Below are 144,179 nucleotides of genomic sequence, written 5' to 3'. Positions count from 1 at the left end.
GAGCAGGAGTCTGCCATCTGGCACGTCAAGCCTGCCCTGCCATTCAATAAGATCATGGCTGATCTGCCCATGGACTCATCTCCATCTACCTGCGTTTTCCCCCTAACCCTTAATTCCCCTATTATGCAACAATCTATCCAACCTTGTCTTAAGTATATTTACTGAGGTAGCCTCCACTGCTTCATTGGGGAGAGAATTCCACAGATTCACCACCCTTTGGGAAAAGCAGTTCCTCCTGAATCTCCATCCTGAATCTACTCCTCCAAATCTTGAGGCTAGGTCCCCTAGTTCTAGTCTCAGCTACCAGTGGAAACAACTTTCCTGCCTCTATCTCATCTATCCCTTTTATAATTTTATGTTTCTATAAGATCTCTGAGGGAAGCATCTCAACCAGCAGCCCCACCAAGTGAAGCAATACCAAACAGCAGCCACTCCGAGGGAAGCGACACAAACCAGCCAGCCCTCCAAGGGAAGTGACGTGAACCAGTGGCCCCTCCAGGAGCATTGGGACCCACTGGACCCTCCAGGGGAAGTGATATGAATCAGTGGCCCCTTCAGGAGCACTGGGACCCACTGGAACCTCCAAGGAAAGTGACATGAACCAGTGGCCCCTCTGAGGAAGTGACACAAACCACCGGCCCCTTCAAGGGAAGCAACACAAACCTGCAGCCCCTTTGAGAGAACCAACACAAACCTGCAACCCCTTTGAGAAAACCAACACAAACCAGCTCCCCTTCGAGGGAACCAACATGAACCAGCGGCCACTCAGAGAACTACTCACTCTTTTCCGCATTTGCCTCGAAGTTTCAATCTTTCTCAAATGTAGGAGAGCCTCTTGTCCAGACAAGAAAGGGCTGCTCTGCCCCTTCCAGCCAGGATCGCTATTCTTCCAGGGCTTTCCTGACAGCTAGAAGTTCTCAGTAGTAACATTCAGCAGGGATCAAGCAATGGGAAAGAAAAGCACAGGGGTGTAGCCGATTATCCACAGAATAGCACTGGAAGAGTACAGCTCCAATGCCAACACCTGAGGCATCAAATCCAATGATGAATGGATGGGATGGGTCCGGATTTTGCAGCATCGGGGCACTGGTGAAGTGCCACTTTAGTTCTGAGAATGTTTTGACTGCTTCACTTGTCCATAGGAATCCTGCAGAGGTCTTCTTGGTGGCCGCGATGGAACTGAAGTTTCTGATGAAGCAGCAATAGAAGTTTGCAAAGTCTATTGCCCGCCTTGCCTGGTTGACCATACATAGTTTAGGCTATACTGTGACTGCCCGGAATTTACATTGGTCCATTTGCACATTGGAAGAGGTAAGAATATAGCCCAAAAATGACACCACTTCTTTATGGAACTCACACTTCTCTGGCTCAGCATAAAGGTCGATCTCGAGGAACCATCTGAGAAGCCTCCAGACATGCCGGATGTGTTCCTGGCAAGAGCGGGAATAGTTAAGAATGTTGTACAAATACTTGAAATTAAACTGATTCAACATGTACCAAAGCTCATCATTGACTAGGCCCTGAAAAAGAGCAGGAGCATTGGCCAGACCAAAAAGCATCACATAGTGGCCAATGGAGATGTTGAAAGCTGTCTTCCACTCATCCCCCTCTCGGATTTCACAGATCTAGTTTGGAAAATATCTTTGCTCCTTGGAGACATTCAAATGCAGAGACAAGCAGGGGAAGAAAGTAGTGGTTCTTCACAGTGATGTTGTAAGGTGGCCAATAATCAATGCATGCCATCCTACTTGCTCACAAAAAAGAAGCCCACCCCTGCTAGCAAAGTTGACAGATGGATAAATCCTAAGGCCAATGACTCCTTGATGACTCCATGGACACTGTTTCAGGACGAGAGAGGGTAAAGAGCTGACAAGTAACCGGTAAGAAGTCAATGGCGTAGTCGTATGGCTGGAGTGGAGGAAGGTAGATGGCTTTCTTCTTACTGAACACCTCAATAAGAGCATATTCAGCCTGAACACCAGATAGATCCATACTAATAGTCGGTACAGGAGGGGATATGATGACAGGGGCTTGAGCTGGGCCCAGACAGGTAGATAGACATGCTAGGCCCCATTCTTAGAATGCCTTTAGAGACTAGTCGATCCATGGGCTGTGCTGAGATAGCCAGGAAAAGCCAAGCACCAGCGGCAGATCAGGTGAATGAACGAGATAGAAGGAAAGCTGCCTTCTTGCACAAGTTGGAGGGGTTCTGTGGAAAGCTGGATCTTGCCGGTGCTGAGAGGCTGACCATCCAGAGCCTTGAGATATTCTCTCTTGATCGCTGAGTCGGAACTCTCCACCTTTGAGCCATAGTGATGTCAATGAGGTTCCTGGCTGCCCCAGAGTCAGTAAATGCCTGAAGCTCATGGGTCTGGGACCCTGGTGACGGAGAGCGGGAGCATTACCTGATTAGAGGAAGATGCTTGCAGGGAAAATCAACCCATCAGAATTCCCCTTCCTGCTGATGGCTATCCTATTTTACTGGGCACTTGGATATGATGCCCAGAGGTGTCCTGGATCCCCACAGTTGAGGCAGGAACCTACTCTTCTGCTCTGATCTCATTCTTCCTGAGATATGTGCCTGACCTGAATAGTCTCCTCCATGGACTGGGTACTGGGTGATAGCAGAGAGGGTGAAGATGGATGGTGATCTAAAGAGTAGGAAGCTCAAGGCATTCATTATCTGCGCCACTCAATTGCCCAGTTGTCAATTGGAATGGCCAGATTTATCGGGTCATCCAGGCTGTCCTGCTTGTCATGCACTGCAATCTCATGCTGAACCCCTGTGCTCAACCCATACTGGAAAGCAGTGGTAAGGGATCGCTCGTTCCATCTCGTCTCAGCCACGTCTGCAGAAATTTACTGCATAGTCCCTCACTGACTTTGAACTGGAAGATCAAACACTCTCTTGAACTCAACCACAAATTGTTGGCAGGACTGGGCTGCAGGGGAACCTTGTTCTCGTAAAGCATTGTCAGGCTGAGTGGGGGTTAGTCTCAGAGGTTCACCGTGTAAAGTAGTTTATGCGCATCTTCACCGAACCAATCTGGCAGGACTTGGAAAGTCAGCTCACATTGGGCAATAAAGTTCCTGCAGCAGTCAGGATCACCAGAGTATCTGCCTGGTGAAGGAATACTCGGTTCTGATCAGGAAGCCGCTAAGGAAATCAGCAGATTAATGGCTGAGACTGATGAGAGGAAGATGGACTGTCCTGGCTAAAGGCTGTTGATGCTGAATTGCAGCAGCAAGAGTGGCAATGGGTGCCACCTGATTGTGGCTATCAGTAGTGAGTTGCTGAACTGCAGCGGTGAGAGCAGTGATGGCCAACACTTGATTCTGGCTGTCTCTGATGAGTTGCTGAACCGTCGCTGCGAGGACTAACACCTGACCTGTTCAGACTCGGCTTGTCATTCTGAAAGCAATTGTCGCATTGCATGATCCAATTCTGCCAAACCAGCCTCTACTGACTTTAGCTTCTATCCTATCTGCCCAACGAAATTCAGGCCCAAAGTGAGCTGCTCTCTCTCTGCTGAGCTCATTTTAGTTGTTCGAGTCTTGCTGAACCGAGTGTTCGGTTATGGCCCAAATGCAGAGGCAGAGACACAGAAGCAGGTGAACGGTTCACTGAAGAGCTGTGCAGTACAAAAGGAAAAAGTGATTAACACTGTGCTAACAGGACTATTTACTAAAACTCTCAAACTGAAAGCTAATGCCAACATTGCAGCTCGGAAGCAGTAACTTAATGCTAAAAGAAATACCCTTCCTTTACAACGTCAATCAAAACGGTAGTCTTCTTTCCCGGAACAAGCACAAAGGTCAACAGGGAGCATTGACGTTGCTTTGCTTTGATCAAGACTCCACAAGACTGAAACAAGTGGAAGGGAGTTAAATACAACCATAATGAAACACTGATATGCTGGAACATGCATACACATGAGCATGATTGCCGACCATTTTCAGCAGCCCTCTGCTATTCCATCGTTATGACCCCTACGACAACTTTCTACACTATCCACAACAAAACCAACCTTCATATCTTCTGCTAAGGGAGGTTGAGCAGGGTTGAGCTTTTTTTCACTGGAACATGCGGGGGTGATGTTCTAGGTATAAAATCATCAGGGGCATAGATAGGCTGAATGTGCAGTCTTTTCCCAAGATTGGGGAGTCAAGAACTAGAGAACATAGGTTTAAGGTGAGGGGGGAAGATTTAAAAGGAAACTGATGAGCAAATTTTCCTCTCAGAGGGTCATCAGTATATGAAATGAGATGCCAGAGGGAGTGGTTGAGGCCGATACATTAGCAACATTCTGAAGGTACATGGATAGGAAAGGTTTAGAGTGGTATGGACCAAGCTTAGATGGGGATCTTTGGGGTGAGGGGGTGGGCAGGGATGAGAGCAAGGATGAAATGTTGTACTGAACAACTTACTCGGATAATTCAGTGGATCGAGCAACATTTGCGGGGGAAGGAATTATTGACATTTTTGGTCAAAACCCTGCATCAGAACTTCCTTTCATTTGTACGATGAAAAGGATCAACAATAAGTGGTGAATCAGTGGAATTTATTGCCACAGAGGGCTTTGCAGGGCACGTCATTGGGTATACTTAAAGCGAAGGTTGATGGATTCTTGATTAGTAAGGGCATCAAAGGTTACAGGAGGAAAGCAGGAAAATGGGATTGAGAAGGTGAATAATTCAGCCATGGTGGAATGGCACAGCAGCAGACTTGATGGGCCAAATGACCTAATTCTGCTCCTATCGTATGTCTTATGGTCTAATGTTCTTATGAACAAACATATTCAGAGTGTACAAACTTAGTCTGAATATCCTTGATGTATTTGAACACCAATGTCCGAGGGGACTCAGGGTACAGTGTTAAGCAACAGCAGTTGTTGAGGAGTGGCTGTGATTTGATCAAAGCCCCACCCCCATAGTTATATCCCCAGCAAGTGACATCCACACTGTCTGCTAATAGTGATCTACTGAGCTCTACAATGCAGATAATGAAGGTTTCTACCAGCCATTCCCAAGGAATAATGCAGCCTATTCAGACTGAAGTTCGAGTTGAAGATCAAGTTTATTGCCATCAGACTGTACATAGATACAATCAAACAAAAAACAAAACAACATACCTCCGGACAAAACATACATCACACAGAGCACATAACATAAAATATCGCTGCAGAAGAGTTAATAAAATACAATTCATCGTGCACAGCTTCAAAGCATCAAAATATACGCACAGAAAAATGCCTCATTTCTGCATCAACGACCAACCACAAGCATCACCGTGCTTCCGGCTTCACCACCTTCTAACTCTAATTGGTATGTCTTTGCAATGTGGGAGGAAACCAGAACACCTAGGGGAAACCCACATGGTCACGGGTAGAATGTACAGACTCCTTACAGAGAGCAGTGGGAATTGAATCCCAATCTTACACTGTTACTGTAAAGCATTATGTTAACCACCATGCAACCATGCTGCCCACCCCTTAGGTTAATTAGTAGATTAACTGGCCACATAGGTGTAATTGAGTGGCACGAGATCGAATGGCCAGTTACCATGGCATAATAAAAAAATAATAAGGATCTTGCAAGCTTTTATAACAATGTGACTGTCTGGAAGCATCGAATGCAGCATCTCCACAGCTTTGCGTATGACCCCTCATTGTGAAGTGTTGCAAGGCTCCCCACCTCCACAGGAGCAGTGTCCTCGCTGGCTGCAGCATTGCGTTGGTACGGAAGTTGCAAGGCATCAGACCGCAAGACCCTACAGAGGATAAGAAAAAGCAGAGAGGAGTGGGGAAGGCAGGAGAATATCACAAATAGTGGGGTCCTCCCCCAATGTTTGTGACATTCTGCTGCCTTCCCCTCATACTTGATGCCTTTACTGATCAAGAACCTATCAACCTCTGCCTTAAACATAGCCGACTCCTTGGCTTACACAACTGACTGTGGCAATGAATTTCACAGATTCACCACCTTCCACTTAAAGAAACTCCTCTTCACCTCTGTTCAAAAAGGACATCCTTCTATTCTGAGGCCGTGCCCTCTGATCCTAGACTCCTTCACTATAGGAAACATCCTCTCCACATCCACATCCACTCTTTCTAGGCCTTTCAATATTCAATAGGTTTCAATGATATCCTTCTTCATTCTTCTAAGCTCCAAGGAGTACAAGCACAGAGTATTAAAAGCTCTTTCATTCCTAGGATCATTCTTGTGAACCATCCCTGGATCCTCTCCAATGCCAGCTCATCTTTTCTTAGATAAGAGGCAAAAAACTGCTCACCATATTCCAAGTAGAGTCTGATGAATGCCATATATCATTTGTGGTTCTGAATGAATACATGATGGTTGTCACAGACTTTATAAAACAGTTGAAGATGAGTGTGTCCCCACAGATCATTCAGTCTTCCTTATCAAGAAGCCCTGGATGAACCATGAGATCCACTATCTGCTGAGGGCCAGATCTGTGGCATTCAGTTCTGGCAACCTAGTAAGATACAAGAGGTCAGGTGCGATCTCCAGAAAGCCATCTCACGTGTGAGATGGCAATTCTGAACCAAACTTGAATCACTGAAGGATGCTGGACAGCTGGAGCAGGTCTTGAATGCTATTACCTCTTGCAAAGTAAAACCACGAAACGTAGGTGACAGCAAGGCTTCACTCCCAGAGAAGTGGTGTATTGGGTGTCAGGGAGGGGTAGCACCTCTGGTGGGGGAATATGTTGCGTCCTTTTTAAGGTGGTTAGTCCACCTTTGCTCCCCACCTGGCACTCAGCTCTCACCTGTGGCTCCCTGTAGCTGTTTGCATGCGACAGCGGCCACACCCCAGGCAACAGCTTCGACAAGCCGGCTAAACAAGGTGAGGGTAGCCGAGGGGTCTGAAACCCTCGGTGAGACAGGGAGTTGTCTATCCCAGCATGTGAAGACATACTCCGGCAGATTGAGCGGACGAGACCAATGGAAGGTCGAACAGTCAAGAAGGCGGTCTCTGCAAGCATCGTGGAAGGTGTAGAGCAGGACAAGACACAGAAGACGTCCGGGTCATCCACTGCACCTAGTCCCATCTCCAGCCGTCTAGACTCTGTCTTGCCACTGGATCCAGATGGGAATTGGGAAGAGAGAGTGAGGCTGACGCTGCGCAACTCTCCCTCACTTAAATCCAAATCACGCGCTAGTCTCGACGCCATCATAATGGTGTCGAGGTCCTCATCAATATCAACGATGGACGAACACAACACTTCCAGGGAAACTCAATGCCTTCTATGCTCACTTTGACCATCTAAACATGGAAGAAACTTCATGAACTCCCACAGCCCCCAAAGACCCTGTGAGTTCCATCTCTGAGGCTGACATAAGAACATCCTTCAAGAGGATGAACCTATGGAAAGCATCCAACACAGGTGTGGTACCAGGCCGAGTACTAAAGACCTGTACTTAGCAACTGGCTGAAGTATTCACCAATATTTTTAACTGCTGGCTTTGGCAGTCTGAGATACCCACTTGCTTCAAGCAGGCTTCAATTATACCAGTGCCTAAGAACGTGGTAACCTGCCTCAATGACTATTGTCCAGTAGCACTTACATCCACTATGATAAAATGCCTTGAGAAGTTGGTGATGAAACATATCAACTCCTAACTGAGAAGCAACTTGGATCCACTCCAATTTGCCCACTGGGACATAGGTCCAGAGCAGATGCTGTTTCACTGGCTCTTCATTCAACCCTGGAACATCTAGACAGCAAAAATGCATACATCAGGAAGCTCTTTATCGACTACAAAACCATCATCCCCTCAAAACCAATCAATAAGCTTCACGATCTTGGCCTCAATACCTCCTTGTACAATTGGATCCTCAATTTCATCACCTGCAGACCCCAGTCTGTTCGGATTGGCAACAACATCTCCTCCACAATCTCCTTCTCCATCAGCACAGGTGCACCATGACACTGTGTGCTTAGCCCCTGCTCTACTCGCTTTATACTTATGGCTGTAAGGCTAAACACAGCTCCAATGCAATATTTAAATTTGCTGATGAAACCTCTGTTGTTGGCCAAATCAAAGGTGCTAACAAATCAGCATATAGGAGAGAGTTTGAAAATCTGGCTGAGTTGTACCTCAACAATAGCCTCTCAGTCAATGTCAGCAAGACCAAGCAGCTGATTATTGACTTCAGGAGGAGGAAACCAGAGGTCCATGAGCCAGACGTCATCAGGGGATCAGAGGTGGAGAGGGTCAGCAGTTGTAATTTCCTCAGTGTTATCTTTTCAGAGGATCTGTCCTGGGACCAGCATGAAAGTGGAGTTATGAAGAAAACACAGCAGCACCTCTACTTCCTTAGAAGTTTGCGAAGACTTGGCATTAAATCTGAAACTTTGACAACTTTCATAAATATGTGGTGGAGAGTATATTGACTGGTTGCATCATGGCCTGGTATGAAAACATCAATGTCCTTCAAAGAAAATCCTACAAAAAGTAGTGAATACGGCCCAGTCCATCACAGGTAAAACTCTCCCCACCATTGAACATATTTACATGGAGTGCGGTCACAGGAGAGCAGCGTCCATCATCAGGGACCTCTACCCCCAGGACATGATCTCATGGTCTCATCTCACTGCTGCCATCAGGAACAATGTACAGAAGCCTCAGGATCCAAACCACTGGGTTCATGAAGTTATTACCCCTCAACTATCAGGCTATTGAACAGAGGGGATAACTTCGCTCAACTTCATTCGTCCCATCACTGAAGGACTATTCATCTAATGTTCTTAATATTTATTGCACATTTATTTATTATTATCTTATTTTTTTCTCTATGCATTTGCACTTGGTTGTTTTTTGCACGTTGATTGTTTGCCTGTCCTATTGGGGTGTGTTTTTTTATTGATTCTATTGTGTTTCTTGGATTTACTATATGGAAGAAAACAAGTCTTGGGGTTGTAGATATATATATATGTGTGTGTGTGTGTGTGTGTGTACTTCCAGAATAAATTTACTTTGAACTTCGTACTTTATCAAGCCCCAGTACATCATTCCAGCCACTATTCACATCTCTGTTTCAGACCCTCTGTTAACTCACTCTTTCCTCTCAAATCTTTCCATTTCTCTATGCTTCCAGCAAAAGGGGAAATCTCCTTCTATTCTGCAAAGCATTTAGAGTCAAGCAGCCTGCGGAGAGAGACCGAGAGTCAGAATCAAAATCAGAATCAGAATCTGATTTATTGTCACTAACAAATGTGCAATTTGTTGAATTAGTTGTTTTGTGGCAACAGTACTGTCCAATACATAAACTAATAAAGTATAAATTACAATAATATATATAGGTAATTAGCACAAAAAGGGAGCAAAAATAGTGAGGTAATATTCATGGATTCATAACCCATTCATAAATCTGGTGGTGGAGGGTAAGAAGCTGTTCCTAAAATATTGAGTACAAGTTTTCAGACATCCTCTGAGATGGTAGCAATGAAAAGAGGGCATGTCCTGGGTGGTGTGGGTGCCACCTTTCTGAGGCATCGCCTTCAGAATTTGTCCTCGATGGAGGGGAGACTAGTACCCATGATGGACAGATAAAGACAAAATTGATGTGTTGACACTTCATTACAGGAATAATATTCCATACCTTTCCTGTCTTTCACCGCATAGCTACAAATTAAGTTTTAAGGATCGGGTACGAATGGCCAGCCCCAGGGGTCAGGGAGTGAAGGGCAGACAAGCCTCGCTCGGCGCCGACCGCCCATCACCTAGCAACGAACCCACCGCGGAGACCAGCCCCAGCAAGATGCAGAAGAGCTGGAGCTTCAATGACCGGACTCGACTGCGACCTTCACTTCGATGTAAGACCAGTCAGGCACGGGGCACCTCATCCGGTGAGAGAGTGACGGCGGCATTCCGTGGGGACACTCTGGGGGGATGGGAGAGTTGCCACGGGGAGGGGAAATGAGGAGATTGGAGCCAGATCAGGTTGTGGGGCACTCCAGTAGAGTAGAAACAATCCCTAGCCATCAGGAAAGATATTCCGGGGTACTGGGAGACAGATCTTGAGAGTGGTGGGAGAAATGTCACAGGTCATAGGTAACGGCCATCTGAGGCAATGGAAGAGATGATCGGGAACTTTGGGGGTCACTAGAGAATCAGAATTAGAATCAGCTTTATTATCGCTGATATATGTCCTGAAATTTGTTGTTTTGCAGCAGCAGTACAGTGCAATAGATTTAAAAAATTACTATAAATTATGAAAAAGAGTAGATTTTAAAAATTAAATAAGTAGTGCAAAGAGGGAGAGATCTTCTGGACACAAGTGATTCTGCAGATGTTGGAAATCCATAGCAAAACACACACAAAATGCTGGAGGAATTCAGCAGTTAAGGAAGCATCTATGGAGGGGAATAAACAGTCAATATTTCAGGTAAAGGACTGTTTATTCCTTTCCATAGATGCTGCCTGACCTGCTGAGTTCCTCCAACATTTCGTGTGTGTTGTTCAAGATCTTCTGGGCCATGGGGATGGACATTCTGCAACAGTAGTGAAGACCCTTGGGGGAAACCTTCAGGGACACTGGGAGAGACACCTTGACCAGAAGGGAGAGACTGGACAGTGAGAGTGGAAAAAGCTGAGCTTGTCTCTTGCAAATCTTCCTAAATTGGGTCTCAAACACCACTAGTCACTAACAGGACATCGTAGACATTGGACTACTGTGTTACGGGGACAATGGAGTGGATTGTGGAAAAACTGGGGGTAGGAGTGGAGGACAGATGTTTGGGGGTAGAGCAGAACATTACATTAAAACATTGCAAGAAAGAATTGTCTGTGTGAAAGTAAGGGGTTTGAAAGGGATTGTATTCCTTTCAGATTTACTACTCTTCCCCTTCGAAAGTTCAACATGCAAACTAAATTTATTATCAAAGGACTTATATGTCACCTTGCGTTACCTTGAAATTCATTTTCTTGCAGGCATTGATAGTGAAGCAAAGAAATACAATAGAATTAATGAAAAACTACACATAAATACTGACAAAAACAATATGCAAACTGCAAATTAAAAAAATAGATAGATGACTAAATAAATAATGCTGAAAAGATGAGTTGTAGGATCCTTGAAAGAGAGTCCATAGGTTGTGGAATCTGTCAATGTTGAGGTGAGTGAAGTTACCCACCATGGTTCAGGAGGCTGATGGGTGAAAGGTAATAGATGTTCCTGAACCTAAAGGCTCCTGATAGCAGTATTGAGAAGAGTCCATGACCTGGATAGCGGAGGTCCTTGATGATGGATACCGCTTTCTTGTGGCAGTGCTGCTTATGGATGTGCTCAGTGCTGGGGTGGGCTTTTACTGTGATGGACTGGGCTATATCCACCACTTTTTGTAGGCTTTCCCATTCTACATATTTCCACACCAGGCCCGAGTACTTGACGTTTCTGCTGGGAGGATGTCGCAGTGACATAGTGCTCTATAGAAACCATCATGCTTGATGGTTTCTGAATATCCTCTGAGGACCTTGTGTTGTGTTGTGTTGTGTTGAACTCTGAACTTCTCAGAGAATGGATTATCCCTTGAGTGTTGAGTTTAGCATGTAGGAGAAATCAAGTATTTCTAACAAGCAAAGTTCATTCTTCTGGTTAATGCAGAATTGTGCAGTGGGAAATAACCATTTTGTTCATTTCTTCCACAGATGCTATCATGTCTCCAGATGAAGGCTTTGATGAGAGGGCAGTTCACCCGGAGCTCTTTGTTGAGGAGCTTACACCCGTGTTCAAAACTGTGATTAGAGCCATTAGGTACAGTCTCATGGGAGATTGATTTGGTCATTGTTCCCCTCTTGCTTCCATCTGCCTACCCCACCTCTCTTTTTTAGGTTCCAGTGCTTCACCTTCCTTTCCAATCAGATTCCATCATTGTTGCCTCCACCCAATCAGATTCCAAAACCCCCAGACATTTGTTGCCTCCACCTATCACCTCCAATCTTTTCTACCCTTCCTTCCTAAATCTGCATATCAACCCTTCTCATCTAATTCCACCCATCTCCTACCAGTTCTTACCCAACCTCACCCCCAACATCTTCATACTAGTCACCTCCCCTCTATCTTTTAATCCAGCAAAGGGTCTCGACCCAAAACACCAACTTGTCTGTTTCCCTCCACAGATGCTGCCTGACCCACTGAGTTCCCCTAGCAGTTAGTTCATGGCTGGGGATAGGGTGACCTTCTGTAGGTTGGTGAACTAAAATGAACGGTAATCAGAGGTAGAGCATCAGCCATTTCTATTCTGTTTTAATGAATTGGTTGAATGTGCTGAGTGTAATGCACTTGGGTTCACTAGTGATACATGGATAGTTAAGAAAGGGAAATGTCAGAAAGATGCTGAGAATCAAAGAGTCCAAATCAGAGCCAGGTTTATTATCACTGACAATTGTCATCAAATTTGTCATTTTGTGATAGCAGTACAATGCAAGACATTAAAGTTACTATGTTATAGGTAGATAGATAAACAAACAAAACAATTAGGTACGTAAATTAACAGATAAACAAACAAATAAATAGAAAGAAAGGAAAAAGGAAGAAAGGAAGAAAAGAAGGAAGGAAGGAAGAAATTACCTATTGTTGGCTGATGGATGGGGATGGACGCATGTGATTGGTAAACTCTCAATTGGATCACATGCTAGCAGATGAATTCAACAGACTGTGAGCTTGATCAACTGGTACCTTTCTGTTCTTTTATCCTTTTCCAGACTTTTTCCAATTGCATTTCCATCCATTGAGATTCATTGAGTTTTTCTCTGCTTAATTCAGTCATTGGTTAAAATGAAGAATTCGATGAACCTAGTCAATTAGACCCTAAATCCAGATAACTGCTTATGATGTGATCCAAGGGTAGATTAAAGATTAAAGATTAGCTTTATTTGTCGCATGTACATCAAAACACACAGTGAAATGCGTTGTTTGTGCCAATGGCCAGCACAGTCCGAACATGTACTGGGAACAACCTACAAGTGTCGCCATGTTTCTGGCATCAAAATAGCATGCCCATGACTAACTAATCTGTACCTCTTTGGAATGTGGGAGAAAACCAGAGCACCTGGAGGAAACCTATGCGGTAATGGGGAGAATGTACAAACTCCTTCCAGACCAGTGAGAATTGAAACCCAATCACAGACTCTGTAACGAATTACGATGACTATTCACTATATGCCGAAGGATGCTAGGGGAACTGATGAACAGTTACACTCAAATGACAAACCTAGTCAGAATACTGATAACTGACTCATTTCAGAGGAGCAACACCTCATATTCTGCCTTCAACCTGATGGCATGAGCATCAATTTCTCTAACTACCAGCAATTTCTCCCCTCACCCCTCTCTTTGTTTCATTCCTCATTCTGGCTCCCCGTTCACCCATTCCCTTCTCCTCACCTGCTGATCTTCTCCCTCTAGTTCCTCTTATCCTTCCCTTTCTCTCATGGTCCACTCTACTCTCCTATCAGATTCCTTCTTCAGCACTTTACCTTTTCCACCTATCACCTCCTAGCTTCTTACTTCAACTCTCTCCCCCACCCACCTGGCTTCACCTATCACCTTCTAGCTTGTACTCCTTCTCCTGCCTCCCCCCCACACCTTCTTATTCTGGCATCTTCCCCCCTTCCTTTCCAGTCCTGATAAAGGTTTAGCCCAAAACATCGACTTTTTATTCATCTCCATAGTTGTTGCCTGACCTACGGAGTTGCTCCAGCATTCTGTGTTTGTTGACTGACTCAATTATCTGGGCGTTTTGCAGGTTTATGAAGTTCCATGTTGCAAAGAGAAAGTTCAAAGAGACTCTGCGACCGTACGACGTGAAAGATGTGATTGAGCAATATTCGTCTGGACATTTGGACATGCTCGGTAGGATCAAAAGTCTGCAGTCACGGTGAGCGTGCCTTCCAAAAACTCCACCTAATCCAGATTTAGTTGACAGCTACTGGTTCATTTTTAGGACTCTTGGAAGAGTGTGAATACTCGTTAAATTTTGGGTTGACACTCCCACTGCACTACTAATGCACCATCAGAGATCTTGTTTGCCATTTGCATTATTAAACTGGAGTCTGTCCTGCCCCTCCCACCCCTCCCTCAGGTGTCCATTAAAGGTTAACACACTCACAAACTGCTGCAGGAACTCGGCAGTTCAGCCAGCATCAGTGAACGGAAAGGAACATCCATTAAAGGTCCCATGGATCCATCTGGACAAGGCATTAGGCTAGAGTCCAGGCCAACACCTATCCCCCGTCTGCAAACAGAATCAAAACATTAAAACCTCTTATCCTTCCCTTTCTCCCACTGTCTGTTCTTCTTTCCTATCAGATTCCTTCTTCTCCAGCCCTTTACCTTTTCCGCCTATCACCTCCCAGCTTCTTAAGACATAGCAGAATTGGGCCATTTGGTCCATCAAGTCTGCTCCATTATTCTATCATGGCTGATTTATGATCATCCTCAAGCACTTTCTTCTGTCTTCTCCCCATAACCTTTAACAAATTTACTAATCAAGAAGCTATCAACCTCTGCTTTAAGTGTATCTGATGAAACATAGAACAGCACAGCAGAGTACAGGGCCTTTGGCCTACAATGTTGTGCTAACCCTTTAACCTGTTCTAAGATCAATCTAACGCTTTCCTCCCCCATTGTCCTCCATTTTCTGTCATCCATGTCCCTACCTAAGAGTCTCAAAATATCTCAAATGTATCTAACTGTACCGTTACCCCTAACAGTGAGTTCCATGCATGACTACTCGGTGTAAAAAAAACTTAGCTCTGACATCCCTCCCCCAGACATTCCTCCAATCACCTTGTATTAGCCATTTCTGTCCTAGGAAAAAGTCTCTGGCTGTCCACTCAGTCTACATCTCTTATCACCTTGTACAACTCTCTCAAGTCACCTCTCATCCTCCTTCGCTCCATCTTCTTCAACTGTCATTTCTACCTTTGACCTCCAGCTTCTGACATCATTCTCTTCCCCCCAACACATAACCTGCCAATCACCACCCACCCCCCCCCCACAGCTGGATCCACCTATCAGTTGCTCCACCGCTTTCTTTCCAGTCTGCTGAAGGGTCTCTACCTGAAATATCGAAAGTCCATTTACCTCCATAGATGCTGCCTGGCCTGCTGAGTTCCTCCAACTCAAAGTCAAAGTCATAGTAAATTTTTTTACAGTGCCCATGGTTTGCTCTTTATCAAATTACAGTATTGCTTTGCACTGTTGTAACTATATGTTATAATTATGTGGTTTTGTCAGTTTTAGTCTTGGTTTGTCCTGTGTTTCTTGTGATATCATTCTGGAGGAACATTGTATCATTTTTTAATGCATGCATTTCTAAATGACAATAAATGAGGACTGAGTGTCCTCATAATCTAATCTAATCTAATGTATTTATCAAAGTACGTATGCATTACCATATAGTATCCTGAGATTCATTTTTCTTGCTGGCATTTACAGAAAAATTAAGAAATAATATAGAATTTATGCATAAGTAAAGACTGACAACCGAAGTGCAAAAGAAGACAATTTGTGCAATTAAAAATAAATAATACTGAGAACATAAATTGAAGAATCCTTGAAAGTGAGAGTAGGACTAGGCTGCACCTGTCTGTTGCAAATCTTCCTAAGGTGGGTCTCAAACACCACTGGGTCTCTAACAGGACATTGTAGACATTGCACTACTGTGTTACGGGGACAATAGGGTGGGTTGTGGAAAACCTGGGGTTTAGGAGAGGAGAACATATGTTTGGGGGTAGGGCAGAATGTTACATTAAAGCATTACAAGAACGGTTTGTCTGTGTGAAAGTCAGGAGAATATAAGGGGTCATCATCGTGCCACAGAATTCCTACTCTTCCCCTTCCAAAGTTCAAAGTAAACAAATTATCAAAGTACATATATGTTGCCATGAGATTCATTCATAGTGGAACAAAGAAATACAATAGATTCTCTGAAAAACTGCACACAAAGAATGGTAAACAACCAATATGTAAAAGATGACAAACTGCAAATACAAAAACCAAATAATTAATAGACAGATAAATAAATAAATAATGCTGAAAAGATGAGTCGAAGGGTCCTTGAAAGTGAACCCATAGGGTGTGCAATCCGTTCAGAGTTGAGGTGAGTGAAGTTATCCATGCTGTTTGAGGACCCTGATGGTTGTAGGGTAATAACTGTTCCTGAATCTGGTGATGTGGGACCTAAGGCTCCTGTACCTCCTTCTCAATGGTAGCACAAGAAGACAACAAGGCCTGGACGATGGGGGTCCTTCATGATGGATGCTGTTTTCTTGTGACAGGGCTCCTTGTAAATGTGTTCAGTGCTGGGGAGGGAGGGCTTTGCCTGTGGTGGACTGGGCTGCATCCACCAATTTCTGTATGTTTCCACGTAACCTGTCCATTTGGAATGTTACATCCTCTGTGCATTTAGGTAGAGTCTCTCAGAAACACCATTGCACCCCCTCTCCCCACCATTCCCGAAGCTGTGACTTGGGCAAATAAGAGCTTACAGTGGGTGGACCCTGGGAGTTTAATTAACAACTGCCATTTCTTTATGAATTTAATCTTATCAGAGTATATACATCAGATATGATTTCATACGACGCTTTCTTGGTGTGCAGTTATAAACACAAGAGATTCTGCAGATATTCAAAATCCAGGGTAACATGCACAGAACGGTGGAGGAACTCAGCAGGTCAAGCAGCATCTATGGAGAGGAACTACCTGAGTTCCTATAGCGTTTTGTGTGTTAAATAGGTGTAATTCTCGACTGCTTTGAACTAAAGTGACAAAATTTTTTCCAAGTTTATATGCAAGTATCCTGATCGTGACATTTCGGGCCAAGACCCTTCATCAGGGCTCAGCCCAGCTTCTCACTTTCTACCCCACCTCCCCCACCCCACATTCCCCCTCACCTGGTCTCACCTGCCACCTGCCAGCTTGTGCTCCTCTCCCTCCCCATCTTCTTATTCTGGCTTCTTCCTCCTCCCTCCCAGTCCTGATGAAGGATCTCAGCCCAAAACACTGACTCCCAAAATTCTGCTCCATAGACACTGCCAGACCTGCTGAGTTCCTCCTGAGTTTTGTGTGTGTTGTTCAAGATTTCTAGTACCCGCAGAAACTCTTAGAGCCATAAAGTGCCACAGGACAGAAACAGGCCCTTCAGCCCATCTAGTCCATGCAAAAATGTTATTCTGCCCAGTCCATCTTTTATTTATAGTTTCCAGAATTTGTTCACACCTCCTACCTAGCGTTGGCACACTGTCCTACTGTGTTTTCATATACCCTGTTACTATATAGAAGAGTTACTCTTGCCAAGCACCAGTTTGTCACTGTAAGATTTCCTGTCATAGTCATTTACAGCTGCTTGTACACCTAACATCACAACGTACAGGTTTCCCCTGCCAGCCGAAGGCAGAGCGTTCCTATGAAACAGTTCATAAGCCGAAATGTCGTAAAGCGAAGAAGCAATTACCATTTATTTATATGAGAAAATTTTGTGAGCGTTCGCAGACCCAAAATTAACCTACCAAATCATGACAAATAACACATAAAACCTAAAATAACAGTAACATATAGTAAAAGCAGGAATGATATGATAAATACACACCCTATATAAAGTAGAAATACTTCTCTACAACGATTGCCTGCACAGACCTCCGTAGCGAAAATCTCACGCAAGCGCTGTCAGCTGAAAATCGCACGCAACCGTTGTTGGCATAAACACGCTCTCCAGTAATCTTTAAGCTATGAGGCTGCCAAATCTACCAAATAACACTCAAAAATACACAGCCTATATAAAGTAGAAATAATGTACGTACAGTGTAGTATCACTTACCGGAATCAGGAAGACAGCTTGCGGAGCACACTGATGATGGTGCGTTAGACTGAGTCGTCGCAGGTTGGGTGGTGCAGTGGCCCCCACCCTCCGGGCCGCCGACCTGATACATTGGCGCGAAGAACACAGCAGTAGCCGGGAGGCACACAGCACATCTTTAAGAAACAAGCCGAAATAAACATGCTAATTAATTAGGTGCCGCCGACACGTAATTGTCGGCCCAGATCAGAGGCAATGCAATCGGAAATCGGCACTGATCTGGGCCAACAATTACGTGTCGGCGGCACCTAATTAATTAGCTTGTTTATTTCGGCTTTTTTCTTAAAGATGTGCTGTGTGCCTCCCGGCTACCATTGCATTCTCCGCAAATCGGTACAGTATCTGTCCGGGGCCCGGGGGTTGGGGTGGTGGGACACGGGGGTGTCATCTCATCATCGATCAGGGTAGGCAGCTCATCTTCTCCTATGACTGCCCGCCTCGATGTCGAAGATCGAGGTTCGTCGTCTGCTGTGGCTGATGTGGAAGGCTTGCTTGACCGCTGAGCCTCGCGCATTTTTCTATCATACAGTTGTTTGTAAGGACTCAAACCATCCTGCAAATATCCCCTAAACCTACGTACCTTTTCAAAATTAAAGTCGTACTTTATCATTGGAGCGAAAATCTCGTGCAGTTGCTTCATGTTCAGTTCGCTACTGCATTCGGTTTCGATTATTATCCTTTCCTCTTCCAATTGCATCAGCTCTTCATCTATCAGTTCTTGGTCACGGGATGCCAAAACCTCTTCAACATCATCTGCGTCAGCTTCCACAAGCCAAACTCACTTTGTCCTTGCTTCGTTCACCACAATCGAAACGCTTAATTATGTCTAGTTTTACACTAAGTGTAACACCCTTACGAGCTCTTTTAGGCTTTTCTGATACCTTAGAACTCATCTTGCTAATGGCTGCTCACAGGCATGTGTTTAAGCAATGCCGTTCCGAATCCGGGGGAGAGTGGCTGCTCGGGGCACACGCTGCCTTTCATCGCGCACTGATTTTTTCGCACGCTGATTTTTTATCACACACTGCCTTTCTTCGTAACAGTGAAAGCACCTTCTGAAAGCAAAAACAGGGTACTAATGTAGGTCTTTCGTAACAGTGAGGTTTCGTAAAGTGAACGTTCGAAAAGCGGGGGACACCTGTACATACAAAAAGTCTGTGTGTACAGTATAAGCTAATCTTATGTACCGTATGTACAGCCACATTCAGACAGTTAATTGGACATTGTGTTTTGTAGGATTAATTTTACATTCATATTTGTTGTGTCTTTTGGGTTTTAATTGTGTTTTTTTCCCTGCTAATTGTGTTTTCCATCGCTACATCAGATCCGGAGAAACAATCAGTTTGTTCTTCTTTACACTCGCCTACCGGAGAATGACAATAAACTGTCTTGAATTTTGAATCTTGTTTGTTTCATTTAATTCAGCGTGGATCATATTCTTGGGAAAGGACAGTTCACAACAGAAAAGCGTTCTCGCGAGAAAGGACCATCGGACAATGACATTGCTGCTGATCTTAGTATGATGGGACGTGTGGTAAAAGTGGAGAAACAGGTAACAATATTGATTCCTCGGAAATAACTCCACTGGCTCTCCCAAAATGAAAACAGTTTTTGTGTGAAGGTGAAAGACCCTTAGGATGATAGATATGCATGAAGACTCCATATGGGCTGTCAAGATTGGACTAGGTAAAATGCTGGAAGAACTCAGCAAGTCAGGCAGAATAAACAGTCAATGCTTCAGGCCAAGACCCTTCATCAGGAGTGGGAAAGGAGGAAGAAGCTGGGGGGAGGGGAAGGAATACAAGTTGGCAGGTGACAGGTAAGACCAGGTGAAGGGGAAGATGGGGTGGGGGAGGGGAAGATGATGTGAGAAGCTGGGAGGTTATTGGTAGAAGAGGTAAAGAGCTGAAGAAGAAGCAATTTGATAGGAGAAGGCAGTGAATCATGGGAGAAAGAGAAGGAGGAGGGGAACCAGGTGAGAGGCAGGTGAGGCACCAGTAAGGGGTGAGAGGGGAACCAGAATGGAGAATGGAAAAAGAGAGAAAGAGGAAGGGAGGAGAAATTATTGGAAGTTAGAGAAATCAATGTTCATTCCATCAGGTTGGGGGCTAGCCAATTGGAAAATGAGGTGCTGCTCCTCCAACCTGAGTGTGGCCTCGTTGTGACAGCAGAGAAGGCCATGGGCTGATATGTCAGAATGGAAATTGGAAGTTAAATTGAAATAGGTGGCCACAAAAAAATCCCATCTTCTGTGGCCAGCACAGAGCCTCTTATAACCACCAGTAACATTTGTCTTTGCAGGTACAGTCCATTGAGTCAAAGCTTGATGCGCTCTTGGACGTCTACAGACAGTGTCTGCGGAAAGGGTCAGTCTCGGCGCTGACTCTTGCATCCCTGCAGATGCCTTCGCTGGAGCTCGATCAAACATCTGATTATCAAAGTCCAGTGGAAGGGCTCAGCTCAGCCCGACTCAGCAACTGTACATCAAGATCTACCAGTGCCCGGGGACTGCAGCTCATCCTCACACCAGATGATCCAAGTGGCCCCTCTTATGGATACGTCAGCCTGACCACCCAGCCGCAGGCTGTTCCCAGTACCAAGGGTGACAGGCCCACAATGGCAGTGCCTAATCCAGTGGTCCCACCTTCTAAGGAGACAGTGACATCTCAACAGTTGCCATCCTTCCAGACTACCAGCGGGCCGCTTCCTCTCCAGATTGTTCCCGTCACTTCACAGGGGTTTGATTCCAATATCACCACATGCCTTGTCTCTGGCCAAAGGGCAGACCTTAGTTTCACTCAGGACACCCCATGGCGGCGGAGTCAGAGTGCAGAGAACGAATCCCTGGTCAATGTTTGCCCAGCGACGGACAAACCTTTAGAACACTCCCTGTCTGTGCAAAATCTGATCCAGCCCACTCACGAACTGAGGGTGCCATTCACGGACAGGAACCACAGGAGCACCAGAGCATGTCAAGAGCACTACCCCAAATGGACAGCATCGCGATTCTTGGTTGGAGGTGAGGAGGTCAGCCCAGAAATGTTTGAAAGCGCAAATCCAATGAGGCCTGGCGTGCCCAGAACGTCACGAGTCATTGAACAAGCAGAGGACCCAGTAAGGTCCTTGAGCATGTCTCCAATTCATCTAAAGTGAGAACAAAAGAAACCTCCCTTCCACAAGTCTCCAATATGCATTGTCTCTTGGACTGTCTTTGCCTTTGAGACAAATCATGAAACTTTCTAGTGTAACATAGCGAACAAATGAAAGAGGCACTTATGGGTCTAGTTGCATGAATAAATGCATGCCAAATTGAAAATGAGATTGTTTTAAAGTATTGTGGGAGCAGCTTGTTTCTTTGATAAATCAGGAATTATTTTTGTAACAAATGTGCATAGAGGTAATTTGATGATGTTCCAGTGAATAGTTCAGGGATCTGGACTGATTAAGACTACTTTTATTTACAGTACAGTTGTGTCTTCAAACTTCTGTGGTGTTTATGATACCCTGTCATCCCATCCAGGTAAAAACCCCTGTTTATATCAGAAGGGTTTCTCTGCTTCATTTGAGGTACAAAAGATAGACACATTCTTTATGAAAAATGTTTATAAAATATTCAACATTACTTTGAAAGATAATTGCTGAATATTTTGTTGAACTTCTTATTTTAAGGTTCAGGTTGTTTGAAGGACCTTTCTGTGCAGAGAGAAGTGTCAGAACAGCCAAGGAGGCAGATGGTGATGGAGCACCACTGATAGTGTGATGTTCAACTCTGAATGCACTGTAATCTGTATGATGATCTAAATAATGTGGCTTCCTTTGAAGCAGACCCTGCCTTGGACAACCTCTTTTCCAATAGAATAAGATATTAATGCCTCACTAAAAAAAAAAGACTTATTGTAGAATGCTTTGTATATCATTTTCTTAATGTATGTATAAGAGATGCTGATATTTGTACTGGTTAGATATATAATATCAAGTTTGAACAGCAGCCTGGCTGGTAGATCCAGATGCTGCTCTGAAGCACAATTTGCTGAGCAATTGATCATATTGTAGAAAACTAGAATCGTACAGTGCAGAAAGAGGCCATTTGGCCCATTGTGCCTTTTCTGTCTGTTTGAAAGAGCCATCCATACAATCCTACACCTCCTTCCCTGACTGAAAATTTTTTTTTCAGTTATTTATCTTAATTCCTCACACAAAATATAATTGAATTTACTTCTTCCCTCTTTACAGTCAGTGAATCTCTAACAACTTAGTGTGCTCATTGTTTACTTTATAGAATAAAACCATAAGACAGAATCAAAACCAAAATTAATATCACTGAAGTATGCCATGAGATTGTTTTGCAGCAGCAGTGTAGTGCAATACATTTAAATACAACAAGTTACAGGAAGAAATTATAAATAACCCAATTCTCCTGCCTTCTCCATAATCTGTTGCACTTACTAATCAGCCTATTAACCTCTACTTTAAATGTACCAAATGACTTGGCATCCACAGGTATCTGCAGCAATGAATTCCACAGATTCACTACCCTCTGGCTGATGAAATTCCTCCTCACCTCTGTTCCAAGGAGAGGTCCTCGTATTCTGAGGCTGTGCCTTCATGTCCTAGACTGTCCCACTAAAGAAAGCATCCTCTCCACATCCACTCTATCTAGGCTTTTCCCCCTTCAGTCCTCTAAACTCCAGTTAGTACAGGGCCAGAGCCATCAAAAGCACCTCGTACTTTAACCCTTTAATTCCCAGATCATTCTCGTGAATCTCCTCTGGACCCTCTCCAATACCAGCACACCCTTTCTTAGATAAGGGGCCCAAAACTGCTCACAATACTCCAAGTGCAGTCTGATCAATGCCTTATAAAAGCTCCACATTACATCCTTGCTTTTATATTCTAGTCCTCTCGAAATGAATGCTAACATTGCATTTGCCTTCCTCACCACTGATGCAACCTGAACGTTTTGCCAACTATCTTTAAGTTATACCTTTGGCCAGTATAACCTTCAGGATTTTGAACAGTTTTGTTCAGTCCATCCTCAGGCTTATCCATGGTGAGATGAAACTGACCAGAAATCTGTTAAACAGACTTTAGATAATCAACCCTATTCTCTTACACTTCCCTCCATAAGCTTTGATCAGGAAACTATCCCTATTACTTACCCAGGTCCCATATAGCACATCCAACAGTACAATACAGAGGCAGTCCTTTCAGCCCACAAACTAATTAAATTAGCGATTAAATGCCTAACTAAACTAATCACTTGTAACTTTACAGCATATTCCACCAATCTCTACGCATTTACATGCCTGTCTGAGAGCCCCCTAAACACCTCTATATGCCTCCACCAGAACCCAAGCCAGCACATTCTAGGCACCCACCATTCTCCACGTAATAAAACTTTCCCCTCAAATCTCCTTTGAACTTATACCCTCTCACCTTAAACATGTGCCCTCTATTAGACATTTGGACACTGGGAAAAAGGTACCAGCTCTCTCTTCTCTATCTATACCTTTAATAATCGTATAAATTTCTATCATATCTGGTGCCGTTCTAATATATCTGCTGGGATCTTTTTCCAGGGTTTGACATCCTCTCTGTAGTGTAGTATCCAGAAATAATCACAGAGAGCTAACAGGGACCTAAACATTGATTTACATAGACCAATGGACTGATCTGTACACTGCTGAGGCCAGACAACAGCAATCGGACACCTCCTCTTACTTAGCCCTGAATCAGGACCCCAATGCGAAACATTAGACCACTGTCTCCTGCACTATCGCGACCCATTTATAGAGACCCCCATCACCTCAGAATTCTCCCTTCTACAGCCTCTAACTTCATTGTTCCCCAACACTCCCTCCCCCCACTGCCCGTTTCTACCTCCGACCCTAATCCTGATGAAGAGTCTTCATCCAAACTATTGACTGTCCATTTCCCTCCATAGATGCTGCCTGACCCACTGAATTCTTGTGTGTTGGTGATTTATGAAGGTTTTGCTTAGTGCTCCTCCTGTACTTGTATCCACTTGTATGAAAGCACAGAATTTCATACTTATTTTAAACTGTTTTTCTAACTTAGTCCTGCCGCTTTCAAACTCGTGTTGTAAACTTCCAGGCTTGCACAGGAACAGCCCTTCGGCCCAACTAGTCCATGTCAAACAGTTATTCTGCCTGGTTCCATCAACTCAAACTGGTCCATAGCCGTTCACTCCCTCCCATCCAAACTTCTCTTTAACGTTGAAATTAATCCCGCATTTACCACTTCTGCTGACAGCTCATTCCACACACACACCACCCTCTGAGTGAAGTTCCCCCTCAATATCTCACCTTCCACCCTTTAACTACAACCTGCTGTTCTCGTCTTACCTAACCTCAGCATGTCTATATACCTCATAAATTTGTATACCTCTTTCAAATCTCCCCTCATTCTCCTACACTCCAGGGAATAAAGTCCCAAGCTATTCAGTCTTTCCCTATAACTCATGCTCTCAAGTCCTGTCAATATCCCTGAAAATTTTCTTTGTATTCTTTCAGTCTTGTTGATATCTTTACTGTAGGTAAGCGACTGGAACTGCACACAATACTCCAAATTTGGCTACACTAATATCTTATACAACTTTAACATAACATCCCAACTTCTGTGCTCAGTACTCTGATCTATGGAGGCCTATGTGTCAAAAACTCTCTTTAACACCTTATCCACCTATGACACCTTTTTTGAATGAATTATGGATCTGTATTTCAAAGGTTTCAAAGGTACATTTAATGTCAGAGGAATGTACACAATATACATCCTGAAATGCATTTTCTTCCCAACCATGCACGAAAAACAGAGGAATGCCCCAAAGAATGAACGACAGTTAAATGTTAGAACCCCAAAGTCCCCCCCCCAGCTCCCCTCCTTCCTGTGCATTAGCGGCAGCAAGCAACGATCCTCCCCTCCCCCCACCAGCAAAAAAAGGAAAAAAAGCATCAGCACCCACCACTGAGCACTCAAGCGTGAGCAAAGTAACTGCCAGGACATGGACTACTTGTTCACCCTGCATCCAACATACCATGGGCTCTCTCTCTCCCTAATAAAGGAGAGAGAGATGTCTCCGTTTCACAGCGAGAGGGGAGACATAACAAACAACTCATTGGTTTACGATGTTAAAAGTCCATTGCGTCACTTTTTCCAAGCTCTGTGCCCAAAGATCTCAGGTCTCTGGGCACACAGCCTTAGATCTTCCATCTCCCACAACACTCTAGTCTTCTGCTCGGACACCGACCTCCGATCCCCCCATCTCCAGAGCCATGAAAACTCGGTCCTCCGAAGGCGAGCTAAGCTCTTAGGACGAACCCTTGGCATGCCAAACAATGGCCAGTTGTGAAACCCCAAGAGCGGGTCCCATTCCCACAAAGAACCATAGTCAGCGTATAACTCCAGATCAGGGTCTTCAAAAGAACCCTGGAAGGGAAAAATAGAGATTTTCAGACACTTTGCAGACACTGCCACTTCTATCCTAACAGGCTTAATATGTTCAGTTCACCTCTTAGATTTACAAGGGGTGATTAATAAGTTCGTGGCCTAAGGTAGAAGGAGTCAATTTTAGAAAACCTAGCACATTTATTTTTCAACATAGTCCCCTCCTACATTTACGCACAGTTAGTCTAGCGGTCGTGGAGCATACAGATCCCTTCTTTGTAGAAGTCAGTGTCTTAGATCTCCAGAAATGGTCCACAGCAGGGGTGATTGATAAGTTTGTGGCCTAAGGTAGAAGGAGATGAGTTATTCAGCTCTCGTTACATACACGTGCAGTTCAATTCGTTGAGTGAATATGCAGAAAGTTTGAAGTTAATAACTCATCTCCTTCTACCTTAGGCCACAAACTTATCTATCACCCCCACTGTGGACCACTTTCTGGAGGTCCAAGACGCCGACTTCTACAAAGAAGGGATCTGTATGCTCCACGACCGCTGGACTAAGTGTGTACATGTAGGAGGGGACTATGTTGAAAAATAAATGTGCTAGGTTTTCTAAATTTGACTCCTTCTACCTTAGGCCACGAAGAACTTATCAATCACCCCTCGTACACTCAGTGGCCATTTTATTAGGTACCTCCTGTGCCTAATGAAGCGGCCATGAGTATATGTTCATGGTCTTCTTCTGATGTAGTCCATCCACTTCAAGGTTCAATATGTTGTGTCTCAGAGATGCTCTAACGCACACCACTGTTGTAATGCATTGTTATTTGAGTTAATGTCACCTTCCTGTCAGTTTGAACCAGTCTGACCATTCTCCTCTGACCTCTCATTGACAAGGTCTTTTCACCCACAGAACTACTGCCTACTGAATGCTTTTTGTTTCTTGTACCATTCTCTGTAAATACTAAAGATGGTTATGTATGAAATTCCCATGAAATCAACAATTTCTGAGATACTCAAACCACTGCAACAGTCATTCCACAGTCAAAGTCACCTAGATCACATTTCCTCCTCATTCTGATGCTGGATCTGAATAATAACAGCATCTCTTGACCATGTCTGCATGCTTTTATGTTGCCATATGATTGGCTGATTAGATATTTGCATTAATGAGCAGTTATACAGGAATACCTAATAAAGTGGTCACTGAGTGCACGGACGTATAAAAATCAATCATCAATTAAAGGCCTTGCAGCCTTCTCAACCACTTTGTTACATAATTCTATCAATTTTGTTAAACATGATATACTTTCAACTCAGGGGTTCCCAACATTTTTTTATCCCATGTATCCTTATCATTAACTGAGGGATCCATGGACCCCACTGTTTCAACTAATCCATGATGGTTTTCATTTAATAGCTCATGAATTTCTCGGGAGCATTTAATTTGTTATCTCTGGAAACTTCAGCAATCCTGAGGTAAGGATGACTGATCTTTCAGGACTAGCTTTCATCCTCAGCAAAAATGACCTGCTCGAGGAACTCAAGATGCAGACCAGATCAAGGGATTTAATCCAAGATGTTGACTATCCATTATTCTTCCACAGATCTAACAGCCTCTGTGGAAGGACAATGGATAGTCAATATTTCAGGGTTGAGACCCTTCATCTGGAATGCATCTCGACACCAGTACAGATGAAGGATCTCAGCCCGAAAGGCTGACTGTCCATTTCCCTCCATGGAAGCTGCCTGACTTGCTAAGTTCCTTCAGCAATTCATTTCCTTTTCGAGCATCTGCAGTTTCTTGTGTCTTTGGATTTCATCCCCTCCCTTTTATGAACAAGGATGTTCCAATTCTCTACTACCAATCTTCCCAAGAAGAAATTCAAATCTATAGCCACCCATCCAGACCTTTCTGAGTTCTACCAAATTTGGAAGTGCTCCCAGCTCATTACTTCATATCCTCTACCCAACCCATCCACCCACCTTCCTGGTCTCACCTATCACCTTTCCTTCCCTCTCCCCACAAACCTTCTCATTCTGGCTTCTTCCTGCTTCCTTTCTAGTCCTGATGAAGGGTCTCGGCCTAAAATGCCAACTGTTTATACGCTTCCATAGATCTTGCCTAACTTGCTGAGTTCCTCCAGCATTTTGTGTGTGTTTGGAAGCACTTCCTGTTTTTCTACTTTAATTGCAGCCAATTTGTCTACCTTCTCATTCCCTGAGACATTACCAATATACTTTTTTACAGTAGCAAATCTATGGTCTGTTTCTTCCTGAATATCTTCCTATGTCCCTAATTAATCCCTTACATTATTTGACTAACCTATTACCATTTATGAAAAACTTTTGTGTCCCTTCACACATTGTTTATGATTTCAAATGCTTCCTTGTTTATTGAACTGGTAAATCTACCCTGATTCTGGTCCTCTAGAACCTGAAGGTCAAAGTTGTGTTTCTTCGAAAATCGTTCAGAATATTCGTACTCAGAACACAAAATGCCATTGAAGCTTGTGGTATATATGGATTGGAGAACTGAGGCTTGATTTAATTTAGTTGTTATTCTCATCATAGAGTTAATTTGATGATACTCTTTGCAATAACATTCACAACACTCCAGCATTTAAGATCTTGGGTCACTAAGCAGCTCCTCTGTCAAAGTGTTTTCTGCTTAATTGTTCCTTATTGTTTTCCATGTCTAAACTGAATGATACTGTGACAATATTCCTCCTGTAGAAATATCCTCCACAAGCCCAACTTAAAAACTACATTCAGCATTGCATCCATCTCTCTTAGACATTAGCACATTCCAAGAACTCCTTTCCTACCTTGCCCTTGTTTCTTGCTGTTCATATAAAAGAAACCTTTCATTATCTCTATTTCTATTCTTCTTCTTTATCACCCCTTCTGGGGCATAGGCACCAACAACAGCTCGCCAGAGTCCTCTGTCCAGGGCTAGTCTTTTAAGTTGTCCCCAGCTGTAGCTATTTTCTGAAGATCCTTCATCTCCCAGGGATGAGATATTTGGCGCTTCGGTTGGCAATTCTCCAACTCTGGGTTTTTACCGATGGAGTTGCTAGCCCCATGCCCAACCCTCCTCCTTCTGCAGCTGAGCTTGGGACCATCCATGCCAGAGTTACTAATTTATTACTTTAACATATTTATGCACAAGTAACTACATAAGATCAAAGCATCCCAATGCCCCTTCTGTTTTACTCTATCAATATATGTGACAGCTCTGTGAGAAATGAATTTATTTAACATCTCAGAATAACATCCTACTTGACGCATACAGGAAATCTAAAGTAATTGCCCAGATTCTTAAAAATTGTAACAATGGAGTCTCCATTTTCATTCAGTAAAAATTTGGTCTGTAAATTTTGTGAGATGTACAATACATAAAGAACAAACAGATTTTCCAGCCGATGACGTTTTATTTCACATTTCTTCCTTGTTTGCTCTTCTTATTTGATCTGATATTGATCCTAAGTACTGAGGGTAACTCCCTAGTGTAAGGAAGAGTACTGGCAGATAATGAATCTCTTTTATCCTCACCTTTAATTGTACATAATGTCAATTCAAATCCTGTTTAATAGTGTTTAATAAATTGTTTTAATGAGTAATTTATTATGTAGAGCTGGGTCATTTTGCCTTAAATGACCTGCTTGAGAGACGTCTTTAGATTACTTTAATTTATTTTGTTCCATGGCAGGTTGCTTCTATCTCCAGTAGTAAGGTAATGATTTCTTTTCCAAAAATATAATAAACCATGAAAAATTGAACACTGTTCCTATTTATTCTTTGACACTTCCTTTTGTGTTTGTAAAGAGCATGTTTAATTAGTCCCAGTATTTTGGAGCTGATCTCACTTAAAGAACCCATTTTATTTTCTAAATGGTGTGCTTCCATCAGCCAGGATACCTGCAGAAATTTGGAACCAGTCATTGAATGATGTTGAAACTGGGGGTTTAGATGTGTAAAAAAAAATCAGGAAAAGAAGGGACAGAGGAGAAAGGAAGAGCAGCTAAATTCTGAATTCTTTGAAGTGGGTCTTCAAAACAGCAGCAAATAATATGAGGCGGCAAATGGTACAGTAGGTACAGATGTTTCCTCCCAGTGCCAGAGACCTAAGTTTATTCCCAAACTCCAGTGTTATCTGTATGTTCAAAGTTCAAAGTAAATTTAATATCAAAGCATGTATAAGTTACCATAAACTGCCTTGATACTCACCTTCTTGCAGACATTTACAGGAAAGATAAAGAAATACAATAGAATCTACCAATGACTATATATAAACAAAGAGTCAGAAACTCAGAAACAAAGACACTGTTCCTAAAATGTTGAATGCGTGTCTTCAGGTTCCTGTACATCCTCCCTGATGGTAGTAATGAGAAGACGACATGTTCTGGGTGGTGAGGGTCCCTGATGATGGATGCTGTCTTTTCAGGTTTCACCTTTCGAAGATGTCCTCAATGCTGGGGAGGCTAGGCCCATGATGGAGCTGGCTGAGGTTACAGCCCTCAGCAGCTTTTTTCCCATCCTGTGCAGTGGCCCCTCCATACCAGACGAGGATGCAAACAGTTAGAATGCTCTCCACGGTACATCTGTAGCCGCAGCAACCAATAACCAGTGTGCAGAAGAAGACAAACTGTGCAAATAAAGAATATTTAAAATAAAAATAAATAAATAAATGGTTGCACATCGTTATGCTTTGTAACTGCAGAAACTAATCAAAAGAAAAACAGGACAACCGGGATGATGGTCTATTTAGCTTTCTTTAGTGAGGCGCGCACATATGACGTGATGGCATAATGACAAATGCCAATCATGTACTTTTACATATAAATTGTAGTGAATTATGTAAACAAACAAAGAATGCTTAAGCTAGCAATATACTTATAATATTACTCAAATATTACTGAAATACTGAATACACTACACTCCAACTTAGCTATAAATTCCAAATCAGTATAGATTGCATCTCAACACAAACGTGTGACATATTGCTCTCTACCATGTATCAACCAACACACATATATACACTGTTTACTATATAATACAACCACTATATAGACATCCACAGCAAGGGAAATTTTAAATTGTCCCATTTCAGCCTAAAGATTTAATTGCTGTAGAAGCTTTCTTACTCTTGTGGGATATGTCATTCCTGACAAAGGGTGTCACTCTGCTTGGCAGGAGAGGCTTGTGGCTGTGAAACAATCTGGGATTCTGGGGCCTCCTCTGTGGTGGTTGTAGTAGTTGACTCTGGGACTGCAGCAAATGGCTCTGACACCTTTCTTCTCCAACAGTTGACTCTGCTTTCCTCATTTGATCAATGTGTCATCTGTAAATGATATCAGATTTAACCAATTTCCCCCAGGATCAATAAAGTATGACTATGAGATGTGATCTCCACTGTGTAGGAGAGTGGTCCAGCTCTGTCTTTAATCTTTCCAAGTACCCACTTTTGATCACTTCTGTAGTCCTTCAGCAGTTCTGCTTGTCCAGGAGTGAAACATCAAACCTCCTTATTTCAGGAGCCTTCAATTTGTCTGAGCAGTTTGTCCTGCAGACTCCTGCTGAGATTGGGTTTGAGGAGATCCAAGCGTGAGGGTGAGGGAGAACCTAGGAATAGCATAGTTAGAAAGTTGTTGGTTGTGGAGTGTGCTGCACTGCAATATGCAAAGAGGAAATTAGCGACTATGGACTGTTCACTGTTAGTGTAGAGTGTTCTGCTGATATTGCTCACAGTGAGTTCTTTAGACTCTAAACAACCCTTTCTGCCAAGACATTTGTAGCTGGGTGATATGTTTTACTCCACTCATTTTCAAGAATGACTGAAACTGTTTCACCATGAACTGTGATCCATTGTCACTGACTAAAGTGTTCTGGAACACCGGTACTTGAGAAGAGGCTTTTCAACATATCAACAGTGTGCAAGGCTGTAGTGGAGGCTATTGGGAACACATCTGACCATTTTATAGTTGCATCTACTACTACCAAGAATTTATGCCCATAAATGGTCTAGCAAAATCAACATGAGTCCTCTGCCGGGGCAAGGCAGACCATTCCCAGGGATGGTGGGGCACTGCTCTTGGCAACGTAAGGACGTGTGGGCATCCCTGCATGGTAAACTGCTTAATGAGCTGATCTATCCCAGGTCACCAGACAAAGCTTCAAGCCAATGCTTTAATTTTGGCCATGCCTAGATGACTGGCATGTAACTCCTCCAACACTTTAGCTCTCAGCAGGAATGGTACAAAATCTCTCAATCCCCACATAAGGCAACCCTCTTTCATCCTGGGTGCTGGTAAAAATGGGGGAACTGGGATTTCTGCTGCACATTCTAGCCATTTTGTGTTGCCATGTGGACCTGAGACAGTATGGGGTCTTTTCTGGTTTCCCCTTTGATCATCTCTGCCATAATAGGGAGACTTTCAATTTGCGTGAGGGAAAATATATCAAGAGGAGTGTTCTCTTTTGTAAATTTTTCAAGAATTTCCTTTTCTAAGAATAAATGGGACAGTCCATCTGCATTTCCATGATTAGTTGTCCCCTTGAACTCAGTCTTGTACTTACGTTCTCCAAGAAACAGAGCCCATCTCTGCATTTGTGCTGCGGTTAATGGAATGCCCTTCTGTGGATTGAAAATAGACACTTCTGCTTGATGATCAGTAATGAGGGTAAACTCTCTCCCATAAAAGTGCTGGTTGAAATGCTTTACACTCTAAACCAGTTTCAAGGCCTCTCTGTTAATCTGCGCGTATTTTTTCTCTGCAGCAGTAAAGGAACACGATGCAAAGGAACATCATGGGATGTTCCCTGCCATCATTTACAACATGATATGATTTCACATATGCCACAAGGTGAGGCATCACAAGCAAGCTTCACTGAACAATGTCCATCACAATTTGTGAGTACAGTGTCTGACGTCACCATTTCCTTTGCCTTTTGGAAAGCCACCTCACACTGCTTTGTCCATTGCCCGATCTGCAGTAATGAGTTCTAGGGATGAAACACAGTAGTCAGGTTTAGCAGGAACTTGATATAGCAATTGACAAATCCTAAAAGAAACTGCAACTGTGCCATGTCCTTTGACCTTGGGGCATCCACCACTGCTTGAATTTTCTCAGAATACTTGTATAATCTTTGCGCATCAATAGTGTGACCACAGTAAGTGATGCTTAGTATAAAGGATTCACACTTGTTACATCATGCTCTGAGCCCATAATCTTCTCATCTTTGTAACACTGTCTTCAGATTTTGGAGATGTTCCTTGTTGTCATTGTCCTTGTCATGATGTCATTCAGGTAACTCTGAGTGTCTAGAGAGCCTTGTAACACCTAGTCCATAGCTTTCTGCTAGACTGCAGGTGCAGATGCTACTCCAAAAATAAACATATACAGCAATAAAGCCCTTTATGAAATGTTTATGGTGAGAAAAACTTTGGACTCTTCCTCCATTTCCATCTGTACGTGAGTTTCAGCTAAATCCACTTTGCTGAAGTGTTTCCCTCCAGAAAGGTTTGCAAAGATATCCTCTATCCTGGGCCAAGGATATTGATCTACTCTCAGTACTGGGGTTGATGGTGATCTTAAAATCAGCACAAATTCTGACAGACCCATCAATGTTCCCTTTAATTTGTAATGACCAGTGTTCACAAAAATCTTTTGCTGTGCAATTTTTTTGCCTAGTGACAATAACATGTACGCACTGAATTTTATATATAGAGGTATTCATTTTAACAGCTCACAAAACAGTGTCAACAAGAACTTTGATCTCCTCTGGGTTTGATCGTTTTTGCTCTTGTTCATCTGCACTCTCACAAAACATACATAGCCAGCCTGTCAAGGGGAATGAGGGATTTTCTTGCCAGAGCTTTTTCACACTATCCGTATGTAATTTGCTTGCTAAATGATGCTTTAAGAAGTCAAGTTCCAATATCACTCCATTTCTTCCCACTTGCAAATTCTCCAGCAGCTTTTGTATTGCGACAATACATGCAGGTAACTCCAGTTTCTGTTTTGCACATAAATATTTTTTGTAGCTTCACACTCCTGACCTCATGAGCTTTCGGTGCAGCAGCTTCTACTGTTTTATTAAGCCATTCCGCTTTAAATGAACTTGCAGTTCTTTTGCACTTCACACCCTTTGCTTCGTTGGAATTCAACAAAGTGAGTCAATAATTTCTTCAATAAAAACAGTATAAATGAGCCAGTTCTAAATTCTGCAGACTCCACATTGTCAACACCATCCGCATCAGAAACCAAAAAAGGGAACATGATTGTATACAATTGTGAAATATACATAACATGTCAATGAGTTAGAGAGTGACAAACTTCTGCGCACAGTTTAAATTCCTTTGTGTGTTAGCAACAAAAGATGTGTGCATGCACACATGCGCACACCTTAGAGCAGCGGCCCCCAACCACCGGGCTGCGGAACAGTACCGGGCCGCAGAGTATGCGCTACCGGCCCGCGAGGCAGCGATATGATTTGGTCAGCTGCACCTTTCCTCATTCCCTGTCACGGCCACTGATCAACCATTACGCATGCGAGGTCATGACCTGCGCGTCATCCGTGTCAGGGCGGGAAGGCGATCAACTCCTCGAGCTTGCAAATGATGACGGGCTGAAAAGTATGTTTGATATAACATCTCTCAGCATTTTGGATCAAAGTCAAGGCTAAATATCCTGAGATAGCCACGAAAGCACTGAAAAAGTTGCTTTCATTTCCAACATTTTTCTACAAAGCGGAGTTTTCTGCAATGAATGCAACAAAAACTAAACTGCGGAATAGACTGGACATCAGGAACCCCCTTCGAGTATCGCTGTCTCCCATCACCCCTCGATAGGACGGTGTTGTTAAAGGGAAACAAGCCCAGGGCTCCCACTGATTCAACGATATTGGTGTGTTGCAATGATTTTATATGTTCATACAGGGAAAATATGTGCTGTGTGTTTAATATCCAAATACTACTTAAAATGTTATGATGCTATTGACTTATAAGTGACCTGTATAACCGTATAACAATTACAGCATGGAAACAGGCCATCTTGGCCCTTCTAGTCCGTGATGAATGCTACTCTCACCTAGTCCCGTCAACCTGCACTCAGCCCATAACCCTCCATTCCTTTCCTGTCCATATACCTATCCAATTTTTCTTTAAATGATCATATCGAACATGCTTCTGCCACTTCTACTGGAAGTTCGTTCAACACCTCAAGCTCCCCTGATAATTGACTTATTATATCTATGCGAGGAAAATATGTGCTGTGTGTTTAATATTAAATTCGTTAGATAAACCCTTTTAGAAACAAAATTGAGTGTATTACCCACTTATCACCTATTTTCCAGTAGTGATTAACACCCACCCCCATGAACAGAATCACCAAAAAGGATTTGCTTGGGAGGTGGGGGGGGGGAGGAATTGGCAGGTCACAACGCGCATGCGCATCGGTGCTCACGCAAGGCCATGGTCATTGTAGTCTTTTGAGTAAACAACGCAGTTGACTGCTACTCTTTTTCGTTGGCAACCCTACCCGCTCCCCCCCACCTCCCAGGTCGGCTGGTCCGCAAGAATATTGTCAATATTAAACCGGTCCGCAGTGCAAAAAAGGTTGGGGATCCCTGCCTTAGAGAACATTGAGACTCATACTTTTTGGTTACTGGGACCACTGGCATTGCCCATGGGTTCCACTCAAACTTGGAAAGAGTCCCTTCAGACTCCATGTCATCTAGCTAACTGGCTACTTTATCATGTATGGTATATGGAACAAGACGGGCTTGAAAAACTTGGGTGTAGCATTTTCATTTAATTCCATTTTACCCTTAATATGTTTGAGTTCTCCAATACCATCCTTGAACTCTGCTGTGACATCATCCAGTACCTTTTTACTTTGCTTTTTGTTGACTCTATTGCAGGGGATGTGGCATGCAAATAGTGGTTAGATCTCCAATCAAATTGTAGTTGTCTTAGTCAATCATGCATCCACAATGCTGGCCCTCCTGTTTTTACCAGATACAAACCCAATGTGACTTGTTGTTTGTTGTATTTCACTATTACAAATGTCATCCACACAGGTGTTATATTTTCTTCAGTTCTAAGTTGGATGTCTGCAGGCTTCAGTTCAGTATCTTATTCCTTCTTCTCCAGCTCTTTACCTTTCCTGCCCACCTGGCTTCACCTATCACCTTCCAACAAGCCTCCTTCCCCTCTCCCTACCTTTGTATAGCGCATCTTTTCCCTTCCATCTCAGTCCTGAAGAAGAGACTTGGTTTGAAATGTTGACCTTCTATTCATTTTCATAGATACTGTCTGACTTGCTGTGTTCCTCCAGCATTTTGTGTACGTTGCTTTGGATTTCCATCATCTACAGACTTTCTTGTGTCCTTGAAGTGCCATTTAAAATCATTTTGTGAAATGACTGAAGCAACCGAGCCAGAATCCAATTCTATTTCAATTAATTTACATTTCTGGTGTAAGTCATATTGCTTATCTATTGTTTTCATATTGTAAATCTCAAAGGCTATTCAGTCCTGTGTCACTCTCACCATTAACAGTTTTTGAAACTGCAACTTGACTTTTTATCTTTTTCTCTTCCCTGTGGAGTCAATTTATTTTTGTCTGGCTGACATACTCTTTTGTATGTGTCCTACATTGTCGCATTTTCTGCAAGTTTCAGTTTTAAACCTGTATTGGTCTGGTGTATGTGAATCCCTGCCACAACAGTAACACAATTTCATCAGCCAGGCAGACTTCTGCTTAGACGTGGCAATTTTGTTCATGCTCTTTCATTTCTGACTGCAACTCAATTGTGTCTCTAGCTACTGTTTCCATTGATACAGCAATTTCAACTGTTTTTTTAAATGTGAGTTGTGTTTCATTTTGGAGCTGTTTTTGAATGACTTTGTCAGATTCCACAAGCTAAATGATCTATCTGGGCATCATTAAGCTCATCATTGTACTGACAATTTTTGGACAATTTCTTCAATTCAGCCGTGTAAGCTGAAATCGACTCCCTTCACTTTTGATTCCACTTATGAAGCAAGCATTCTGCAATCAACAATGATTTTGTTCTTAAATGTTCCTGCATTACATTCATGGTATCAAAAACAAGCTCATTTCGGCTGGTTTGGTTGCAGCAATTAAACTTCTAAGCAAACTGTATGCATTTCCTGCCACTGCCTGTAAGGAGTTTGTACATTCTCCCGGTAACCATGTTGGCTTCCTTCGGGTGTTCTCGTTTCCTCCCACAGTCCAAAGATGTACAGTTGGTAGGTTAATTGGTCATTGTAAATTGTCCCATAATTAGGCTATGATTAAATCGGGGGATGGCTGAGTGCGCGGCTCAGAGGGCCAGAAGGCTCTATTCCGTGCTATATCTCAATAAATAAATAAATTTTCCACTTATTGCACTCAGTAACACTGGTACTCACTTTTCATTGGCGATTTCATTTCCTTCGAAATATGCACAATTCATTCAGTATACATCATCCAGTTATCTTTTGTGCAATCAAACATGTCTATCTTTCTGATGTAGCCAGCCATTTCTTATTCATTTATTTATTATTACTATCACCCTGTACCAATTGTTTATGATCCCATGAATTTTGTCCATTTTCTGCCTTTATTTTTAACTTAACTATCTCTCTCCCCATCGGAAGAAACATGTGCTACACTTTTTAAACTCAAATGTCTCACAGCGCTTCAACAGGTAGGTAGTCATCTCATGTTCATTTTAAAACTTCCTCCTTGCCACTGTTATACTTTGCAACTCCAGAAACTAATTGAAAGAAAAACACAGGAGCAGGAATGATGGTCTATTTACAAACAAGAGAAAATCTGCAGATACTGGAAATCCAAGCAACACACACAAAATGCTGAAGGAACTCAGCAGGCCAGGCAGCATCTATGTAAAAAAAGTACAGTCATAGTTTCTGGCCGAATGTCCTGCCGAAGGGCCTCAGCCCGAAACGTCAATGATATGATTTTCCATAGATGCTGCCTGGCCTGCTGAGCTCCTCCAGCATTTTGTGATGGTCTATTTAGTTTTCTTTTTTTGGTGAGGTGCTCTCACATGATATGGTGATGTAATGACGTATGCCATTCATGTCCTTCGTATATACCGGTATATCACATAAGGAATTACGTAAACAAAGAAAGACTGTTTAGTCAAACACAATATTTACAATATTACTCAAATATTACTGAGATATTAAATACACTATATACATGACTGTGTGGGCTAACCCCGTGTGTTCTGGTTTCCTCACATCCCAAAGACAAGAAGACTGGCAGGTTAACTGGCCGCCATGAATTGCCATTAATGTGCAAGTACATGGCACAATTGGTCTCATTCCTCCCATAATTTCTGCTCAAAAATGGTCAGCTCTGTATTTCAACTGTACCTCATTTAAGACCTATCCCCACACACTCTGAAAGTAACCAACAGAGACACCAACCTCTGAGGGATGAAATAATAGAAGGATTACTTTAACATAGATATTCATTTGAAAAAAAAATCTTTGTTCCTTTACATGCCTTATGGCATATTGGGTGGCAATCTTGCTGTTTCTTTAACACTTGTGTCTGTTTTTTCATGAGCCAAGTTGCTAGCTCGATACTCAACCCAACACGGATGGAAAGTGTGCAAGGAGCTGGCCGGATTTGAACCCGGAACCACTCACTTCGAAGGCCAGCGCAGATGCCCATGACACCACCAGCTACCATTTGAAATAAGTTGCGTTCAATAAATCTTAAAGAAATTCTGGAAAAATCTGGGGTTAGAAGAGATCAAGCTGTAAAGGTCCTGATTAGACCACACTTGGAATATTGTGTTCAGATCTGGTTGCCTCCTTGTAGGATGGATGTGGAAGCTTTAGAAAGAATGCAGAGAAGATTCCTTCTGTGTTCCTTCGGACCATGTGGGAGGCAAGTGCAGAAGCTGCAGGTGCCCTCGCAGAGATATTCAAAACCTTCTTAGCCACAGGTCAGGATTGTAGGATAGCAAATATTGTTCCATTTTTTAAGAAAGGCTCTAAAAATAAGCCAGGAAATTATAGGCCAATGAGCCTGACACCTGTAGTGGCCAAGTTATTGGAAGTTATTCTAAGGGATCAGATATATAAGCATTTGGATAAACAGGGATGAATTAGGGATAGTCAACATAGATTTGTGTGGGAGGTTATGTCTAACAAATCTTATAGAGTTTTTTGAGGAAGTTATCAGGAAAGTTGATGAAGGCAAGACAGCAGATATTGTCTACATGGACTTTAGCAAGGCTGTTGACAAGGACCCATATCGGAGGTCGGTCAAAAAGGTTCAGTTGCTTGACATTCAAGGTGAGGTAGTAAATTGGTAGTAAATTTGTGGGAGAAGCCAGAGAGTGGTAGTAGATGGTCAGCTCTCTGACTGCGAGTGTTGCAGGAATCGGTACCGGGTCTATTGTTGTTCGCCATCTATATCAACAATCTGGATGATAATCTAGTAAACTGGATCAACAAATGTGCAGATGACACCAAGTGGACAGCAAGGAAGACTATCAAAGCTTGCAGCGTGATCTGGACTAGCTGGAAAAATGGAATGAAAAATGGTAGATGGAATTTAATGCAGACAAGTGTAAGCTGTTGCTCTTTGGGAGGATAAACCAGGGTAAGAATTACATGATGAAGCACTGAGGAGTGCGGTAGAACAGAGGGATCTGGGAATATAGATCCAAAGTTCTGTGAAAGTTGTGTCTCAGGTAGATAGGTTTTGGCACATTGGCCTTCATATGTCAAAGTATTAAGTACAAGAGGTGGGATGTTATCTTGAAATTGTATAAGGCGATAGGGAGGACTAATTTGGATATTGTGTGCACCTACCTAGAGGAATGATGTCAATAAGGTTGAAAGAGTGCAGAAAAATTTGAGGACCAAAGTCATAGGGAAAGGTTGAGTAGATTAGGACTTTATTCCCTGGAGCGTAAAAAATGAGGGGAGATTCAAATGAGATATACAAAATTATGAGGAGTATAGATAGGGTGAATGCCAGCAGGCCTTTTCCACTGACATTGGGTGAGAGTAGAACTAGAAGAGAGTAGGAGAAGAGAACTAGGAGAGTAGAGTTATGGGTGAAAGGTGAAATGTTTAAGGAGAACATGAGGGTGAACTTCTTCACTCAGAGGGTTGTGAGAGTGTGAAGTGAACCGCCAATGAAAGAGGTTGATGTAGATTTAAGAGAAATTTGGATAGATATATGGATGGGTGGTGTATGGAGGGCTAGGTCCAGGTACAGGTCAAAGGAACTAGGCAGATTAATAGTTTGACATGGACCAGATAGGCCGAAGAGCCTTTTTCCATGCTGTAGTATTCTTTGACTCTAACTCTATGACTTAATTGGGGCCAGTGACATTTTTAAGTGTACTTAGATCCCAGAGGCATTTCTCCCTCCTGCCTCCTGACATTGACCAACTCATCTGTTAAGAAACAATCTGTTACAAAATATCAGCAGTATATTCAGTATGGTTTTGCTTCTCGGTCTCAATGTATGTTTTAATGTTGGCTTTCTGTCTGATATTCACCAACTTTCCTCAGTTTGCCCTGGATGAGAGGTGGTTTGATAGAAGTGTACAAGATGATAAGAGGCATAGAAAGAGTGGACAGCCAAAGACTTTTTCCACAGGGTGGAAAACGATTATACAAGGGGCATAATTTTAAGGTGATTGGAGAAAGGTATGGGGGTTATCTCAGACATAGGTTTTTTTATAGGGTTTGTTGGGTATGTGGAATGCACTGCCAGGGATGATGGTGGAGGTAGATACATTAGGGTAATTTCAGAGACTCCTAGATAAGCACATACTGTAGATGATTTAAAAAAAATGGAGGGCTACAGTAGAACTAGAAAATTTGTGAACCCTTCAGAAAGTTCTCTATTTCTGCATAAATATTATCTAAAATATGATCACATAAGTCCTAAAGCTGGATGAAAAGAACACAATTAAATAATACCACATAAAACATTATACTTGTTCATTTATTTATTGAGAAAAATGATCCAATATTACATGTATTTGCCAGAAAAAGTATGTTAACCATTGTTTTCAGTAACTGGTGTGACCCCCCCTTGTACAGCAATAACTTCAACCAAACATCTCCAGTAATTGTTGATCAGCCTTACACATTGGCTTGAAGGAATTTTAGGCCATTCCTCCTTTCAAAACTGCTACAACTCAGATGTTGGTGGGATTCCTTGCATGAACTGCTTGAGGTACTTCCATAACATTCCTACAGGACTAAGGTCAAGACTTTGACTCGGCTTTTCCAAAATGTGAATTTTCTTCTTTTTAAACCATTCTATTGATGATTTATTCTTGTCTTTCGGATCATTGTCTAATTGCATTATCCAATTTCTATTAAGCTTCAGGTGATGGACTGCTACCCTGACGTTCTCCTGCAAAATGTCTTGACACCATTTTGAATTCATCATTCCCTCAACGATTGCAAGCTGTCCAGGCCCTGAGGCAGCAAAGCAGCTCCAAACAACTAGTTCCTTCCAACATGCTTCACAGTTGGGATGAAGCTTCAGTGTTGGTGTGCAGTGCCTTTTTTTCCTCCAAACAGAGCAATGTGCATTTCTGCCAAGAAGTCCTACTTTTGTCTCATTTAACCACAGAACTTTGTCAAAGAAGCATTGTAGAAAATCCAGGTGGTCTTTTGCAAACTTGAGATGTACAGCAATGTGTTTTGGGAGGATAGTGGTTTCCTCCGTGGTGTCTTTCCATGAACACCATTCTTGTTCAGCATCTTAGCGAGTTTTAGAGACTTTAGCAAGTTCTAGAGATTTCTGCAGGTTTTTTTGTTGTTATCTTTGGGTTGTTTTTCACCTCCTTCAGCATTGCACATTGTGCTCTTGGAGTGATCTTCAGAGGATGCCCTCTCCTTTACCTTACTTTACTTTACTTTATTGTCGCCAAACAATTGATACTAGAGCGTACAATCATCACAGCGATATTTGATTCTGCGCTTCGCGCTCCCTGGAATACAAATCGATAGTAAATAGTAAAAATTTAAATTATAAATCATAAATAGAAAATAGAAGAAGGAAAGTAAGGTAGTGCAAAAAAAACGAGAGACAGGTCCAGATATTTGGAGGTTATGGCCCAGATTCAGGTTAGGATCCATTCAGCAGTCTTATCACAGTTGGAAAGAAGCTGTTCCCAAATTTGGCCGTATGAGTCTTCAAGCTCCTGAGCCTTCTCCCAGAGGGAAGAGGTACGAAAGGTGTGTTGGCTGGGTGGGTCGTGTCCTTGATTATCCTGGCAGTACTGCTCCGACAGCGTGCGGTGTAAAGTGAGTCCAAGGACGGAAGATTGGTTTGTGTGATGTGCTGGGCTGTGTTCACGATCTTCTGCAGCTTCTTCCGGTCTTGGACAGGACAACTTCCATACCAGGTTGTGATGCACCCTAGAAGAATGCTTTCTACGGTGCATCTATAAAAATTAGTGAGGGTTTTAGGGGACAGGTCAAATTTCTTTAGCTTTCTCAGGAAGTAAAGGCATTGGTGGGCCTTCTTGGCAGCGGACTCTGCTTGGTTGGACCAAGTCAGGTCATTTGTGACATTGACCCCGAGGAACTTAAAGCTTTTGACCTGTTCCACTTGCGCACCACCGATGTAAATGGGGTCATGCGGTCTGCTACTCCTTCTGCAGTCAACAACCAATTCTTTCATCTTGCTGACGTTGAGGGATAGGTTATTGTCTTCGCACCATGCCACCAGGTTCTTAATTTCCTCTCTGTACTCAAACTTGCCATTACCCGAGATACGCCCTACAATTGTGGTGTCATCAGCAAACTTATATATTGAGTCCGATGGAAACTTGGCTACACAATCATGGGTGTACAGTGAGTAGAGCAGGGGGCTGAGTACACAGCCTTCTGGGGCACCGGTGCTCAGGGTGATTATAGAGGAGAGCTTGTCCCCTATTTTTACAGCCTGGATCCTGTCTGTGAGGAAGTTGAAGATCTGAGTGCTGAGGCCCATGTTCTGGAGCTTAGGAATCAGTTTATTTGGAATGATGGTATTAAAGGCAGAGCTGTAGTCAATGAAAAGGAGCCTTACATACGCGTCTTTATTCTCCAGGTGTTCTAATGAGGAATGTAGGGCCAGAGAGATGGCATCTGCCATTGACCTGTTGCTCCAGTAGGCGAATTGCAAAGCGTCGAGGTTGACAGGTAGGCTGTGGTTGATGTGTGCCATAACCAATCTCTCGAAGCACTTCAAAGCAGTTGATGTCAGAGCCACAGGTCGATAGTCATTCAGGCATGCCACCTTGCTAGGGAGAGACCATAAGACCATAAGATGTAGGAGCAGAATTAGGCCATTCAGCCCATCGAGTCTGCTCCATCATTCCATCATGGCTGATCTCAAATCCCACTCAACCCCATACACCTGCCTTCTCTCCATAACCTTTAGGAAACTATCAATTTTCGCGTTAGATATACCGACGATCTTGGCCTCCATGGCTGTCTGTGGCAGAGCATTCCACAGATTCACTACTCTCTGGCTTAAACAATTTCTCCTTACGTCTGTGCTAAAGGGTTGCACATCAATTTTGAGGCTGTGCCCTCTAGTTCTGGACATCCCCACGATAGGAAACATCCTCTCCACATCCACCCTATCTAATCCTTTCAAATTTGGTAGGTTTCAATGAGATCCTCCCGCATTCTTCTAACTTCCAGTGAGTACAGACACAAAGCAGCTAAATGCTCCTCATGCGTTAACCCCTTCATTCCCGAAATCATCCTCATGAACCCTCTGTGGACTCTCTCCAATGACAACACATCCTTTCTGAGATATGGGGTCCAAAACAGTTGACAATACTCCAAGTGCAGCCTTACAAGTGTCTTATAGAGGCTCAGCATTATCTCCTTGCAGTTATATTCTGTTCCCCTTGAAATGTATACCAACATTGCATTTGCCTTTTTTTTTACCATGGACTCAACCTGTTAATTAACCTTCTGGGAGTCTTGCATGAGGACTCCTAAGTCCGTCTGCACTTCTGTTGTTTGAATTTTTTTCCCATTTAGATAATAGTCTGTACTTTTGTTTCATGTACCAAAATGCGTTATCATACATTTCCCAACACTATATTTCATCTGCCAATTTTTCCCCATTCTTCCAATTTGCCTAAGTCCTGCAATCGCATTTCTTCCTCAGGACTACCTACCCCTCCACCTATCTCCGTATCATCTGCAAACTTTGCTACAAAGCCATCAGTTCCATTAAATAAATCACTGACAAACAATGTGAAAAGTAGTGGTCCCAATACTGACCGCTGAGGAGCACCACTAGTCACCAGCAGCCAACCAGAAAAGGCCCCTTTTATTCCCACTCGCTGACTTCTGCCTGCAGCCATTCCTCTATCCATGCCAGTATCTTTCCTGTAGTGCCATAGGATTTTATCTTGTTAAGCAACTTCATGTGCACACCTTATCAAATGGCTTCAGAAAATCGAAGCAAATGACATCCACCGCCTCTCCTTTGTCCACCCTGCCTGTTACTTCCTTGAAGAATTCTTACAGATTTGTCAGGCAAGACTTCCATGCCGACTTTGACTTGTTTTGTCATTAGCCTCCAAGTACCCTGAAACCTCATTCTCAGTAATGGACTCCAACACTTTCCCAACCACTGAGGTTAGGCTAACTGGCCTATAATTTCCTTTCTTTTGCCCTCCTCCCTTCTTGAAGAATGGAGTACATTAGCAATTTTCCAGTCCTCCAGAACCATGTGATTCTTGAAAGATCATAAACAATGCATCTGCTGTCTCTTAAGCAACCTCTTTCAGAACTCTGGGGTGTAGTTCATCTGGTCCAGGTGACCTTTCAGTTAGCCTAGCACTTTTTCGTGTGTAATAGCAATGGCACTCACTCCTGCTCCCTGACACTCACAGACCTCTGGCACACTGCTAGTGTCTTCCACAGTGAAGACAGATGCAAAGTACCCATTAAGTCCATCTGCCTTTCCTTTGTCCCCCATTACTACCTCACCAGCATCATTTTCCAGTGGTCCAATATTAACTCTCACCTCCTATTACTCTTGATATAACTGAAAACACTTTTAGTATCCTGCTTTATATTATTGGCTAGTTTGCCCTTATATTTCATCTTTTCCCTTCTTGTAGCTTTTTTTGTTACCTTTTGTTGGATTTTAAAAACTTCCCAATCATCCAACTTCCCACTCACTTTTGCTACCTTATATGTCATTTCCTCGGCTTTTATGCAGTTCTTAACTTCCCTTGTCAGCCATGGTTGCCTACTCCTGCCATTTGCGAACTTCTTCTGTGGGATATATCTATCCTGAGCCCTGTGAACTATTCCGAGAAACTTCAGCCACCTCTGATCTGCCGTCATCCCACCAGTATCCTCCTCCAGTCCACCTGGGCAAGCTCGTTTCTCATGCCTCTGTAATTTCCTTTATTCCATTGCGATGCTGATACATGTGACTTATGCTTCTCCCTCTCAAACTGCAGTATGAATTCAACAGGTTTTATGATCATTGCCTCCTAAGGGTTCCTTTACATGAAGCTCCCTAATAAGATCTGGGTTATTACACAATACCCAATATAAAATAGCCTTTCCCTGAGTAGACTCAAGCACAAGCTGCTCTAAAAAGCCATCTTGTAGGCATTCAACAAATACCTTCTCTTGCGATTTGACACCAACCTGATTTTCCCAATCCCTTGCATACTACTAAAGTCCCCCGGTGCAATCGTGTCATTAGCCTTATTACATGCCTTTTCCAGCTCCCTTTGCAATCTCAACCCCTCATCTTGGCTACCTCTGGAGGCCTATATATGATTCCCGTAATGGTCTTCCTATCTTTGCAGTTTCTTAACTCCACCCACAAAGATTTGACATTCGCTGACCTTATGTCACCTCTTTCTAAAGATGTAATTCCATCTCTTACCAACAGAATCAACAGAGTCACACCACGGCCTATGCCTTCCTGCCTGTCCTTTCAATACAAAGTATATCCTTTGACCTTCTTTCAGCCACAACTCAGTGATGCCCACAGCATCATACCAACCAATCTCTAATTGTGCAATGAGTTCACCCAACTTTTTTGTGAACGCTACGTGCATTTAAATACAGCACCTTCAGTCCTGCATTCTTCATCCTTTTGAATTTTGCCTCTGTGGTGCAATTTAACTCAATGCACTGTCTGCATTTGTACCCAATCTTTGGCTTGTCCTTCCTTACATTCTTATTACGCCCATCATCTACTTGTAAACCTACTAGCTCATCCTCAGCTCTACCATACTGGTTCCTAGCCCCCTGCAATTTAGTTTAAACCACTCCCAACAGCTTTAGCAAACCTGCCTGCAAGGATATTGGACACCTCATATTCAAGTGCAACCCATCCCTTTTGTACAGGTCCCACCTGCCCCAGAAGAGGTTCCAATTATCCAGAAATCTGAATCCCTGCCCCCGCTCCAATTCTTCAGCCACACATTTATCTGCCACCTCATTCTATTCATATCCACACTGTCACATGACACAGGCAGCAATCACAAGATCATTACACTTGAGGTCCTGCTTCTCAACTTCCTTCCTAACAACCTGCATTCTTTTTTCAGGACCTCCTCTCTTTTTCTACCTATGTTGTTGGTACCAATATGTACCACAACTTCTGGCTGTTCACCCTCCCTTTTCAGGATATTGTGGACACGTTTAGAAACATCATGGACCCTGGCACCACATTTTTGTAGAAGATATTATCCCAGAGGTTCACATATTTTTTCCAATAAGTACACATGATACTCCTTGGCATTTTTTCTCCAGTCCTGCTGAAGGGATTCGGCCCAAAACGTCGACTGTACTTTTTTCCATAGATGCTGCCTGGCCAGCTGAGTTCCTCCAGCATTTTGTGTGTGTTACATGTAATATTGCATCATTTTTCCCAATAAATATATGAACAAGTATAATGTTTTTGTGTTATTTATTTAATTGAGTACTCTTTATCTAGTTTTAGGACATGTGAAGATCTGATCATATTTTTGGTCATATTTATACAGAAATAGAGAAAATTCTGAAGGGTTCACAGACTTTCTAGCACAACTGAATGTAGGAGAAAAGGGCTGGATTGTGGGAGGGAAAGAGTAAATTGATCTTAGAGCAGAGTAACTGTTTGGCACAACATCATGGGCTGAGGGGCCTGTACCATGCTGTACTGTTCTATGTTCCGTCTTCCATGCCCAGTGAACCGTTTGCTAGCTTTTCTGCCCAGCTAATTTGCCTTGGCTCTTCTGAACCCAGCCCTCTACACTCAGTGTGATCAGCCTCTCGTTCAATGTTTTTCTTGCACCATGTTGAAGCAATTGTTTCGCTAACTGTATGCCAACTTTCACATCCGTTGTTATGCCTACTTTGTGGTTCCTAGAATTAAATCAAGCTACAATTGCCTCCTCCTTGCTCTGAGCATAAACTAGGGGAGAATACAGCCTGGGGTGCACATGTTCCCTAATTTAATTATATCCATCGCCTTTACTCCAGTGAGTTTTCTTTTGTTACCCTACTGCACACCTGTATTGCCTTCAGATGTTTATGCATCTCCCAATCTACCACTGAGTGAGTCTGACTGGGAATCCAGAAACGCCCTTCGGCGTCCCATTGCAAATCAAATCTGCACCACACCAATTACTGCAAAGTTACACAATCAGAATCTGAATCAGGTTTATTAACACTGACGTGAAATTTGTTGTTTTACGGCAGGAGTATAGTGCAAAATGTAAAAATTACTGGAAGTTATAAAATAAATCTCTGACAGCCAGACTCTCCTATCAGTGGGAAACAAAGGAATGTAATGTTTTGTGCTTTGTGGCGACCTGGCTGACGGAGGAGGTACCGGATCACTCTGTCGAACCCTCTAATTTCTCTCTGTTCCAGGCAGACAGGTTGAAAACCCTCACTGGGAAGAGTAAAGGAGGAGGGGTACACTTCATGGTCAACAGTGCTTGATGCGACCCCCAGAATGTGCATGCACTCAAATCCTTTTGTTCCCCAGAACTGGAATACCTGGTGCTGCTGTGCAGACCCTACTGGTTGCCTAGGGAGTTCATGGCTGTTATCATCACAGCAGTGTACATTCCACCATATGCTGATATGACCTGGCTCTCAAGGAACTGTACAAGACCATCAACACGCTGGAGACTGCACACCCAGAGGCTGCCTTCATCGTCGCCCATGACTTTAATGGAGCTTTAAAAAATAGAGGGCTATGGGTAACCCTAGGTAATTTCTAAGGTAAGGACATGTTCGGCACAGCTTTGTGGGCCGAAGGGCCTGTATTGTGCTGTAGATTTTCTATGTTTCTAAATACTGAAAAAGTGTTTGTGGATCATTCAGAAATCTGATGGTGATGGGGAAGAAGCTGCTCCTCAAACATTGAGTGTGGGTTTTCAGACTCCTTTACTTCCTCTCAAAGGTGGTAACAAGAAGAGAGCATGTTTCAGTTGGTGAGGGCCTTAATGGTGAATGTTACTTTCTTGAGGCGGTGACATAAGACCATAAAACCATAAGAAATAGGAGCAGAATTGGACCCCACTCAGCCCATCCTCTTAAAGATGTCCTTGACGGTGAAAAGGTTTGTGTCTGAGATGGAGCTGACTGAGCCTACACCCTTCTACAGCCTCTTTCAGTCCCGTGCATGGGAGCCTCCATACCAGGCAGTGACGCAACCAGTTAGAATGCTCTCCACCGTACATTTCCCAAGAGCCGTCGGTGAAATATCAAATCTCTTCAAACTCCAAAAGAAGTAGAGCCACTGGTGTGCCTTCTTCGCGCTTCCATCAGTGTGTTAGGCCCAGGATAGATCCTCTGAAAGATTTTATGGATGTCCAATGAGAATCCAAATTGGGCTACAACTGTCCAAAAGGAAATCCATATGATGCACAGAGGTGTTCAACTGAAAATACATGCTCAGCTAGGAATTTGCAGAGCTCTAGCGGTATCCCGCTGTAATTCAGTATTAAACCTCTGGGTAGAACATAGAACACAGAACAGTACAGGCCCTTTAGGCTACAAAGTTTTCTGGACCCTTTAACCTACTTCAAGGTTAACCTAACCCTCCCCTTCCACATACTGTAACCATCCAGTTTTTTTTTCATCCATGTGCCTATCTAAAAGTCCCTTAAATATACCGCCACCCCTAACAGTGCATTCCAAGTACCTACCATTCTCTGACATTCCTTCTATAATTTCCTCCCTAAATCTTATGACCTTTGTATTAGACACTTCTGCCCTGGGAAAAGGTGGCTAGCTATCCACTCAGTTTATGCCTTATCATCTTGCACACCTCTATCAAGTCACTTCTCATCCTTCTTCTCTCCAAAGAGAAAAACCTTAGTTTGCTCAACCTAGCTCCATAACACATGCTTTCTAATCCAGGCAGCATCCCAGTAAATCTCCTCTGCACACTCTCAAAAGCATCCACAAACCTTCCTATAATGAGGTGAACAGAATATGGTCTAACCAGGGTTTTATAGAGCTGCAACATTACCTTGCAGCTCTGGAATTCAATCCCCTGACAAGTGAAGGCCAACACACCAAATGCCTTCTTAACCATCTGAGCTTAAAGATAAGTTTTCTGACGTCCCATCGCATTTGCAGGGCAGTACTGTTTGGTTTCATAGAAGTCTATTTGGGAATGGGCTACACTGGCAGGTGTGGTGTCCATTCATAAGTTCATCTGTCTGGTGCATTATTCAACTATTACAAACTAATTGTTTCAGATGAGGAAGGTGCTCAAGTGGCTTAATATATATATCCTGCTGGAATTGAGGTGCCACGGTAGTGTAGCAGTTAGCGTGACTATATGACATCTTGGAGCATTGGGGTTCAGAGTTCAATTCCGATGTCGTCTTCCTGGTGCTCCAATTTTCTCCCTCAATCCAAAGACGTACGGTGAATAGGTTAATTGGTCATGGTAAATTGTCCTGTGATTAGGCTAGGGTTAAATAAGTGGGTTGCTGGGCAGTGCAGCTCATTGGGCAGGAAGGGTCTGTTCCGTGCTGTACCTCTAAATAAAATAAATAACTAAATCAAATATATTGGAGTGCACAAGTGAATTGAAGAAACCTATCTGCAGAGTTTGTTGGGGTTCTTTTATGACAATGCATATTGTTATATTATTTGTATAATAACAGTGTATATACTGCTCTGAGGTTCACGTTCACATAGGAAGCTCCCTCTTTTATTTTCTGTACACCCACAGCTGCGTCGCCACCCACAGCTCCAATCTGTTAATTAAATTCACAGATGATACTACATTGATTGGCCTTATCTCAAATACCAACGAGGCAGCCTACAGAGAAGAAATCATCACTCTGCCACAGTGGTGTCAAGCAAACAACCTCTCCCTCAATGTCGTAAAAACAAAGGAACTGGAGGAATGGAGACAGGCTCACCCCTGTTGACATCAATGGATCTGGGGATTAAGAGGGTGAACAGCTTCAAGTTCCTCAGTATACATGTCACCGAGGATCTCACATGGTCTTTACATATCAGCTGAGTGGTGGAAAAAGCACAACAGTGCCTCTTTCACCTCAGATTGTTGAAGTTTGGCATGAGTCTCCAAATCCTATAGTCCGTGACCCAGTAGGGTTGGTCGGTACCATCTGAGGGGAATCATGCTTACAGTGATTTTTCGCAAAGTATACATCTCTAGAGTTAGAAAATATATGATAGCATTGCACCAGTGGTAGTTTTATGTGTGTTATCATGCATTTTATAACACTACCCTAAAATAAGCATTTCTGAAAAGTGGCCAATATAAAGTACAACAGAGTTAAAAATACACTAGGGCTAAGATGTTAACTGTCCTGTGCTATCACCAGTGGGATCATCAGTTAATCTGCCACCTGTCTTCAGGAGTTTCAGCCCGCTTATGATCAAGACTCCCTTGAGGTGGTGGGCCAGCAGTGCTAAAGCACCACCTCCCACTGGTGAGCTTAAAAACTTGGCATCTGCCTCTATCGGTCACTTCCATCAAACAGATAGTCTGCTCTTCAGGTACCTATGCAACTACTGAAGGGTATGCAAGAGATGGATACACTGTCCGACTATCTGCCCCTCTGGACATACTTGGTCCACACCCATGCTGATCCTTTCTCTGCTGCCTCAGCTACAGCCCTGCTGGTTGACTTGATCTCTCTTCTAGTGAAGCCAAGGTCACGCAGCCACTTCTGGAAAGTGTACGCAATAAACCCACGGCAGCCTACTTCAAATGGATAGCATGAGACCTTCCACCCTCTGATCTTCATTCTGCATACTTGGTTAACTTGCGCTCATGGGCTTCATCGATGTTGTCTTCCCAGGGGACTGTGAGTTCACCAGTAACCACTTCTCTACTGGCGTCAGACCATACAATTATATCTGGACACAATGTGGTGAAAACTATTTGCTCCGGGAAACTGCCTTTCCCGTCCAGATCAGCCTTGACACACCAATCATTGGCTGAAGAAAGTATGCTTGATCGTGAGCCTGTGCTGTACACCCTTGACTTGGAGCCTTCTTTCACAAATGATATGCATTGTTCTGTGCAGCATGGGGCATGAGATAAGTAGTGCTGCAGTACTCTCTGCTCAACCGCTTCTGTTACAACTTTGAGAACGTTGTTATGTCTCCAAGTGTACATGCCGCTGGAAAGATTGACTCTGCATGCACTCAAAATTTGTTGAAGTGTTCCCTTCTCGCCACAAGCAGCACACCTGTCTGTCTTATCTTCATACCAGGTGCTGAGGTTGGCAGGTGTTGGGAGCAGATCGTACGCTGCTCTGCATAGAAAAGAAATGCGGAGCGGTTCCATCTGCCACAGAACATTCCAAGATAAATGTCGTTGTTCAACATTTTCCCACCAGGTCCAAGCCTCTTGTTTGGCCAGGCCAGCTGTTTTAGCTAACCTCTTCTCCTCTTCTACCTCTCGTATTTCTTGTGTTACAAGATCACGGCGCTTTTTACCTGTAGAAGATGACCATCACTTGTGGGTTGTCCACCAAAGTCCCTGGCGGCCTAGCTGGATAGCCCCAACCGTCTCCTTGTGCTTCAATCTAGACCCTGCCTCATCAACTACTACACGGGCTGATCACTTCCTGCCTAATCTCACATCCGGCTGGGTGTTCTTGATGACAGGGTCTTTTGAGTCTTGAAGCATCAAGAATGATCTTACCTTGGCAACTTTGACCTCTTCAACAAGGGATTGCACTGGGATGGTAAGCTTTGTCTGGCTACTGTGGATTGCAACATTGGTGAGGTTGCTCGGTACTCCAAGCCACTTCTTCACATACTTGTTGATCTTCTGTTCCATTGCTTCAACATGGGACATTGCCACTTCATAGACAGTTAGTGGCCATATTATCCGTGGCATCAGTCTGTACTGCAAGCACCACAACTTCAACTTGCCAGGCAAGCCACACTTGTCAACAGACATCAGACCTCTGCTGATCTGTTCTCCTGTCTCTTGAACCCTCTTGGTGTTTCTCAGCTCCTCTGTGTACCATCACCCGAGGCTCTTAACTGGTTGGTCCTGAATGGATGGAATCTCCTCTCCACAAAGGATGAAATGAAAGTCAACCAGTTTTCCTCTCCTCAGAACAAGGCTCCTTGACTTCTTGGTCTTAAACTTCATTCTTCCCCAATCCATTAGCTCCCCGAGTCTAGATAGTACATTTTCCACTGCCTCCATGCTGGGACACAAAAGGGTGAGATCGTCCATGAATGCTCGTATTGGTGGTAACTCCCCTCTGCCATCAAGTGTGACACCTGGTTTCAGTGATTCTGCAGCCCTCACAATGACCTCCATGGCTGATACAAAAAGGATGGGTGAAATCATACATCCCATTGGGATTCCAACATCCAAGCTCTGCCACCTAGTTGTAAACTGCTGAGTGGAAAACCTCATCCGGAAATCGTTGTAGTACTGCATAACAAAGTTCCTCACCTTAGCAGGAATCCAAAAGAACTTCATTGCAATCTCAATCAGGACATGGGGAACAGAACCATACGCACTTGCCAGATCAAGCCAAACTACAGCCAGATTTCTTCTCAACCTTTTTGACACCTGGATGGTATGCCATATCATACTAGAATGTTCAAGACATCCTGGGAAGCCTGGTATTCCTGCCTTCTGCACAGATGTATTTATTGATCCATTCTCTATCACAAATGAAGATATTCTTTCTGCCAAAATGCCAAACATAATCTTCCCCTCTACATTCAGAAGTGAAATTGGTCGGAACTGATTCAATGTAGAAGAATTCTCTTCCTTCAGGATGTATACTCCTTCAGCCTCACTCCATGACAAAGGACCAACACCTTGTCTCCACACCACCTTCAACAATCTCCACAAGTACTTCCTCAGCTCTTCACACTTCTTGAACACCTCAAACAGCACTCCATTAGGTCCTGGCACTGAGCCTGACCTTGCCTTTCTGATGAACCGTTCAACTTCTGCCAATTTGGGTTCTGACAGATCGAACTTCACTCCTGGCTTGGTAGGCTTCACAAGCCCTGAAATGTCAAGCAAAGGAGCCTCCTGCTGTTCGTTAGAGTAAGTGCTTGCCAGGTGATCCTCAAGTTCTTGTTGAGAGATGTTAAGCTGCCCGCTCTTACTTTGTTCAAACAGTTTCTTTGTGAACTCATGAGGGTTCTCAAAGAACGACTTTCTTGCCTTCTCTCTCTTCTTTCTCTTTTTACGTTGTGACTCTGCATGATGGAGTGATGCTAACTTTATTCGAAAATGCTCTCAGAGATCAGCAAGCCATGGCTTGTCACCCTCACTTGCTACCTTCCACCTCTGTCTCAATGATCTAAGCTCTCTCCTCAACCTACTAATCTCCTTCTGGCACCTGCTTGGTTGCTGTGTAGGTTTTGCTTTCTTCAACTCAACCAAACCAAACCTGTACTTTCCAACATCGTAGATCATATCGCCCATCACTTCCAACTTTCTCTTTGATGTTCCCCCGAGAGTGTTCTCCAACATCATACTGATATCCTCATCAAACACACGCCAAGCCTTCTCATCTGCCATTGCTGGCCACTTGACCTTCCTCTTCTTCTCTACCTCCTCACCACCGCCATCATGCGAAGGATCTACCTGGGTACTGTGGTCTGAAATCTGACCTGGGTTATCTCTCATCTGACCTGGAGTATGATAGTCATAGTCATAGTCATACTTTATTAATCCCGGGGGAATTTGGTTTTTGTTACAATTGCTCCATAAATAATAACTAGTAATAGAACCACAAATAGTTAAATAGTAATATGTAAATTATGCCAGTAAATTACGAAATAAGTCCAGGACCAGCCTATTGGCTCAGGATGTCTGACCCTCCAAGGGAGGAGTTGTAAAGTTTGATGGCCACAGGCAGGAATGACCTCCTATGACGCTCAGTGCTGCATCTCGGTGGGACGAGTCTCTGGCTGAATGTACTCCTGTGCCCACCCAGTACATTATGTAGTGGATGGGAGACATTGACCAAGATGGCATGCAACTTAGACAGCATCCTCTTTTCAGACACCACCGTGAGAAAGTCCAGTTCCATCCCCACAACATCACTGGCCTTACGAATGAGTTTGTTCATTCTGTTGGTGTCTGCCACCCTCAGCCTGCTGCCCCAGCGCACAACAGCAAACATGATAGCACTGGCCACCACAGACTCGTAGAACATCCTCAGCATCATCCAGCAGATGTTAAAGGACCTCAGTCTCCTCAGAAATAGAGACGGCTCTGACCCTTCTTGTAGACAGCCTCAGCGTTCTTTGACCAGTCCAGTTTATTGTCAATTCGTATCCCCAGGTATTTGTAATCCTCCACCATGTCCACACTGACCCCCTGGATGGAAACAGGGGTCACCAGTACCTTAGCTCTCCTCAGGTCTACCACCAGCTCCTTAGTCTTTTTCGCATTAAGCTGCAGATAATTCTGCTCACACCATGTGACAAAGTTTCCTACCGTAGCCCTGTACTCAGCCTCATCTCCCTTGCTGATGCATCCAACAATGGCAGAGTCATCAGAAAATTTCTGAAGATGACAAGACTCTGAAGATGTGCAGTAGTTGAAGTCCGAGGTGTAAATGGTGAAGAGAAAGGGAGACAAGACAGTCCCCTGTGGAGCCCCAGTGCTGCTGATCACTCTGTCAGGCACACAGTGTTGCAAGCACACGTACTGTGGTCTGCCAGTCAGGTAATCAAGAATCCATGATACCAGGGAAGCATCCACCTCCATCGCTGTCAGCTTCTCCCCCAGCAGAGCAGGGCGGATGGTGTTGAACGCACTGGAGAAGTCAAAAAACATGACCCTCACAGTGCTCGTTGGCTTGTCCAGGTGGGCGTAAACACGGTTCAGTAGGAAGACGATGATGATGACTCTCTCCAGAGTGGATCGCTGTGGCTTGTGAATCAGTGGTTGAAAAGACCACATCATCTGTGCTTAGTGAAGTAATCTCATCTTCATCCACTGGGATGAAATAGCACCTCAACTTTGCTTGGTGGACTTGTACACCTTTAATGCTGGAAAATACTCTCCCACACCAACACACTGGACACTCAGAGCCTCTTATCCTAGCTCTTGGTCATAGCCGTTCCCTGTAATTAACTGTATCCATATATATTCAACCTAGTAGTATTTTGTCATCAGTGATCCTTCAACATTGAAATTTGCCACAATGCTGAAATCAAGCACTTTTCATCAAATGTTTTTATAAAATTCTACATTGAAAACTATATCATTGGTGGCACTGGCAGTACAGTACCCAATTTCAGTAGAGTGAATCATTTCATTTTTAGGAAAATATTTGTCTGTTACTTAGTTTGGAAAAGTCAATAAAAACCCTAGAACACATATAATCACATAGATTTGTGGAGAATTTATTCAGGAATTCAAATAAATAATCACTTGCTGTATATATTCCATATTAACATCAGTACAGCAGAAAATGTTACCCCACCCCCCAAAAGGTAAAAAACTGTTGTATCAAATCAAAGCAATCTTAAGCTTTTCTCATAGCATATAGAATTACAGTACAATAATTCAAATGTGGGGTTTCACACGGCCATAACCTAGGCCCCATTTGGTTGTAAAATGAATATATTTAATCAAAGTCTGCTTTCCATACTTTCATAACCTATTAATAATCACAATAATTTTCCAAGTCTTCCACATCTTCCACATCTTCATCTGAACTTTCCACACTCTCTGAGGTGGATGCCTGATTCTCACAGTCTGCCAGTGTACACATGTCAGTACACCTGAGGCCATTTGCAACACACACACATCTTGGGGGTGAACATTTTTTTGGACAGTTACAGGCCAGTAAATCCAGGACAGCATTGGGTGCTGGCTGGCCTTCCATCCAGTGCACCACCAACTGTTCAGCTTCCTCTTCTCTCTCCTTCTGCCAACAGGGCTTGGCACTTGTGGGTCCTTCTCCAAACATCTTCTCCATATACCAGTCTAGTAATTGGCTCGTTGTGCATGTTTTGTTAGGCAGTCCTTGCACGGTGGGAGTTGATGACTTTCGATTTCACCTTTTTTGGCACAGAAAAGGTGATACCTGAGCTCATTGACCTTGGTGGTCGATGCTTTTGGGGCACACAGGAGACATGTAAATGCCTCCAGTTTGTCCATAAGTTCTGGGGAGAGGTCCCATTCCTGAACCAACTCTAAGAATGTGTCCTGAGTTTCCCTGTTGCTGGTCAGAAGTTTTAGGGCACTTGTCTTCCCTTTGCCTGCAAAAGCGCTTACAGTGTCACATCCTGTATATGCGTGCAACCCAACGAGAGTCCGACAAATCTCTATGCCAACAGTGGCAGCAACCTTCCTGATGTCTACAAGCCTTGTACGGGTTCTAGTGCCACACTTCTGGAACAACGGGGCCTCAATCTTGTCACAAAATGCTAAAGATGTGATAAAGACATCTGTGTCTTCTGAGCAGATCATTACAGATTGGTATCCCTCTCTTGTGGCATGGGCAGTATGGAGAAGTTGGTGGCCATCTGCTTCTTCTTGTTGACACTGAAGAGCTGACACCTCCTCACTGTCTTGAGATGTGATTCTGTAACATTTGTCATTCACTGTTGCATACAGAATCTTTTCCTGTAGCTTTGCTCTGCACTCCACCTTCCTCCATTCACGGACTATGAAGCTGATGAGACTATTTTTGTTACTGACTTTGGTCAGGCAACTCCTCCACTGCCTCACCATCTGTGTGCCTGTGATACCTTGCAACTCATGACCAGTCTCTTCACCCCATAGAGATCTTCCACTATTCTTGATAGAGCTACCACTGCTGCAATGCTATCATATATTTTCTAGCACTAGGCGCGTGTACCTTGCCAAAAATTACTATAAGAATTATTTCCCCCAGATGGTACTGGTGGCCCAAATTTGGGGTCCTGGCTCACGGACTAATACTAAGGACTTTCTACAGGAGCACAATTGAGAGCATCCTGACTGGCTGTATCACTGCCTGGTATGGAAACTGTACTTCCCTCAATTGCAGGGCTCTGCAGAGAGTGGTACAGACAGGCCAGCACATCTTCCCACTATTCAAGACATTTACAGTAACAGGTGAGTAAAAAGATCCTGAAGGATCATTGGGGACTGGAGTCACCCCAACCACAAACTGTTCCAGCTGCTACCATCCAGGAAACGTAACGCAACATTAAAGCCAAAACGAACAGGCTCGGACAGCTTCTCCCACCAGGCCATCAGACTGATTAATTCACACTGACACAAATGTATTTTTAAGCTATATTGACTGTTCTGTTGTATATCTTACTGTACATACTGATTACAATTTACTATCATTTGCACATTGTACATTCAGAGGGAGATTTAACAAAGATTTTTGCTCCTCACATATGTGAAGGATGGAAGAAATAAAGCCAATTGGATATCAGGAATGCTGATGGGTTTTGTTCTGCACTGATAGATTTGAGGTGTGCTGTTGGGATCAAAGTCTGTTGATAGTTTGTACTGTCTACCAATATTGGGGGTACTAATGGGGTTAGGGTCTTAATGTGTCCTTAGGTGACCTATTGGGACTGGCTTGTCCTTTTCATGACTGGGATTGAGACCCCACGATGGGGACGGGGTGGGGGCGTTTTTATTGGGATTAGGGTGTACTAATAATTGTGGTGTCCAGTTGGGTCTGGAGTTGTGCTGAAATTGGGTTGTTCCATGGTTGGAACGGAAGGGGCGACACTGGCTGGGATTAACAGCGTTCCCAAGGTGTCGCGCGCCCGGACACCACACCCCGCTCGCGCCTGATATTGGGCGCCCAAGCGGTCACTGCGATTAGCGCGCAGGCGCGGGTGGGCAAGCGATGTCGGACTGGGAGGGGGAGAGCGACGGCGAGAGGAGTTTGAAGCCTCGCGTCGAGTGCCGGCCGCCTGCGCCCAGCCGTGCTCCTGCGCGGCCCCTGGGCCAGAGCTACGAGCTGGGGTCCGGTGACTGGAAGGGATTCCGTGGACAGTATGGCCGGGGTCGGCAGCGGGTGGAGCGGACAGGGGCTTGGGAACGAGGCGGTGGGGCTGAGCGGTCGGGGTCGTCCTCCCCCCTCAGCTTCTACATGGAGAGCACGGCGGTGGGCACCGTGATAGGTGAGGGTCAGAGTCAAACACCCGGGTGTGGGAATTAAAGGTTAAACACTTGGGTGTGGTGCTACGGTTTGTTTAAACCCGGATGTAAGGGTCAGGATAAACATGGGTATGGGGTCAGTAAAATACCTGGCGTATATAGGGCTGAGGGGAAAACCGAAGCATCAGAGTTAGGGTAATCATCCAGACGTGAGAATAAGGGTCAGTGTTGAACACCCAGGCTTGAGGATGAGGGTCAAGGTTAAACACCTGGGTGAGAGAGGCAGGATCTAACAAACGCCAGAGGTTATTTACATATTTAAGACAACTGTTATGATTTCTAGGATAAATAAAATGAGATATTAGCTTTTGGGATTTATGAAATGCCCTGGTGTGGATATCTGCGATTTGAAAAATCAACCAACCACCTTGATAATTTAGTTAAAAATCTTTGCTTGCAAGTTAAGCATCATCCATCTGAGGGTTTAATGTCATCTTCCACGCGTATTTAGGTCGTGGAGGATCGAAAATACGTGACTTGGAAGAAGCATCAGGATCAAAAATTCAGGCAAGGACTTTTTGAGAACTCTGTCAAAGCTGAAATTAGTTCTGATGAAGATCATTGAAATGATTGTAGAACGTTTTTGTTTTCCCCTCACTCCCTCCCTGCCCCTTCCAAAAAATCAATGGCGTACCTTTGTTCTCAGTTGTGGTCACCTCATAAGAAGGATGTCGAAGCTTTAAAGAGAGTACAGAGGAGATTTATCAGAATGCTGCATGGATTAGAGAGCATGTCTTATTGAAAATAGGTTGAGCGAGCTAGGGCTTTTCTCTTTGGGGTGAAGGAAGATGAGAGGTAATTTGATAGAGGTGTACAACGTGATAAAAGATATAAATTGCAGGGATAGTTAGATACTTTTCCCAGGGTTCAAATGGCTAATACCAGAGAGCATAATTTAAGGTGATTGATGGAAATAGAGGGGATGTCAGAGGTGGGTGGTGGGTTCTTTATACAGAGTGGTGAGTGCATGGTATACCCTGCTGGTGTAGTGGTAGAGGCAGATACAATAGAGACATTTAAGAAACTCTTAAGCATTTGGCGGATTGAAAAATAGAGTGTTATTGAGAGGGAAAGTTTAGATTGATCATAAATTCGGTTAAAAGGTCAGCACAATATTTGGGTCAGAAGGCCTTTACAGTGTTGTAGTGTCTCATGCTTGTTTTCCTGGTTGTATGGCTGCACGTAAGGGACTTCTAGTTTAGTTTAAATCACCTGCTACTCAAAGGTGTGGCAATATTTGGCACATTAGTACCAATAACTTGACTTACAGAATTGCTACTGGCCTTGTATATGTCTGTGGTCTGAACCAGCCTTACTGCTCCATCCAACTATTTGAATTGCTTGTCTCCAGTCCCATTATCACTGGGTTGAGAAAAGTAGCGCTGTGATCTGGAGAAGCTATTTCAGGAGGTATTGAAGAATGGCATTTCTCATTTTATACTATAGTGATCCTTGTAGCCCCTTGAATCCATGTTGACTGTCCAGAGGCTTCCCCTTGTTCCCATTTCCCCCACTTTCTCTGTTACCTCGTCTCATATGCCAATCAATTCCAGCCTGATCATCCTGCTATCCATCTATATTGTAGGTAAATTACAGCAGCCAGTTAACCTACCAACCAGCACAGCTTGGGATTGTGGTGCAGTGAATTTATTTGTCACATAGCCTGCAGAAAGGATGCTGCTTAAAACAGGAATAATGTTCTGCTAACTGCACTAAACATTCTGACAGTTTTAGGTCTCAAATATAATGATACTGGCTTTGGTAAAAGAGTCATTTAATCAACCTAAACTGATCATTTTTTTTCTCAATCCCATTCTCTCACTTAGAAAATAAGATAATGGAGAAGAATTAGGCCATTTGGCCCATCAAGTCTGCTCCACCATTTCATCGTGGCTGATCTATTTTTCCATTCAGCCCTAATCTCCTGCCTTCTCCTTGCATCCCTTTGTGCCTTGATGAATCAAGAATCTAACAACCTCTGCGTTAAAGACTTGGCCTCCACAGCTGCCTGTGGCAACAAATTCCACAGATTCACCACATTCTGGAGAAAGAATTTCTTCCTCATCTCCGTTCTTAAGGATGACCCTCTATTTTGAGGCTGTGTCCTCTGGTGTTAGACACTCCTGTCTAAGGAAACATCCTCTCCACATCCACTCTATCAAGGTCTTTCACCATTCAAAAAGTTTCAATTAGGTCACCCTTCATTCTAAATTCCAGTAAATGCAGTGCTTTTATATTCTAGTCCTCTTGAAATGAATGCTAACATTTCATTTGCCTTCCTCACCATAGACTCAGCCTGCAAATGAACCTTCAGGGCATTCTGCGCAAGGATGCTCAAGTCCCTCAGTTTTTTGTATTTTCTCACCATTCAGAAGATAATTAACTGTATCTTTATTCTACCAAAATGCATGACCCTTCATTCTCAACACTGTATTCCATCTGCCATTTCTTTGTCCATTCTCCTCATCTGTCTGTCCTGTAGCTTCCCTGTTTTCTCAAAACTGCGTGCGTCCTCCCATCTGTCATCGTATCGTCTGCAAAGTTTGCAACAAAGTCATCAATTGCATCATCCAAATCATTGACATATATAGTACAAAGAATCGGTCCCAACACAGCCCCCTGTGGAACACCACTGGTCACTAGCAATCAGCCACTACTTTATCCATGCTAGAATCTTTCCTGTAATACCATGGGCTTGTAGCTTGTTAGGCAGCCTCGCATGTGGCACCTTGTCAAAGGCCTTCTGAAAATTGAAGTACACAACATCAACCGATTCTCCTTTATCTTTCCTGCTTGTTATTTCTACAAAGAATTCCAACAACATTTGTCAGGCAAGATTTTCCCTTGAGGAAATCATGCTGACTATGGCCTATTTTATCATGTGCCTCCAAGTACCCTGAGACCTCGTCCTTAATAATTGATTCCAACATCTTCCCAACCGCTGAGTTCAGACTAACTGGCCTATAATTTCCTTTCTCCTGCCTGTCTCCCTTCTTGAAGAGTGGAGTGACATTTGCAATTTTCCAGTCTCCCAGAACCATTCCAGAATCTAGTGATTCTTGAAAGATCATTATTAATACCTCCACAATCTCTTCGGCCACCTCTTTCAGAACCCTGGGGTGTACACCCTCTGGTCTAGGAAACTTGTCTCCCTTCAGAGCTTTCAGTTTCCTAAGAACCTTCTCTCTAGTTATGGTAACTTCACACACTTCATAGTTCCTGATACCTAGAACTTCCAGCATACTGCAAGTGTCTTCCACAGTGAAGACTGAAGCAAAATAGTCAGTTCATCCGCCATTTCCTTGTCCCCCATTACAACCTCCCCAGTATCATTTTCCAGCAATCCTTTATGCACTCCTGCCTTTCCTTTACACTTTATGTATCTGAAGAAACTTTCGGTATCCTTTTTAATATCATTGGCTAGCTTACTTTTGTATTCCACCTTTACCTTAATTACTTTTTAAGTTGTCTTCTGTTAGTTTTGAAAGCTTCCCAATCCTCTAACTTTCCACTATTTTTTTTGCCTTCTCTTTGGCTTTTATGTTGGCTCACTTCTCTTGTTAGCCATGGTTTTATCATCTTGCCTTTAGAATACTACTTTCTGTTTGGGATCACAAATGAGAAAATCTGCAGTTGCTGGAAATCCAAGCAGCACACTCACACAAACTGCTGTAGGAACTCAGCAGACCAGGCAGTATCTATGGAAAAAAGTACTGTCAACATTTTGGGCCAAAACCCATCAGCAGGACTAGAGAAAAAAGCTGAGGAGTAGATTTAAAAGTTTGGGGGGTGGGGTGGAAAGAGTGAAACACGAGGTGATAGGTGAAACTTTGGGCGGGGGGGGAGTGATGAAGTAAAGAACTGGGAAGTTGATTGGTGAAAGAGACAGACGGCCATGGAAGAAAGAAAAAGGGGGAGGAGCACCAGATGGAGGCAGTGTCTGGGTAAGGAGATAAGGTGAGGGAGGGAAAAGGGGATGGAAAATGGTGAATTTGGTGGAGGGGGGGGTGTTGGGAGGCATTACTGGAAATTTGAGAAATTGATGTTCATGCCATTAGGTTGGTGGCCACCCAGACAGAATATAAAGTGTTGTTCTTCCAACCTAAGTGTGGCCTCATCAGGACAATGGAGGAGGCCATGGATAGATATGGGAATGGGAAGTGGAATTAAAATGGGTGGCCATTGGGAGATCCCGCTTTTGAGATGTAATGTCCTATGCCCTCCGATTTGCTTCCAGAAATTCCAACCATTGCTGCTCTGCTGTCATCTCTACCAGTGTTATTTTCCAATAAATTCTGGCCAACTTCTCTCTCATGCCTCTGTAATTTCCTTTACTCCACTGTAATACTGATACACCTGACTTAAGCTTCTCAAAATTCAGCGTGAATCCAATCATATTATGATCTCTTGCCTCTAAGGGTTCTTTTACCTTAAGCTTTCTAATCAATTCCAGTTCATTGCTCAACACCCAATCCAGAATAGCTGATCCCCTAGTGGGCTCAATCACAAGCTGCGCTGAAAAGCCATCTTGTAGGCATTCTAGAAATTCCCCCTCTTAGAATCCTGCACCAACCTGATTTTCCCAATCTACCTGAATATTGAAATCTCTACAAATATTGTAACATTGCCCTTTTTGGCATCGATTTTCTATTCCCCATTATAACTTGTAAACCACATCCTTACGACTGTTTGAGGGTCTGTATGTAACTCCCTTCAGGGTCTTTTTACCCTTGCAGTTCCCTGGCTCTATCCACAAAGATTCAACACCTTCTGACCCTATGTCATTTCTTTCTGATAATTAAGTTGTTTTCTTTTACCAACAGAGCCACATCACCCCCTCTGCCTTCCTACCTGTCCTAACGATACATTGCATATCCATGGACACTAAGCTCCTAGCTATAATCTTTTTTCAGCCATGAGTCAGTGATGCCTACAACATCACACTTGCCAATCTGTATCTGTGCTACAACTTCATCAACCTTATTCTGTGTACTGCTCATATTTGAATATAACACCTTTCGTTCTGTATTCACCTTTTTCAATTTTGTCCGCCTTTTACATTACAACTCATTCTGTTGACTGCAATTTTGCCCTAGCCCCTCCTTGCTCAGAGTCTCAGTATACGTTGCCTCTGTTTGTAGACCAACTACCTCATCTTCCACACTATCACTCTGGTTCCCATCCCCCTGCCAAATTAAACCCACCCAAACAACCCTAGCCAACCTGCCCATAAGAATATTGGATCCCCTTGGGTTCAGGTATAACCTGTCCCTATTGTACGGGTCATGCCTTCCCCAGAAGAGATCGCAATGATCCATAAATCTGAATCCCTGCCCCCTGCACCAGTTCCTCAGCCACATATTCACCTGCCAAATCATCCTATTCTTGCCATCACTGGCATGTGGCACAGACAACAATCCAGAGGTTACTACCTCTGGAGGTCCTTTTTCTCAGCTTTCTACCTAGCTCCCTAAAATCTCTCTTCAGGACCACCTCATCTTGTCTACCTACAGTATGAAACTGGTGCCAATATGTACCAAGACTTCTGGCTGCTCACCCTCTTCCTTGAATGCCATGGACATGGTTTGAGACATCCCTGATCCTGGCACCAGAGAGGCAGCATACCGTCCAGTGTCTCTATCGCACCAACAGAACTTCGCGTCTGTTCCTCTGACTAAGGAATTTCCTATCAACACTGCAGTCCTCTTCATCTCTCTGTTCTTCTGAGCCACAGCACCAGACTCAGTGCCAGAGACCCAGTCACTGTTGCCCCCCGCCCCCGGTAGGTCGTCCCCCTCAATGGTATCTAAAGTTGTATACTTATTATTGAGGGGAATGGCCACAAGTGTACTCTGTGTATTTCCCCTCTTTCTCTTGACAGTCACCCAGTTGCGTGTCTGTGGCAACCCTTAACCCCCTTAACCAATCAAGATCCTCTGTATCTCTGTCATAAATGTCTTGCTTCCATACCTATCTGTGGCAATGAACTCCACATATTCACCACCCTCTGGCTGAATAAATTCCTCATTTCAGTTCCAAACAGACATCCTTCTATTCTGAAGTTGTGCCCACGCTTGCTGGACTTTCCTACAAATGGAGATCCTCTCCACGTTCATTCTGTCCAGACCTTTCAGTATCCAGTAGGTTTCAATGAGATTTCCTCTCATCTTTCTGAACTCTATTGAATACAGGTTCAGAGACATCAAATGTTCTTCATATGTTCAGCCTTTCATTCTTGTAAACCTCCTCTGAAACCTCTCCCAAGGCCAGTGCAGCCATGCTTAGACATGTGGCCCAAAATTGCTCTCACTATTCCAAATGGTGCCTATCCAACGTCTTATAAAATCTCTGTAGTACATCCTTATTTTTATCTTCTAGTCCTCTCGAAATTACTACTCATTCAACCTGCAAGTTAACCGTAGCGGTGCCCTGAAGTAGGACTCCCAAGTCTCTTTGCACCTCTGATTTCTGAATTTTTTTTCTCCATTTAAGATGGTCTACACCTTTATTCTCCTTACGAAATAGCATTCCAACTTCCATCTCTTTATCCATTCTGACAACCTGTTCAAGTCCTCCTACAGACTCTTCCCTACGATGCTACTCATTCCTCCACGTTTGGTACTCCACTAATCACCTACTGAAAGGATCCCTCAAAGTCGGGCAAAATCTCCCCTTAATGAAGCTGTGCTGATTTTGCCCTGTTATATACTTCCAGGTACTCTGTAATTTCAGCCTTGATAATGGACTCTAAAATCCTACCAACCACCTAAGTCAGGCTAACTGGCCTATAATTTAATGAATTCTGTCTCCCTCCTTTCTTAAACAGAGGTGTCAAGTTTGTGTATCTCTGATCCTCTGGGACTCTCCCTGACTCAAGTGATTCTTGAAAGATCACTACTAATGCCTCCACAATCTCTTCAGCTACTTCTGAGCTGTACTTCATCTTGTCTGGATGACTTATCTACCTTCAGACCATTCACCTTCCTCAGCACCATCTTCTCTTTAGTAACAGCCATTACACTTGCTTCTTGAATTTCTATCATGTTACAGATGTCCTTCACTGTGAAGACTGATGCAAAGTATTTTTGTTTCTTTACTATTTACCTGTTTCCTATTACAGGTGTCCCCCGCTTTTCGAACGTTTGCTTTATGAAATCCCAATGTTACGAAAGACCTACATTAGTACCCGGTTTTGCTAACAGCAGGTGTTTTCACTGTTACAAAAAAATCAGCCCGTGATAAAAGGCAGCGCGCGCCCCGAGCAGCCGCTCTCCCCCAGATTCAGAATGGCATTCTCGCTCGCATTGCTTAAACACGTGCCTGTGAGCAGCCGTTTGCAAGATGAGTTCTATGGTATCAGAAAAGCCTGAAAGAGCTCGTAAGGGTGTTACACTTAGCGTAAAACTAGACATAATTAAGTGTTTTGATCATGGTGAACGAAGTAAGGACTAAGTGAGTTTGGCTTGTGGAAGCTGACGAAAATGATGTTGAAGAGGTTTTGCCATCCTATGGCCAAGAACTGATAGATAAAGAGCTGATGCAATTGGAAGAGGAAAGGATAACAATCGAAACCGAATAAGTAGTGATAAAGTATGACTTTAATTTTGAAAGGGTACGTCGGTTTAGGGGATATTTGCAGGATGGTTTGAGTGCTTACAAAGAACTGTATGATAGAAAAATGCGCGAGGCTCAGCAGTCAAGTAAGCATTCCACATCAGCCACAGCAGACGACGATCCTCGACCTTCGACATTGAAGCGGGCAGTCATAGGAGAAGGTGAGCTGCCTGCCCTAATGGAAACAGACGACGAGATGACACCCCAATGTCCCACCACCCCAACACACAGGCCGCAGACAGATACCGATTCACGGAGAATGCAGCAGTGGCCGGCAGGCACACAGCACATCTTTAAGAAAAAAGCCGAAATAAACATGCTAATTAATTAGATGCCACCTGGCACGTAATTAATTAGCATGTTTATTTTGGCTTTTTTCTTAAAGATGTGCTGTGTGCCTCCTGGCTACTGCTGCATGCTTCGCGGATCGGTATCGGTTCGCTGCCCGGAGGGTGGGGGCCACTGCACCACCCAAATTCCGACAACTCAGTCTAACACACCACCATCAGTGTGCTCCGCGCTTTCCCAATTCCGGTAAGTGATACTACACTGTACATACATTATTTCTACTTTATATTGGCTGTGTATTTTTATGTGTTATTTGGTATGATTTGACAGCTTTATAGCTTAAAGGTTACTGGAGAGCGCTTGCGCCGTGTTTTTGCCGACGGCACTTGCGTGAGATTTTCGCTACGGAGAACAGGTCAGGCAGTGATTGTGGAAAAGTATTTCTACTTTATATAAGCTGTGTATTTACCATATTATTCCTGCTTTTACTATATGTTACTGTTATCTTAGGTTTTATGTGTTACTTGGCATGATTCGTTAGGTTATTTTTGGGTCTGCGAACGCTCACAAATTTTTCCCATATAAATAAATGGTAATTGCTTCCTCGCTTTATGACATTCCGGCTTACGAACCGTTTCATAGGAACGCTCTATCTTTGGATGGCGGGGGAAACCTGTACCACTATTCTAGCATCATTTTCAAGTGACCAATGTCTACTTTCGCGCCTCTCTTGCCTTTCATGTACCTTTATATCTTGGAATCATATTTTATATTATTGGCTAATTTATCCTTATACTATGGGTGGCCATGGTAGCTTAGTGGTTAGCACTACACTACAGTGCTGGTGATCACTGATTGAGGCTCAATTCACACTGTTGTCTGTGAGGAGTTTGTACATTCTACCTGTGACTGCATGGTTTTCTCTGGGTGCTCTGGTTTCCTTCCACATTCCAAAGATGTACTCTTTAGGGCTAGTAAGTAGTGGGCATGCTGCATTTGCACCGAAAGCATAGCAACACTTGCAGGCTACCTCAGCTCAATCCTCAGACTGTTGGTCATTGACACCCATGATGTATTTCACTGTAATGTATGTTTTGATGTTTCGATGTACATATGACAAATAAAGGTAAGCTACTTCCATTTCAACTTCTCATAGTTTTTTTTATTAGTCCTCTGGCTTTTAAAAACTTCCAGTCCTCTGGCACCCCATTAACTTTTGCCATGTCATATGCTTTCTCTTTTGTTTTCATGCTCTCCCTGACTTCCCTTGCTGGCCACAGTTACCTTGTGCTTCATTTAGTGTGCTGCTTCTTCCTATCATGTTTGAGCAGCATAATAAACCGTGTAAATGTTATGTTTCTCATGTCAGAGATGGAAGGAACTGTTGCCTATCTCACTAAGCGTACAGCCAGGTTTAGAGTATTTTGAGTGTACATCAGTGGCATATTTGAGCTCCATGTACCCGTTCTGGGGTACAAGGTTTATTCAGTGTATACTCTATTTATAGACAAAAATATATTTATATTTGTATACAGGGCAGCACAATTAATGTAGTGGTTAAGAACACTTACACCGGTGATCTGGTTCAATTCTGCCACTATATAAGGAGTTTGTGCATTCTTCCCTTGGTCACATTGCTTTCCTTCCATACTCCAAAGACATGCAAGTCACATGGATATAATTGGGAAGCATGGGCTTTTTGGGCCGGAAAGGCCTGTTACAGTACTGTATCTATAAATAAACTAAAAAATAAACATTTTTCATGACAGATACTAAAAGGTGATGTTGAAGTTGAGGTGAAGCTTTTTGGCAGCCATGAGGCCCAGCTGAAAGCTAAAGAACTGATTCAGAATCTAATTGAGAAGAGAAATATAGATTATCTGAATGGAGTAGGAAGGATTTATCGAGGTACGTCTGAACAGTCCTTGATTTTTCTTTTAACATGATTTTTGAAATTGAATCACAAGTATCATATTGCTTTAAAATTGTCAGGGACTAATGTGTATGTTTTATATTTGTTCTTTGATTTGGGTGTGGAAGGAGGTGTTAACTGAAAGTTTTTGTGATAAAACAGATCCCAGGATTTGGTTCTTAATGCCACCAATGTCAGCCTGGATTTTAGAGTTGACTTTATTGTTTCTCTCCATGTGCTATATGGACTGTCGTTCAATATTCTCAGCACTTCGATATATTGGGCACTCTGTCATATTGTGTGGTGTATTGTCAGTTTGTGTAGACCCATGCTGGGGAGAGTCCATAGGGGCTTGTCCCATTCCCAGCAGGGAAGAGGCAACGCAGTATCCACACCAGGATCAGTAGACTCAAAACAGTTACTTCCCCCAACCTGTCAGGCTCTTCAACATCTGCACCTATTAATCCCCTTCTTTCCACCCCCCCCCGCCACCATCACTACTACATAGCATCACCTAAAGACACTTTATGTGCATATAATCAGTCTATGTATATAATAGTTACTTATACATTTTATTTTGTAGGATTGCTGTTAGATTTGCTGTGAGTTTCAATTTTTTATTGTGTTTTTATGCTTATTGTGTTTATGCTGCATTAGGTCTGGAGTAATAATCATTTTGCTTTCCTTTACCCTTGTGTACTGAAGAATGACAAATAATCTTGAATCTTGAAAATCATTGTCTTGTCACATTTGTCTTATCAACCTGTGCTAACAACTCCCAACTTAAGAACTTCATCTCCTTCAGAAATCGGCACTAAATGATTGCCTTCTTGCTTTCCTCTCTGCCCATCCTTAAAAGGTGTTGCTTCAAAGATCGGCAGCAGGTCAGTCACTTCTTCAGTTGCATGTGGCCGCGCAGACTCGACCCGTCCTATGATTAACTGGAGTTCGGTGCGTGAGAACAAGGAAAAATACAAAGCTATGAAGTGGGCTGGTTAGTATTTCCCTCTGCTTCAATTAAACACTGAGGCTGTGGTCATCAGTATGGGCAAGCCTGTATGCCCTTCATCCATGTCAAGAGGATCCAGAGTAACAGCTTTCTCCTCTTGCTTTAAGGTCTTTCGCCTATCAAAAAAAACTTCTATATCGAAGCTGAGTCAGTCATCAATATGACACCAACAGAAGTTTCCAATTGGAGGTAATTTAGTACAAGAATCTGATATAAATTCCAAATTTTAATTATTTCATAGCATCTTTCAATGAACTGAACTTGAGTCTGAATGAGTAGAAATATTATTTACTTCCCCTGTTTCCTTCATTCTCTGAAAGAAGTTAACTGGCAATCTGGTCTGAGACTGAAAATCCAAGTTGTCTCACTAGACTGCAACTTCATTCAAATGGTGGAATGCAGAAAAATGATTTTCCACACTCAGTGATACACACAAAATGCTGGAGTAGCTCAGCAGGTCAGACAACATTTATGAAGAGGAATAAACAGTCAATGTTGTAGACCTCATCGAGAGCTGAAAGGAAGAAAAGAAGAAACTAGAATAAGAAAGTAGAGGAGGGGAGAGAGTAAAGATAGCAGGTTGAAACCAGGTGAAGAGGAAGGTGGGTGGAAGAGGTGGGATGAAGTGAGAAGCTGGAAGGTGATGGGTAGCAAAGGTAAAGGGCTGAAGAAGAAAGAGAGTGGATGCTTGGGGCCAAACTGCTGAGTTCTTCCAGGATTTTGTGTGGATTTCCAGCACCTGCGGAATCTTTTGTGTTTAGTTATGGTGATAGGTCTAGCTCTCTTGTATGAGCAAGAAGGCTGTGCTATAGGAGAATGTAAAGATCAGAGAAAGTTCTATAGCAGGAGTAGTAGAGTTAGTTCTTCAAATATGTTAAACAGTGAATCTGTATGATGTATTAGGTGGGTGTGAAAGGTCCCACAGCACTACCTTGAGGAGATGTGTTTTCCTATGCTGTTGCGTAAGACAAAGGAGCAGAATTAGCCCATGAGGCATTAGGAGCAAAATTAGGTCATTCAGCCCAATGAGTCTAGTCCACCATTTCATCATGGCTAATCATTTCTCTCTTAACCTATTTTATTGCCTTCTCCCCATAACATTACATGCCCTGACTAATCAAGAACCTATCAACCTCTGCCTTAAATGCACCCAGTGACCTAGCCTCGGTAGCCGCGTGTGGCAACAAACTCCACAGATTCACCCTCCTCTGGCTAAAAGAAATTCCTCCTTGTCTGTGTTCTAAATGGACAATCCTCTATTTTGAGGCTGTGCCCTCTGGTTCTAGAGTTACCCCACCAAAGGGAACATCCTCTTCAGATCCACTCTATCTACGCCTTTCAATATTCAGTAGGTTTCAATGAGATCCGCCCCCCCAAATAAAAACTATTCTTCTAAATTCCAGCAAGTCCAGGACCACAGCCTTCAATCACTGCCCATATGTTAACACTATTATTCTCATAAACCTCCCCTGAACCCTCTCCAATGTCAACACATCCTTTCTTAAATAAGAGGCCCAGAACTTCTCACGGTACTCCAAGTGAGGCCTCACCAGTGCATTGTGCAGCCTCGGCATTGCATCCTTGCTTTTATATTCTAGTGTTCTTGAAATGAATGCTAACTTTGCAGTCACCTTCCTCACCACCAACTCAACCTGCAAATAAACCTTTAGGGAACTCAGCACATGGACACCCAAATCCCTTTGCAACTCTGACTTTTTAATTTTCTCCTTATTTAAAAAATAATCTTTGCTTTTATCGCTTCAACCATTGTGCATGACCATACACTTCCTTACACTGTATTCCATCTGCCACTTTGCCCATTCTCCTTTATCTGTGCCCTTACGTAGCACTTCTGCTTGCTCAACATTACCACAGAGCCAGCAATTCCATCATCCAAATTATGGACATACAATGTAAAAAGAAGTGGTCTCAACACAAACCTCTGTAGAACACCACTAGCATTCAGCAGCCAATTCAAAAAGGATCCCTTTATTCCCACTCTTTGCCTCCTGCCAATCAGCCAAAGCTCTATCCATGCTAGTATCCTTCCTGTAATACCCGGCTTTTATCTTGTTTAGCAGCCTCATGTGCAGCACCTTGTCAAAGGCCTTCTAAAAATCCAAGTACACAACATCCACCGATTTTCATTTGTCTATCCTGCCTGTTATTTCTGCAAAGAATTCCAACAAATTTGTCAGGCAAGATTTTCCTTTGAGGAAACCAAGCTGACTTGGGCCTATTTTGTCATGTGCTTCCAAGTACCTTAAAACCACATTCTTAGTGATTCCAACATCTTCCCAGCCACTAAGGTCAAGCTAAATTACCTATAATTCCTTTCTTCTGCCTCCCTCCCTTCCTGAAAAGTGGAGTGATTTTCCTGCCCTCTGCAATCATGCCAGACTCTATTGATTCTTGAATGATTATTACGAATAGAAACATAGAACATAGAAAAACCTACAACATAATACATGCCCTTCGGCCCACAAAGCTGTGCTGAACATGTCCTTACCTTAGAACTACCTAGGCTTACCCGTATTCCTCTATTTTTCTAAGCTCCATGTATCCATCCAGGAGTCTTTTAAAAGACTATCGTTTCCGCCTGCACCACTGTTGCCGGCAGCCCATTCCACACATTCACCACTCTCTGCGTAAAAAACTTACCCCTGACATCTCCTCTGTACCTACTTCCAAGCATCTTAAAACTATGCCCTCTCGTGCTAGCCATTTCAGCCGTGGGAAGAAGCCTCTGACTATCCACATGATCACTGCCTCTCATCATCTTATACAACTCTTTCAGGTCACCCCTCATCATCCGTCACTCCAAGGAGAAAAGGCTGAGTTCACTCAACCTATTCTCATAAGGCATGCTCCCCAATCCAGGCAACATCCTTGTAAATCTCCTCTGCACCCTTTCTATGATTTCCACGTCCTTCCTGTAGTGAGGTGACCAGAATTGAGCACAGTACTCCAAGTGGGGTCTAACCAGGGTCCTATATAGCTGCAACATTACCTCTCGGATCTTAAACTCAAGCCCATGATTGATGAAATGCACCATAGTACACCATATGCCTTCTTAACCACAGAGTCAACCTGCGCAGCAGCTTTGAGTGTCCTATGGACTCGGACCCCAAGATCCCTCTGATCCTCCACACTGCCAAGAGTCTTGCCATTAATATTATATTCTGCCATCATATTTGACCTACCAAAATGAAGCACTTCACACTTATCTGGGTTGAACTCCGTCTGCCACTTCTCAGCCCAGTTTTGTATCCTATCAATATCCCACTGTAACCTCTGACAGCCCTCCACACTATCCACAACACCCCCAACCTTTGTGTCATCAGCAAATTTACTAACCCATCCCCCCACTTCCTCATCCAGGTCATTTATAAAAATCACAGAGTAGGGGTCCCAGAACAGATCCTTGAGGCACACCACTGGTCACTGGCCTCCATGCAGAACGTGACCCGTCTACAACCACTCTTGCGTTCTGGGCAAGCCAGATCTGGATCCACAAAGCAATGTCCCCCTGGATCCCCTGTGTCCTTACTTTCTCAGTAAGCTTTGCATGGGGTACCTTATCAAATGCCTTGCTAAAATCCACATACACTACATCCACGGCTCTCAGTGTGTTTAGTCACATCCTCAAAAAAAATTAAGTCAGACTCGTAAGGCACGACCTGCCTTTGACAAAGCCATGCTGACTATTCCTAATCATATTATGCTTCTCCAAATGTTCATAAATCCTGCCTCTCAGCATCTTCTCTATCAACTTACCAACCACTGAAGTAAGACTCACTGGTCTATAATTTCCTGGGCTATCCCTACTCCCTTTCTTGAATTCGGGAACAACATCCGCAACCCTCCAATCCTCCGGAACCTCTCCCGTTCTCATTGATGTAAAGAGCATCGCCAGAGGCTTAGTGATCTCCTCCCTCATTTCCCACAGTAGCCTGGGGAACATCCCGTAAGGTCCTGGTGACTTATCGAACTTGATGCTTTCCAAAAGTTTCAGCACATCCTCTTCCTTAATATCTACCTGCTGAAGCTTTTCAGCCCACTGCAAGTCATCCATACAATCGCCAAGATCCTTTTCCGTAGTGAATACTGAAGCAAAGTATTCATTAAGCACCTGTGCTATTTCCTCCAGTTCCATACGCACTTTTCCACTGTCACAGTTGATTGGTCTTATTCTCTCATGTCTTATCCTCTTACCCTTCACATACTTGTAGAATTCCTTGGGGTTTTCCTTAATTCTGTCTGCCAAGACCTTCTCATGGCCCCTTTTAGCTTTCCTAATTTCACTCTTATGCTCCTTCCTGCTAGCCTTATAATCTTCAAGATCTCTATCATTACCTAGTTTTTTGAAGCTTTCGTAAGTTCTTCTTTTCTTCTTGACTAGACTTACAGCAGCCTTTGTACACCACGGTTCCTGTACTCAACCATTCTTTCCCTGTCTCATTGGAACGTATCTACACAGAACCCCATGCAAATATCCCCTGAACATTTGCCACATTTCTTTCGTACGTTTCCCAGAGAACATCTATTTCCAATTGATGCTTTGAAGTTCCTGCCTGATAGCCTCATATTTCCCCTTACTCCAATTAAACGTTTTCCTGACTTGTTTGCTCCTATCCCTGTCCAATGCTATGGTAAAGGAGATAGAATTGTGATCACTATCTCCAAAATGCTCTCCCACTGAGAGATCTGACACCTGACCAGGTTCATTTCTAATACCAGATCAAGTACAGCCTCTCCTCTTGTGGGCTTATCTACATATTGTGTCAGGAAACCTTCCTGAACACACCTAACCAACCACCCCATCTAAACCCCTCACTCTAGGGAAATGCCAATCAATATTTGGGAAATTAAAGTCTCCCGCCACAACAACCCTGTTATTGTAACACACATAAAAGTTGCTGGTGAACGCAGCAGGCCAGGCAGCATCTCTAGGAAGAGGTGCAGTCGACGTTTCAGGCCGAGACCCTTCGTCAGGACTAACTGAAGGAAGAGTGAGTAAGGGATTTGAAAGTTGGAGGGGGAGGGGGAGACTCTTCCTGGACCTCCTGTCCCATGATCCTCTCGTATCCCTTTTGCCAATCACCTGTCCAGCTCTTGGCTCCATCCTTCCCCCTCCTGTCTTCTCCTATCATTTTGGATCTCCCCCTCCCCCTCCAACTTTCAAATCCCTTACTCACTCTTCCTTCAGTTAGTCCTGACGAAGGGTCTTGTCCGGAAACATCGACTGCACCTCTTCCTAGAGATGCTGCCTGGCCTGCTGCGTTCACCAGCAACTTTTATGTGTGTTGCTTGAATTTCCAGCATCTGCAGAATTCCTGTTGTTAACCCTGTTATTGTTACTCCTTTCTAGAATCTGTCTCCCTATCTGCTCCTCGATGTCCCTGTTACCATTGGGTGGTCTATAAAAAACACCCAGTAGAGTTATTGACCCCTTCCTATTCCTAAGTTCCACCCACAAAAACTCCATAGACAATCCCTCCATGACTTCCTTCTTTTCTGCAGTGGTGACACTATCTCTAATCAACATATTTTACTGTATGATTGAAATATTCTTTGATAATGTAGTTTGAATCTTGGAATCTTTGAATTGAACTTACAGTAAAATATGTCATTTTGCATCAATGAGCAACATAGTCTGAGGATGTTCAAAGTTGCATGTACATTTATTAATGTAATACATATGTTTCATTTACAAACTTGAGATTCATTTTCTTGTGGGCATACTCAATAAATCCAAAATAGAATAATAACCATAATAGAATCAATGAAAGATTGCACCAATTGGGCACTCAACCAATGTGCAAAAGACAACAAGCTACAAATACACAAAAAAAGTAGTAATAAATAACTAAACAATAAATAAGCAATAAATACTGAGAACATGAGTTGAAGAGTCCTTGAAAGTGAGTCCATAGGTTGTTGGAACATTTCAGTGATGTGGCAAGTGAAATTGAGTGAAGTTATCCCCTTTTGATTCAATAGCCTGATGGTTGAGGGGTTTATAACTGTTCCTGAACCTGGTGGTGTGAGCCTTGAGACTCCTGTACCACCTTCCTGATGACAGCAGTGAAAGGAGAGCATGTCTGAGGTGGTGGGCATCCCTGATGATAGATACTGCTTTTCTGCAACAACGTTTTATGTAGACGTGCTCAGTGGTGGGGAGGGCTTTACCTGTGATGGACTGGGCCGTGCCATATCCACCACTTTTTGTAGAATTTTCTGTTCAAGGACATTGCTGTTTTCATACCAGGCTGTAATGCAGTCAGTCAATATATTCTCAACCACACATCTGTAGACTGACAATACACCACACATCCAGAGACCCAGTCCTCCCACCCCCATTTCCCCCCCTCCAAGATTATCCAAACTGATATACCTGTTATTGACGGGAACAGCCATGGGGTACTCCATACCGACTATTTCCCTTCGTCTCCTGATGGTTTCCCATTCACCTACCTCCTGCAACCTAGGGGTGACTCCCTCACTGTAGTTCCCATCTATCATCTACTCAGTTTCCCTTATGAACCGAAGGTCAAAAGTTGCAGCTCCAGTTCTTTAACATGTTTTCTGAGGAACTGCAGCTTGGTGCGTCTGACGCAGGGGTGGTTATTCAGGAAGCTGGATGTCTCCCGGAATTCCCATCTCTTACAGAAAGAATAAAACACAGCCATGGAGCCGTTCTTAACTAGCTGCCCTAACTATACACTTACAGTTGAAAAATGAGTAGAAAAAAGCTTACCAAATACTTAACAATATCACCTTGCCTGTTATTGACGAAGCCTGTTGAGCCAAAGCCAAAAGTCTACCCCACTCTTAACACTACCCCACTCTAGCAATGGCTTCTATACTTGCCCCTGCTTTACTTTTATTTGGCCTTGTTAATGAATCCTGAACATCAACTGGCTGCTGTTCAAGCTTGGATAAATCAGTCACAAAGTGCTGATTCTTAAAGCTCTCTCCTGGACCTGGATGAAGATACCTTTACTATTCAGCTCTGAACTCCGATTGCCCACTGTTCAAACTCCAAAAAAAGGGCTACAAAACACTGATTTTTTTTAAAGCTCTCTCCTGGACCTGGGTGAAAGCTATTCAGCCTATCAAATCTGCTCAACCTTAGATCATGGCTGATCTATTATCTCTCTCAACCTCATTGTCCTGCCTTCTTCCCATAACCTTTGCTCTTACTAAACAAGAACCTATGAACTTCTGCTTTAAATGTACCCAATGCCTTGTCCTCCACAGCTGTCAATGGCAAGGTATTCCACAGATTCACCACACTTTAGCTAAAGAATGACCTCCTCATCCCTGTTCTAAAGGGATATTCTTGTATTCTGAGGCTGTGCCCTCTGGTCCCTCATGATAGGAAACATTCTTTCCACGTCTGTTCTATCTTGGCCTTTCAATATTTGACAGGTTTAAATGAGATTTCTCTTATTCTTCTAAATTCCCGTAATTACAGACACAGAGATATCATACACTTCTCATACTTTTAACACTTTCATTCCTAGGACGATTCTTGCAAATCTCTGGTCCGTTCCTACCTTGCTGTTCCTCGGCTGGTAACATCAGATTGGATATCCATTTATTTCTCTCCTAGCTGTTTTTGTAGTTTTGCAGTGTGTAAAATGACTGCATTTAAGAGTATAATTGGTTATGAAGTGCTTTGGAACACTTAGCAGGTGTGAAGAATGCAGAAAGTGCATATTTTTTCATGTTTATATGCTCCATCTGGAAAGGGAGGATGGGTTTAGTGAGTCTTGGCCAAAAGTTGGGCATTTCAAAGTCGAAGAAAATTTATTAACCAAGTGTTTATATGTCACCATATACTACCTTGAGAGATTCATTTTCTTTCAGGCATTTACTGGAAAATAAACAATAAGATTTGTGAAAAAGGATGCATAAACGAAGACTGGCATTATTTATTTATTTGCAAAATTTGCAGAGAACCTGCGTTATGGAGTCCTTGAAAGTAAGTTCGTAGGTTGTGGAATCAGTTCAGAGTTGAGGTGAACGAAGTTATCCATGCTGGTTCAGGAGCCCGCATTTGTAGGGTAATAACTGTCCTTGAAGGTAGTGTGTGAGCCCTAAAACTCCTGTATTTCCTGTCCAATGTTAGATTATGGCCTGAATGATGGGGTCCTTGATGATGGATGCTGCTTTCTTGTGGCAGCGCTCCTTGTAAATGTGCTCAGTGCTGGGGAGAGCTTTGCCTGTGATGGACTGGACTTTGTCCACCACTTTCTGTCTCCTTTGGTGATGTTGGATTGTCCTTGGACTCAGTGCTCCGGACAATTGGGTTTAATTCCTAACCACTAGATTTAATGCGGTGTCCAGGATAATGTGTTTGCGCTTTGACTGTTATCAGCTATGGACATGCAGTCTGTTTTATGGAATGTCTGTGGTTCCTCGCTGACAGCAAAGGAAAATTACTGCTTTGCTATCCTTGCTTTCTGTCTTTGTCCTAATTCCTGCATTAATATCGATAATCATTCTAGCAGATGTAGGTCTTCTTGGCCAGTCACATCCTACTAAACACCTTTATTGCTGTGTTTCTTGGAAAGCTTCAGCACCTACCTAATATTATGAGAGGCAAAAATAGGGGAGATGGTCAAAATCTTTCTCTCAAGATCAGGATTTGAAAAACTAGAGTGCATCGTCTTTAAGCTGAACGTTGGAGTTATAAAGGAGATCTGGAGGGGTAAGCTTATTTTGCACCGATAGCGATTGATATCTAGAGACCTTTTCCTGTGTTGTAGCACTCTGTTACTCTGAGGATGTTGATTAGTGGGATGATATTTGGAAGGAAGGAAATAGCTATGAAAAACATATTTTGGCTCCAGGTGTGGGAGGGATTTTTACAGAAGAGTGTTGAGCAGACCAAGGTCAGGAGTTACTTATGCTAGTTTTTTTTCCACAGTTACATCAACATTCCAGTCTCCGAAGAGTAATTTAAAGCAAGTTATTTTAATTGCTAGACAGGAAAAGCAGATAGCTGTATAGTCTTTGTCACACTCTTGGAAAGAATGTTGGATTTACAGTTTACAATTTTCATCGTCTTTCTCTCTGAGGTGTATGTGGTCCTTCACACCTTCCTTTGATCTGTGTTGATTTATTTTGATTGGTCAATTCTGTCTAATCCATGTTAAATTGAATTGAAAGTGTGTGAAAAGTCTCAGTAATGTTAACTTTATTTGAAATTACATACAAGGCAATTTTATTTGGAATAGAACATAAATTACCTGAGTACACAATATTCCAGTTAGATTTTTTTTTTACCAGTAGCATAGCAGGTAGCAACATGCTTTACAGCAAATAGTTGTAAGATTGGGATTCAATTCTCACTGCTGTAAGGAGTTTGTATATTCTACTTGTGACCATGTGTGTTTTTTTTTCCCTGGATGCTCCAGTTTCCTCCCACATTCCAAAACATACGGTTTGGGGTTAGTGAGTTGTGGGCATGCTATGCTGGCACCAGAATCGTGATGACACTCGTGGGCTGCCCCAGCACATTCCTCACTGAATTGATTTAACACAGATGACGCATTTCACTGTATGATTTGATGTTTATGTGAGAAATAAGGCTTTTTTTTCCCTTTATCTTCAATATCACTTTATGCTGGAGGGCTGACGGGCTGGAATTCTGTTCATTACATACATAATTTGAGTAAAGAGGGCAAAAACAATGAAAGTGGTGAAAGAATTTAAAGTATAAATTATGGTTATCATATATTGAGTTTCTGTGATGTGTTGCACTGATTTTATTTTACACTGGTTTAAAAACTGATCCCATCCATAAAACAGGATGTGTGCCTTCAGACTGGTGCTAGAAGTTAAGATGGACGTTACCGGAGCAGGACAGGTTTTAAAAGCTAATAGATTTAAAGGAAGGCGAATAAGCTGATTATTGTATTCTCATTTTACCAAGAAGTGGATCTTTATAGTTTTTATGTTTTGTAATTTAAAACTGATGTATTGACACCCAAATTTAAAAACCTATTTTTAACTGTATTAACAGAACTGCATTAAGTGACCACTGATATATTAAGGCTTGGCAGAATCTGATTCGTTTAATTGACAGGGGAAAAATGATTTATTGACATATATTGATTTTTGAACCATGCACAAAATAAGATGGGGACAGACAGTTAATCACGTTAATTTTTTTGAAATGAAGTACAAACTCCTTTAGATTTTTTTGCGCTGTATTGTGCATTAGCTTTTGGTAAATTTGTATAGGGGTGTAATGGTAATTAGTTCACTGAAGGAAATGTTTATTTTATTATTATAGTAAGAAACTTGGACCTGTGCAGTAAATGACAGGCATGTTAACCATATGAAAGGTCTCTGTGCTTTTAGTGTCAAAGTGTGAGCTGGAGGGTAAAGGTGATTTAGGAGTAATGCTCAATTATGAAGATTATAAGTGCATGTTAAGCAAATATCTATTAGTCTCATCTCATGCCTGGTATTTTTTATTTTGTTTAATTTAACCCTGTAAATGTTGTTTCATTGAATTGAGCGTAACAGTTAGTTCGACTATTACAGCTTGGGGCATGCATGGTGACACTTACAGATCATGCAGAGACTGTGTTGGTCTTTGATGCGAAACAACATATTTCACTATATGTTTTGATGTTTCAATATGCATGTGACAGATAATTTAATTGAGCTTCATTTCAAATGCACTCAATGGTTCAGTTAGTAATTGTGGAGGTAAGTGAACAGTCTACATTTCAGACCAAGACCTTTCATCAGGACTAGAAGTTTAGAGACTCATTGCAGAGTTTTTCTGAAATAAATATTAGCTTATTGTCACATGTACATCAGAAACACACAGTAAAATGTTTTTTTTTTTTTTTTTTTTTTTTGCATCAATGACTAACACAGCCTGAGATGTGCTGAGGACAGCCTACAAGTGTTGCCATGCTTCCAGTGCTAACATAGTATGGCCAACTATGATACTTATTTATTTAAAGATACAGCAAGGTTACAGGCATTTTCAGCCCAATGAAAGGTTCTTGAATAATAAGGGCAGCAAAGGTGACATGGAGAGGCAGGAGAATGGAGTTGAGAGGGATATTAAATCAGCCAAGATGGAATGGTAGGGCAGACTCGATGGTAATTGGAGAAATAGGGCTGAGGATGGGGTAGTTGGTTTACAAACAGGGCCACTATGCTGTGATACTGTTACCAAGGATGATAGGGCAAAATTGTAGTCAGTGGGATAAGTTGCAATGTTAAACGCAGACAAAAAAATCGAAAACTGAATACGGGACAGAAGGTATTATTGGAATGCACACAGTATACAGAATAAGGTAGATGAACTTGTAGCATGTAAGATGTGTGGGCATCGCTGAATCATAGCTGAAAGAAGATTATAGCTGGGGACTTAATGTCCAAAGATGCACATTGTATCGAACGGACAGGCAGGTAGAGAGGGTGGGGTGGCTCTGGTTTTAAAAAAAGTCATCAATCATTAGAAAGAAATGAACATGGGATCAAAAGGTGTAGAATCATTGTGGGTAGAGCTAAGAAATACAAGATTAAAAAGACCCTGATGGGAGTTCTGTTCCATCCTCCAAACAGTAGTAAGGATGTGGTCTGTAAATTACAACGGGATAGAAAATGCATGTCAAAAGGGCAACATTACTATAGTCATGGGGGATTTCCATATTCAGGTAGATTGGGGAAAATCAGTTTGGTGCTGGATCTCAAGAGGGGGAACTTGTAGAATGCCTATGAGATGGCTTTTTTGAGTAGCTCATGGTTGAGCACACTAGGAAATCAGCTATTCTGGATTGGGCGTTGTGCAATGAACCAAAATAGATTAGAGAGCTTAAAGTAAAGGAATTGGTGTTTGAGCAGCAGCTAATTAATATTTGGGATTGATTAGCAAGAACAAATTAAAGTTAGACCGGGAGAGCAGAGTGGCCATTGTTGGAGTTAGAGTGGGGATTTTGAGGCTTTAACTCATTGAGGCTTCAGCAAACGAAAGTGAAAAAGCTGTAAGTACATTTTTTCCCCCACAGTTTGTTTTTCCTTCTTTATATTTGCTCAGGTAGAACAGTAGAGATGCCAAATAGTGAAATTCTTCTCTCAAGGATGTAGGAAGTCAGGAGGACCTCCAGTGTCCCTGGTCACTACACCTGGAAGAAAAGAAGTGCTTCCAGCTGCAGCTTCTACCACTCCCTGTTAAGGAGTTGGATCTGGAAGTGGATGAATTCCAGATCATTCAGAAGGCTGATGGGGTGATAGAAAGGACATAGAGGTAGTGCAGGATACAGGAAACTGGGTGATAGTCAGGAAGGGGAAAAGGGTTAAGCAATCAGTGCCCCTGTGGCCTTCACCAATGAGTATACCACTTTTGATACTTTGTTTTTGGGCGGGGGGGAGAGATAACTTAGCAGAAGAAAGACGCAGCGGTCAGGTCTCTGGCACAGAGTCTGGCTCTGTGACTCAGAAGGAGAGTGGGATAAGAGATGAGCTCTTAAGGGGTTCATTCATTAGGGGAATAGAAAAGAGATTCTGTGGACGAGAACAAGATTCCACCCAGATGCCAGGGTCAGGGACATCTCAGGTGCATCTGCAGCAGTCTTATGTGGGAGGATGAACAGCCAGAGTTCATAGTCCATGTAGGTATGGATAACATAGGAGGAGCGATGAGGTTCGGCAAAGTGAGTTCGGGAGTTAGGTGCTAAGTTTAAAGAGTGGGGCCTCCAGGGTAGTGAACTCAGGATTACTGCCACATGCCAGTGGGGCCAGAAGTAAGATGATAGAACAGTTTAATATGGGGCTAAGGAGTTGATGTAGGAGGGTGGGTGTCAGATTTTTTGATCATTGGGCTCTCTTCCAGGGAAGTTGGGAGACTCTTTGCACCTGAACTAGAAGGGGACTAATATCTGAGTGGGAAGATTTGCTAGTGCTGCACAGTGGGGTTTAAACTAGAGATGCAGGAGGATGGGAACCAGAGTGGTAGAACAGATGATGGAGAAGTTGTGGAGATAGATGTTGTTAAGATTTCAGACAGAGTCAGGAATCAAAAGGTTGAGTATGGTGTGACTAATGTATATTTCAATACGAGAAGTACCGTGGGAAAAGCGGATGAGCTTAGGCCATGGATCAATACCTGGAATTATGATATTTTAGCCATTAGTGAGACTTGGTTGCAGGAGGGACAGGACTGGCAGCACAATATTCCAGGGTTCCATTCTTTTAGACACAACAGAGTGGGAAGGATTAAAGGAGGAGGGGTGGTGATACTAGACAGGGAAAATGTTACGACAATGCTTAGTCAGGACAGATTGGAGAATTCTTCTACTGAGGTGTTGTTAGTGGAACTGAGGCATAAGAAAGGTATGATCGCATTAATGGGCATATTACAGACCACCCCAACATCCAAGGGATCTAGAGGAACAGATTTGAGAAGAAATCGCAGACAGTTGCAAGAAACATAAGGTTATTACAGAAAACACACACAAAATGCTGGTGGAACTCAGCAGGCTAGGCAGTATCTGTGGAAAAGAGTACAGTGGACGTTTCAGGCCAAGACCCTTCATCAAGACTGGAGAAAAAAAGATGAGTCAGAGTTAGAATGTGGTTGAAGGGGAGAAAAAACACAAAGTAATAGGAGAAACTGGGATGAGGGGATGAAGTAAAGAGCTGAGAAGTTGATTGGTGGAAGAGATACAGGGCTGGAAGAGGGGGAATCTGATAGAAAAACAGAAGGCCTTGGAAGAAAAAAAGGGGGAGAAGCACCAGAGGGAGGTGATGGGCAGGTAAGGAGATGAGGTGAGACAAGGGAATGGTTGGGGGGGGGGGGGGGGCGCGCGTTAATGGAAGTTTGAGAAATTGATGTTCGTGCCACCAGGTTGAAGGTTATCCAGACGGAATATAAGGTGTTGTTCCTCCAACCTGAGTGTGGTCTCATTGCGACAGTACAAGAGGCCAAGGCCTGACGTGTTGGAATGGGAAATGGAATTAAAATGGGTGGCCACTGGGAGATCCTGCTTTTCTGGCAGACAGAGCGTAAGTGCTCGGCAAAGTGGCCTCCCAATCTTCATCGGGATACAAAAAGTTTCTTCAGATATATAAAGTGTATAGGAGCGGCGAGAATAGATATCGGACAGCTGGAAACTGATGCTCGGGGGGGTGGTAGTAATGGGGAAACAAGGAAATGGCAGACAATCTTAGTAAGTATTTTGCATCAGTCTTCACTGTGGAAGAAACTACCAGTATGCCAGAAGTTCAAGAGTGTCAGGGGGCAGAAGTGTGTAAAGTTGCCATTGCTAGGGAGAAGGTGCTTGGGAAACTAAAGGCTCTGAAGGTACATACGTCACCTGGACCAGATGGTCTTCACCCTAGGGTTTTGAAAGAGGTGGTTAAAGATATTATGCAGGCATTAGTAATGATCTTTCAAGAATCAACGCATTCTGGCATAGTTCCAGAGGACTAGAAATTGCAAATGTCACTACACTCATCACGATGTGAGAGAAGCAGAAGAAAGGAAATTATAGACCAGTTACAAACAAGAGAAAATCTTTTGGGCAGCATCTATGTAAAAGAGTACAGTTGACATTAGGAAGATGTTGGAGTTAATTGTTCAGGATGAGGTTTCATGGAGGCACATGATAAAATAGGCCATAGTCAGCATGGTTTCCTCAAGGGAAAATCTTGCCTGATGTACCTGTTGGAATTCTTTGAAGAAATAACAAGCAGGATAGACAAAGGAGAATCAGTGGATGTTGTTCTTGGATTTTCAGAAGGCCTTGAATGGTGCCACACATGAGGCTGCTTAACAGGTTAACAGGTCATATTACAGGAAAGATACTAACATGGAGAAAGCAATGGCTGATTGGCAGGAGGCAAAGAGTGGGAATAATGGGAGCCTTTTCTATTTGGCTGCCACTAACCAGTAGTGTTCCATGGGACCGCTTCTTTTTGCATTATATGTCAATGATTTGGATGATGGAATTGATGGCTTTGTGGCCAGGTTTGCAAACGATACAAAGATGGGTGGAGGGTCAGATAGTTTTGAGGAAGTGGAGAGGCTATAAAAAGAATTAGACAGATTAGCAGAATGGGCAAAGAACTGGCAGATGAAATACAGTGTATGGTCATGTACTTTGGTGCAAGGTGAATTGAAAGTCCTCGAGCAGTTTAGGTGGTGAAGAAGGCAAATGCAATGTTAGCATTTATTTCAAGAGGACTAGGATATAAAAGGAAGGGTGTAGTTCTGAGGCTTTAGAAGGCGCTGTTCAGGCCTCACTTTTATTGTGAGCAGTTTTGGGCCTCGTATCTAAGAAAGGATGTACTGAGGTTGGAAGGGGTTTGAAGGAGCTTAATGAAAATGATTGTGGGATTGAAAGGCTTATCATACGAGGAGCATTTGATGGCTCAAGTCCTGTACTCACTGGAATTTAGAAGCATGAAGGAGGATCTCATTGAAACCTATTGATTGTTGAAAGGCCTCGACAGAGTGGACAACAAAAAAGGTATTTCCTATCAAAGTTGCTGGTGAACGCAGCAGGCCAAGCAGCATCTGTAGGAAGAGATGCAGTCGACATTTCAGGCCGAGACCCTTGGTCAGGACTGGTCCTGACGAAGGGTCTCAGCCTGAAACGTCGACTGCACCTCTTCCTACAGATGCTGCTTGGCCTGCTGCGTTCACCAGCAACTTTGATGTGTGTTGCTTGAATTTCCAGCATCTGCAGAATTCCTGTTGTTTAAGGTATTTCCTATAGTGGCTTTGAACACTACCAACACACATCAAAGTTGCTGGTGAACGCAGCAGGCCAGGCAGCATCTCTAGGAAGAGTTACAGTCGATGTGTCAGGCCAAGACCCTTCGTCAGGGCTAACTGAAGGAAGAGTTAGTAAGAGATTTGAAAGTGGGAGGAGGAGGGGGAGATCCAAAATGATAGGAGAAGACAGGAGGGGGAGGGATGGAGCCAAGAGCTGGACAGGTGATTGGCAAAGGGGATATGAGAGGATCATGGGACAGGAGGTCCGGGGAGAAAGACGGGGGGGGGGGTACCCAGAGAATGGGCAAGGGGTATAGTCAGAGGGACAGAGGGAGAAAAAGGAGAGTGAGAGAAAGAATGTGTATAAAAATAAATAACAGATGGGTTACAAGGGGGAGGTGGGGCATTAGCGGAAGTTAGAGAAGTCGATGTTCATGCCATCAGGTTGGAGGCTACCCAGACGGAATATAAGGTGTTGTTCCTCCAACCTGAGTGTGGCTTCATCTTTACAGTAGAGGAGGCTGTGGATAGACATGTCAGAATGGGAATGGGATGTGGAATTAAAATGTGTGGCCACTGGGAGATCCTGCTTTCTCTGGCGGACAGAGCGTAGGTGTTCAGCAAAGCGGTCTCCCAGTCTGCGTCGGGTCTCGCCAATATAGAGAAGGCCACATCGGGAGCACCGGACGCAGTATATCACCCCAGCCGACTCACAGGTGAAGTGTCACCTCACCTGGAAGGACTGTTTGGGGCCCTGAATGGTGGTAAGGGAGGAAGTGTAAGGGCATGTGTAGCACTTGTTCCGCTTACAAGGATAAGTGCCAGGAGGGAGATCAGTGGGGAGGGATGGGGGGGAACAAATGGACAAGGGAGTCGCGTAGGGAGCGATCCCTGCGGAAAGCGGGGGGGGGGGGGGGAGGGAAAGATGTGCTTAGTGGTGGGATCCCGTTGGAGGTGGCAGAAGTTACGGAGAATAATATGTTGGACCCAGAGGCTGGTGGGGTGGTAGGTGAGGACCAGGGGAACCCTATTCCTAGTGGGGTGGCGGGAGGATGGAGTGAGAGCAGATGTACATGAAATGGGGGAGATGCGTTTGAGAGCAGAGTTGATAGTGGAGGAAGGGAAGCCCCTTTCTTTAAAAAATGAGGACATCTCCCTCGTCCTGGACTGTCCTCACCTACCACCCCACCAGCCTCCGGGTCCAACATATTATTCTCCATAACTTCCACCACCTCCAACGGGATCCCACCACTAAGCACATCTTTCCCTCCCCCACCTCTCTCTGCTTTCCACAGGGATCGCTCCCTACGCGACTCCCTTGTCCATTCGTCCCCCCCCTCCCTCCCCACTGATCTCCCTCCTGGCACTTATCCTTGTAAGCGGAACAAGTGCTACACATGCCCTTACACTTCCTCCCTTACCACCATTCAGGGCCCCAAACAGTCCTTCCAGGTGAGGCGACACTTCACCTGTGAGTCAGCTGGGGTGGTATACTGCGTCCGGTGCTCCCGATGTGGCCTTCTAAATATTGGCGAGACCCGACGCAGACTGGGAGACTGCTTTGCTGAACACCTACGCTCTGTCCGCCAGAGAAAGCAGGATCTCCCAGTGGCCACAGATTTTAATTCCACATCCCATTCCCATTCTGACATGTCTATCCACGGCCTCCTCTACTGTAAAGATGAAGCCACACTCAGGTTGGAGGAACAACACTTTATATTCTGTCTGGGTAGCCTCCAACCTGATGGCATGAACATCGACTTCTCTAACTTTCGCTAATGCCCCACCTCCCCCTCGTACCCCATCTGTTATTTATTTTTATACACACATTCTTTCTCTCACTCTCCTTTTTCTCCCTCTGTCCCTCTGACTATACCCCTTGTCCATCCTCTGGGTCCCCCCCCCCCCCGTCTTTCTCCCCAGACCTCCTGTCCCATGATCCGCTCATATCCCTTTTGCCAATCACCTGTCCAGCTCTTGGCTCCATCCCTCCCCCTCCTGTCTTCTCCTATCATTTTGGATCTCCCCCTCCCCCTCCAACTTTCAAATCCCTTACTCACTCTTCCTTCAATTAGTCCTGACGAAGCGTCTCGGCCTGAAACGTCGACTGCACCTCTTCCTAGAGATGCTGCCTGGCCTGCTGCGTTCACCAGCAACTTTGATGTGTGTGGCTTGAATTTCCAGCATCTGCAGAATTCCTGTTGTTTGAACACTACCTCACTTTTTTAATATACAGTATTTCTGTTTTTGCACAATTTTTAAAATCTATTCAATACATGTAACTGATTTACTTGTTTGTTTATTATTATGTTTTATTACTACTTTTTTTTTCTTTCTCTGTGCTAGATTATGTCTTGCATTGAACTGCTGCTGCTAAGTTAACAAATTTCACATCACATGCCAGTGATAATAAACCTGATTCTGATTCTGGGAGAGTCTCGCAACCAGAGAGTGGTGAATCTGTGGAATTCATTGCTGCAGGTGGCTATAGAGGCTAAGTCATTTGGGTATATTTAAGACCAAGATTGATGGATTCTCGAGTATGAAGGGATATGAGGAGATGGATCAGCCATGATGAAATGGCAGAGGAGGCTTGATAGGCCAAATGGCCTCATTCTGCTCTTATGTCTTATGGTCTCTAATCACCAGAGCTTTAAAGGGAGTGGAGCACTTAGCAGTGAAATCAGAAACTCAGAATGTGTATCGATGGATAAAGAAATTTCATAGTGGATTCAAAGGGTGGTGAAGCTGTGGAATTAATTGCCACAGAAGGCTGTGGAGGCCAAATCATTAGTCATAGTCATAGTCATAGTCATACTGATACTTCATTGATCCCAGGGGAAATTGGTTTTTGTTACAGTTGCACCATAAATAATTAAATAGTAATAAAACCATAAATAGTTAAATAGTAATATATAAATTATGCCAGGAAATAAGTCCAGGACCAGCCTATTGGCTCAGGGTGTCTGACCCTCCAAGGGAGGAGTTGTAAAGTTTGGTGGCCACAGGCAGGAATGACCTCCTATGACGCTCTGTGTTGCATCTCGGTGGAATGAGTCTCTGGCTGAATGTACTCCTGTGCCCAACCAGTACATTATGTAGTGGATGGAGGACATTGTCCAAGATGGCATGCAACTTGGACAGCATTCTCTTTTCAAACACCACCGTCATAGAGTCCAGTTCCATCCCCACAACATCACTCTCCTTACGAATGAGTTTGTTGATTCTGTTGGTGCCTGCTACCTCAGCCTGCTGCCCCAGCACACAACAGCAAACATCATCGCAGTGGCCACCACAGACTCGTAGAACATCGTCAGCGTCATCCGGCAGATGTTAAAGGACCTCAGTCTCCTTAGGAAATAGAGATGGTTCTGACCCTTCTTGTAGACAGTCTCAGTGTTCTTTGACCAGTCCAGTTTATTGTCAATTCGTATCCCCAGGTATTTGTAATCCTCCACCATGTCCACACTGACCCCCTGGATGGAAACAGGGGTCGCCGGTACCTTAGCTGTCCTCAGGTCTACCACCAGCTCCTTAGTCTTTTTCACATTAAGCTGCAGATAATTCTGCTCACACCCTGTGACAAAGTTTCCTACCGTAACCCTGTACTCAGCCTCATCTCCCTTGCTGATGCATCCAACTATGGCAGAGTCATCCAAAAACTTCTGAAGATGACAAGACTCTGCAGTATTTGAAGTCCGAGGTGTAAATGGTGAAGAGAAAGGGAGACAAGACAGTCCCCTGTGGAGCCCGAGTGCTGCTGATCACTCTGTCTGACACACAGTGTTTATAGGTATATTTAAAGTAGAATTTTAGTTTTCTAGTTTTTAAGAGTGTCAGGTGTTACAGGGAGAGGGCAGGAGAATAGGGTTGAGTAGAAAAAATAAATCAGCATGATCAAATGTCAGAGCAGAATTGTTACTGGCCCTTGAAGGCTACTTTCAGAAAAGTGGAACACAGTGAATGTGTAGTTTTGCTGAATACTTCCCCACGTCATAACTAATTGAATTATATTTCTGGGAATATCTTTACCATATTTGTGCCTCATTAGTATACCTCTTTAGTATACCTGTGGACCAAAATGTAACTGAGAATGTGTTACGATTCCACTAACAAAGTCAAGTCTATTTTCATATGATAAACATACTTGCAACAGCATCACAGGTACATAGCATCATAAACAACACAATTTTTAACAAGAAGGAACACAATTGGAACAAAAAAAAACAAGTCCATTTTAGTTGGTCCATTTTTGTTCAAAGTGTTTAGAGTGATAAAGGTGTTACTAAACTGAGATGGTGTTTGATGTTGTGCAAGTTGGTTCAAGAACTGAAAAGTTCAAGTAGCTGTTCTTGAGCCTAGCTGTTGTGGGACTTCAGGCTCCTGTATCTCTTTCCATGATGGTAGTAAAGAGAAAATGGCATGTCCCAGATGGTTGGAGTCCTTAATGATGGATGAGGTACCACCTTTTGAAGATGTTGTAGATGGTAGGAACAGTTTTGCCCGTGGTGGAGCTGCCTGAGTTTACAAACGTCTGCAGCCTTTTGTGATCTGAGCATTTTCTAATGTAAAATTTCTAATCATTTTTCAATGTTAAAGACACAATTTATAATGTAATATCTGCCAACAACTGGTGAGAGTATTCAAGGACATCTTCAATCTCTCACTGCTGCAGTTGGTGGTTCCCATTTTCTTCAAAAGGGTGACAATGATACCAGTACCCAAGAAGAACCGGATGAGCTGCCTCATTGATTATCACCCAGTCACACTTGCATCTACTGCGATGTAGTGCTTTCAAAGGTTGATCATGGCTGGACTCAGCTCCTGCCTAAGCAAGGACCTGGACCCACAGCATTTGCCTGTTGCCACAATAGGTCTACAGCAGATGCAATCTCACTGGCTGTCCACTCAGCAAAGGATAACCTGGACAACAGCAATACCTCAGGCCACTGTTTATTGATTGCAACTCAATGCTCAACACAATCATACTCTCAGTTTTAATCACCAAGCTCCAAAACTTTATCCTCAGTATTTTCTGCTGCAACTGGATCCTTGGCTTCTAGGAGACCAGTTAATGTGGATCATAAATAACATCTCACTGGCAATCAACACTGGCACACCTCAAGGATACATGCTTAGCCTACTGTTCTACTCTGTCTACACCCACAACTGTGTGGCTAGGTAGAACTCAAATACCATCTATAAATTTGCCAGTGACACGACTGTTCTCAGCAGAATTTCAGATGGTTATAATGAGGTGTACAGGAGCGAGATGGATCAAAGTAGTTCAAAGGTCAAACTAAGTTTATTATCAAAGAACATGTTACCATATGCAACCCTGAAAATTGTTTTCTTGCAGGCATACACAGTAGATTCAAGAAACACAACAAAATTAATGAAAAACTACACCCAAAAGGACAGACAGCCAATGTGCAAGACAACAAACTGTGCAAATACAAAAGTAAAACAAACAAATAAATAAACAAACAAACAGACAATATCGAGAACATGAGATGAAGAATTCTTGAAAATTAGTCTGTAGGTTGTAGGAACAGTTCAGTGATGGGGTGAGTGAAGTTATTCCCTCTGGTTTAAGAGCCTAGTGGTTGAGAGGTGATAACTGTTCCTGAACCTGGTGGTGTGGAGCCTAAGGTTCCTGTACCACCTTACTAATGGCAGCAGTGAAAAGAGAGCATGGCCTGGGTGGTGGGGGTCCTTGATGAATGATGGTGCTTTCCTGTGACAGTCCTCCACTTAGATGTACTCGCTGTTGGGGACGACTTAACATGATGGACTGGGCTGTATCCACTACTTTAGTGTCACAGCAACAACCTTGCACTCAATGTTAGTAAAACCAAGAAATTGATTGTGGACTTTAGGAAAGAGGAGTCAAGGGACCATACACCAATTCTCACCAAGGAGTCAGCAGTGGAAAGGGTGAGCAGTTTCAAGTTCCTGGGTGTCAACATCGCTGAAGTATCCAGGGCCCAGCATATTGATGCAATTACAAAGAAGGCATGACAGCTGCTACATTTAATTAGGAGATTAAGGAGACTTGGTATGTCACCAAAGACTTGCAAATTTCTATAGATGTACTGTGGAAATCATCTAATTGGTTGCATCACCCTCTGGTATGGAGGAGCTGCTGCACAGGATTGGAAAAAGCTGCAGAAAGGTGCAAACTCAGTCAGCTCTATCATCAACATTAGCCTCCCCAACATTCAGGACATCTTCAAAAGGTGATGCCTCCAAGGTGGCATCCATCATTAAGGACCACTATCACCCAGAACATGTCCTTATCTCACTGCTGCCATCAAGGAGGATGTACAGATGCCTCAAGCCATACACTCAACATTTCAGGAACAGCTTCTTCCTCTGCCATCAGATTTATGAATGGACAATGATCCCATGTACACTACCTCACTTTTTTTTTCATTTTTTACTCTCTTTGCACCACTTATTTAATTTTTCATGTAATGTAATTATTGTAATTTATAGTTATTTTATTATGTATTGCAATGTACTGCTGTCACAAAACAACAAATTTCATGACTGAAAAGGAAAGTAACAAAGACTGGAATGAAGAAGATATTAGAGGATAAAATAGCATGGGCCAGTGCTGGTTCAACATGCTATGTAATCCTCTGTATAAATGCAGCCTTATTATTCAGCATAGGAAGTTAAATATCTGTGCATTTTGCACTCTAGTGTTACATCAAAAATTCAAAACCCAATTAAGCAGGCTGATATTGGTGATTTGTTCGAGGGACTCTTTAGAGTTGCCATAGGTCTTAAGGTGGTGAGACCCAGGGAAATGTAAGGCTTTAAGAAAGTTTGACAAAAAAAATAAAGGAAAGGCAAGCTAAATTGATATCATCTCTCTCTCCATTGTATATTAAATAATCCAGCACCTGTCAAATCTGGTACCTGCCAGATAACTGAGCATTTACTGCAAATTCCCTGTTCTGGAGGATTGCCATTGCAACCTTCTAGGGGAGTAACCTGTGTACTACAGTCTGTTGCTTGTTCTATCAAAGTTCTGACTTTACATTCGCCACACCCTACAATGCAAGTCCTTTCTACACACATTCTTTACTTTCTTTCCTAGAAATGACATCTTAGAATCCCTGAGTCCTAAGTTTCAGGTCATTACCCTTGACGGATCAAGTGTTAATTGTTATATATCAAGTGTTAATTGTTATATATATAATGTGTGTGTACACACCTCTGACATCCCCCTACTTTCCTCCAGTTACCTTAAAATTATGCCTCCTTGTATTAGCCATTTTCACCCGGTGGGAAGGTCTCTGGCTATCCACTTGATCTATGCGTCTTATCTTTTACAGCTCTATAAAGTTGCCTGTCATTTTGTACTTCAAAAACAAAAACATTAGCTTAATTAACCTATCCTCATAAGGCATGCTGTAAGATCTTGGGAGCATCCTGGTAAATCTCCTGTACACTCTCTCTAATATATCCTCCCTATAACAAAGTGACCAGACCTAGTTGTTAAGAAGGTGTATGGTGTGTTGGCATTCATCAGCCATAGGATTGAGTTCAGAGCCGTGAGGTAATATTATAGCTATATAAGAACTTGGTCAGACCCCACTTGGAGTACAGGTTTCCCCCGCTATCCAACGGTAGAGTGTTCCTATGAAACGGTTTGTAAGCCGGAATGTTGTAAGGTGAATAAGCAATTACCATTTATTAATATGGGGAAAAGTTTTTGAGCATTCCCAGACCCAAAAAATAACCCACAAAATCATGCCAAGTAACACATAAAACCTAAAATAACGGTAACATATAGTTAAAGCAGAAATGATATGATAAATACACGGCCTATATAAAGTAGAAATACTTTTCTGCACTGTCTACTGCAGCAAAAATCTTTCGGCAGCGCTGTCGGCAGAAACACTCTCTCCAGTAACCTTTAAGCTATGAAGCTGCCAAATCATACCAAATAACACATAAAAATACACAGCCTATATAAAGTAGAAACAATGTATGTACAGTAGCCAAACTCACTACTGCCGTATTTATTGTTGATGGTTCGAAGCCTTTAAAATCGTTCACTGCTTCGGGACACAGTTTCCTCCAAACACCATTTCTCATCAAGACTATTAGCCTACAAGAGCATCTCCAATGTTGGTGATTGCCAATTTTATATTGTATTCTTTCTAGATCTCTGGCAAAGACACTTCAGAGATACCCTTTGTCAATGGTACTTACAATAAAACACATCACATTTTGCGTATAGTAAGCCTTAATTGTGGCTATTAGGCTTTGGTGACATGGCTGCAGCAACGATATCGTATTCGGCGGTAAGAATGCAACACGAATGTTACCACCATACTCAGTAATGCCAGGTGGATGAGCAGCACAATTATCGACAATCACAAGGTTATCGAGGTTATTTTCTGTACAATATTTTTCAACAAAAGTACTAACATATCCACTCGTGTACTCAGAAAAAAGCACTTGGGTATTCCAACCACTTGGATGTGAACGGAACACAATGGGAAGTATTTTCTTATCAACGCCTTTAAGTGCCCTTGGATTTTCTGAATGGTATACTAGTAGAGGATTAAGGACAGCATCACCAGTGGCGTTAATAATAGGCATTAGGGTAAACATGTCCTTTGATGCCTTGTGTCCTTTAGCCTGTTTTTCTTCTATCGAAATAAATGTCTTGCTTGACAATTTTTTCCAATAAATTGCAGTCTTGTCACAGTTAAACACTTGCTTATACGAATAACCACTTTCTGTAATTATTTTCTTCAGTTCTGCTGGGAACTTTTCAGCAGCTTCAGTATCAGCCGAAGCACTCTCTCCAGTAAACGTTAAACTATGAAGCTGCCCTCGCCTCAGAAACTGATCAAACCACCCACGACTACCTTTAAATTCCACTTTTGCAACACTTTCAACACCATTGTCTGGTGCTTTCTGTTTCAAATTATTAAAAAGACTGACTGATTTCTCCGTAAGTATAAGTAAACTTAACGGAACACCACGCTTTGTACACCCATCAATTCACTCAAGCAATAGACTTTCCATTTTATCCATTATTGGATGCCGACTAAGAGAGACCACTTTGTTGTGAGCAGAACCAACAGTAACATCGGCAGCTTTCAAAATTCTTTCTCTCTGTGTATAAATAGTGTGAATGGTGGATGCAGGCAAGTCCAACACACGGACAATGTCCTTACTTCACTCAACATGATTGAAACGCTTAATTATGTCTAGTTTTACGCTAAGTGTAACATCCTTACGAGCTCTTTTAGGCTTTTCCGATACCTTAGAACTCATCTTGCTAACGGATGCACAAAATAAATCGAGGTAAAGCACGTATTTAAGCACTGGCAGCTGGAATGAAGTTCCGGGGGAGGAGCTTGGCTGTTCGGGCGCGCGCTGCCTTTTTTCGTAACAGTGAAAACCCCTTCTGTTAGTGAAAAAGGGTAAGTAATGTAGATCTTTCATAACAGTGAGGTGTCGTAAAGCGAACGTTTGGAAAACGGGGGCCACCTGTACTGTGTTCAGTTCTGGTCACCTCACTACAGGAAGGATGTGGATACTATAGAGAGAGTGCAGAGGAGATTTACAAGGATGTTGCCTGGATTGGAGGGTGTACCTTATGAGAATAAGTTGAGGGTACTTGGCCTTTTCTCCTTGGAGTGACAGAGGATAAGAGGTGACCTGATAGAGGTGTATAAGATGATGAGGAGCATTGATCGTGTGGATAGCCAGAGGCTTTTTCCCAGGGCTGAATGGCTAACAGGAGAGGGCATAGTTTTAAGGTCCTTGGAAATAGGTACTGAGGGGATGTCAGGGGTAATTTTTTTCACACAGTGATGTGTGGGTAGAATGCACTGCCAGTCATGATGGTGGAAGTGGATACAATAGGGTCTTTTAAGAGCCTCTTGGATAGGTACATGGAGATTAGAAAACTAGAGGGCAATGCGCCAGGGAAATTCTAGACAGTCTCTATAGTAGGTTACATGGTGGACACAACATTGTAGGCCGAAGCACCTGTAATGTGCTGTAAATATATATGTTGTATTAACTAATACTACTTGCATTCACCATTCTCAGTATCTGTACCAATGTATTGCTCTTGTTCCTGAAATTTGACATAAGATGCGTCAAAGAAAATATTTCTTCTACTGTGATCTCATTACAGAGGCTGTAAAAGCCTCTCAGGACTCTATGGTTTTTACTCCTCTAAAGCTTCAGAACTGGGTTAGGGTTGAAGATAGAAGATTAGACAGTAATCAATTCTTTCCAAGTGTGTTTCTTTTAATCAAGTTATGCAGAGTCTCAACTGTTTATTTTCTCTGTACTGTCATGCTTGTTTTAATAGAAAGCGAAATAACAATGTAACGTGTGAAGATATGACTGAAGGTACAAAGCGACAAATTCCTAATCCAGTATGCACATTTATGGAAGCTTTCCAGCATTATCCCGAGATTATGGCAAATATTAGGAGAGTTGGGTTCCAGTGCCCTACTCCAATCCAGGTATGAAAACTTCACTTTGTATTCAACCAGATTCTGATTTATCAGAACCAGTTGCTACAATCTAATTTTTCAAGCAATACCAGTGAGATTTGGTTTAGTTATCTGTGGAATGTGCTTATCCTTCAGTCTCAAGCGTGGCCAATAATTCTGATGGGGATTGATCTGATTGGGATAGCACAGACTGGAACTGGAAAAACTCTGGCATATCTCTTACCTGGGTTCATCCACCTGGACCTGCAGCCAACGTAAGTTTCTTGGTGTTTTCCACGATGCCTCGTGGCAATAACATCCCACCTCCTTTCTTCTTAACCCTGTCAGATTGTTAACCCTCTTGTGTCCAACAGTGATAAAAGAGCCTCAGAGCAGCCATTTAGCTGTGTTGACCTGTATTGTGCTGAGCGGAGAGGTGAACCCTGGTGCTTTTCTAAATGATCACCCCACCATACTGCTGAAATCTGGTGCAGCCAAGCCTACAGGGTAAGGCTGAGTTCACAGTGACTCACAGAGCAATCCCGGTGACTGGCAATATTGAGACAAAGTCAGGAGTTGAAACATAGCACATACACTCAGTGCCCCCTTTATCAGGTACACTTGTACACCTTGTTAATGTAAATATCTAATCAGCCAATCATTTAGCAGCAACTCAGTGCACAAAAAGGTCGCCTCACTATAGGAACGATGTGGAAGCATTGGAAAGGGTACAGAGGAGATTTACCAGGATGCTGCCTGATTTAGAGAGTATGCATTATAATCAGAGATTAAGGGAGCTAGGGCTTTACTCTTTGGAGAGAAGGAGGATGAGTGAGGTATACAAGATATTAAGAGGAATAGATAGAGTGGATAGCCAGCGCCTCTTCCCCAGGGCACCACTGCTCAATACAAGAGGACATGGCTTTAAGGTAAGTGGTGGGAAGTTCAAGGGGGATATTAGAGGAAGGTTTTTTACTCAGAGAGTCGTTGGTGTGTGGAATACACTGCCTGAGTCAGTGGTGGAGGCAGATACACTAGTGAAATTTAAGAGACTACTAGACAGGTATATGGATGAATTTAAGGTGGGGGGTTATATGGGAGGCAGGGTTTGAGGGTTGGCACAACAATGTGGGCCGAAGGGCGTGTACTGTGCTGTACTATTCTATGTTCTATATGTTCTAAAAAGCATGCAGACAGCGTCAAGAGGTTCAGTTGTTGTTTTGACCAAACATCAGAATGGGTAAGGAACCGTGAAATGATTGTTGGTACCAGATGGGGTGGTTTGAGTATCTCAGAAACTACTGATCTCCTGAGATTTTCACATACAACAGTTTTGAGAGTTTACAGAGAATGGTGCGAGAAACAAAAAAACAAGTCCGGTGTGTGACAGTTCCATGTGTGAAAACACCTTGCCAGAGGTCAGAGGAGAATGACCAGACTAGTTCAAGGGACAGTAGCTCAAATAATCAAACATTACAATAGTGGTGTGCAGATGAGAATCTCTGAACACACGTCGAACCTTGAACTAGATGGTTCACAGCAGCAGAAGACCACAAACCTATTCATTAGCCATTTTATTAGGTACAGGAGGTACAATGTTGTGCCAACCTTTTAACATAGAGTTGCCGGTTAGAGTTTCAGCACCAGTAGTGAGGACTAAGAAGGTATGGACAAAGAAAGCACAGGAGCACTTACAGGACTGTTTTGAATCAATGGACTGGACTGTATTCAGGGGTTCATTTTCGAATCTGGATGAGTATGCTGCAGTTGTTATCAACTTCATTAAACCTGTTTAGATGAATGTGTGCCTATAAAAACCTGTACATTCCCAAACCAAAAGCCATGGATGAACCAGGGGGTTTAGCATCTGCTGAGGGCTAGATCTGTGTCATTTAGATGTGGCGACCCAGGTCTGTACAAGAAAATGAGGTATGTTTTACGGAGGGCTATTTCAAGAGTGAAGCAACGGTTTCGAGCAAGGTTGGAGGCAGCATCAGATGCATGTCAACTCTGGCAGAGTTTGCAGGACATTACTTCCTAAAAAGTGAAACCCAATAGCACGATTGGCAGTGATGCTTTGCTACCAGACAAGTCTAATGCCTTTTATGCTCATTTTGAAAGGGAGAATATAACTACAGCTGTGAAGATCCCTACTGCACCCAGTGACCTTGTGAGCTCTGTCTTGGAGGCTAATATCAGGCTGTCTTTCAAGAGAGTGAAACCTCGCAAGGTAGCAGGCCCCGAAGGATGTATGGTGGGTGTATTCAAGGACATTTTCAACCTCTCACTTCTACAGCAGGAAGTTCCCACCTGCTTCAAAAGGGTAGCAATTATACTAGTGCCAAGAAGAATAACGTGAGCTATTTAATGACTCTTGTTCAGTAGCATTCACATCTATGGTGATGAAATGCTTTAAGAGGGTGGTCATGGCTAGAATTGACCCGTCTCAGCAAGGACTTGGACCCACTGCAATTTGCCTATTGCCACAATAGCTCTACGACAGACACAATCTCTTTGTCTCTTCACACAGCCTTGGTTCACCTAGATAATACAAACACTTATATCAGGATGCAGTTCGTTGACCATAGCTCAGCGTTTAGCACCATAATTCCCACAGTCCTGATTGATAAGTCACAGAACCTGGGCTTCTATCTCCCTCTGAAATTGGATTCTCGACTTCCTAACCAGAAGACCACAGTCTGTACGGATTGGTAATAATATGTCGTCCTCGCTGACGATCAATATTGGCACACCTCAGGGATGTGTGCTTAGCCCACTGCTCTATTCTCTATATGTGTGGCTAGGTATAGCTCAAATGCCATCTATAGATTTGCTGATGATACAACCATTGTTAGTAGAATCTCAGATGGAGATGACAGATATACCAGCTTGTTGAGTAGTGTCGCTGCAGCAATCTTGCATTCAATGTCAATAACAATAAAGAATTGATTGTGGACTTCAGAATGGGGAGGACAAGGGAGCACAAACTAATCCTCATTGAAGGATCAGAAGTGGAGGGAATGAGCAATTTCAGGTTTCTGGGTATCGAGATTTTTGAGGTTCAAACCTGGTCCCAGAATATTGATGCGACTATATAGACAGCAGTTATATTTCATTAGGAATTTGAGGAGATTGGTTTGTTACCTAAAGCACTCAAACCATGGAGATCATTCTGACAGGCTGCAACACTGTCTGGTACGGTGGGGCTAGGGCGCATAACTGAAAGAAGCTACAGAAAGTTGTAAAATTAGTCGGCTCCATCTTGGGTACTAGCCTCCATAGTATCCAAAACACCTTCAAGGCAAGGTGGCTCAGAAAGGAAGTGTCCATAATTAAAGGTTCCCATCACCCAGAGCATTCTCCCTTCTCATTGTTACCATCAAGAAGGAGGTACAGAAGTCTGAAGGTATACACTCAGCGATTCAGGAACAGCTTCTTCCTCTCTGTCATCCAATTTCTAAATCGACATTGAACCCATGAACACTAACTCACTTTTTTATTATTTCTGTTTTTGCACTATTTAATATACATATATATTTACTGTAATTGATTTACTTATTTATTTTTCAATATTGTCATGTATTGCATTGTACAACACGCAATCCAGAATAGTTGATCTACTAGTGGGCTCAGCCCTGAGCTGCTCCAAAAAGCTATCTTGTAGGCACTCTAGAAATTCCCCCTCCTAGAATCCAGCACAAACCTGAGTTTCCCAATCTATTGAAGTCTTGCATGACTATTGTAACATTGCTCTTTTGGCAAGCATTTTCTATCTCCTGTTGTAATTTGTATGCCACATCCTTACTGCTGTTTGGGGGTCTGTATTCAATTCCCATCAGGGTCTTTTTACCCTTGCAGTTCATTAGCTCTATCCACAATGATTCAACAAGTTCGGACCATATGTCACTTTTTTCAAAGTGATTTGATTTCTTCTTTTACCAACAGAGAAACACCACCCCGTCTGCCTTCCTGCCTGTCCTTTCAATGCAGTCTATATCCTTGGACATTAAGCTCCCTGCTATAATCTTTCAGCCATGATTCATTAATGCCTACAACATTATACCTGCCAATCTGCAATTGTACTGCAAGTTCATCTACCTTATTCCATGTACTTTGCACATTCAAATACAACACCTTCAGTCCTGTATTCACCATTTTCAATTTTTGTCTGCCTTTTACGTTGCAACTCATCCTGTTGACTGCAGCTTTGCCCCATCAGCAGCCTGTCCTCACTATACATTGCCTCTGTTTGTGAACCAGCTTCAGCGCTATTATCCACTCTTCCTACAATACTTCTTGCATTGAAGTATATGCAGCTCAGGACACTAGTTGCACCATGCTCAACCTTTTGATTCCCAACTTTGTATGAGGTCTTACCAACGTCTGCCTCCACAATCTTTCCACTAACTGTTCTGGCACTCTGGTTCCCAGCCCCCTGCACCTATAGTTTAAACCCCACCATGTAGCATTAGCAAACCTTTCTGCTGTGATATTAGTACCCCTGCAGTTCAGCTCCAAACCGTCCTTAATCTGATTGATATGGAATTTAAAAGGATCAAGTGGGCATTCTGAAGATCCATTTGCATTTCTATGGGTAGCATGAGAGCATCAGTTGCAGATCATTTTCTCATTAGGCAAAAATCGGGATGGGGGGGTGCAACGGGACAGCATGGCTAAATACCTGTTAGTGCAATGTTTTACAGGACTAGCAATCAGTACTGTCTGTAAGGAGTTTATACATTTTCTGAGTGCTTCTGTTTCCTCCCACAGTTCAAAGACATGCAGGTTAGGGTTAATGAGTAGTGGCCGTGCTGTATTGGCACTGAAAGCACGGTAACACTTGCGGGCTTTCGTCAAGATATCCTCGGACTGTGTTAGTCATTGACTCAACAACCCATTTCACTGTAACCTACTGAGTTCCTCCAGTACATTTTGTGTATTTTGTGGTATGTTTCAGTATTCAATATGCATGTGCCAAATAAAGCTAATCTTTATCTTTAAAACAGAATGTTATTAAATGCAGGTGTGGAATATCCAATAAGTGGGAACCAGTGAACTTAATGGACGAGGATAAATATTTGGAAACAGAAACATAGAAATCCTACAACACGATACAGGCCCTTCAGCCCACAAAGTTGTGCCGAACATGTCCCTACCCTAGAAATTACTAGGGTTACACATAGCCTTCTGTCTTTCTAAGCTCCATGTACCTATCCAAAGGTCTTTTTAAAGACCCTATGGTATCCACCTCCACCACCGTTGCCGACAGCCCATTCCACGCACTCACCACTCTCTGCATAAAAACTTACCCCTGACATCTCCTCTGTTCCTATTCCCAAGCATCTTAAACCTGTGCCCTCTTGTGGCAGCCATTTCAGCCCTGGAAAAAAGCCACTGACTATCCATACGATCAGTGCCTCTCATCATCTTATACACCTCTATCAGGTCACCTCTTGTCCTCCGTCGCTCCAAGGAGAAAAGGCTGAGTATCACTCAACCTGTTTTCATAAGGCATGCTCCCCAATGCAGGCAGCATCCTTGTAAATCTCCTCTGCACCCTTTCTATGGTTTCCACATCCTTCCTGTAGTGAAGCAACCAGAACTGAGCACAGTACTCCAAGTGGGGTCTGACCAGGGTCCTATATAGCTGCAACATTACCTCTCGGCTCCTAAATTCAATTCCACGATTGAGGGAGATTTGATAAAGGAAGATTGAAATGGGACTGAGGGTATAGATCTCTCAGAGCAAGAGGGAGCACAAATCACAGTTCTTTCAGAGAGGGAAAGGCGATTGCTAGGGAATGTGGAACCAAACTAAAGAATGTATTTGATCACAGGGCATTGAAAACTAGGTATAAATGTTGTAAACTTTGAGATCCAGCATGCACTGCAGTGAACTGAATCTGCCATTTCTGCTGCAAAGTTCAATAAATGAGCAGTCATATGAATATCAAAATTATAACATAATGCTGGAGGAACTCAGTAGATTAGGCAGCATCTATAGAAGGGAATAAGCAGCCAATGTTTTGGACCAAGTCCCTTCATCAGGACTGGAAAGGGAGGGGGCACAGTAAGATGGGGGAAATGGGAAGAGCCCATTCGGTTCTATGTTCTATTCCACAATGCCTCGGATAATTGGTTTGCTGTAATTTACATCTGAAGTCAATGAATGAGGAAGACTCATTCTTGGATAACTAATCTTTTAAATTTTTTCCGAAGCTTGCTGGGAACTCTTAAGATGAATCAATACTTTTAGCATAAAACCAGGTGTTGAAATTTTCAATGATTGTTAATATGAATGAATATAAACATTGTAGCTAGGTTCCTCTTAAGAATTACGTGCCTCTATTTGTTTTGAGAGCATAAAGTTCATCTGTCTGAGTAGGGTAGCCATCTGCAGATTACACTGTGCCCAAAATCTGTAACTGCTCTACTTGTTTTCAGGCATCGAGACAAAAGTGATGGCCCTGGAATGCTGATCCTCACACCAACTAGGGAGCTTGCTCTTCAGATACAGGAAGAATGCAACAAGTACAGCTACAAAGGGATTAAGAGGTATTGATTGCTGTACAAGTATTTTAAATGCAAAAGAGTTTTTGTATATATATGATGTTAGGCATGGATTAGTTAATAGATATTTTCCTTGGAGTCAGTAGATTATGATAGAGACCCACTTATGGGGCCTGAGAACAAACAAAATTCGAGATGACCAGCCAGATAAATATTGCTGGAGCATTGTATTGTTGGGTGTCATCTTTCAAATGAAACATTCATTCAAATTCCCATCTACCCTTCTCCAATTGATTGAAAAGATCCAGTCATTCTGCCTCAACCTCAGATAATCTATTGTTCAAAATCTTACTGGTTCAGCACCTGGCTCATTTGGTTCCTGTTTACCCTGCTCCCATTAAACTCAGCTATGTCCTGTGTCCCTCGCTCACTTTAAACTCAGCAACAGCCGTCTCCCCCACTCCCATTAAGCGCACCGGTTCACTGTAAAATTTATTATATGGTGTAACAGCTATCTTAATAAAAAGTCAATTAAAAGTATATTTGGCATTACTAGGAGTAGGTTGCAATGGTCTGGAAAACCTGCATCACAAAGCCCTGTGGAATTATTAGAGTTTTACCGCATCTCACATGATAGTTACTTAATTGGCCAGGACTTCCTCAAGCCCGGGGTCAACATTTCTGAAATCAAGCTTGTATGCTGTGCTGTGTATGTTTTGACATAAATTTGTTCCATAAGGATATCATCATCATCAGTTTGTACTGAGGCACTTTATGTGTAAATTATCCTTTTTTAAAGTCAAAAAAAGACCATTTCATTAACTTTGATTTCAATAACTGTCAAAGTTACTGAAACATCTTTAGAAGCTAAATATAACCATTGATGTGATATTGAAAATGAGAAAAAGTGGTAGCGCTGCTGCAAATTTTAATGACTGACAATGAAATTACTTCATTGATTGGGTGAGGGGTAGTCAAGCAGTGGAGATGTCATGGGTGCATTTATTTAGTCATGAGTGTTTAATCGACTATAGAAGCTGCACTAACAGTAATGAAATTAAATGATAAGGTGACTAGCTTCACAAAGGCAAGGTTTTGGCAAGGTATATTAACTTTCATTGCAGTAAACATATCAGTTCATGTGGGAAAGGTAGAGAACGCTGGTGTCTGCGTGATGGTTTTCTGTGGTAACTAGAAGCATTAAGAAGATCACACAGTATCTGTGAAGGAGGTATCAGAGTTACTGTTATAGCTCACCTTAGAACTTGTATCCATGGCTTCTTAAGGTGCTGAGTACTTGCAGTGATTTCACTCTTTACCTCATGTTTCCAGCATCTCTAGAGTTTTGGATGAAAATGTAACAAGCTCCTGCCCATCACTGGAGTGTGGAATTTAGAATAATGAGGAGGGATCTCATTGAAACCTATTTGAATATTGAAAGGTCTGGATCGAGTGAGTGTGGAAAAGATGTTTCCTATAGTGGGTGATTCTAGGATCAGAGGTTGCAGCCTCAGAATAGAGGGACATCCATTTAGAACAGAGATGAAGAGGAATTTCTTTAGCCAGAGGATGATGAATCTCTGAAATTCATTGCCACAGTCGACTGTGGAGGCTAAGCTATTGGGTGTATTTAAAGTGAAGATTGATAGGTTTTTGATCAGTAAGGGTGACAGAGGTCATGGGGAAGGCAGGAGAATGGGGTTGTAGACTGTATGGGGTGAATGGCCTAATTCTGCTTCTATGTTTTGTGGCATAGTGGTCTTTTTATCATATCAGTAACCGGAAGCAATGACCTCCTTTTTGGAAATGTTTCTCAACTGATCACCCAGAAGCTTGCAGCACTAACTTGCAGAACATTATTTCACCATTGCCTGTCCATTTATACAGGTAAATTCAAGAAACCAGTTAATGTTTTCAGTGATTCCATTTCAATATAACCTCCTCTTCAATGTTACTCCTTAAATATAGCCAAAGATCAGGATTAGAGTATATTTATCACATGTACATCGAAATGCATTGTTTGCATTAACAACCAACACAGTTAATTATGTGCTGGGGTACCTCACAAATTGCAGAATTTCAGTGTCCTAAGGAGAATTTCACTCTGAGAATTTGGGTTCTGAATCAATTTATTTGAATGGATTTTTGTTTTATATATTTCAGAGAGGCTTTAAATATTCCTGTGTTCCCAACTGTTTGGTTTAGTTACAAAATGTTTTATTTTGCAGTATTTGTATTTATGGAGGAGGAAGCCGTAAAGATCAGATTAAGTTCATTACAGAAGGAGTGGACATTGTTATTGCAACTCCCGGGAGGCTGAATGATCTTCAGATGAACAACTGCATCAGTTTGAAGAGCACAACATATTTGGTCAGTGAATAGGGGAACTGAAGCAGTGTTAATCCAGTGTCCATAACTGCATTCTATTTAGAATTGTTAATAAAGCAGAGTGAATGTGGTCCTGGTCTGGATGTTTCATAGTGATCATGTTTATTGTACAGGCTCTGTGCCAATGGCTCACAAAACTAATTCAAGAGTGAATAGTTTGTAATTTCTTCACTATCATCACTATCAAGTTTCAATGAAGAAAGATGTTTTGTTTTTAAGTCAGGAGAGAAATGAAGTTTGGGGGTATCTACCCAATCCAGAAACTTCATACCGTGTATTTCTCTGAGCATGAGTCTCTATGGCCCATTGATTTTGTGCTGGCTCACAAAGCAATCATATCAATCCAAATCTTTACCCCTCCCCCCCACTCCCACCCCTGATTTCCTTAGATCTTTTCTTCTGATACTCCATTATCCCACCTACCCGAGGGTCAGTTTACCCATTTAACCATGTGTTGGGTTAGAAAATACAAAAGCCTGAAAGCACGTATCACCAAGCTCAAGAATTGCTTCTGCACCAGTGTTATAAGACTATTGAATGGTTCCCTAGTACAATAAGAGTAGACCCATGACCTCACAGTCTGTTTCATTCTGACCTTGCACCTTATTGTCTATCTGCATCACACTTTCTCTGTAACTGTAAAACTTTATTGTTTTACCTTGTTCTGCTTGAGTGCTCTGCAATGAATTGATGTATGAACAGTATGCAAGACAAGCTTTTCACTCTTACTTTGGTACATGTTTATAATAATAAACCAATTCCAGTTCCAACGGGATATGGAGGGAAACAGGAGCATCTGTAGGAGCATGTAATCTCCACACAGACAGCATTGTAGTTCAGGAATTAACCTGGTTTGCTGGAGTTATGAGGCAGGTGTTTTGCTGTTGGAAGATTAACAAAGTGATGGGCATTTTTTTTTTAATAAAATGAGACAGAAACAAAATCCTCTGTCACTATCAAGAGGAGCAAAGGATATGAAAGAGCTATCTGAACAATAATTCTCTCTTCATGTTACTATTTTACAAGGCAGTATGAAGGTAGTACCTCCTACTCTGTTAGTGAGGAAACAATTACAGATACATATATTTAATGAACCTCTTGGGTGCCCAAAACGCATTAGATTATAATTACCTATCCACCCCAGTTAAAGTGTTTTATAGGCAGATATAATAGTGACGTTGCAAACAGCAGCTGAATTGCTCATGGCATAATCACACAACCTTTAATCTAATCACATCACTCTGGCTAAAGATTGTGATAAGTCCATAATTTTTCTTGCTAAGTTTTTCCACTTCTTCCTTTAAAGGTGTTGGATGAAGCAGATCGAATGCTGGATATGGGATTTGAACCTCAGATTATGAAGATCATTTTGGATATACGACCGGATAGACAGACAATTATGACCAGGTATAAAATACTACTTGGTATACTCTGGTTAATTTTCTGGCAAAAGAAATCAAGCCTCTGCTTGATTTGGTCAAAAAAAGTCAAATGCATGTTCTCAGTGCTTCATCACTTGGCAGTAGAGGGATATGTGGAGAGTTTGATGGAGGTAAGATCAGGTCCCTTCTGACTGTAGTGTCATAGAACGCTGCAGCACAGAAACAGGCTCTTTAGTCCATCTAATCCGTGCTGAACTATTAACCTTGTAAACGCAAGATTCTGCAAATCCAGGGCAACATAAACAAAATGAAAGGTCTCAGCCCAAAGCATCAGCTCTTTATTGCTCTGCCTGACTTGCTGAGTTCCTCCAGCATTTTGTGTGTATTGCCCTTTTCATTGTCCCGACGTTGATAGCAGAGCTGACCAGCCCCTTTCCATTGGCAGATTAATTTTATTTATCTAGTAATAGTGTCATCTGGCCCAACAGACTTGCATTGCCCAATTACACCCATGCTACCAATTAACCTACTAACCTGTATACCTTTAGGATGTGTGAGGAAACTGACAGTCACTAGGAGACCATGCAATCTCCTTTCAGACAGCGGTGGAATTAAACCTGGGTTGCTGGCTTTAAAATAGTGTTATGCTAACTGCTATGCTATGCTGCTGTCTCATTTTTAAATATTTAACAATGCTAAAAGCAATGATGGTGCTGCATCTTAGCAACACAAACATCAGTCTGGAGCACCACCTACTATGGATAGCTCAAATTAATGAACTCAGAATAATTCACTTCTCTATGTCAAATGCCAACTGGTGGCAGCTGCCCCACAGAAGCTGTTATCCAGCCTTGTGTTTAATTTTATTTCTTATTTATTTTATTTAGACTTAAAGTGCAGAACAGGCCCTTCTGGCCCAACAAACAGCACTGCAGCAGCCCACCTATTTTAATACTAGCCTAATCACAGGACGATATACAATGGCCAATTAACCTATTAACTAGTACATCTGGACTGTGGGAGAAAACCAGAACACCTGGAGGAAGCCCATGTAGTTCACGGGGAAAATATACAGACTCCTTACAGATGGTGCTGGAAGTGAACTCCAAACTCTGGAATGTCCCAAGCTGCAATAGCAGTCGCACTCGCCGCTACGCTACCATGGCACCCTCTTTCAGAAACTGATGAAATGGGGTAGTGTGAGTAATTCCACATTATAGCTGTATGTATAGAAATGGCTATGCATCATTGAGATCAGTGTTGCTTTCCCTTTACTGGAGCAGCTTGCTTATGTTCTATGTTTATGGGTGTATAAAGAGAGGATGGGAGGATAAATACAGGGCCCTGGTGGAGGACTTTGTCAAATGCTGCAAGCTGAATCATCTGCAGCTCAACAAAGGAGATGGTGATGGACTTTAGGAAGACTAAGCCTGCATTGCTCGCTGTTGCTATTAATGGTGAGGATGTGGATGTGGTGAGCTCATACAAGTACCTGGGGTGCACCTGGATGACAGACTTGGGTAGAGCACCAGCACAGAGGCTGTGTACAAGAAGTGCCAGAGTTGCTTCTACTTCCTAAGGAGACCATGGTCCTTTAGTGTGCAAGCCTCTCCTTCACATGTTCTACCAGTCTGTTGTCACCATTACAATCTTCTATGTGGTGGTGTCCTGGGGCAATGGCATCAACACAGGTGATGCCAACAGGCTCAGTAAACTGATTAGAAAAGCTGGCTTTGTTGTAGGAATCAAAAGCTGGACACCTCAGGCTGTGGTAGAACAAAGGACCCTATGGAAAATCGTGGCAATCGTGGCAATCCTGGACAATGTTTCTCACCCTCTGAATACCACTTTGGCTGAACTGAGGAACACTTTTAGTAATAGACTAAGACAACTGCGCTCCTCCAAGGAGCGCTATATGAGGTCATTCTTGCTGTTGGCCATTAATTAGACTGTAAGTGATGATCCCCTCCCCCCCCACCGTTGGGCTATTTGTGGTAAAATTTTTTATTCTTCCTTATAGTGCACTTGTAATGCTACTGTGACACAAATTTCCTTTGGCATCAATAAATCTACCTATGCTAGAGACATTACAGTGTTGTTAACGCTTTCTCCTCTCACTCCAGTGCAACGTGGCCTAACGGAGTTCGGAGATTAGCAAAATCCTATCTAAAGAATCCAATGATGCTTTATGTAGGAACGCTTGATTTGGCAGTAAGTAAAGTTTATTGTAATTTATTCCGTACTTGAAAGAAAATTAATACAATTTGACACCCTCAGCCTCCCCCCTCCCCCCCAAAAAACACCCCAACCCTCCCCTCTCCACTGACACCCCCAGCCTCTCCCTCCCCTCTCCACTGACACCCCCAGCCTCCCCCCCCAAAAAAACACCCCAACCCTCCCCTCTCCACTGACACCCCCAGCCTCCCCCCTCCCCCCCAAAAAAAAACTGATGAAGGGTCTCGGCCTGAAACGTCGACTGCGCCTCTTCCTAGAGATGCTGCCTGGCCTGCTGCGTTCACCAGCAACTTTTATGTGTGTTAATACAATTTACATTGCAGGAGCAGCTTTGCAAATAGAGGCATCTATCAGTTTTGAAGTACACTAAGTGGCAACCACTGTGCTCCTCCAGGGAAGCCAGGACTGACCTCTGCTGCCCTTCCCACTGTGCCAAGAGGCTGATGCAGGCCACTGCCTCCTGCTTCTACACCAATTGATTGCTCTGTCTTGACATGAGGAGACCACCGGTGTTGCGTGCCCTGGGGTAACATCGCTATTGAGATGTTAGGCTTGTTACTACACCCTAGACAGTACGTGGAGTGATGGGGATTAACACTGGCTGCTCTGTAGTGACAGACAAGTCATAGAGCACAAGAGCACTGAAACAGGCCCTTCAGCCTGTCTGCTCCATGTCAACCTGATCTTCTGTCCCATCTACCTGCACATGGAGCATAGCCCTCCATACCTCTCTCATCCATGTATTTATCCAAACTTCTCTTGTATGTTGAAGTAAAAGACTAAAGATTAACCTCGTGGGAATTAGCGAAGTTCGTTGGATAGGTGCTGGAACATGTCAGATTAGAAATAAAACACTAGTTTATTCTTGTGGAACATCCCATACTAATGGAGTAGGAATTCTTATGGATGAAAACATAGCAAAAAGTGTTTTAGGACATTGGGCAATATCGGAAAGAGTGCTGCTTGTTAGATTCAGAGGACAACCATTTGATTTAGCAATTATATAGGTATATGCACCAACAACAGATGGAACAAAGGAGGATATAGATAAATCTATGAGGAGTTTGAACAAGCAAAGAATGGATGCAAATCTCAAGATATTGTTATTGTCATGGGAGATCTAAGTGCTAAAGTAGGACAAGGTGCTGATGGAAATACCATAGGAAAATTTGGACTAGGGGAAAGAAATGAAAGAGGTGAGAAATGGGTAGAATAGTGCAAGATGAATAATCGGGTCATTATGAATACCTACTTTAAAAACCATCCAAGATGTTTGTGGACCTGGAAAAGTCCAGGTGATAACACTAGAAATCAAATTGACTTTATTACTATAAACCAAAGATTTAGAAACTCAGTGACTCAATGCAAAATATATCCAGGTGCAGACTGTAATAGTGACCATAACCCAGTAGTATGTCATGTAGAAGTAAAACTTAAAAAACTAAAGAAGCAAAAACCTGAACAATCCCTTGACTACTTGCAATTAATTAAAGAAGAAAACTTAAGACAAAAATTTACAATTGAAGTAAGGTTTCAAAGTCTAGAAATAGAATCTGTTGAAGATGATAGCAATCATGTAGAAATGAAATTTAACTCTCTGAAGGATGCCTTGGTAGAATCAGCAAAGTTAGTGATTCCTAAAAAAGAAAAAAGCACAAAGAATAAATGGATGACAGATGAAATCAAAAATCTAATGGAAGAAAGGAGACAGAAGAAAACAAATCCTATAGAATATAAGTCCTTAGATAAAAAAGTTAAAAGTTTATGTCAAAAAGCCAAAGAAGAATGGTTAAATCAGGAATGTGAGCAAATAGAAAGAATCCCTATTACTGATCCAAAAAGGTTACATCAACAAATCAAGAATATCACTGGTAAAAAGCTCCTCTGTTCTTCAGGAGGATGTTTGAAAGCAAAGGACAGTACCATTATCATGGAAAAAGATGAGATTATGAACAGATGGACTTGAGTATACTCAGGAATTGTTTGAAGACGATCGAGGTGAAAAACCAGAAATTAAGAACATTGAAAGTCCAAGTATTTTAAAATCTGAAGTTCGTAATGCAATAAATATGATGAAGAAAGGAAAGGCAGCAGGTCCTGATGAATTAGTAATGGAACAAATTATCGCCCTAGAAGATTATGGAATTGAAAAACTTACTCATTTAATCAATGACATTTATGAGACTGGAATAATACCAGAAGAGATGAAAAAAATCAGTATTTATCACTCTTAAGAAAGCTGGAACAATAGAAAGTAAGATACAAGCTGAAATAGGCAAGAACAGTATGGTTTTGTGAAAGACAAAGGTACAGGAAACACAATATTGATGTTAAGGATACTATCAGAACAAGCTATTCAAGTGCAAAAAGATTTGTTTGGTTTATCGACTACACGAAAGCATTTGATAAAGTGAAGCACAATAAGTTATTTGAAATATTACAGAAAACTCTAGATCTAGATTCGAAAGACCTCCGCCTAATCAGAAATCTGTACTGGGACCAAACTGCCGCTGTAAGAATAGATGGAGAAGTGAGTCAGTTTGCGAAAATCAAGAGAGTCATTAGACAAGGGTGTGTCTTCTCCCCTGATTTAATGTGTACAGTGAAACAATGTTACAAAAAAATAAGAGACATCTTGGGAATCAAAGTTGGTGGTGAAAACAATAATTTCAGATGACACTGTTAATTGCAAGTACGATGGAAGAACTACAACAAATCAAGAATTGTTGAAGAAAGTGCAAATATGGGTCTATCTATCAATTGCAAAAAGACAGAACGTATGGTGATATCCAAAAAGAAAGAGAATCTTATCTGCAGGCTGAGAATAAATGGGGAAGACAAGTACAGAACTTTTGCTACTTAGGAAGCTGGGTGACATCAGATGGCAGGTGCAACTTGGACATCAAAAGAAGACTAGGGATGGCAAAAGAGACGTTTACGAGAATGAACAGTGTACTGACCAATACTAAACTAGGCATGACAACCCTCCTCAGAGTACTGAAATGTTACGTGTATCCGGTTATGTTATATGGCTCAGAATGTTGGACAATATCTAGTAACATGAAGAAACGAATTGTAGCAGCAGAGATGTGGTTTTTGAGGAGGATGCAAAGGATATGGACGAAACGAATATCTTAATGAGGATGTCATGAACAGAGCAAACTAAAAAAGAGAAATAATGTATGAGATCATGAAAAGGCAACATAACTTCATTGGACATGTGATTAGGAAAGAGGAGTTAGAATGCACGGTAATTATGGGAAAGATTGAAGGGAAGAAAGCAAGAGGAAGACAAAGACAAATGATGGTGGAGACAGCAGCCAGAGAACTGGAAATGAATACCAATGAATTGATCCACTTGACCCGAAACAGGAGTGTGTTGGCAGTCAAAGCTCAAACTGGGCATGGCACCTGATGATGATATTGAAATTAAACCCACATTCTCCACTTCTACTGGCAGCTTGTTCCACACTCTCAACATCTTCTGAATGAAGAATGTCCTCCTCAGGTTCCCCTTAACCCATTACCTCTAGTACTAGTCTCACACAACCAGAGGGAAAATAATCTCCATGAATTTACTCTGTCTATACCCTTCATAATTGTGAATACTTCTAAAAGATTTCCTCTCATTCCCTTGCGCTCCAGGAAATAAATTCCTAACCTGTTCAACCTATCCCTGTAACTCTGGTCCTCAACTCTTGGCGACATCCATATAATGTGGGAGAAGCTACAGGATCCAACCAGGCTGGGGGGGATGGGGGGAGTGGAAATCCCACATGATGGCTTGGACTCACTATGTCTGTCACAGTGTCGTTTTAAGCTCCAGCATTGAGTGGTTGCATTACTTATCCTAGCCTGCCGAAGGTTAGCCTCTCGCCTCCGAACTATGAGGCAATTCATGGCTGAATTTCCTTAAATGGCTGTCCTGATGGGTGATTCACTTTCAGAATTTAAACAAGAGGACCAAGAATGCTGTAATAATTGAATGCTCTGCAGAGTAGCATTAAGTGTAGTCCAGTGTATAGCAGCAACAGAATGAATGTACCTACAGAACAGACAAAGCAAGGGAGCATATGTAGGATAATATCTAATTGTGTTTCTGGCAGGCAGTAGAGACAGTGGAGCAAAATGTAATTGTTATCCCTGAAGAAGAGAAAAGAAACTATACACTTCACTTCATCGAATGCATGAAACCAGAGGACAAAGTCATCATTTTTGTTGGAAAAAAGATCATGTAAGTACTGTAGCACCTATGTGAGAGCAGTGGTTCTTTGCCTTTCTTCAAATCTAGTTCATGCAAGCTTACAGGGACATTGTGTTTCTACATGGGGGGAACACATGCTGTCAGCTGACATGTGTTTAAACTAATTTGGCAGGGAGGTGGGAACCAGAGTGAAGCGACTCAGGAAGTTAGAAACAGGAAGGGGTCAATAACTACTGGGTGTTTTTTATAGACCACCCAAAAGTATCAGGGACATCGAGGAGCAGATAGGGAGACAGATTCTGGAAAGGAGTAATAATAATAGGGTTGTCGTGGTGGGAGATTTCATTTTCCCAAATATTGATTGGCATCTCCCTAGAACAAGAGGTTTAGATGGAGTGGAGTTTGTTAGGTGTGTTCAGGAAGGTTTCCTGACACAATTTGTAGATAAGCCTACAAGAGGAGAGGCTGTACTTGATCTGGTATTGGGAAATGAGCCTGGCCAGGTGTCAGGTCTCTCAGTGGGAGAGCATTTTGGAGATAGGGATCACAATTCTATCTCCTTAACATAGCTTTGGAGAGGGATAGGAACAGACAAGTTAGGAAAGTGTTTAATTGGAGTAAGGGGAAATGTGAAGCTATCAGGCAGGAACTTGGAAGCATAAATTGGGCATAGATGTTCTCAGGGTTATGTACAGCAGAAATGTGGCAAATGTTCAGGGGATATGTACATGGCGTTCTGCATAGGTGTGTTCCATTGACACGGAAAGAATGGTAGGGTACAGGAACAGTGATGTACAAAGACTATTAAAAATCTAGTCAAGAAGAAAAGAAAATATATGGCGTATATGATGGAACAATATAGTATTAATGGTAAGACTTTCCATTGTGGAGGATCAGAGGGATCTTAGGGTATGAGTCCATAGGACCTTCAAAGCTGCTGTGCATGTCACTCTGGTTAAGAAGGCATACAGTGCATTGGCCTTCATCAACCGTGGGATTGAGTTAAAGAGCCGAGAGTTAATGTTACAGCTATATAGGGCCCTAGTCAGACCCTACTTGGACTACTGCGCTCAGTTCTGGTCACCTTACTACAGGAAGGATGTGAAAACTATAGAAAGAGTGCAGAGGAGATTTACAAAGATGTTGCCTGGATTGGGGAGAATGCCTTATGAGATTAAGTTGAGTGGACTCAACCTTTTCTCCTTGGAGTGGTGGAGGACAAGAGGTGACCTGAAAGAGGTGTATAAGATGATGAGAGGCATTGATCATGTGGATAGTCAGAGGCTTTTTCCCAGGGCTGAAGTGGCTACAAGGGAGGGCACAGTTTTAAGGTGTTTGGAAGTAGGTACAGAGGAGATGACAGGGATAAATTTTTTACGCAGTGAGTGGTGAGTGCGTGGTATGGGCTGCCAGCAACGATGGTGGAGGCGGATACAATAGGGTGTTTAAAGAGACTCCTGGATAGGTACATGGAGCTTAAAGAAATAGAGGGCTATGGGTAACCCTAGGTAATTTCTAAAGTAAGTACATGTTTGGCACAGGATTGTGGGCCAAAGAGCCTGTATTGTGCTGTATGTTTTCTCTGTGAAGATTGCATGCAGTCAGACTGTCAGGAAGGGCAGGCAGATGATAGGACATTATGCAGACAGAAGTGTGAGCATCAGTGCATTAGGGATGCGGAATTAAAAAGAGTACAGTACTCAAAAGTGTTAAATCACAATGCACGGTGTATAAGAAATCAGGTGGATGATCTTGTTGCACTATAACAGATAGTCAGGTATGGTGATGTGGCTATTGCTGAATCTTGGATGAAGGATGGTTGTAGTTGGGAGCTAAATGTCCAAGGTTACATATTGTATCAGAGGGATAAGAAGGTAGGCAGAGGGTGTGGCATGGCTCTGCTTGTAAAGAATAGCATCAAATCTGTAAAAATGTGACATAGGATCGGAAGATGTTGAATCCTTGTGGATTGAGTTAAGAAACTGCAAGGGTAAAAGGACCCTGATGGCAGTTGTATACAGGCCTCTGAACAGTAGCAGGAATGTGGACCTCAGATTACAACAGGAAACAGAAAAAGTGTGTTGCAAGGGCAATATTATGATAGTCATGGGAGATTTCAACATGCAGGTCAATTTGGAAAATCAGATTGGAAGTGGATCTTAAGAGTGAGTTTTTGAATGCCTACGAGATGGCTTTTTAGAACAGTTTGTTGTTGAGCCTACGAGGGGATCAGCGATACTGGATATATACTGCATGTAATGAACCAGAGGTGATTAGGGAGCTTAAAGTAAAAGAACCCGTAGGAGACAGTGATCACAATATGATTGAGTTCAACTTGAAATTTGATAGGGAGAAAGTAAAGTCTGACATGGCAGTACTTCAATGGTGTAAAGGAAATTATAGTGGAATAAGGAGAAGTTGGCCAAAGTAACTTGGAAGGAGATGCTGGCAGGGATGACAGCAAAGCAGCAATAGCTTGAGTTTCTGGGGAAAAATGAGGAAGGTGCAGGATAGATGTACTCCAAAATTGAAGAAATACTCAAATGGTAAAATAGTACAACCGTGGCTGACACGCGAAGTCAAAGCTAATGTATAAGCAAAAGGGAAGGCATACAAGAAAAGCAAAAAATAGCGGGAAGGCAGAAGATTGGGAAGCTTTTAAAGCCCTACAGAGAGCATCTAAAAGAATCATTAGGGAAAAGATGAAATATGAAATGAGAGATGAGAGTGGGGTATAGGACCGCTAGAAAATTAGGCCAGAGAAAAAATAACAGGCAAAGGAATGGCAGATGAACTAAATGAGTATTTTGCATTAGTCTTCACTGTGGAAGACACTAGCAGTGTGCCAGATGTTGAAGGGTGTGAGGGAAGAGAAGTGAGTCCAGTTACTATTACAAGGGAGAAGGTGCTCAAAAAGCTGAAAGGCCTAAGGGTACATAAGTCACCTGGGCCAGATGAACTGCACCCTAGGGTTATGAAAGGGGTAGCAATAGAGATTATGGAGACATTAGTGATGATCTTTCAAAAATCATTGGACTCTGGCATGGTACCAGAGGACTGGAAAATTGCAAATGTCATTCCACTCTTTAGGAAAGGAGGAAGGCAGCAGAAAGGAAATTATAGGTCAGTTAGCCTGACCTAATTGCTTGGGAAGTTGTTAGTCATTTCTTAAGAATGAGGTTATGGAGTACTTGGTGACACAGGACAAGATGAGACAAAGTCAGCGTGGTTTCCTTGAGGGAAAATTCTGCCTGACGAACTTGTTGGAATTCTTTGAGGAGATTACAAGTAGGGTAAGTAAAAGGGGTGCAGCGGATGTTGTATGTTTGGACTTTCAGAAGGCCTTTGACAAGGTGCCACACATGAGGCTGCTTACCAAGTTAGGAGCCCATGGTATTACAGGAAAGTTACTGGCATGGTTAGAGCATTAGCTGATTGGTAAGAGGCAGCAAGTGGGAATAAAAGGCTCCTTTTCTGGTTGGCTGCCAGTAACTAGTGGTGTTCGTAGGGGTTGGCATTGGGACCGCATCTTTTTATGCTGTATATATATCAATGATTTAGATGAGGGAATAAAAGGCTTTGTTGCCAAGTTTGCAGATGATACAAAGATTGGTGGAGGAGCAGGTAGTGTTGAGGAAACCAGTAGACTGCAGAAGGACTTAGATTAGGAGAATGGGCAAGAAAGTGGCAAATGAAATACAACGTTGGAAAATGCATGGTCATGTACTTTGGCAGTAGAAATAAATGTGCAGACTATTTTCTAAATAGGAGAAAATCCAAAAGTCTGCTTTGGAAAGGGACTTGAGAGTCCTTGTGCAGAACACCCTAAAGGTTAACTTGCAGGTTGAATCGGTGGTGAGGACGGCAAATGCAATGTTAGCATTCATTTCAAGAGGTCTAGAATACAAGAGCAAGGATGTGATGCTGAGGTTTTATAAGGCATTGGTCAGGCTTCACCTTGAGTATTATGAACAGTTTTGTGCTCCTCATCTAAGAAAAGCTGTGCTGGCATTGGAGAGGGTCCAGATGAGGTTCACAAGGATGATTCCTGGAATGAAAGGGTTATACGAGGAATGTTTGATAGCTCTGGGTTTGTACTCGCTGGAATTTAGAAGGTTGAGGAGGATCTCAATGAAACCTTTTGAATGTTGAAAAGCCTAGACAGAGTATATATGGAAAGGATGTTTCCCATGGTAAGGGAGTCTAGGGCAAGAGGATACAGCCTCAGGATAGAGGGGCGTCCACTTAAAGCAGTTGCGGAGAAATGTCTTTAGCCAGAGGTAAATTTGTGGAATTAATTACCACAGGCTGCTGTGGAGGCCAGGTCGTTGAGTGTATTTAAGGCAGAACTTGATAGGTTCTTGATTGGACATGGCTTCAAAGGTTACAGGGAGAAGGCCAGGGAGTGGGGCTGAGGAGGGGGGGAGAAAAGGATCAACCATGATTGAATGGCAGAGCCAGACTCAATGGGCCAAATAGCCTGATTCTGCTCCTATGGTCTTACAGTGTTTGACCCATGATCAAGTTATTATCGTTGAATCTGGTTTGGTAAATTCCATCGGATGTTTCTTTACTGCTGTAGACAATGGTGTCTCAATCTCTGCCAGGCACTAATCTGCCTCGGGATGTACTGAGATCAAGTGCTTTGATTGCAGTAGGAACCTCCTTATATTTCTTGACTTCAGGATGTTAAAAAGCATATCAAATCTGAACAGGTGCTATTGATGTGTAGCACATCAATTGCTGGAGGATCTCAGCAAGTCAGGCAGCATCTATGGAAGGGAATAAACAGTCGACATTCATGCTGTGACCTTTCATCAGGTTCCAATAAGGCTCTTATCCTGAAACGACGACTGTTTATGACTCTCCACAGATGCTGCCTATCCCGGCATTTGTGTGTTGCTCCTGATTTCCAATATCTGCGAAATCTCTTGTGCTGTTGAGGTGTAGTGTGGTTGTGATGTGATATTGAGCTAATCGGCATCATAGAACTCCATGATTAGTACTGTGAATAATGATCATCTATCTAAGTTGACTTGTTAACTAAGGAAAATTCATCAGCTAGTACACTGGAGAACTTACCTACTTATAGGACATAGTAGCAGAATTGGTCATTCAGCCCATTGGGTTTGCTCCACCATTCCATTATGGCTGATTTATTATCCCTCTCAACTCCATTCTCCTGCTTTCTCACCATAACTTTGCCTTTTCTAATTCAGAACCTATCGACCCTTTACAGAAAGAAATGAAAATAAAGGAATTATTTGGCTTTCCATTGAATCAGTTTCTCTTTCTGACTGGTAGGAAGGAAGATCTCGTCCAGAAGCACCAATGTTCATTCCTTTCTATAGCCTGACTTGCTGAGTTCCTTCAGTATTTTGAATGTGTACTCCGGATTTCTAGCATCTGCAGAATCAATTGTGTTTCTAATTGGATTAATCTTTGCAACAAGTCAACAAAGCATAATGAGCTCAAATGATTATGTCCTGTGCTATAAGATGTACAATTCTAAAATTAAAAAATGGATTCTGGTCGCCTGGTTTGAACTATAGAAGTTCTTCCCTTAAGATCAGAACTTTAAAAAAAATTTACCCTTGAGTAAGAATTGCTGAGCCACACTTGATCCACTGTTGTTCCTGTGATCAAGGTGTTGTACAAAGATTTCCAGGCTTTTGACCCAGAAATAGGGTGATATGTGACTTATGAGTAACTGGAGTTCATTTGGGAGAAGGATGTTTGACTGAAATTGATCCTGTAAGGTATGTCAGCAATGGAGAGAATAGAAGATTCATTGTCAAAGGACTGGATTTTTGATGAATTGGGTGTTGTCCTGAATGTTGTCAAGCTGGTTCTCAAGCTATTTAAGAGATATTAACGCTTGAATCATACGGACCTGTGGGCAGTATTACACATACTCGTATGCCTTTAAACAAGACAACTTGATGTCCTCTGTCACCTTTTCAGTTTCCAGCTGCTTGTTCCCAACCAGTTTATCTCCATCATAGATGTACGGTTCTCCATCCCATGTCAGGATGGTCTGAGGGCATTCATCTTCTAGAGCAGGGATGGGAAACTTTTTAATGCCATGAGCGAATACCATTAAGTAAGGGATCTGTGGACCCAGATTGGGAATCCCTGTTCTAGAGGGACTCACTCAAGATCCTAACTGGCCCCTTCCTCTGCCACTGGTGCACCATGGCTGTAGCATGTATGGATGCAAGGAGCACAGCCATTGTCTATCCCCAGTGTGGAAAAGCCATCGCCAACGTGTTCAATCTCCTAAGTTGTACACCATCCAGGATGGTTACTTGATCATCGCTGGGTCAAAATGGATCTCCGGGTTAAATATTAACTTATAGATATTTTGATATTAAATTTACTTTAAACTTTTGAACTTTGAAAATCAATCAAGTCCTTTACTTCTCTTGGATCCTAATGCTTTTGCAATCCAAAGGTTCTTCAGAGGTTAAGAAAGAGGTGTAAACTTGCTTATGGCTGTTTTATCAAGTGTTTTTACAAGGATCTACCTCTTAGTAATAATGATCAGAGAGACACAGAGAATCTATAATTACTGACAAATAGCCTCAATGAAGGGCATGCAAATTTACGCAACCAAATACTTGTGTGCAGACCTAAGTTTTCCTGACCTTCCATGAAGTTAAAGAATAGAAGAGGTTATACCAGTAAAAGTAGTCTGCGCTGGCCATGTGTTCCTCATGGTCCCACCCCAATCTCCACATATCCGTGTGTGCTCCACAACGGTGATGGTTGGTTTCTGGTGATTGGAGAGTTGTCACTATTTTGCATTCAAAGCGTCTACTTTTATATTTATTCCTTACCAGTTCAAATATTGCATTTCATTGTTGTTGGCTATAGGTCATCTGACTGATCTATAATACCTTATTAGCTCTGGTTCAAAGGTTATACAACTTCATGCCTTGGGTGACTTATGTTCTCCTCTTCGCTGGTTCAAACCATTTGACCAAGATAACGAGATTACCTCTGAAAACCTGCCATTGTACACAATACACATGTAGCCCTCCTGGCAAGCCTCAGGGTCATTCAGCTCGCTGTCGTCTAGGGAAACAGCCCTCGGCCCCACCAAGCTGGGTAATTAGTTTGTGTAATGCACCCCACCCCACCCAAATAACAGAGAATACACCAGGTACAAATAAATGAATTACAGTTTGTAGATATTACTGGAACTATATAATTAATAGAGATAAAATATAAAAGGAAAATAAAAGGCACCACACTTATCAAAGTTCAATCTCTTCGTGCACAAACAGTTGGAGCTCGGGACCCTCCTTCTTCACCCTGTGATCCCCTCGGACAAGCTTGACCTGCCGCCTGGGACCAACAACGGTGGTCGACCAGACGCTCCACATGAGTCCGTCTCCGTCTCCTCTCCTCGCTGAACACCCTGGACCTCCGACTCCTGATCGGGGTCTGACCCCGTTAGCCGACTCACAGCACCTTGTTCATTCTCATTCATTCTCATTCTCTCCCTCTCTCCCTCTCTCCCTCTCTCCCTCTCTCCCTCTCTCCCTCTCTCCCTCTCTCCCTCTCTCCCTCTCTCCCTCTCTCCCTCTCTCCCTCTCTCCCTCCTCCTCCTCCTCCTCCTCCTCCTCCTCCTCCTCCTCCTCCTCCTCCTCCTCCTCCTCCTCCTCCTCCTCCTCCTCCCGCCCAAACAATCCAAACAATAACTTACAGACACACAGAAAGAATAACATCTATCCCAATTGGTTCGTTCACCCTCTTATCAGTAACATAATCCAAACAAACTGCTAGCAAGAGAACTTTCTCAGCAGTTAACATAACAAAGAAGCCATTTCAATTATAACATAACGGAGAAGCCATTTTAATTAGCCTATGCAGTAACATAAAAGAAGAAACCCCTTACACACAGATTATCTAAGAATGGTCTTGGGTTTAACAGATCAATAGCAGAAACTCCTTGTGTCCACATTTCGTTGCTCTAATTAGATTATCCCAGAGCAAGGTCAGTTCTCAAACAGTTCACAAGATGAAAGTTAGCAACTTCACAAAATGGCAGCCTCCATCTCTTTCAAGCGCATGGCAAGAACAAAGACAATTGGTTTGTCTACTTCCACTGCCCCTGATTCATTTAAATTCTCTAATTTGTAGACTGTATTTCTCTTGATACTACTTTGCTCTTCTAACTGTTGGCCAGAAAGAACTAAAGAGCAGACTAGAAAGTAGTCATGGTCTTCTCATACCAGACTAGAAATGAACAGAAATTCCATTGATAACATTTAGACAATAAAGTAGCCAGATTCAAGTAGCAGGATGCTGCCTGGATTAGAGGGGATGTGCTATAACAACAAATTTGAGTTGTTCTGTCTGGAGTGGCAGAGACTGAGGGCAGATCTGATAGAGGTTTATAAGGTTGAGAGGCATGGATAGAGAGGATTATCTTTTTCCCAGGGTGGAATTGTCTCATACCAGAGTGCATGCATTTAAGGTGAGAGGGGGTAGGTTCAAAGGAAATATGAGGGACAAGATTTTTCTTACACAGAGTGGTGGATGCCTGGAATGCTGTGCCTGGGGCTGGTGGTAGAGGCCGCTGCTCTAAGGGCTTTTAAGAGATGTTTACATAGGCACATAAATGTTAGGGAAATTTAAGGATATGGACATTGTGTGGGCAGAATGGATAACTATTCGATTACTAATTAAATGGTTCAGCAAACATTGTGGGCTCAAGGGCCTGTTCCTGTGCTGCACTGTTATATGAAACCAAGAAGTTTCCAGAAAAATGCAGAGGCAACTGTATTGTAATTACTGGAAAATTTACTGAATAATTACATATATTCAGGAGATTATATAAAAAATACCAGCATAGGAAAGTAAAATTACATAAAAATACATGCAAAATAACAATTCTACAGCCCAATCCAGCTCTTCAGAAAAATGGGAGTACAGGTATCCCCCGCTTTTCGAACGTTCACTTTACAAAACCTCGCTGTTACAAAAGACCTACATTAGTTACCTGTTTTCGCTAACAGAAGGTGTTTTCACTGTTACGAAAAAAGGCACCACGCGCCCCGAGCAGCCAAGCTCTTCCCATGGAACTGCATTCTAGCCGGCATTACTTAACCACGTGCCTGTGAGCAGCCGTTAGCAAAATGAGTTCTAAGGTATCAGAAGAGCCTAAAAGAGCTCGTAAGGGTGTTACAGTTAGCGTAAAACTAGACATAATTAAGCGTTTTGATCGTGGTGAACGAAGTAAGGACAAAGTGAGTTTGACTTGTGGAAGCTGATGAAGATGATGTTGAAGAGGTTTTGACATCCCATGACCAAGAACTGATAGATGAAGAGCTGATGCAATTGGAAGAGGAAAGGATAACAATCGAAACTGAATGCAATAGCGAACGGAAAAGCTCTTTCAGGCTTTTCTGATACCTTAGAACTCATCTTGCAACCGACTGCTCACAGGCATGTGTTTAAGCAGTGCCGGCGAGAATGCAGTTCCAAATCCGGGGAGAGCGGCTGTTGGGAGCGCGCGCTGATTTTTTTCCGTAACAGTAAAAACACCTTCTGAAAGTGAAAACGGGGTGCTAATGTAGGTCTTTCGTAACAGTGAGGTTTCGTAAAGCGAACGTTCGAAAAGCAGGGGACACCTGTATCAGGGAAAAGCCGGTAACTATGCCTGTGATGTCCCTATTTGCAAATGATTTTCCTATAAACTATGACTTTTTGTTAATTGTACAGAATATTTTGTCTCATTTCTACTGAATCAAAACATTAAATGTGATATGGTTCTAATGAATCTTTCGAAAGACTCGATTCTTGTAGATAAAATGGAATTCTCTTGTGGCAGTGAAGTTGCTGGTTTATACATGTGACAAAGCTAATTTTTAGAAAGGTCTTTAAATCTTTACAAGAAAGCTGATCGATAAGCTTTCACATTGCTTTAAGATCAGAATGAGTGTTTCTTTCTGTGTGCAGGACTTCACCACCTGATCTTTATTTCTTTTCTTTCCTTTCTTCTGAGCAGTCCATCAGTTTCAAGGATCACTTACTTCCTCTCTAGTTTTCTAGATTCTGAGGTGGCTGATGAGGCTGGTATAGAAATCACTGTCCATTACATAGAAGGGGCAGTCTGTGGCTAGGATCATGGGCACTTTATGACCTAGTGTATTTGTCACATGCACATCGAAACTTGCAGAGAAATGCATTGTTTGTGTTAACAGCTAACAGAACCCAAGTATATACTGGGGCAGCCCACAAGTGTCACCACACATTCTGGCACCAACATAGCATGCCCACAATACTCAGCATAACAACACAGAACACAGCAACAAAACAACAGCAAAACAAGCCTCTTTCATCCCTCCTACCCACTCACACGCCCGGTCCTCCAGCCCCAGGAAAACTGCTTTCAGGCCTCCAGTCCTTGACCTCGCAACCTCATAAATAACTGGCCTCTACTTCTGGGCAAGCTAACACAGGGCTTCAGCCTTTGTGCCACTACTTCTGAACACACCAACTTCGGTCTTCAACTTAAGGGCTTTCTACCTCCAGGCTTTGTCAATCTTTAGATATTGACCCCAGCATTCACTGATCGCAGGTCTTAACTTCAGGTCTTGACCCCAGGACTTGTCAGTCATGCATTTGACCTTCGGTCTTCAACTTCCAGACTTGCGCAGACTTATAACCCTGGTAATCTGGGGAATTGCAGGCCCTCCTGACTCCCATCCATACAGACTTCTGAACTGGGAACCAGTGTCTGACTTGGGGATTGCTGTTTTCCTCAACACCTGCAGAACCAACCTCTGGGATAACTGGCCTTCAACCACAAAGTGCTCAAAAGGGTCCTCAGACACATCTATGAGTCTTCTTCTCCACCCTTCTGGTAACCAACTTCCACGATAGGACTCAGGAGTGTCTGTTTCAGAAGTGATGTCCAGGGCATGTGAGGGATGTGGCCAATGGAGAGAAATCAGGGGCTCCATGTTGGGAATCCTGGCCCAAGAGGTGACACTGATTTTGGTTCCCTTCGCCGATAGGTTATGCAGACAACATTTGTAGTATTTTGTCCAGTGCCATGAAATGCCTACTATAAGTAGTTCAGGCCTCTGAAACAGAGATGAAGGCACTGCAGCCTGGCGCACCAAGAGTTTAATGCCAGGCGCAGGTCATGATCTTACCTTTTTCTTCAACTGATCAGAGACCATGCTGGTGTATTGAAAGTGGTAGTAAATTTCATCATGTGGAGAGGGTTGGGAGAGATACAGATGCCTCAAGATCCACAATGGAACTTTCAGTGTTAGTGCCATGAGGACAAATGTTTAGCCCCAATATGGCAAGAAGTAACCAAATGTTTGTTAATTTAACATTTAGTATTTTACCCAAGAAAGAAAATGATGGAACCAATACTGCCGTGAATTATCAATTAGCCTGTGCAGAGTTCTTGACAATGGAGGTCAGTGCGGGTGAAACTGTACTACCACTTGTTCACATTTTCAATAGGATGGCATGCAGAACCACTGAGTTTTTTTTGACGGAGTTTTTTTTTATGAAGAAGGATTGATGTTGTAAACTTATCTTGTTCTAGAGCTGATGACTTATCAAGTGACTTCAGCCTCCAGGGGATCCCAGTCCAGTCTCTTCACGGTAATCGGGAACAGTGTGACCGAGAACAGGCACTCAATGATTTCAAAGAAGGTATGTTAAAGGATGATTTCTGATGTCACAAATCATTTTGGGTTGATGTATTTATCCATTACATAGGATTTATGCACCTTTAGGGGAAAACTGAGCAGTTGCTGAACCTCAAAATGATTAGATTTAGCTTTGTTATTTTTCATCCTCTTTCTGTGATACTCCCTTGCTCACCTTATAATGTGGAATTTGTTAACTTGTTACCAAGTGTGTGAGGATGCCCAACAGTGATCATAAATTATGTCATGTAACCAAACTCAAGAACAGATTATTGGAGCACTACCGCACCGAAGTAAGCCCTTTGGCCCATCTAGTCCATGCCAAAATGTTATTCTGCCGAGTCCCATCAACCCGCACTTGGACCATAGCTCTCCATACCCCTCCTATCCATGTACTTGCCCAAACTTCTGTTAAATGTTGAAATCGAAACTGCATCCACCATTTCCGTTGGCAGCTCATTCCACACTCCCACCGCCTGCTCTAGGTGAAGGAGGTCCCTCCTCAGGTTCCCCTTAGGTATTTCACCATTACACTTAATCCGTGGCTTTTAGTTCTAGTCTCTCCCGAACTCAATGGAGAGCAATTAAAAGAGCCCCAAGTTGTCTCAATACTTATTTTAACTTAAAGAAAAAATTTGAGAGGAGGTTGGGTTGTTGGCACAGTTTAGGTGTATTGCTAAAGCACTGATCAAATAATCTTCCTTATCTCTGACCGCCCCATCTATTCACACAGCCCTTTCTTGGGTGAACATAGAAATCTACAGCACATTACAGGCCCTTCAGACCACAATGTTGTGCCAACCATGTAACCTACTCTAGAGACTGCATAGAATTTCCCTGGTGCGTAGCCCTCTATTTCTCTAAGCTCCATGTACCTATCTAAGAGGCTCTTGAAAGACCCTATTGTAACCGCTTCCACCACTGCCATTGGCAGTGCATTCCACACACCCACCACTTTCTATGTGAAAAACTTAGCCCTGACATCCCCTTGGTTCCTATTTCCAAGCACCTTAAAACTGTGCCCCCTTATGTAAGCCTCAGGCGATCCACATGATCAATGCCGCTCAATGTCTTATACACCTCTATCAGGTCACCTTTCATCCTCCTTCGCTCCAAGGAGGAAAGGCCAAGCTCACTCAACCTATTCTCATAAGGTATGCCCTCCAATCCAGGCAGCACTCTCTCAATAGTCTCCACATCCTTCCTGTAGTGAGGTGACCAGAACTGAACACAGTACTCCAAGTGGGGTCTGACCAAGGTCTTACATTGTTGTAACATTACCTTACGGTACTTGAACTCAGTCCCATGGTTGATGAATGGCAACACAATATACACCTTCTTAACACTGTCAACTGCGCAGCAGCTTTGAGTGTCCTATGGACATGGACCCCAAGATCTTTCAGATCCTCCACAATGCCAAGAGTCACCATTAATATTAATATTCTTTATAGTGCTTTGGAATATTCTTGTAAATAAAGTATTCTGACAAATTGTATTACTTCCCCTTTGCTGGGTCTGAGGAATTGTTTGCTGTGGGAGGCTATGATGTTGAAGTCTGTGTGTGAGAGTTAGGAAGGCAGAATTTTCAGGATGCGGATTCTGGAGGAGCTGTGGTGTGGACGACGCAGGGGAAGGGTGAGGATCCTGAACCTAGGATATGATGTGATGAGAGCAGAGGAGGAGAGTCAAAAGCCAGGAGATTTTATAATCTGATTGTGATATAACAAGTCTGTAGATGACATCACCGGAAAGTAAGAGAACATAAAACACTATTGCACTATACAGGCAATTCAGCCCACTATGTTATGCCAACCTTCTAACTTGCTGTAAGATCAATCTAACCCTTCCCTCCTACAAAATCATCCATTTTTGATATCATCCATGTGCCTAGGAGTTTCTTAAATGTCCCTATTTTATCTGCCTCCTTCAACACACTCTACACTTTCCTCTAATTGTCTTAAAATTATGCACCCTGCTATTAACAATTTCCATCCTGGAAAAAAGAACCTCTGGCTATCCACTCGATCCATGCCTTTTATCATCTTGTACACCTCTATCAAGTCACCTCTTGTCCTTTGCTTCTAAGAAATAAACCCTCACTCACTCAACCTGTCCTCATAAGAACTGATCACCAATCCAAAAAACATCCTAGTAAATCTCTCTGCACCCTCTCTAAAGCTTCAAGGGAATATGGAAGGAAAATCGGAAATCTGAAGTTAAATGCTGAGGCTTTATAAAGCATTGATCAGACTGCATTTGGAGTATTGTGAGCAGTTTTAGGCCCCATATCTAATAAAGGTCATGCTGGCATTGGAGAGGGTCCAGAGAAGTTCACGAGAATGATCCTGGGTTTGAAAGGGTTGATATATGAACAGCATTTCATGGGTCTGGACCTGTACTCAGTGGGGTTTAGAAGATTAAGTGGACATGCAGAGGATGATTCCAACAGTAAGGAAGTCCAGGACCAAAGGGCACAGTCTCAGAATACAAGGATGTCCATTTTAAAAAAGAAATGTTAGATTTTGGGTTGTGACTATAGGAAAACTGGCTGGAGTCACTTAGCCTTTTCGTGTAAGGGTGTTTATTGGGTGTGTCAAAATAAAAATTACAAAAATTAGCAAAAATATTGAAAAGAAAATTGCCAAAGATAACTACCAGAAAACACAATAATAGTTCCATATTATTTTGGTCCAGTGTGAACTCTTGGCAGCCCTGATCTCCCTCTTACTGAGAGCAAAGACCCTGATTTTTAATTACCCACAAAGGTAACTTGAGACTAAACGTGAATTAGAATATGATGCACCTCACAATGTAGTTACAATCATACGACAAAATCAACAGAAGTATCTATCTGAAATTCAATATACAAACAACATATACACACTTGCACATCCCAATTACTAAAGAAATTGAATACTTCAGCTGTGTATGCCAGGAAAGGCACCATAACGTCAACTCAAGTGCATCAGCTCAGTTTAATAGGTTTCAATAGGTACATTTAATGTCAGAGAAATGTATACAATATACATCCTGAAATTCTTCTTCTTCATAAGCATCCACAGAAACAGAGGAGTACCCCGAAGAATGAATGACAGTTAGAACCCGAAAGCCCCCCCCCAGCTCTCCCCTCCCATGCATAAGCAGCAGCAAAGCAGTGACCCCATTCTGAGAATACACCAGGGAAGACAGCAGAATGACGAGTGAGTTAGTGTGTTTGTTTACAAAGTGCCCTCCATCACAAATGAGGAGGAATCTCTTTAGCCAGAGGGTGGTGAATCTGTGGAATTCATTGCCACAGATGTAAAGTCATTGAGTGTATTTAAAGTGGGGGTTAATAGCTTCTTAATTAGTAAGTACTTTAAAGGTTATGTGAGGAATGCAGGAGAATGGGGTTGAGAAGGAAAATAAATCAGCCATGGTTGAATGGTGGAGCAGCCATGATGGGCTGAATGACCTAATTCTGTTCCTATGTCATATAGGACTAGACCCACTGAATAATTGCTTGTGGTGAAATTTTTAGCAGTGGTAGTTTATTGATGTGATAGTTAGGAGTTGATAGGCACTGATTATGAAGAGTGTGTTAAACCTCTAACTTCTTCCCAGATCTTATTACCCCATGATACTATGATTATTTATGAAGGTAAGTATTGTGTGATCGACGCTAGACCTCAGCTCTTCCCATGGCACTCTGAGATGCCTTCTCATTAGTCCTCACACCAGCCACCATTTCTTCAGAACAGTAATGATTTATAAAGATTAGCTTTATTTTTCAGGTATACATAAAAACACAGTGAAATGTGTCGATCAAATGTATTTCCATAATACCATAAAATATAGGAGCAGAATTAGGTATTTGGTCCATTGAGTCTGTCCACCATTTCATCATGGTTGATCCATTTTTCCTCTCCGCCCCAATCTCTTACCTTTCCACCCCCTCCCCCCATATTCCTTCATGCCCTGACCAATCAAGAATCTATCAACCTCTCCCTTAAATATACATAAGTTTCTGCTTCCATAGCTCCTTGTGGCAACTAATTCCACAGATTCACCACTCTCTGGCAAAAGAAATTCCTCCTCAATTCCATTTCAAAAAGACAGCCCTCTATTCTGAGGCTGTATCCTCTGGTCTTAGATTTTCCCACCATAGGAAATATCCTCTCCACATCCACTCTATCAAGGCCTTTTCACCATTCGATAGTTTCTATGAGGTCACCCCTCATTCTTCTGAGTTCTCATGAATACAGGCCTAGAGCCATCAGATGCTCTTCATATGACAAGCTATTCAATCCTGGAATCAATTTTGTGAATCTCCTTTGAACCTTCTCTAGTTTCACCACATCCTTTCTAAGATATGGGGCCCAAACCTACTCACAATACCAAAAGTGAGACCTTATAAAGTATCAACACTATGTCCTTGCTTTAATATTCTAGTCCTCCTGAAATGAATGCTAACATTGCATTTGCCTTCCTCACCACAGACTCAACTTGTAAATTAGCCTTCAGGAAATCCTCTGCAAGGACTCCCAAGTCTCTTTGCACCTCAGGTTATTTTTCTCTATTCAGAAAAGTCAACCCTTTTGTTTCTTCTATTAAAGTGCATGACCATACATTTCCTGACACTATTCCATCTGCCATTTCTTTGCCCATTCTCCTAATCTCTCTAAGTCCTTCTGTAGCCTACTTCTTCAAAACTACCTGCCCCTCCACCTAATTTCATACTACCTGGCAAACTTTGCAACAAAGCCATCAATTCCGTCATCCAAATCATTGACAGATAACCATATAACAATTACAACACGGAAACAGGCCATCTCAGCCCTTCTAGTTCGTGCCGAACTGTTACTCTCACCTAGTCCCACCAACCTGCACTCAGCCCATAATCCTCCATTCCTTTCCTGTCCATATATCTATCCAATTTAACTTTAAACGACAACATCGAACCTGCCTCAACCACTTCTGCTGGAAGCTCGTACCACACAGCTACCACTCTCTGAGTAAAGAAGTTCCCCCTCATGTTACCCCAAAACTTTTGCCCTTAACTCTCAACTCATGTCCTCTTGTTTGAATCTCCCCCATTCTCAATGGAAAAAGCCAATCCACGTCAACTCTATCAATCCCCCTCATAATTTTAAACACTTCTATCAAGTCCCCCTCAACCTTCTACGCTCCAAAGAATAAAGACCTAACTTGTTCAACCTTTCTCTGTAACTTAGGAGATGAAACCCAGGGAACATTTTAGTAGATCTCCTCTGTACTCTCCCAATTTTATTGACATCTTTCCTATAATTGGGTGACCAGAAATGTACACAATACTCCAAATTTGGCCTTACCAATGCCTTATACAATTTTAACATTACACCCCAACTCCTATACTCAATGCTCTGATTTATAAAGGCCAGCATACCAAAAGCTTTCTTCACCACCTTATCCACATGAGATTCCACCTTTAGGGAACTATGCACCATTATTCCTAGATCCCTGTGTTCTACAGCATTCTTCAGTGCCCTACCGTTTACCATGTATGCCCTATTTTGAATAGTCCTACTAAAATGTAGCACCTCATATTTTTCAGCATTAAACTCCATCTGCCATCTTTCAGCCCACTCTTCTAACTGGCCTAAATCTCTCTGCAAGCTTTGAAAACCTACTTCATTATCCACAATGCCACCTGTCTTAGTATCATCTGCATACTTAATAATCCAATTTACCACCCCATCATCCAGATCATTAATATATATGACAAACAACATTGGACCCAGTACAGATCCCTGAGGCATAACGCTACACACCGTCCTCCAATCTGACACACAGTTATCCACCACTACTCTTTGGCGTCTCCCATCCAGCCACTGCTGAATCCATTTTACTACTTCGATATTAATGCCTAACGATTGAACCTTCCTAACTAACCTTCCGTGTGGAACCTTGTCAAAGGCCTTACTGAAGTCCATATAGACAACATCCACCGCTTTACCTTCATCAACTTTCCTGGTAACCTCATCAAAAAATTCAATAAGATTTGTCAAACATGACCTTCCACGCACAAATCCATGTTGACTGTTCCTAATCAGACCCTGAATATCCAGATAATTATATATCCCATCTCTAAGAATACTTTCCATCAATTTACCCACTGCTGACGTCAAACTCACAGGCCGATAATTGCTAGGTTACTCTTAGAACCCTCTTTCAACAATGGAACCACATGAGCAATACGCCAATCCACTGGCACCATCCCCGTTTCTGATGACATTTGAAATATTTCTGTCAGAGCCCCTGCTATTTCTGCACTAACTTTCTTCAAGGTCCAAGGGAATATTTTGTCCGGACCTGAAGACTTATCCACTTTTATATTCCTTAAAAGCGCCAGTACTTCCTCTTCTTTAATCGTCATACTTTCCATAACTACCCTTCTTGTTTCCTTTACCTGACACAATTCAATATCCTTCTCAGTGAATACCATAGAAAAGAAATCGTTCAAAATCTCCCCTATCTCTTTTGGCTCCGCACGTAGCCGTCCGCTCTGATTCTCTAAGGGACCAATTTTATTCCTCACTATCTTTTTGCTATTAATATAACTGAATCCAAATCCCTTTGGATTTATTTTCACCTTACTTGCCAAAGCAACCTCATATCTTCTTTTAGCTTTTTTAATTTCTCCAACCTGCCTATATTTATTGTAGATCCCTCTCTTTTTCCGAACCAAGTTTCCAATATCCCTTGAAAACCATGGCTCTCTCAAACTTTTAACCTTTCCTTTCAACCTTTCAACCTAACAGGAACATAAAGATCCTGTACCCTCAAAATTTCACCTTTAAATGACCTCCTTATCTCTATTACATCCTTCCCATAAAACAAATTGTCCCAATCCACTCCTTCTGAATCCTTTCGCATCTCCTCAAAGTTAGCCTTTCTCTAATCAAAAATCTCAACCCTGCGTCCAGTCCTATCCTTCTCCATAATTATATTGAAACTAATGGTAGTGTGATCACTGGACCCAAAGTGCTCCCCAACACATACCTCCGTCACCTGCCCTATCTCATTCCCTAACAGGAGATCCAACACTGCCCCTTCTGTAGTTGGTACCTCTATGTTTTGCTGCAAAAAACTATCTTGCGCTCATTTGACAAACTCCAAACCATCGAGCCCTTTTACAGAATGGAAACGTAAAATGAATCTGTCTCACCACAGACCCCTATGGAACACCACTAGACACCGGCAGCCAACAGAAAAAGCTCCATTTATTCCCACTTTTTGCCTCCTGCCAATCAGCCACTGCTTTATCCATGCTAGAATCTTTCATGTAATACCACGGGCTCGTAGCTTGTTAAGCAGCCTCATGTGGAACCTTGTCAAAGGCCTTCTGAAAATCCAAATACACAACTGATTCTCCTTTGTGTATCCTGCTTGTTATTTCTACAAAAAATTCCAACAGATTTGTCAGGCAAGATTTTCCCTTGAGGAAACCATGCTGACCATGGCCTATTTTATCATGTGGCTTCAAGTATTCTGAGACTTCGTCCTCAATAATGAACTCCAACATCTTCCCAACCACTGAGGCCAAACTAACTGGCCTATAGTTTCCTCCTCCTGCCTCTCTCTCTTCTTGAAGAGTGGAGTGACATTTGCAATTTTCCAGTCTTCCAGAACCATTCCAGAATCTAGTGATTCTTGAAAGATCATTACTAATGCCTCCACGATCTCTTCAGCCACCTCTTTCAGAACTCTGGTATGTATGCCAATTGGTCCAGGTGACTTAACTACCTTCAGACCTTTCAGTTTCCTTAGAACCTTCTCTTTAGTTGTGGTAACTTCACACACTTCATGCTCCCTGACACCTGGATGAGCTTCCACCATACTGCTGGTGTCTTCCACAGTGAAGACTGATGCAAAATACTTATTCAGGTCATCTGTCATTTCATTGTCCCCCATTACTATCCCTTCACCATTGTTTTCCAGAGCTCCGATATCCTGTTTTCCAGAGGTCCGATATCCACTCTCTGTTACACCTTGTGTATCTGATCCTGAGCAGCCACAAAAAGGTGATGAGTTGCTGGTGTCACATAAACAAAGCATCAGAAACCTGTCAGACGACTGTTGACAGGGAACCAAGCTCAGGGGCACTGGGTCAGGAAATGGCATGGACATGATAAGAGAGACTGAATCCACAAAGTTGCTGGGGAGTGGGAGTAGGGTTCAGAGTCTGGAGTGGGGTGGGAGGGGTTGAGGGCTGAGTCCAGTGTGTGTGTGGTGAGGTGGGAGTGAGGGAGGGGTTTTTCGGAAATGCATTTGATTTCTTCAAAATGACTGCAAGCTCCTCTTCCCTGCAGGCAGAGTTCGAATTCTTATCGCAACAGATCTTGCTTCGCGTGGCCTTGATGTGCATGATATCACACACGTATTCAATTTTGACTTTCCTCGCAATATGGAAGAGTACGTGCACAGAATTGGACGGACCGGCAGAGCAGGGTAGGTATTGGTTTGTGCTGCTGTGGACATTGGTTCCAACCCTGAGTTACCTGATGAAAGGTGCCAGCCTGAAGCATTGACTGTTTATACCCCTCCATAGATGCTGCCTGACCCACTGAGTTCCTCCAGCATTTTTGAGCTCTTCAGGTTTTCCAGTATTTTGTGTTTGTGGTTGGTTATCCAGTCCTTCACTTAATCTTGTATTTACTACCAGCTAATTCCCCTAGGTTATTTGTGTGAAAACGCCAGCCCATTGTCCCTCTGACCAAGAGCAATTACTGGCTCTTTTACTTTTCACAGGGCCAAGTTGTAAGCTTCCTTCAATGCTGTATACTTCCCAGTACTTCATGCAGATCCCCGGAATTTTATGGAGTCACTTTTGTTTGAAATGTATTCTGTTCCCTTTTCAGGCGCAAGGGACAAGCTATAACACTTGTTACAAGAAGCAACTGGAGATTTGCTGCTGAGTTGATTGGAATTCTGGAACGATCGAGTCAGGTATATTTTAGTTCTGTTGGCATTACACTTCAGTAACTCATTGGTCAGTTCGACTTGCTTTCCTATTCCATCAGGAGCAGGTGAATGGGCTTTGTTTTAGTGTATGCTGAGCACCAGTTGCAAACTGAATGAGTTTGGATGAAATGATGCCCCAATTTATGGCTGAAAAGCTTAAAAGAGAGATCTACGTTTAACGCAATTTGAAGTATCTTCTACACCTCATCTTTCATAAGATGTTCACATCTTAAGATCATATCACATTACATGAGATAAAGGAAAATCCTTTCAGTTGGGATTGCACTAGCAAATCATCCAATCCAACTTTTCATTAAATAGTTCAGTCATGGTGAGTGGTGAACTGAATAGAATGTATCCAGCATTAAAGGCCAAAGGGTGGCCTGATAGAGGACATGAGTTTATGAAAGGGTTTGATTGGTTAGATTTTCAGAATAAGGTTCAATTTATGAGGGAAACCAAAGGCGACTGAATCAGAATCAGGTTTAATATCACTGATATTATTCATTGATGAAATGCGTCATGGTAGTGTAGTGGTTAGCGCAATGCTATTACAGCTCGGGGCATCTGGGTTCAGTTTTAATTCCAGCACTATTTATAAAACATTTGTACGTCCTTTCCATGAGTACGTGTGTTTCCTCCAGGTGTTCTGGTTTCCTCTCACAGTCCAAAGACGTACCAGTTAGTAGGTTAATTGGTCATTGTAAATTATCCTGTAGATAAGCTAAGGTTAAATAAGTGGGTTGCTGGGCTGTGCGGCTCATTGGTTCAGAAGGGCCTGCTCTGCATTATATCTCTAATTAATTAATTCATTGACTTGCATCATGAAATAGTTGTTTTGTGACAGCAGTACAGTGCAATACAAAAAAAAATCACAATAAATTACAATAAGAAATATTTTTAAAACTGACTAGTGAGGTTCATGGTTCATTCAAAAATTCTTATGGTAGAAGGGAAGATGTTAGAAATCTACAGTGTATTACAGGCCCTTCAGCCTACAATTTTGTAAGCTACTCTAGAAACTGCCTGGAATTTCCCTACCACATAGCTGTCTATTTTTCTATGCTCCATGTACTTATCTAAGAGTCTCTTAAAGGACCCTATCATGTCTGCCTCTACCATCATCACTGGCAATGCATTCCACGCACCTACCATTCTCTGTGTGGAAAAACTTGCATCTGACATTCCCCCTTCTACCTACTTCGAAGCACCTTAAAATCATGCCCCCTCATGTTAGCCATTTCAGCCCTGAGAAACAACCTCTGGCTATCCACACGATCAAGACCCTTCATCATCTTATACACCTCTCATCCTCAATCATTCCAATGAGAAAAGGCCAAGTTCACTCAACCTATTCTCATAAAGGCATGCTCTCAATTCCAGGCAACGTCCTTGTAAATCTCCTCTGCACTCTCTCTATAGTATCCACATCCTTCCTGTAGGGCGGTGACCAGAGATGAACATAGTACTCCAAGTGAGGTCTAACTAAGGTCTTGTATAGCTGTAACATTACCTCAAGTCTCTTGAACTCAATCCTACAGTTGATGAATGCCAACACACCTTAAGCCTTCTTAACAACACTGTCAACCTGTGCAGCAGCTTTGAGTGTCCTATGGACATAGACCCCAAGATCCCGCTGATCCTCCACACTGCCAGGAGTCTTACCATTAATATTATACTCTGTCTTCAAAATTGACCTACCAAAATGAAGCACTTCACACTTACCTGGGTTGAACTCCATCTGCCCAGTTCTGCATCCTATCGATTTTGCATTGTAACCTCTGACAACCCTTCAGACTATCCATAACACCCCCAACTTTTGTGTCATCAGCAAACTTACTAACCCACCCTTCTACTTCCTCATCCAGGTCATTTATAAAAATCACAAAGAGGAAGGTCCCAGAACAGACCCTTCCGGAAATGTTCATGTTGTTCCTAAAACATTTAGCAAGTCTCTTGGGTTTCCTGTACCTTCTCCCTAATGGTAGTAATGAGAAGAGGGCATGTCCTGGATGGTGGGGATCCTGAATGATGGATGCTGCCTTCTTGAGGTATTGCCTATTGAAGATGTCCTTGATGGTAGGTAGGCTAGTGCCTGTAATGGAGCTGGCTGAGTTTACAACTCTCTGCAGTTTTATTCGACCCTGTGCATTGGAGCCTCCACATCAGATTGTGATGCAGCCAGTTAGAATACTCTGCACAGTACCTCTGTAGAAAATGTGCTGCAGACATACCAAAGCTCCACAGACCTCTAATGAAGTATAGCCGCTGACATGCCTTCTTCATAATTGCATCAAGATGTTGGGCACAGGATAGATCTTCAGGGCTGTGGACACCCAGGAGCTTAAACTGCTCATCCTTTCAACTGCCGACCCTCTCAATGAGGACTCGTGTGTGTTCTCCCAACTTCCCCTCCTTGCATTTCACAATCAGTTCTTTTGTCTTAACTGCTGTTGAGTGTAAGGTCATTGTTGCGATATTACTCAACCAGCTGGCTGTAAAAAAAAATATGGCAATTAATAAATCCAATGGACACAAGCTTTAACTCAAGATTAGGAAGAATCTTGAATTAGAAGAGCTTGCTACCGTGATTAATAGTTAAGATGAAAACAGACAAAAAGATAAATAAGTTTACTGAAAGGATAGCACAGTGGTATGGGAAAGGTGTAGACTATAAACACAGATGTAGATCAGTCAGAATGAATGGTCTGATTCAAGTTCATTTGTCACTCAACCATATAAATATATACCACCAAACAAAACAACTTCCCTCCAGATCAAATTGCGCAGCACATTACATATTGCTCACACACAACACATAAAGTAATATTATCACAAATAAGTTAACAAATAATAAAATATATTCTAGAAGATTGACATTTAGCATAAGGTGCATTTATGACTCAAGTTAAAAAGTAAATAATAAAATGCTTCTGGAGCTTCACACATGATGAGACTTGGGTGGTGGCAGGGTGTTCAGTAGTCTTATGGCCTGGGGGAAGAAGCTGTTTCCTATCCTAATAGTCCTTGACCTAATGCTGCAATACTTCCTGCCTGATGGTAGGATGTCAAAGAGATTGTTAGATGGCTGGGAGGGATTCCATGCAGTAAGCTGCTGTAGTCCTGTCTATGCGTCTCTGTCAGCCATGTGAGTCTGTTCTCTTGCTTCACTACCACAACCCTGTTTAGTTGTATAACTTCTCACGTGCAGCCAGTTCCTGTAGAGTTACTGATGATGGCTGAGAGGTACAAACAGGACAGAATGAAGAAGGAGTACGATCGGGAGATGGCAGCCTCCTCTAATGAAAGGCACAGAGACCACAGGCGTGGCCGCAGGGACTGGAACAAAGTAAGATCAGTAATCACAATTCCAGCTGTTCTGTGTTCATGCATCTTTAAAAATCAGGCTATTCCTTGATTCAATATTTGAATCTTTTGTTTTTGCTAATTGTTAGTGATGGTCTCTGACCAAGTTACTGTAGTACGACTAATGATGGTGGCACTTGCACTGGGAAAGATGTCTTTCTCAGTGAAAGAAATAAGTCAGGAAACAAAAATCTGAGGATTATTTTTCTTCAAAATTACGTCGAATGATAGTGAATATTAAAAGCAAGCATTTTCAGTTGCTACACACAAAATACTGGAGGAAATCAGCAGGCCAGGCAGCACCTATGGAAACGAGTCAACAGTCGTCGTTTTGGGCTGAGACCCCTCCTGATGAAGGGCCTTGGCCCAAAACATCAAATGTTTACTCTTCCATAGATGCTGCCTGGACTGCTGAGTTCCTCCAGCATTTTGTGTGTATTACTTTGATTTCCAGCATCTGCAGATTTTCTCTTGTTTGAGTTTCAGTTGATTAAAGCCAAACATTGGGATAATTTATACAAATTTTTATCTTTTCAGAGAAACTAACGTGATGACCCTGTAATCTATTATAATGGAAAAATAAAACCTGAATTCTGCTGCACAGGAAAATGCAAGTTCCTATCCAGACCCTAGCCCAAAGTATGTGAACACTACATTTCACTTTTCACTATTTGAAAATATTTTCTTTGGATGATTTTTTTTTTGGTAAACATGTTGTTTTCTACCGAGACTGCTCCTTGGCCAAAGGTGGTGGATGTAGTTCCACCCTATGGCAGAGGTGCTGTCCCTGTATCTTGATGTTAGCTTTCTGGAAAGTTATTGTATATTATTCAAAGGTGAATAAACATAAACTCATATTAAAAACACTTGTCAGTGTATAATCTGTTATATCTAAGGTTCAGGAGCATCCTGTGTTCAGATTTCCTAATGTAGCATAATACATCCTTATGCTGGTACAGTTCATGCATTTGGCATATTGCATTATAGAAGTGGAGTTTGTAGGAACCAGTGCTGCATTGACTAAGGTCTCATTTTGTGCTTTGGATAAGACCTGACATTAATGCCTAATGTATGTAAATCAACCTCCCTTGCTTCAGCAATGAACAGGCTCTGCGCAGGCTTGAATATGAGTATGTCGCCACTGATTCATCTGTTCAGTAATCTTAGAAGGTTAAGCTTAACCCAAAGTTCAAGTTCAAAGTAAATTTATTATTACTGTATATGTACAGTCTTGTATATAAAGTTCGGATGTCTTAAGATTTTTGCAACAGTACTGTAGTAATTTTATATATTGCACTGTGCTGCTGCCACAAAAACAAATTTCATGACATATGTGAGAGATAATAAACTTGATATTGATATTGGTCATTTGTGGACTGAGAGTGGGAAGGGGGTAGGGAATCATAGTTAGGAAAGGGGGGAGGGAGCAGGAATCACCATAGATACATTCTGTAATGATCAGTAAACCAATTGCTTGAGATCAAATGACCTTGCCTGGTGTCTCAGGGCTGAGTGTGTTTACACCCGCACCACTCCCAGCCCCTGGCAGTCCTCTACCACCTGTACCACACCCCTCCCAAGGGGCTTCACCTTTGCCTTTCCCTGACAGAATGTAGGAGGTTAAAATACCTATTTGGTTTCTGTGAATGATACCTGGCTAAATAATGATGAATTTCTGGCTTGACCATGAAGTTCAGGAACTTACTGCCCTTCAACCTATCAGGCTCCTGAACTAGTGTGTCAGATCTACAAACTCACTCTCCACTCGGTGTTGACAAATACAGTACTGAATGTCACTATATACTACCCTGAAATTAATTTTCATGTAGGCATTCACAATAGATACAAAGTAACACAATAGAATCAATGAAAAGCTGCACACAAAGACAAACAGCCAATGTACAAAAGACAACACATCGTGCAAATATTTTCTAAAAAAAACAAAATAATAATAAATAATATTGAGAACATGAGTTGTAGAGTCTTGAAAGTGAGCCCATAGGTTGTGGAATCAGTTCAGTGTTGAGATGAATTAAATTATCCCCGCTGGTTCAGGAACTTCCACAACTTGGTAGTCAAGCCAAAAATTTATCATTACGTACCCAGATATCATTCACAGAAGTAGAATGGGATTTTTACCCTGTGGCTTCTCCTACATTCTGTCAAGGAAATGCTGTTCAGCAAGCTGAAAGTTAAATTCTGTTCAAAGTACTTTTTCAACTTCCCTTTCTGTTTTTTTTTTTTTGCAACTGTTAGACTTAAATTTGAGAGTTTTTGCTGGAGGGGAATTGAAAGTGCATATCATCAACAACATTGGCACTTGTGGTGTTCTGCAGTACGTAGATTCTTCACCTTCCTTAACACAACTTTAATTAGGTATGCAAAATTCTGTCCTCTGAATCTATCCATCCCTTCTTCCCTCCCTTTATGATTTAGAGTGTAAAGTACATCACTGGTAAAGCCCCCTTTCCCTCACGATCCCTCCCCAATTGAGCACATGACATGGAGCACTGTCAGAAGGAAGTGGCCTCCATCATTAAGGATCCCCACCATCTGGGCCATCTCTCCTCTCACTGCTGCCATCAGAAGGGGGGTACAGGAACCTTAGGATCCACGCAACCAGGTTCAGGAACAGTTATTTCCCCTCAACCATATGATTCTTAAACCAGAGGGGATAACTTTTTCAATTTCATTCACCCCATCACTGAACTGTTCCTGCACTCTGTGGTCTCCCTTTCAAGGACTCTTCATCTCGTGTTCAGAAATGGTTTAAATAGTTCTACTTAATATCAGAGAATGTGTACATTATACAGTCTGAAGTTCTTGCTCTTTGCAGACCTCCACGAAACAAAAAAGCCCAAGGTGAATGACAGAAACATCAGAACCCCAAAGCCCCACACACACACACACACACACACACACACACACACACACACACACACACACAAGCAACAGCAGAAGCATCAAACCTCCACTTGCACCAGCAAGCACTGACCCCCTCCCTGCCATACAATCAATAACAAAAGCCCCCAAAGAGTCCGTGATATAGAGCCCATCAAAAACTACCGTCCATCCCAACGCTTAGGACTCACCAACCTATGAGTTCAAGCTATGGACTCACTTTCAAGGTCTTCATCTCATGTTATTGCTTATTTATTTATTATAATTATTTTTTGGATTTGCACAATTTTGCCTTTTGACATTGGTTGTTTGTCATGTTAGGCTGGTCTTTCATTGATTTATTATTTCTTGTATTTACTATGAATGCCCACAATAAAATGAATCTCAGGGTTGTATATGGTAACATATACTTTGCTAATAAACTTACTTGGAGTTTTGTTGAACCTTGAACTCATACCCAATGATTTTCTGAAGGATGGCTACTAAGGTTTTCTTGGAAATGAACCAGGCATTTGGTGCACAGCAAGGTCCAACAAAGAGCTGTGTAACTATGCCTATTGTGTGCCTACTGAAGTTAGGCCAAGGCACTGGGTACAGCTACCCCTCATTTTGAAATAGACGGGAAAGATCCTAAAGTGCAGACTGAGAGTAGACAGACGATGTAAAATTACCTTCAGAGGGCAGCATCAAGGGCAGCATAACACATAATAAAATGATAACCATAATAGAATCAATGAAAGGCTGCGCCAACTTGGGCGCTCAACCAGTGTACAAAAGGCAACAATCTCTGCAAATACAAAAAGAAAAGTAACAAATAAATATTGAGAACCTGAGATGAAGAGTCCTTGGGAAGTGTGTCCATAAGTTGTGGGGACATTTCAATGGTAATGTTGAGTGAAGTTATCCCTGCATTGATTACCAACCTACCGTGTTCCAGAGCCCAATGTATTCTCTGGAATCTGGGCAGTCACCAAAAGTTGGGTAGGGGAAGTTTGCTGTTGAAGCTTGGGTCTTGGTTCTAATTCTGTAGCCAACATGCTGTGCCTTCATGTCCCTTCACTTCTCTAGATGAAGTCATGACCCATTTCTTCATTCAGTTCCGGGGATTCCTAGCAAATCTATGGCTTGGGTTAGCTTCCCTCACTAATGGCTTGAACGGAAGTGCACCTAATGGGGTCACTACACCAATTCAGTGAAATGCCAAATCAGTTGAGAGGGGGAAATGGTGAATGTTACGATGTGTATCTATTAAAAAAAAGTGAACAGCTGTATAGTTGTTAAAACATCAAGTGCTAAATGAGACCACATCAGATCCAGGAGCATACTTTACCGTGTTATCTTCATTGAAGCTTCAGTAATCTGCAATTACTCGGTGTACGGGCTAATATCACAACCAAAACCCACTTATTCTCTTTACGTCCAGAAATATTTCTTATATTTATTTAACTTTTGAACTGGCACTCAAACTTGTATTCCTGGTGAGCAGAAAAGATTTAAGGTTAAGGAATTTATATATTTGCAATGTAACTAACTTTGTCCCACTCCCATCAGGGAGGAGGCTAAACAGCATCCACGCCTGGACTACCAGATTTAAAAACAGTTGCTTTCCCCAAGCAGTAAGGCTGATCAACACCGTTGCCCACTAACCAATGCCTCCACACACCCCCACCACTACTACCTTATCATTTTCTGTCAGAGTTACCTTGTGTACAGACACTCCTGTTCTTAGCATCACTTTATAGACATACAAATAATCTATTGTACAAACACTTGCTTATGTAGTTATTTTTTTTTATTATTGTGTTCTTTATCTTATTGTGGTTTTTTTTTGTGCTGCATTGGATCCAGAGTAACAATTATTTCATCTCCTTTACACGTGTGTACTGGAAATGACAATACAAATGATATTAAACGATCTTCAATCTTTAAAGAAAGGCTATATTTAAAGCAAAGGTTTATAGGTTCTTCATTAGTCAGGGTGACAAAGGTTACAGGGAGAAGTACAGGAGGATGGGGTTGAGAGAGATGATAAGTCAGCCATGATGGAATGGCAGAGTAGCCTCAATGGGCTAGATAGTGTAATTTTGCTCCTATGTCTTGTGGTCTTAATCTGAGACCATAAGACATAGGAGTAGAATTAGGCCATTCGTCTGTGGTAATGACAATCTGGAATCATTTGTTAATGCAGTGGTTCACATACAAACTAACATGTAAGGTCAGTTTCAATTATTCACTATCAGTAATAAATAAAGATTTTAATGAAGGTTGGAATCATATTTAGGCAAAGTAACTGTTTTAACCACATCCCAAGAGTCACCAAACTGGTTATTTGCTTTTTATATTTAAAAGTATATCAAAGATATCTTGGTGAACCCAAAGTAGATCTCATGTAGCTGGGGAGCTACACTGTGTTCAGTTTTGTTTCATTTCCAACCAAAAACGCAAGACGTACAATAAACAGAAGTAAGTAAGTATCTATATATAGAAATTAGAAACTTGTAGGGAAATAGCAGAAGATCCTGTTGCTGCACTTATGACATAGTTACATGAATAGAAAATAGAAACTGAGGATTCAAAGGAGATTAGTCAAGCTTGCATTGGTACAAGTGGACCTGGACCAACAAAGGTGGCCATTGTATATTTTATTTCCAGCAAGAAATAGATAGAAATGTGCACTTTTTATGTCAGGCTTGTATTTTCCAGTCCATGTCATATCTGGGCAGTAGATTAATAATAGTGAAAGCAGACATTATTAGATTTAGCCACTCACCCTGGTTCAGGATGCAGTGCTGCTCTTCTAATGTGCCATGCCTTTGATCACTGCTATAAATGTCATTATTACCTTACTACTAAATCCATCCATCTATCTAGTATCTGCTTGAGGCTGGAACAAGCTGTGTGCAACCTGTATCTTATTTAACTCCAAAATGAGCTTTTGCACCTGTGTACTTTGCTGAGGCAATCTGTTCCCACCTCTAACTCCGACCCTGACCCTCCACATCTCATCTGGTGCTAAAACTCACATCTGTGCCTTTTATAACTACACACTTGACTACCCTGGTGCCTTGTCAGCTGGCTTCCTCCATTCCCTCCTCTGTAGACATGTGCAAAAAGAAACCACTGACGTTGGAAATGCCCATCAGGTCAGGCAACAATTGGTGGACAGACTTTTCAGCACAGATGCTATCTGACCTCAGAGAACATAGAACATAATGATAGATCTAATGAGCATTTCCATCATTTTCTTTTATTTCAGACTTCCAGAAACTACTCTGCTCTCCATCTCAGTTTCCCAGCAGTCCATTTTTTGCTTCTATTCTCATTCATCCTTCTCTCAACTCCTCCTCCAGACAGATCAGCTATGATGAACAAGTCCTCACTATCCTCTTTCAAGTAGCATCAGTATCACCTTGATTCTCCTGGTCTGCATCCTGTTACAGACATTCCCTCTGCTTGCCCCACAATGCCCCTTCTCAACTTACATGCTTACTTTCTCAATTTCTCCCAATTGTGATGAAAAGTTAGAACCTGAAATACTAACTTACACAAAAGCCACTACCTAACTCCAAGATTTTCCAAAGTTTACCCCCAATCATCAATCTCCTGAACAAGCATGGATAACTTCACTCACCTCGACACTGAACTAATTCCACAACCTATGGACTCATTTTCAAGGACTCTACAACTCATGTTAACACTTATTTATTACATATTTACCTATTATTATCTTTTTCTTTTTGTATTTGCACAATTTACTGGTGTAAGGTCCTGAGGGAGTATCTGGTATGGCTCTGAAAACCTGTGCCAACCAACTGATGGGAGTATTCAAGGACATTTTCAGCCTCTCACTGTTATGGGCAGAAGTTCCCACTTGCTTCAAAAAGGTAACAATTATACCAATGCCCAAGAAGAATAATGTGAGCGGCCTTAGTGACCATCACCCAGTAGCACTCACATCTACAGTGATGAAATCCTTTGAGAGGTTGGTCATGGCTAAAATGAACTGCTGCCTCAGCAAGGACCTGGACCCATTGCTATTTGCCTACCTCCACAATAGGTCAATGGCAGATGCAATCTCAATGGCTCTTCACACGGCTTTAGACCACCTGGACAATACAAACACCTGTGTCAGGATGCTGTTCATTGACTATAGCTCAGCATTTATTACCATCATTCCCACGATCCTAACTAAGAAGTTACAGAACCTGGGCCTCTGTACCTCCCTCTGCAATTGGAGCCTCAACTTCCTAACCAGAAGACCACAATCTGTACGGAGTGATGATATCATATCCACCTCGCTGACGATCAGCACTGGCGTACCGCAGGGGTATGTGCTTAGTCCACAGCTCTACTCTCTATATACACATGACTGCGTGGCTAGACATAGCTCAAGTACCATCTATAAATTTACTGATGATACAACCATTGTTGGTAGAATGTCAAGTGGTGACAAGAGGGTGTACAGGATATGCCAACTGGTGGAGTGGTGCCACAGCAACCTGGTACTCAATGTCAGTAAGAGGAAAGAGCTGATTGTGGACTTCTGGAAGGGTAAGAGGAAGGAACACATACCAATCCTCATAGAGGGATCAGAAGTGGAGAGAATGAGCAGTTTCAGGTTCCTGGATGTCAAGATCTCTGAGGATCTAACCTGGTCACAACATGTTGATGCAGCTACACTTCATTAAGAGTTTGAAGAGATTTGGTATATCAACAAATACACTCAAAACCTATAGATGTACCATGGAGAGCATTCTGACAGGCTGCATCACTGTCTGGGATGAGGGGGGGAGGTGGGCTACTGCAGAGGATTGTAAATTTAGTTGGCTCCATCTTGGGTACCAGCGTTCAAGGAGCGGTGTCTTAGAAAGGCAGCAGCCATTATTAAGGACCTCCAGCACCCAGGGTATGCCCTCTTCTCGCTGTTGCCATCAGGTAGGAGGTACAGAAGCCTGAAGGAACACACTCAGCGATTCGGGAACAGCTTCTTCCCCTCTGCCATCCGAGTCCTAATTGGACACTACCCCACCTTTTTAATATATAGTATTTCTGTTTTTTGCACAATTTTTAATCTATTCAATATACATATACTGTAATTGTTTTAGTTATTTATTATTTTTATTTTGTTTTTTCTTCTATATTATGCATTGCATTATACTGCTGCTGCTAACAAATTTCACATCACATGCCAGTGATAATAACCCTGATCCTGATTCTGATTTTGCTCGTTTGCTGTTCTTTGTATATAGATCTTCATTGATTCTACTATATTACTTTGTATTTACTGTGAATGCCACCAAGAAAATGAATCTTAGGGTGACATATGCACTTTGACAATAAATTTACTTTTGAACTTTTATTTAAAATCATCTTGCCCCAAACTATTCTGCAAGTCTCTTAGACTCATCCTTTGTGTGCTTGCTGTCAGCTCCCAGTTCAACCCACCTTAATTTTAAACCTCTCATCCTTGTTTTCCATTTCCTCCATAATCCCAGG

General features: G+C 42.6%; 2 protein-coding genes across 2 annotated transcripts in view; both read left to right on the top strand.

The window, feature by feature from the left end:
• The window catches only part of kcnq5a (potassium voltage-gated channel, KQT-like subfamily, member 5a), a 385,749-nt gene extending 364,548 nt beyond the window's left edge, over nt 1-21,201 (top strand). The window contains exons 11-15 of the mRNA XM_072278222.1: nt 9,651-9,874; nt 11,676-11,781; nt 13,775-13,906; nt 19,313-19,439; nt 20,189-21,201. Of these exons, the coding sequence (XP_072134323.1) occupies nt 9,651-9,874; nt 11,676-11,781; nt 13,775-13,906; nt 19,313-19,439; nt 20,189-21,040 (1,441 nt within the window). The 3' untranslated portion in view covers nt 21,041-21,201. The remainder of the gene's footprint in view (nt 1-9,650; nt 9,875-11,675; nt 11,782-13,774; nt 13,907-19,312; nt 19,440-20,188) is intronic.
• A 36,452-nt stretch (nt 21,202-57,653) lies between these two features.
• ddx43 (DEAD (Asp-Glu-Ala-Asp) box polypeptide 43) lies at nt 57,654-136,588 on the top strand. The gene is made up of 17 exons (XM_072280388.1): nt 57,654-57,930; nt 58,419-58,474; nt 67,639-67,777; nt 68,641-68,775; nt 68,898-68,979; nt 94,905-95,061; nt 95,188-95,306; nt 101,476-101,586; nt 103,770-103,911; nt 105,236-105,336; nt 107,435-107,522; nt 111,653-111,780; nt 123,329-123,438; nt 131,765-131,903; nt 132,314-132,401; nt 135,628-135,765; nt 136,320-136,588. The coding sequence occupies exons 1-17, from the start codon at nt 57,654-57,656 to the stop codon at nt 136,326-136,328; spliced, it is 2,019 nt and encodes a 672-aa protein (XP_072136489.1). The 3' UTR covers nt 136,329-136,588.
• The last annotated feature ends 7,591 nt before the right edge of the window (nt 136,589-144,179 follow it).

The sequence above is a fragment of the Mobula birostris genome, chromosome 2, assembly GCF_030028105.1.
Source record: "Mobula birostris isolate sMobBir1 chromosome 2, sMobBir1.hap1, whole genome shotgun sequence".
NCBI classification, from domain to species: Eukaryota; Metazoa; Chordata; class Chondrichthyes; order Myliobatiformes; family Myliobatidae; genus Mobula; species Mobula birostris.
This window is presented reverse-complemented; position numbering and strand designations above follow the sequence as displayed.

What these genes read in the sequence shown, in the direction of transcription:
- ddx43 (XM_072280388.1), top strand. Translation starts at nt 57,654, where the DNA reads ATGTCGGACTGGGAGGGGGAGAGCGACGGCGAGAGGAGTTTGAAGCCT. An exon ending in TAGGAACGCTTGATTTGGCA is followed by an intron (nt 107,523 to 111,652) that starts GTAAGTAAAGTT and finishes TGTTTCTGGCAG; the next exon opens with GCAGTAGAGACAGTGGAGCA. An exon ending in TTCTGGAACGATCGAGTCAG is followed by an intron (nt 132,402 to 135,627) that starts GTATATTTTAGT and finishes TCTCACGTGCAG; the next exon opens with CCAGTTCCTGTAGAGTTACT.